The sequence below is a fragment of the Chiloscyllium punctatum genome, chromosome 14 (genome assembly GCF_047496795.1).
Source record: "Chiloscyllium punctatum isolate Juve2018m chromosome 14, sChiPun1.3, whole genome shotgun sequence".
In the NCBI taxonomy this organism is placed as follows: domain Eukaryota; kingdom Metazoa; phylum Chordata; class Chondrichthyes; order Orectolobiformes; family Hemiscylliidae; genus Chiloscyllium; species Chiloscyllium punctatum.
In genome coordinates this window covers 4,619,186-4,759,631 of record NC_092752.1, presented here as the reverse complement: position 1 = coordinate 4,759,631, position 140,446 = coordinate 4,619,186, and the positions used below count along the sequence as shown (strand labels likewise).

Below are 140,446 nucleotides of genomic sequence, written 5' to 3'. Positions count from 1 at the left end.
ATCACCACACCAGCATCCTCCATTTTGGTCAGTCTCTAGCCAGAATTGAAAAGTGTGCAGGTCAGGCAGCATCTGAGGAGTAGGAATATCAGTTGATTGGTCATAAGTCCTTCATCAGGAATATGGGGGTGGGAAGGGAACTGAGAGGTAAATAGGAGGATGGGGCTGGGGGGAAGGTAGCTGGGAAGGTGACAGGTAGATGGAGATGGGGAGTGATGGTGGTTGGCCGGAGCAGAGGGTGGAGCGCTTAGGTGGGAAGGGAGGTGGACAGGTAAGACTGTTCAAGAGGGTTGGATCTGGGATAAGGTGGGGCAGGGGGGGGGAGAGGAGATGAGGAAACTGGTGAAGTCGACATTGATGCCATGTGTTTGGAGGGTCCCAAGGCAGAAGATGTGGCGTTCTTCCCCCAGGCATCAGGTGGTTTGGATTTGGCAGTAGAGGAGGCCCAGGACTTGTATGCCCTTGGCAGAGAGGGAGGAGCAGTTGAAGTGGTCAACCACAGGGCGATGGGGTTTGGTTCATGTGTCCCAGAGACATTCCTGAAACATTCTGCGAGTTGATGTTCTGTCTCCCCAGTGTAGAGGAGACCACATTGAGAGCAATGGACAGAGTAGATGAGGTATTTGGATGTGCAGAAAAAGCTCACACAGTAGATTTCACCAGTTTCCTCATCTTCCCTCTCCCCACCTCATCCCAGTTCTAACCCTCCAACTCAGCACCACCCTCTTGAACTGTCCGACCTGTCCAACTCCCTTCCCACTTGTCCGCTCCACCCTCCTGTCCGACCTACCACTATCACTCCCCCACCTCCATCTATTTATCGCCATCCCAGCTACCTTCCCTCCAGCCCCACCCCCAAGCTCCTGTTTATCTCTCAGCCCCCTTACCACTCCCCAAATTCCTGATGAAGGGCATATGCCCGCTTTGCTTTTACAGCACCACACTTTACGACCCTGATCTCCAGCATCTGCAGTCCTTACTTTCTGCCATTAGCTCGATGTCCCAGTGAAATGGCAGGGTATATCTGACCTCTTCAGGACTAAGTTGAGAATGTATCGAAAGGGTTTCTGCTGTCCTCCTGGCAGTCTCCCGAGATCCAAGCACAGTAGATGCTTGTCAGTATCAGGTACACTAGCGATATGTTAAATTAGCAGAGCTGGATTGAGTGATTAAAGCTTTGATGCTGTACCAATTGGTTTGGGAGTGTATTAAATGTAATGCTATGTAAAATATTTCTCTTCTGTGTTTATCATGGAGAAAGACATGAAGACTTGGGGAAGTTAATGGTCATATCTTGGGGACAGTCCATATCACATTAGAAGAGGTGTTGGACATATTAGAATGTATGAAGGTGGATAAGCCTCCTGGTCTTGACCAGATATATCCAAGAACCCTGCAAGAGAAGAAATTGTGAGGGTCCTGGCTGATACTTTTCCATCATCATTAGCCATGGGTGAGGTCCCAGAGCACTGAAGGACAGCGAATGTTATGCCTTTATTCAAGAAGGGCTACAAAGAAAAGATCAGGAACTATAGACCGGTAAGCCTAACATCTGAGGTACTTGAGAAGTTACTTGAGAAGATTCTGAGAGTTAAGCTATACAAGCATTTGTAAAGACAGGGTTTGATTAGAAGCAGTCAGCACGGCTTTGTGCATGGGAGATCATGCCTGACAAATTTGTTAGAGTTCTTTGGTGAAATGACCAGGAAGATTGATGAGGGCAGGGCAGTGTATACATAGTGTATATGGATTTCTGTAAGGCCTTTGATAAGGTTCCACATGGTAGACTGTTCTGAAAGTTTAGATTGCATGGAATCCAGGGCAAGCTGGCAAATGGGAAACACAATTGGTAGGAAGCAGAGGGTAATCGTGGAAGGATGCTTGTTGGACTGGAGGCCTGTGACTAGTGAAGTACCTCAGAGGTCGGTGCTGGGCCCATTACTATTTGTTATGTATATCAATGATTTGGACAAGGATGTACAAGGCATGATTAATAAGTTTGCAAATGACACTAAAATAGGCGGTATTGTGGACAGTGAAGAAGGTTATCAGAAATTGCAGCAGGATCTTGATCAGCTGGGGAAGTGGGCTGAGAAATGACAAATGGAGTTTAATATTTAAAAGTGTGAGGTCTTGCATTTTGGAAAGTCAAATGAAGACAGGGGTTTTATGGTGAATAGTAGGGCCTTAAGGAGTGTAGTGGAACAGAGAGACCTTGGAGTTCATGTGCATAGTTCTCTGAAAGTGGAGTCACAGGTAGACAGGGCAGTGAAGAAGGCTTTTGGCCTTCATCAGTCAGGGCATTGAGTATAGAAGTTGGGAAGTTATGTTGTAGTTGTACACTATGTTGGTGATGCCGCACTTGGAGTATTGTGTCCAGTTTTGGTCACTTGTTACAGGAAGGATGTTATTAAACTGGAAAGAGTGCAGAAGAAATTTACAAGGATGTTGCCAAGACTCAATGGTCTGAGTTATAAGGAGAGGTTTTACAAGCTAGGACTTTTTTCTTTAGAGTGTAAGGGACTGAGGGGGGACCTTATAGAAGTGTATAAGATCATGAAAGGCGTGGATAGGGTGAATGCACTCAGTCTTTTTCCCAGGGTTGGTGATTCGAGAACTAGAGGGCATCAGTTTAAGGTGAGAGGGGTAAAAATAAAAGGGAACCTGAGGGACAATGCTTTTACACAGAGGGTGGTACGCATATGGAATGAGCTGCCAGAGGAAGTGGTTGAGGTGGGTACATTAACAACATTTAAAAGGTATTTGGACAAATACATGGGGAGGAAAGGGTTAGAAGGATATGGGCCAAGTGCAGGGAAATGGGGTTAGCGTGGATGGACATTTTAGTCAGTATAGATCAATTTGGGCTAAAGGGCCTGTCTCCGTGCTGTAGGACTGTATGACCCTATGATTCTAAAACATACACACAAATGAAAATACTAACACATACACAGGCCTGAGACTGGCTGGAAGTTCTCCCAAAGCAGGATACAATGTGGGCAAGGAAACAATGAATACCTGACTTGTAAACTGTAGCAGTATCTGCTAAGACAGATTACACAAAAGTATTTCGCTTTATATACAGTTCTTTCTAGCTCATCCTCTCTCTTATCTCACAAAGTGCAATGCTGGAGATCAGATTTTTCAGAGTCTGCTGTTCCAGCTCAAAGTGAGACTCCCTTATTTTGAAAGGAACGATAGTGCCCCACAACAGTGTATAGAATTCTGGGATACCAACTCTGCTTAAACATAATCAAGGAGGCTTCTGACCTCACTGCCCCTTCATTGGTCACTGGACATACCCACCCTCACGGCCTCTGGTCATCCCGTGGCAAATTGGAGAATTGATCGTACTGGTAAGACGAGGGATTTTCTGGGCCATGAGGTTGCAGATTGTGTTGGAGCACAATTCTGATGCTATTAACAGCCCATGGCATCTCATGGATGCTAAGTTATGTGATGCTTGATCTGATTGAAATTTATCCCATTTAGGACAATGATGGTGCCACCCGTCAAGATGGAGAATATTCTCAATGTGAAGACAGGACCGCATCCCCACAAGGACAGTCACTCTACCAATGCTGTCACGAAATAAATGCAACTGTGACAGGAAGATTAGTGAAGATAAAATTCAGCATGTTTTTCCCTTAAAGACCTGTCACACACGCTGTCCAGCAGCTGTGTCATTTAGGACCCAACCGAAGTTAAAATCAGTAATGAGCTGAAGTCCTCCAGCCAGAGTACCTTCTGCATCCTTGTCACCCTCAGTGTTTCCACCCAGTGGTATACGACATTGAGGAGCATTGATTCATCAGCTGAAAGTAGCAGAAGGGGTGAGGAAAAGTGAGAGGTGGTCATCCACAGGAGGTTTCCATACAGGTGCTACCTTATGAGGCTAATGTTAGAGTAGTGCAGATGTCAGGTTGTGGTTCATGAGAGACTGCAGAGATATAGAATGAGGGGACAGGTGAAGTCAGGAAGGAATTTGTAAATGACGTGAACTTTTAAATCACACCATTGCTTAAATAGGAGTAAATATAGGTCAAAAAAGCAGATGGGTGAGAAGAACTGACTTCATGTAAAAACATAAGCAGCAGAATATTGGTCGATTAAGGTTAAGGAAGTTAGAATATGAGAGGTAGGACAGGAGCATGTTAGAATAGTTACATCTGGGGCTAACAAGGACACAGATCATGATTTCACCAGCAGATGACCTGAGGCAGGTCAGAGATAGATCATTAAATGGAGGTGGCAGTAATCAGCAATGGTTATAAATCACACAACACCAGGTTATAGTCCAACAGGTTTCATTGGAAGCACACTAGCTTTCGGAGCGACGCTCCTTCATCAGGTGGTTGTGATGAAAGAGTGGCGCTGCGAAAGCTAGTGTGCTTCCAATTAAACCTGTTTGACTATAACCTGGTGTTGTGTGATTTTTAACTTTGTGCACCCCAGTCCAACACCAGCATCTCCAAATCACGAGCAATGGTTATGGTTTGGTAAAATGGTTGGGAGGTTCAAATTGCAGTCAACTGCAACAGGTTGTGAATAGATTGGTTGAGCCTCAGACATTTGCCATGGAAAGGGATGGAGTCTGTGGTTAAGGAACACTGTTTGTCGTATGGACCAAAATCAAAACATGGATGAGGGTGAATGAGGTTATGAAGGTGGGATGGTAAAGTTAGGGCTATCATCCTCTGAGAAGGTTGAGATCTATTCGAGACAGTCAAAATCATGAATGTGTCTGGATGGAGTAGATAGGGAGAAACCATTCCCATTGATAGAAGGGTCAAGAACGAGAGCACTCCAATTACAGAAGGGTCGAGAACCAGAGCGCACCAATTACAGATGGGTTGGGAATGAGAGCGCACCAATTGAAGGTGATTGGCAAAAAGTTAAAGGTAACATGAGGGCAAGTTTATACTCAGTGACTGTTTAGGATCTGGAATGAACTGCACCAGAAAGTGGTAGAGGCACATTCAGTTACAGCTTTTAACAATAAATCAGATAATTATCCAAAGAGAAAATAACTATGCAGGGCTGTGCAGAAAGGATAGGGCAGTGGGGTTTTCTGAATTACTGTTGACATGATCTTTGGTGCTGGGCCCATGCTATGACTCTATGGTGGGTTTTGAGCATTGGATTATTACTTCATGACTTTGGATTGCTAATTCAATAAAATAATCAATAATAACTGCATCCATTCTTGTGCATTTCATCAGAGGACTTGGAAACACAACCAGAAGTTTTAACCAAAGCATTCTGCCCCCTCCTAGGTCAGACTAATTGTAATACAAGTCACTAAAAATAGTGAACATAAAGTCATAAAGATAGCAAAATATTAGGACACACTTCTACAGGAATAGAATTGAAAAGCAGGGAAGTTATATTAAACCTGTATCATACAATAGTTAGAACAGACTTGGAAAATATTGAACTGTTCTCGTCCCCATATTCCATTTTTTAAAAGGGATATAGAGGCCCTGGAGAAAGTGTAAGAAGTATTAAAATAATTTTAAATTTAAAATAAAGTGCTGGTACCAGAACTGAGAGGTATATTCCATGTTATACCCATCAAGAAAGTTTGAACAAGCTGAAGCTGTTTTCTTTCGGAAAGAGAAGACGAAGGAATAAAATTGTGAAAAGACTTGATAGGGTAGGTATATCGGAGCTGATTCAACATATGGAGGAGTTCAGAACTCTGGGTCAGAAATAGTAGATAGTTACAAATAAATCAAATGGCAATTCAGTACAAACATCTCTATCCAGAGTCATCGGAGTGTGGAACTCACTGCCACTGGCAGGGACTTGAGGTTTGTGAAGCAGAAGACAAACACAAGAGGAAGGTAAGAATTGAAGAATCTGCAGACTGGATGAAATGAAGAAGAATGGGAGGAAGTGGGTGTGATGAACAAAGGGTGAGACAGGTCACGTGAGTCAAATAACTTGTGTTGTGCTGTAAATTCACTGCAGTTCTATGAGTCACCACTCTGAGGATCAATTTTGACCTTCCCCATTTATGATTAATCAGGCTATGGGCAATAAACAGCCATTTACATTGCAGGTCAATATCTTTACTATGTTCCCCTTATTCCTGTTGCACCATTAATGGTATAATTTTCTGGTTAATGTTTATTGCCAAGAAACCAGCTTGTAAATTTTTTTTTTAAGTGTGCGTGACAACCAATCCAAACCAATTCTGCAATAAGCAGTTTAAGATGACTTAACGGGCCATCTATGTCATCTCTAGGCACGTAACTTCGCTTGGCAAGTCCAAACCATTGTTACTTAATAAACAGTAAACAGAGGTAGATGTGGTAGAATGACGGGGGGAAGGAAGGTGAACCATGCAAATTATTTTGATGGCAAAGCAGCTAATTGGTTTGCTAGCCTGCAAATGCATTTGAAGTATCAGGAAATGCACATTTGCTATGCAGCGATCTCCTGATTGCACAGAATGTTCATTAAAAAAAGCTGACCATTCTGTCCATAAATCTATGTTAATGTTTATGCTGCACACCTACCCTACTTTATCAGGTCCATTCAGCACATCCTTTTTCACATCTGTGTATTTGGCTTCTCCTTCAGAATCCAACTCTGAGAATATTCCTTGAATAAGGAACAGAGGAAGGCTTCTCAGAAAGTAATGTTTCTCTGAGGAAATGTTCATCAAATGGATTAGCACCTCTACTTGAACCTAGTGCCCTAGGGAAGGAGCATGTGGAACTGCTGGTAGCCTTTCATTCAGACGAGTGAATTAGGAGCAGAAGTAGACCATTCAGCCCCTTGAACCTGTCCCATCTTTCAACAAGATCTGCTATGATTCAAATTCCACACACAGCCATCTACACTAATTATCTTTGACTTCTCTGCCTAACAGGAATCAATCTATCTTGGCCTTAAAATAATGTTCTATGTCCCATTTACACCACTATCTATGGGAGAGAGTTATGTAGTCCCCTGAGAGAACACAACCCCCTGACAGAACTCATCTCTCGTCTCATAGACTCAAAAATATTTACAACACAGAAAGAGGCCATTCAGCCAAATCTGTCTACATTTTAACAAAATCTGATTACTCTATAAGCTCATCATGGGAAGGTGATAGACTAGTGGTATTATCAACAGACTATTAATCTGGAGATGCAAGGCATGTTCTGGAGAACCGGGTTCAAATCCCACCAATGGCAGATGGTAGAATTTGAATTCAATAAAGATCTGGAATTCAGAGATTATTTCATAGAATCCCTACGGTATGGAAACAGGCCATTTGATCCACAGAGCCCACACAGACCGTCTGAAGAGCATCCCACCCAGACCCCACCCTCATCCCTGAAACCCTGCATTCCCCATGACAAACCTACCTAGCCTGCCCACTCCAGGGCAATTAGCGTGGCCAATCCACCCAAACCTGAACATCTTTGGACTGTGAAATGAAACTGGAGCACACGGAGGAAACCAACACATCACAAGGAGAAGATGTAAACTTCACACAGACTGTCGCCCGAGGCTGGAATCGAACCCGGGTCCCTGGAGCTATGAGGCAGCAGCAGTGCTCATCACTGAGCTACTGTGCCATCCTAATGATTACTGATGACTATGAAACCGTTGTTGATTGTCAGAGAAAACTCATCTGGTTCAGTAATGTCCTTTAGAGAAGGGAACTGCTGTCCTCACCTGGTCTGACCTAAATGTGACTTTGTGACTGACTCTCAATTGCCCTCTGGGTAATCAGGAATGGGAAATAAATGTCGTTTGTGGTAGACTATGAGTGTAGTGGCCATCATTTAAGGAGAAGTTGTCGGGGAAGCTGAAAGGTCTGAAGGTAGATAAATCACCCAGGCCAGACAGATTACACCTCAGGGTCAGATAGCTCAGGAGATTCTGGAGACATTGTCGGTGATCTTTCAGGAATCACTGGGGTCAGGGAGGGTCCCAGAGGACTGGAGAAAGTGGCTAATGTAACCCCCCCCCATCCCATTTAAGAAAGGAGGGAGGCCAAAGACAGGAAATTATAGGCCAGTTAGGTCATTGATAAGATTTTAGGTTATTCACCGAGAAATGATGAAGGATCAGTGAGATACATCCAGGGCAACAAGAATTTGTTTTTTTAAAGTCATCCAATGATCTGAGGCAATTCAACAAGCCACATTCACTTGACCTTGATCCACATTCAGAAATATTGGAAAGGTAACTGAACATTTTCTCACTAGGGAAGGTTTGAAGGAATGTTTTAAAGGAGGATGGTGAGGTAGAGAGTTTTGGGGAAGAAATTCTTCTTTGACAACTGAAGGAAACAGCCACCAATACTGGATTGATGAAAATCTACAGTGCCCCAAGGCCAGAATTTCGTAAGGTGCACAGATCTTGAACGATGTGTGGTGTGAGGAGAACACAGAGAGATAATCACAACCAAGAAGGAAGACAGAAATGAGAATTTTAAAATGTTGCTGCTTTCCAACCAGGAGCCTTTGTAGCTTAGTGAGTACAGGGGTGATAGGTGAACAGATTGGGTGTTAGTAGTACATGGCAACAGAGTTTTGGAATTACTTCAAGATTACAAGGAGGTAGAATGTGGAAAGCTGGCTGAAAGTGTGTTAGGATAGTCTAGAGTTAGAGGACAGAACAGAAGTTTCAGCATGAGAAGAACCGAAACTAGGGTGAACTTGAGTGACATTATTGAAGAGTGTGGTGCTGGAAAAGCACAGCTGCCCAGGCAGCATCTGAGGTGTAAGGGCTTATGCTTGAAACGTTGATTCTCCTGCTCCTAAGATGCTGCCTGATTGGCTGTGCTTTTCCAGCACCACACTCTTCAACTGATCTCCAGCATCTGCAGTCCTCTGGGTGCTCCAGTTTCCTCTGATCGTCCAAAGATGCGCAGGGTCAGTAGATTGGCCATGGGAAATAGGGGAATTCCCAGGATAGATTGGGGAGCTGGGATGCTCTTAGAGGGTTAGTGCAGACTCAATGGGCCAAATGGCCTGTTTCTGCACTGTCGGAAATTCAATGATCCTATGGCAGTGAAGGAATGACAATAGACAATAGACAATAGACAATAGATGCAGGAGTAGGCCATTCTGCCCTTCGAGCCTGCACCGCCATTCAATATGATCATGGCTGATCATTCCTAATCAGTATCCTGTTCCTGCCTTATCTCCATACCCCTTGACTCCACTATCTTTAAGAGCTCTATCCAATTCTTTCTTAAATGAATCCAGAGACTGGGCCTCCACTGCCCTCTGGGGCAGAGCATTCCACACAGCCACCACTCTCTGGGTGAAGTAGTTTCTCCTCATCTCTGTCCTAAATTGTCTACCCCGTATTTTTAAGTTGTGTCCTCTGGTTCGGCACTCCCCCATCAACGGAAATATGTTTCCTCCTGCCAGAGTGTCCAGTCCTTTCATAATCCTATACGTTTCAATCAGATCCCCTCTCAGTCTTCTAAACTCAAGGGTATACAAGCCCAGTCGCTTCAGTCTTTCCGTGTAAGGCAATCCTGCCATTCCAGGAATTGACCTCGTGAACCTACGCTGCACTCCCTCAATAGCCAGAATGTCTTTCCTCAAATTTGGAGACCAGAACTGTACACAGTACTCCAGGTGTGGTCTCACCAGGGCCCTGTACAGCTGCAGAAGCACCTCTTTGCTTCTATACTCAATCCCTCTTGTTATGAAGGCCAGCATGCTATTAGCCTTCTTCACGACCTGCTGTACCTGCATGCTTGCCTTCATTGACTGGTGGACAAGAACACCCAGATCTCTCTGAACAGCCCCTTTACCTAATTTGATACCATTGAGGTAGTAATCTGCCTTCCTGTTCTTGCCGCCAAAGTGGATAACCAGACATTTATCCACATTAAACTGCATCTGCCATGCATCTGCCCACTCACCTAACTTGTCCAGGTCACCCTGTAATCTCCTAACATCCTCATCACATTTCACCCTGCCACCTAGCTTTGTGTCATCAGCAAATTTGCTAATGTTATTGTTAATGTTACATATATTGTAAAAAGCTGCGGTCCCAGCACGGATCCCTGCGGTACCCCACTGGTCACTGCCTGCCATTCCGAAATGGAGCCGTTAATCACTACCCTTTGTTTCCTATTAGCCAACCAATTCTCTATCCAATCTAGTACTTTGCCCCCAATCCCGTGCATCCTAATTTTACTCACTAACCTCTTGTGTGGGACTTTATCAAAAGCTTTCTGAAAGTCCAGGTACACTACATCCACTGGATCTCCCTCGTCCATCTTCCGAGTTACATCCTCAAAAAATTCAAGAAGATTAGTCAAGCATGATTTCCCCTTCATAAATCCATGCTGACTCTGTCCTATCCTGTTACTATTATCCAGATGTGCCGTAATTTCATCCTTTATAATAGACTCCAGCATCTTTCCCACCACTGAGGTCAGACTAACTGGTCTATAATTTCCTGCTTTCTCCCACCCACCCTTCTTAAAAAGTGGCACAACATTAGCCGCCCTCCAATCCTCAGGAACCGACCCCGATTCTATTGAACTCTGGAAAATAATCACCAGCGCATCCACGATTTCCCAAGCCACCTCCTTCAGTACCCTGGGATGCAGGCCATCAGGTCCCGGAGACTTATCAACTTTCAGACCTAACAGTCTCTCCAACACCAAATCCTGGCAAATATAAATTCCCTTAAGTTCAGGTCCTTCAGCCACTGTTACCTCAGGGAGATTGCTTGTGTCTTCCCCAGTGAACACAGATCTGAAGTACCCATTTAATTCCTCTGCCATTTCTTTGTTCCCAGTAATATATTCCCCTGTTTCTGTCTTCAAGGGCCCAATTTTTGTCCTAACCATTTTTTTGCCTTGGACATACCTAAAAAAGCTTTTACTATCCTTCTTTATATTCTTGGCCAGTTTACCTTCATACCTCATTTTTTCTCTGCGTATTTCCTTCTTACTAATCCTCTGTTGTTCTTTAAAAGCTTCCCAATCCTCTGTTTTCCCACTTATCTTCGCTAAGTTATACTTTTTCTCTTTTAACCTTATATGTTTCTTTACTTCCCTCGTCAGCCATGGCCGCCCATGTCTCCTCCTGGGATCTTTCTTCCTTTTAGGAATGAACTGCTCCTGCAACTTCTGCATTATACACAGAAATATCTGCCATTGTTCCTCCACGGTCTTCCCTGTTAAGGTATTGAACCATTGAACTTTGGCCAGTTGCTCCCTCATAGCTCCATATTTCCCTTTATTCAACTGAAATATTGTCACTTCAGATTGTACCCACTCCCTCTCAAATGGCAGATTGAAGCTTATTGTATTATGGTCACTACTTCCCAATGGCTCCTTCACTTCGAGGTCACTGACCAATTCTGGTTCGTTACACAATACCAGATCCAGAATCGCCTTATCCCTGGTCGGCTCCAGCACCAGCTGCTCTAAAAATCCATCTCTGAGGCACTCCACAAAGTCTCTTTCTTGAGGCCCGATACCATCCTGATTCTCCCAGTCTACCTGCATGTTAAAATCCCCCATAACAACTGTAGTAACATCTTTGCGACAAGCCAATTTCAGCTCCTGATTCAACTTACCTCCAACATCCAGACTACTGTTTGGGGGCCTGTAGTTGACTCCCATGAGGGTCTTTTTACCCTTAGTGTTTCAAAGCTCTATCCACACTGACTCTACATCCCCTGACTCTAGGTCCCCCCGCGCAAGGGACTGAATATCCTCCCTTACCAACAAGGCCATGGTGACTAATGGCGATATATTTCCAAGACAGAGGGTGAGTGGCTTGTGGGGGAATCTTGCTGGGGTGATGTCCCCATGTATCTATTGCCCTTGTCTTTCTAGATGGAAGTGGTCCTACATAACAAATGCACTTTTCATTTTTATCATTTCTCCTCATCCCTTCCAACTGAAATCAATCATTTTTATCATCCAGGTCAAGTTTTACCTTTCATGTCTCTTCCTAATTCCATACACTCCTGTCATCTGTTTCCAAATAAGGTTACAAATAGAGGAAAAGGAAATAAATCTGTTCAATTACAAGATAACCTTCATGGATCCCACTCTGGCTGATTTCATGGTCACAAATCCTTCACTTCACTAGCAGCCCTGTCAATAAACTTTGGCAAGTCAAAGTAGCTAAAATAACACATTGTTGCTCCACAACAAGTAGTTAGCTGAAAACAACAGTACTTAACTCAAACTCTACAGCAAAAGGTAATAGTGTGCATTTACACAAAAACTGACATTCATGAAACATCCTTAGCACTATGAAATGTCCCAGGCTCTTCATAAGATCATCATCAGGCAAAGATTTGATGGTAACCTACAAAAGGAGAGTGATATAAGGATAGGTTGGGAAGAAGCTTGGTTAAAGAGGTCTTTTTCTATGCTAGTCTCTTAAAAGAGGGCAAAGAGGCAGAGACAGTTGAAGGCACGACCATCACTGCCGCAGAGACGAAAATATGGGATGTACAAGAAGCCAAATCTTTTCAATCTCAACGCCACAAATTAAGGACAGGTGAGGCCAGAGGTGGATTTATATAAAAACAAATGGGAATGGAGATCAATTTTCCTTTGCTTCATAAGCTGTGAAATAGTTTTGCTTTATTTCTAGCCATGCTGCACCTATTGTCTACAATAGATTACTGAGGATGTACCAACCGGCAACACAATTACAAAAGATGTGGAAGTATTAAACAGCATATTCCTTTAGCTGGTTGCAGCAAACAAGGTACCACCGGTACCCAATCAGTCCGTGTTCTCAAAAACCACAACAATCTTCAATATTGGATGTGATTCTGCAATTGGACCATATAAATGGTTAACTCCGAGTGCATTAGTTTTCGATTGTCACGTCAGCTTGCAGTGTGGTGCACCTGTGTGCACTTGAAGCTGTACACATGCATAAAATAGGCCTGGTTATTTGTGACAGAAAGAATGCCACACAAACACACACACACACAGTGTCTATTTCATCTCAAAAAAATAAGTGACAGCTCTTTGCTGGTTGTCAGAGCAATGGCTTGATCAATGAGAGTCAGACTACCTGGTTTAAAATTTAAACAAAGCCTGGCTGTTAACTGTCAATCATCATTAATTGGTACCTTCTCCATGGGAGTGAGATGGTTAGGGATGTTTTGCTGCAATTGTACACAGCCATAATGAGACTACACCCACAGTATTGGTCTTCTTATCTGAGGAAAGATGTTTTTGCAATACAAAGAGTGCAGTGAATCTTTGCCAGACTGATTCCTGTGATGGTGGGACTGATGTATGAGGAGATGTTGAATCAGTTTAGATTATATTCACTAGAGTTCAGAAGAATGAAGGGGGAAGCTCATGAAGATGCATAAAATTCTCAGAGGACTACACAGTGTAAACACAGGAAGCATATTCTGATGACTGGTGAATCCAGAACCAGTGCTCACATTCTAAGGATATGGGGTAATTCATTCAGGACTGAGATGAGGAGAAATATCTTCACCGAAACAGTAGTGAGCCTGTGAAATTTGCTATTGAGAAAACAATCTAGGTCTAAACATTATGATTTCAAGCTGTACAGACATTGGTTAGGCCACTTTTGGAATACTGCGTTCAATTCTTTTCTCCAGGCTACCGGAAAGATGTTGTTAAACTTGAAAGGTTCAGAAAAGATTTAGCAGGATGTTGCCAGGGTTGCAGGGTTTCAGATGTAAGGAGAGGCCGAATAGAATGGGGCTACTTTCCCTGGAGCATCGGAGACTGAAGGGTGACCTTATGGAGGTTTATAAAATCATAATGAGCTTTGTTAATGTGATTAGTCAAGGTCTTTTCCCCAGGGTAGTGGAGTCCAAAACTAGAGGGCACAAGGTTAAGGTGGGAAAGGAAAGATTTAAATGGAACTAAGGGGCAACTTTTTCACACAAAGGATGATGTGTATATGGAATGAGCTGCCAGAGGAAGTGATGGAGGCTGGTACAATTATAACATTTAAAAGGCATCTGGATGGGTATAAGAATAGGAAGGGTTTAGAGGGATATGGGCCAGGTGCTGGCAGGTGGGACTCGATTAGTTTAGAATATCTGGTCGGCATGGACGAGTTAGACCGAAGGGTCTGTTTCCCTGCTCTACATCTCTATGACTCTAAGAAATTGGATGTTGCACTTGGAGCTAAAGGAATCAAAAGAAATGGAGGAAAAGTGGGAACTGACTATCGATTGTAATGAATGGTGGAGCAGGCTTGATGTGACTAATGGTCTAGTTCTGCTCATAGTTTCTGTCTAACACCTTTAACAATCAGATAATTTACCAACCAATCAGCATTCTGCTCTCATTCAGTTTTGATGTTGCTTTGCCACTTGAATTAATATTCTTGTGAATCATCCTGTTAAATGCAAGACAAAAAGCTTTGACAAAATGTATCTTTTTCTCAGCAATATACAGAAGAGTTTACTAAAAAAGACATTGACCATTGTGACGTTAAAACTTTGAAGAAGCCATGTTATTTTCTAGCTGTCTACCCAGAGCAATATGCTAGATTAGGAATATAGGAGGGATGTGCAATGGCCAATGACATATTTATATCACTAGAATATTTACATTACTGAATAACTGACTATATAAATAAAAAATCACAGTTGAAAAGTCTGAAGCTTTCCTGAATCAGAAAAGATATTACAAATTGCAACTAATGCAAGGAGGTGGGGATTTTTTTGATTTGGAATGTACTGTCTGAAAGTGTGGTAGAGCAGATTCAATAGCAACATTCAAAAGAGAATTGGGTAAAAATATTTAAAAAGGAAAAATAAATTGCAGAATGATAGGGTAAGAACTGGGGAAGCATGGAACTTACTAGACTGCTCCTCAAAAAATCAGCTTTGGCACTATGGGCAAAATGAGCCTTCTGATGTGATGTTAATTGATGTTGTCAAATCCAGGAGTTAGATAGCGCAGAGAGATTAGAATGGTCACAACAGAATGAGTCTACTGCTCTGGATAATTCTGTGGATTCAGTTGCTTAAATTCCCCTTCAACAAAGCACTGGCTTTAAATGACCTCAAAGTTGTTTAGATTTTCTTTTCAGCTGAGCTGGATGTAGCTATGAACTACTTCAAGCCAAAGTGTTGTAACCTTTGTCTTGGTGTATTCAAGTCCACTATGAGTTCAATCCTTTTGAAGAACAAGAAAAATTGCCTGAGGTGGGTAGTTTGTTTTTGTGGTTAAACGTTTCATGCATCCTTGAGTTTTGAGAGGAATTGTAGCTCAGGTTGACGTTCTGGATGTAGGTTCCTCAATGAGCTGGAAGGTTCGGTTTCAGACGTTTTGTTACCATACTAGGCAACATCATCAGTGAGCCCCTGGCTGAAGCACTGGTGGTATGGCCGACTTTTTATGTGTTTAGGTTTCCCTGGGTTTGTGATATCATTTCCTATGGCGATGTCATTTCCTATTCTTTTTCTCAGAGAGTGGTAAATGTATTTGTTGATAGAGTTCCAGTTGGAATGCCATGCTTCTCAGAATTCTTGCGCATGTCTCTGTTTAGCTTGTCCTGGGATGGATGTGTTCTCCCAGTCGAAGTGGTGTCCTTCCTTATCTGTACATAAAGATACTAGTGAGAGAGAGTCATTTCTTTTTGTGGTTAGTTGATGTTCACGTATCCTGGTGGCTAGTTATCAGCCTGTTTGTCCAATGTAGTGTTTGTTACAGACCTTGCACAGTATTTTGTAAATGACATTGTTTTGCTCATTGTCTGTGTAGGGCCCTTCAAGTTCATTAGCTGCTGTTTTAGTGTGTTGGTGGGTTTGTGGGCTACCATGATGCCAAGGGGTCTGAGTAGTCTGGCTGTCATTTCCGATACATCTTTGATGTAGGGGAGAGTGGCGAGGGGTTCTGGAAGTGTTTTCTCTGCTTGTTTGGGTTTGTTGCTGAGAAATCGGCAGACTGTGTTCATTGAGTACCTGTTCTTTTTGAATACACTGTATAGGTGATTTTCTTCTGCTCTGCATAGTTCCTCTGTGCTGCAGTGTGTGGTAGGGCTCGTTGGAATAATGTAGCTTCATGTATTCTTCTTGCTAACTTAGCTCTGCAATGAGAACTTAAAGTCTCTTTCTCATAGCCAGGCATTTTTACCCTTCCCACCAGCTTAATGAAACTCCACACCAAAGCAGAGGGAAAAAAAATAATCATTTTATAGTGCAAGTTAATTCAGAAAGTTAGGTACAAGTCATGAATCAAACAATGTTTGTGTAAATTCGTCCAATCAATTGTAAAGTCTGGTAAGGTAAATTGCATTCCCTCACAGGAAAAGCAATGATTGCATCAAATGTTTAAAATGCTGAAAGAAATAATATAACATTTCCACAAGAAAAATGCCAGACAGATTGAAAATGTGCAAATATCAAAGCCAACAAACATTCCTTCTGTGCACTCTATCATCAAAAACTACTCTTCGGAGTTATGAAGATCAAATTCATTTATGGTCCCATGATTGGTTGAATCTTTTAATGGAACTGCAATGTGTTAGGTGGTGGGATTAATGATTATGGACCAAACAGGAAGATTGCTTGCATTAGTCCGTACTCCAGGGATTCAGTTTGTGGCCATAACAAGCAATTTGATGGTGAATGGGAACTGTTTGACAAACCCCTATGGATTCCTCTCTGGATTAGGGTACATTGGAAACGTGACTTGCAGTTGTGATGCATCATTTAAACTTTCTCAAACATCTCCTCCTGCTCAAGCACAGGCAGAATAATGTTCCACTCTGCTCCAGTGAAAAACCTTCTGTGCATTATATGGTGGGAGAGAAACACAGACCTGAGATGTGTACACACCAGCACATACACACACACTGTGCTACCTTACCTGAGATCATTTCAGTCCTCTCACAAAGCTATCATCTCGAACTGTACAACTTTGTGACCTTCATTGTATATGTCTGCAACTAGTGTGCAATCTATATTACATCAGGCTCACTGTGATAAAATACATTCTGAAAAACTGCTTAAAACTTTTATAAAACATTTACATAGAGAAAAAGTAACATTTCTGAAAAAGATCAGAGACTAGCATAAAACCTTCATAATTTCATGGCTTAAAAGAGTTGGCACATGGGGATCCAGTTACCTGACAATCAGTTGCTTTTGAGTATCAATTCTGTTTTAATGCCTAATTCACCTAAACGTTCCAATGGGTGAGTTAGTCATCAATACTGGAAGATAAGTATAAAGCACCAGACTTCATGTCAGAATTTCAGGAATCGTTTGTCATAATTACAACTGTCTGAGAATGATGATAGTTCAGGATTTTGTGTTGAATTACAATTTGAAACAAAACAAATTAGATGAAAAATAAAGTAGTGAAGCAGCTTAATTCAACAATAAATATGAACCTTTGGTTAATATGGCTCAGACTGAATTGTTAACTTTCAATGGGAGTGACCCCACTGACCAGGGTCTTGTTTTGTAAGTATTGTTTTAACATCTAACAGCGTTCAAGGCCACTTCAGAGGTTACTATTAGAATCAAAAACAAAAAATGCTGGAGATCACGGTGGGACCCAATGTATAGAAAGCAAGCAAACGTTCGAGCCTCGATGACTCTTCATCAGAACTCTAATGAAGAGTCATTTAGACTGGAAACGTTAGCTTGCTCTCTCTCTCCATGGACGCTGCCTGACCCACTGTGATCTCCAGAATGTTTTTTTCAGTACAGATTCCAGCATCTACAGTAATTTGCTCTTACTGTTAGGATCCACTGGGACTGCAGTGGATCAGATCAGATCAGATCCTGCTGGTAGGTTTCTTTGCTGGAGAGATTTAGGAGCCAGAAGGATTTTTCTGATGATCGTTCTTCTGATGTTAGTTATTGGTTTCAAGTTCAATAGACAACAATAACGACAATTTGCATGTATATAGAGCCATTACCATGGTAAAATGTCTGAAAGTGCTTCTCAAAATAAAATTGTCACGGAGCAACATAAAGAGATACTGGGTCAATGGCCTATGTTTTAAAAGAGCACCATAAAGGAGGTGAGAGAGGCAGAGAGATTTCGGGAGAATTCCAGAGCTTAGGATCCTGCCCAGCAGTTGAATGCTCAGCCACCAATGTTGGAGAAGTATTAATTGTGCAAATGGCCAGAGTCAGAACAGGTCTCAGATGGCTTAAGTCTGGAGATAGGGAGAGGTGAGGTCAAGAAGGGATTTAAGCAGTAAAATCAGACAGTTTGCCTCTGTTTTTTTTGTTGCATGGACTTGTGCAGAAAATGACCTTCCTAATCATGACACAAGGGATTTGCCCCCAAAACAAAACAACATTCCTGCTCTTTCCAGAGGGTTGGGGAACCCTGCGTTTAGCACAACTCGAGATTTCATTTAAAAGGTAAAGTCACCACAGATTTACTGGACGACAGGGCTGCTCTCTCATTAGAGAAAAATGCCTGCTGGTGGTTTAATCTGAGATTGATATATTCTTAATGTCACAAAGGAATTAAGGTATACGGAGAGAGTGGGGGTAAGTGGTGTTGAAATACCCATCAGCCATGATTGAATGGCAGAATGGACTCAATGGGCTGAACAGCCTTACTTCCACTCTTATTTCTTATACTCTTAATCTGAGGGTCCCCATGTCTCTGGGTGAGGGGAGAGGTTGAGGAAGAGAGTCCTTCATGGTAGCCTCAGCTAGTGCAGGAACTGAACCTGTGTTATTGGCATCACTAAACATCACCAACCAGCCACACAGAAAACTGACCTGGCCCACCTCCAAAACATTTAAGATAAATGCCAAAAGATTTAGCAGATGGTTAAGATTTGTAACGCAGTCCCTGAAAATGTAATAGAGACCATTAAACTGAGCTTTTCAAGAGGGAATTGGACTATTACTTGAAGGAGAAGAGTGTGCAGGATTGTGGAGATAGCAGGAGTTGGCAAAAGGTCCAATGCTCATTTGAAGAGCTTTTGCAGACATGATGGGCTAAATGGCATCCTTCTGTTCTATAATAATTCTATGATTTTTGGACATTGTGAAGGAGATCAAATAAGCCACATTTATCCCATTACAAACGTTAGCCATGTGCTTTGTAGGATTCCATTTCCAGAGATGGAGTTCATCGCCAAACTTTCTTTGTGTCAGGTAATGCCAACCAAACAAGCATGGAAGTCTGTACACCTGACACTTGGCTCTGAATTTAATAATCATTGATTTCAAAGCTCTGGGCTGCCACCCTAAAATTCTCCAAGTGCATCAGACCCATAATGAATGCATTCATTCCTGTCACTGGGACACAATGCGGTTTATCTAGCTTTTCCTGTTCTGCCAACTGTGACACAAGTGACACAAACACATTTCTTTCTAAAAGTACTTTCACAATAGGCTTAAAGATCTCTGTCTGAGCTGCATCAGTTTACATATGGATCTTGCAAAAATATTTGCAAATTCATGTTTTTCAACTTTAATTTAAAATCATTTACTCCACAGGAGTAATGTTTAATAGTAATGTGTATCTTTCGGTCTCAAGAACATACATTAATGTGGTCTTTGGTCATTAGACTGGAAGCAAGTGTTTTGCCATTTCCCTTACTTGTGTTCATTTCCTTCTCAAGCACAAGTACACACACAAACACTTGTACACACACAAACACAGTTACATACACAAACATGGGGCTACAATCCCCTACAAAGTTGCGACGTGCTAATAATTTCATATCCTTCATGATAAGTTAAATACCCTTCATTTGATTGCAAAGCATTTGAAAGTTTGTAAACACAGAGACCATGTGCCTTGGATCCAGTGGAACAGAAAGATGTGTGACTGTATTCAATCATAGCTATCAGTACAGACTACTGTGACCCAGACCAGGTATCTGTAGCCATGTCTTCTTGTTACAATTCTTCACATCTCTGCGTCCAGGTGGCTGTGGCGAAGTGGTATTATCACTAGACTATTAATCCAGAAACTCAGCCAAAGGTCTGGGGACCCAGGATGGAATCCCATCACGGCAGATGGTGGAATTTGAATTCAAGTTTTAAAATACGTATCTGAGATTAAAAATCTTCTGACAACCATGAAATCTATTGCTGATTGTTGGGGAAAAAAAATCCATCTGCCTCACTTCAGGGAAGGAAATGTGTTGTCCTCACTCGCTCTGAGCTACGTGTGATTTCAGACCAACAGCAATGTGGTTGACTTTCAACTGCCCTCTGAAAAAGCTTAATAAGCCACTCAGTTCAAGGGCAGGTAGGGATGTGCGATAAACGCTGGCCAGCCAGCAATGCCCACATCCCAAGAGAGAAGGAGAAAAAAAGCAAACTTCAACTCTTTTGCTATAATCTAGTAAACTTGGAGAACAGCTACAAGAACATGACTTTCCAACCAAGAGTTTCTTTAAAGGTTGTCACAAGTTGAGCCTTCATGCGTAGGTCATCCTTCCCAGATAGTTCGCAGGGACATATCCACGCTTCCCTTTAACTTCTGCCAACCACCAATCTGGGTTCCCACTCAAGTCACTGGATTTCACAATTGTCACTCGTTCGTATTCCTGTAGGCTGAGTTCATGTTTACTCCGTGCTTCAAAAGGATAAACAGCATAAAAGATCTGGAAAAAATAAAATGGTAAGCATCACAAAAACCATAACAGGCATATCACTGGGAAAAGTGGTTTGTATAATGTGTGGATACATTAACTTACAACACAAGAATGGGTCATTCAGCTGAACTGATCCATACTACACACGCAGACTCGCCCAATCCTTATCAGCATTTTCTTCCATTGCTTTCTGAAGACCCTTCAATAAAGTTACCCCACTTGTAGAGAAAAGAGCCCCAGCATGTGCCATCTTTCTTAAGAATTACAATCTCATCTTTACTGTTAAATCTGCTCAAAACATATTTAAGTTAAGCAATTCAAGGGAAATCATAGAATCCCTACAGTGTGGGAGCAGGCCATTCAGCCCACTAAATCCACAATGACCCTCCTAACAGCATCCCACGCAGACCCACCACATCCCTGTAACCCTGCATTTTCCATGACTAACGACCTAGCCTGCACATCATGAACACTATGGGCAATTTAGCATGGCCAATCCACCCTAACCTGCGCTTCATTAGATTATGGGAGGAAACCAGAGTACCCAGAGGAAACCCACGCAGACAAAGGGAGAACGTGCAAACTCCGCACTGACAGTTGCCTGAGGCTGGAATCAAACCCAGGTCCCTGGCACTGTGAGGCAGCAGTCCTAACCACTGAGCCAATGTGCCACCCTTTTGCCATGCAGAACTCACTTGAACAAAGATTCAAATTATGAACAGGTGTGACCAGAGTATATCCACATGCAACAGAGTCATAGAGATGTATAGCACGGAAACAGACCCTTCAGTTCAACTCGTCCATGCCGACTAGATATCCCAACCCAATCTAGTCCCACCTGCTCTCTAGTTCTGGACTCCCCCACCCCAAGGAAAAGATTTTGCCTATTTATCCTATCCAGGCCCTTCATAATTTTGTAAACCTCTATAAGGTCACCCCTCAGCCTCCGACGCTCCAAGGAAAACAGCCCCAGCCTGTTCAGCCTTTTCCTATAGCTCATATCCTCCAACCCTGGCAACATCCTTGTAAATCTTTTCTGAAACCTGTTAAGTTTCACAACATCCTTCTGATAGGAAGGAGACCAGAACTGCATGCAATATTCAAATATTTATCTAAATTAAACTCCATCTGCCACTCCTTAGCCCATTGGCCCATCTGATCAAGATCTCATTGTAATCTGAGGTAACCCCCTTTGCTGTCCACTACACCTCCAATTTTGGTGTCATCTGCAAACTTACTAACTATACCTGCTCATATCCAAATCATTTATATAAATAACAAAAAGTAGTGGACCCAACACCGATTCTTGTGGCACTACAGTGGTTACAGGTCTCCAGTCTGAAAAACAACCCTCTGTCTTCTACCATTGAGCCAGTTTTGTATCTAAATGGCTAGTTTTCCCTGTACTCCATGAGATCTAACCTTGCTAATCAGTCTCCCATGGGGAATGCCTTACTGAAGTCCATATAGATCACATCCACCACTCTGCCCTCATCGATCCACTTTGTTGCTTCTGCAAAAAACTCAATCAAGTTTGTGAGATATGATTTCCCATGCACAAAGCCATGTTGACTCTCCTTAATCAGTCCTTGCCTTTCCAAATACATGTACATCTTTTTCCCTTAGGATTCTCTCCAACAACTTGCCCACCACCGAGGTCAGGCTCAATGGTCTATAGTTCCCTGGCTTGTCCTTACCACCTTTCTTAAACAGTGGCACCACGTTAGCCAACCTCCAGTCTTCCAGAACCTCACCTGTGACTATCGATTATATAAATATCTCAGGAAGGCATCCAGCAATCACTTCCCTAGCTTCCCACAGAATTCTAGGGTGTACCTGATTTGGGGTCTTGGGAATTTATCCACCTTTATGCATTTCAAGACATCCAGCACTTCCTCCTCTGGAATATGGACATTTTTCAAGATGTCACCATCTATTTCCCTACATTCTTTATCTTCCATGTCCTTTTCCACAGTACATACAGATACAAAATACTCGTTTAGTATCTCCCCCATCTCCTGCAGCTCCACACAAAGGCTGCCTTGCTGATCATTCAGACTGAATAAGATTCTGGCCTGTATTTGATTCTGGGTCTCACAGAGTAAGGTCATTAGAACCAGGGAGGAACCCCTGGTCTTGCTGATCTGGTCGGCAGTGAGACAGGATGTCAGTAACCCCTCCAAGGCTAATGTTCGTATTCAAATACATGGTGACGCACCAATTAGCTATGTGCGTTGGAGGAGCACAGCTAATTACGCAGTACAGGCAGATAGGTCAAAGGTGCAGGCACAATATTAAAATGGCACCTGAACAGGCATTCATTTCCCACAATTCATATGATCCTGCAATGGATGCCTCAGAGCTGCAGCAAAATCTTCTGATTTTACATCATCCTCTAACCTCAATAATAACCTCAATTACTGCTTCCTATGATGACGTATAAAATAGCATATTATTATTTTATTATTCCGGAACTTGGGTTCTAAAGTTGAGGTAACTGGGGTTTTGATTTTCAATTTTGTGAAGGTTTTTCTTTTAAAAATGAGTCAGAATCTCATTTTTTGTAGCATCAGGTCAAAGCAGCCAATGCAAGACACCTGAGATTTAAGCTAAAAGACGAGCCAAGCTACCATGTCAGGCAATTGCTGAAGTGTTTACTAAATTAAGAATTGCGACCCAGAGGGAAACAGCTGGAGAGGGGCCAGAAATGGGTCTGTTCAAAACAGAAGGTCCATACCAGCAGAAAGGCAATTTCAGAAGTGGAAATACATCTTAAACTGTTTTGGCAGTTCAAGTAACCAGGGCTGGAAAAAGCCCCAAGGTTTGTACAAATATTTAGTGAATTAGCTTATGTCTGTGCATCTCAGAGACACAGAGAGAGAAACAGCAGCAGAGAATCACATCCTGTAAATGTGCAGAAGCTCAAAGGGACTATGTCAGTGGTTACACTAGCCGGGGTGCAGAGGAAATTCAGAAGGATGTTGTCTGGTATGGAGGATTTCACAGAATCATAGAATCCCTGCAGTGCGGAAACAGGTCCTTCGACCCAACAAGTCCACTCTGATCCTCCGAAGATCAACCCACCCAACCCACTGTCCTATATTTACCCCTGACTAATGCACCTAGCCAACACAGCCCTGAACATGATTGGCAATTTAGCTTGACCAATTTACCTAACCTGCACATTCTCTGGATTGTTAGAGAAAATTGGAGCACTGAGCCACCCTTTCAGCACTGAAGAGAGGCTGGATAAACTCAGATTACTTTCTTCAGAGCAGAGAAGGTTGAGGGGACCTGATAGAGGGATCGACGATTATGAGAGAGATGGACAGGGTGAATAGAAAGCAGCTGTTCCCCTGGTTTGAAGAATCAAAACTAAGGGGGCACGAGTTTAAAGTGAAAGACAGGTGGTTTACAGGAGAGTGGAGGAAGAGCCTTTTCACCCAGAGAGTGGTTATGGAATGGGACGCATTACCTGGGGGAGAGTTGAGGCAGGGAACCTCACAACCTTTAAAACCTACGTGGATGAGCACTCGAAATGTCATAACGTTCCAGGCTACGGGCTCAGTGCAGGATACTGGGGTTCATGCACATAGCAGCATATTTCAGGCGGTACAGATTTGATGAGTCAAAGGGCCTCTTCTGCACTGTGTGATTCTATGATTCTAATTGAGGAAGAAATCAAAGAGCAAAGGCAGAAGTGATACTTTTACTTGGGGAAAATGCTTGTCACGGACATTGCTGGGAATCTTTTGCAGTTTACACATATCTTTCGAATGAATAGCATTTTTTTCATTTGTGTAATAAACTTTTCTTTTGTTAAAAGTACATTGATAGCCTCTTGTGAATATGTTCAGTGACTAATTGCCACAGTAACCAAATTGCAAAAATAAACTTATGATCTATTAAGTCAGGTTTCACTCTGGGATCTGACTTGTCCAGTATTACCATCACCTGGGATCATAAGTAGCGTATGTCCAGAAAAGACAATGGTGGCCAATTCTTTTTCATGTCTCAACCTGGGACCAGCGTCAAAAGTGGGTGAACTATCTATTGTTCTCCGTTACGTTAAGGAGCACTGTGTAGTCACTGCAACGTGACACTCAAAAGGAGGCCAAGCAGGGTAAAGGTGAGAGTGCCGAGAAATGTCAGGAAGGATTTGGGATTGCAGACCTCAGCAGCAGATGGCACAAGTAGATTGAATGCACAGGAACTATAATTCCTGTATCAGTTGCAGTGCAGTGAGGGCATGGAACACTTAATCGGGTGGGTGTGGAAATATCACAGGCCTACATCCATAGGAATGACTGCAAGGGACGAACTGCTCACATTTTGCAGAAGTGCAGTAAAACAGGTGGCGATGCCCCAATATTTGTGTATTGGTGTGCAATTTGAGGAAGTGGTGGGAATATAAAGGGATCAGATCAGCCACAATCTTTTGGAATAGTGGAGTCGCCTCTCGGGGGCTGAGTAATCTACTCCTTCCCTTAATTTGCATTTTCATGTGCTTCCTGAGCAGGACTTTCTTTATTTCAAGGAGAAAGTATATAATTAAATGAAGTTCTATGGATAGAATGACGATGAGGAAAGTGGATTCAAACAGGTCACACCATTGCAAGAAGTAAGCTGGAACAACCATTCGCTCAGAGAACTCCCTCACTCAGTATTATGTTTGCTATAGGTCATTATTATTAGCATGCATGGTTTTATCTATTTTCAGCAATAGCTGTTTATATTTATAGAAAACTGCTGCTAACTTTCTAAGTTGCTGAAGTTCCCTGAATTGTCTGGGAGTCACCAGCAAACACCTTTAGAAAGCCAATCCCAGGCTTTAGCTTTCATCAAGTGTTAAGGATGTTACTGAGTTTGAGGTTTCAGGTTTATAGAAGTTTATAAAATCATGGATAGGGTAAATAGACAAGGTCTTTTCCCTGGGGTTGGGGGAGTCCAGAACTGCAGGACATAGGTTTAGGGTGAGAGGGGAAAGATTTAAAAGGGACCTAAAGGGCAACTTTAACACGTAGAGGGTGTTGTGTGTGTGGAACAAGCTGACAGAGGAAGTGGTGGAGGCTGGTACAATTACAGCATTTAAAAGGCATCTGGATGGGTATATGGAATAGTAAGGGTGTAGTGGGATATGCGCCAGGTGCTGGCAAAAGGGATTAGATTAGATTGGGATATCTGGTCTGCCTGGACACATTGGACCGAAGGGTTTGTTTCCTTGCTGTACATCTCTATAACTCTCGTGAAGCAGTGTGATATGTCATCCCCGGTTAAACTGGGATTCTTGAGCCCTGATGGCCTGCCCTACAATTTCCATTCCCAATGTGACCCTTACACCAATAGGTTTGCCCATTACTGTTTTAAGTCCACAAAACAATGCAAAGTATTTCACAGCCAAATGATTTCTTTCGAGCCCTGGGCAAACACAGCTGGCAATTTGCAGCCAGTGCAGTGACACAAGGAGCCAATTAAATATCTCATCTGTCCGGTTAAAAACAAAAAAAAAGCTTTCATGGTCTTGAGAAATCCCAAAGGCTTCACAGCAATTGAAGGGTTGACACTGTGACAGGGAATAAACATTAGCCTGAACAATCCCCTGGATCTTCTCCGAATAACAGAGTTTCACATCTATGACTTTTGACCCAGATATATAAAAAAAAGCTACCAGTGTGTCAGCATCTGACACGACAACGAAAGTGGAACCACGGAAATGAATACCAACAGTAATTTTATGTGACTTTTATGTCAGCAAACCACAAAAAACCTCATAAAAATAGGATAGATTCAGGGAACGTGGACGTCATGTTCATGGCGAGTGGCCAGGGAAGAGAGGAACAGTAATGACAGCCAAAGGTTAGCACTGCCTGGTAGTTTGTAAATGGTTCCCCTACTTTACCTGATGATCTTCTAAGTCACTTGAGGTGTCGTCATTTCCATTAATAGATGATGTCTCGGGTGTAGACACTTCCTGAGAGTTGAGGAGAGGGTTTTCACCGTCGTTGGCGTTAAAGTGCATACTCCTTGCATTGTTGGTATCTCCACAGGATGAAGACACAAACAGGCTGATGTCATCAAAATCTTCATCAAGCGCTGATCCATCTGTGGACACTCCATTCTGGCCCGTTGCAGGATTGTACGGCCTCAGAAATGAGGAATACACATAACCTTGCATCACTACATGGAATCAAAAACAGCTATTCACCCTACAATGTTATGTTACATTTTTTCAACAGAATTCATTCAGCAAAATTCTTTACTGATGGAGTTCACACTTATCCATTAACTATCTTCACACATTATTTCAGTTGCTGGCTGTGTCCTGACGGCTGAACCTTCATGTGCTTTCAAATAACTAGCGGCAACAATGAGCTGAAAATGTATTGGATCCTGGTCTGTCCCAGATTTCAAACCAAGCACTTTGATTTCACTTGACACTTGGCCCTTCAACCAACATCCATATGTGTGTATGACTGTTTGAGAGTGAAAGAGAGTGTGTGTGTGTGTGTGAGAGAGAGAGAGAGAGAGAAAATGTGTGTGTGAGAGAGACAGAGAAAGTGTGAGTGAGTGAGAAAGAGAGTGAGTGTGAGTTTGTGTGTGTGTGTGTGTGTGTCTGCCCTGCATTGAAACAGTACTGTGAATTCCAGTGTTTCTACTGGAGAGCAAAACTGGGCCTCAGGTTAATAAAGGCTCAAACGTCCAGAGTCAGGGCTGGGAGTGCTAATCGTGGTTGACACAATTTCAATAAAAAGAACAACAGCCTGGTTCTGTTAACAATTTTATTTGTTATTTCAAAAGAAAAGTTTGTTTTGAATAAGTCAGGGAATGAGTTGGAGTTATATGAACAAGTAGCAGGATATTTGGTTCTGTTCCTTGGGCCTGTTTCCCATTCAAAAATAACAATAGCTGCTCTGACTGTAATGTTAATTCCTCATTCCTGCCGACACCCAATAACCTTTCACTGCCTGGTGTACCAAGAATCTACCCACCACTGCCTTCAAAATATTCAAGTACTCTGCTTCCACTAGCTTTCAGAAAAACAGCTCCAATGATTCTTGACCTTCTGAGAAAAAAAATTACCGTGTCTTTTTTTTAAACAGTGATAGTTCTAACTTCCCCCAAAAGAGGAAGCACCATCTCCACAGCTACCTTGTCAAGACCTGGCAGGATCTTAAATGTTTGCATCAAGTCACCTCTAATTCTAATAAATGCCAGCAGATATCAGCCCAGCCTGCTCAACCTTTCCTCATAAAACAACCCTCCCATTCCAAATATTAATCTAGCAAACCTTCTCTGAACTGTTGTCAAGTGTTCCTTAAGTAAGGAGAGTGATAGTACACATAACACTCCTGATGCAGTCTCACCATGGCTCTGTTTGGCTGAAGCATAATCTCCCTATTTGTGTATTTTGTATTGAAACATATTTTGCTTCTTATGGGGCTTGAGACAATAAGTGCTGAGAAGATGCTTCCCCTCGTGGGACAGTCTAGGACCTGAGGGCAAAGTCTCAGAATAATTTACGACGAAGATGAGGAGGAATTTCTTCTCTCAGAGGGTTGTGAGTCTTTGGATGGGCAGAGTCCTTGTGTATATTTAAGGCTGAGAGAGAGAGATTCTTGATCAGTCAGGGAATCAAGGGAAATAGGAAAAGGACAGGGAAGTGTACATTAGGAACATTGGATAAGCCATGATTCTATTGAATGGCAGACCAGGTTCGAGGGGCCAATTGGCCTACTCCTGTTCCTATTTCTTATGGTTTTATGGTCTTTAATTTCTCTTGCAATAAACAATAACATTCATTACCTTTCATAATTACTGTGTCTGAAGCCTAATCTTTTGTGATTGCATTAGAACACTCAGACCACACTGAGCTCAGCAGCCTCTCACCATTTAGATAATATGTTTCTTTTATATTCTTTTTGCCAAAATGGAGAATTTCACAATTATGCTCACTTAATCTACCTGTATCTTTTTGTAGCTTTCTTAAGTGGTCTTCACAATTTAACTTCCTATCTGTCTGTATTTCACTAACAAATTTGGCACCTCAACAAAGTCATTTTGGTGAGAAAGGATTTCCCTTCCACAAAACTATGTTAAACCTACCTGATCTCAAGTGCCCTGTTATAACAACTTCAATAATATCTTTTAACAATAACCCTATGACAGATGTGAAACCAACTGGCTTGTGGTTTCCTGTTTTCTGTCTCCCCTCTTGTTTAAGGAACAGAATTACATTTTCATTTTAACATCACAGAATGTGTAAAGGATGGACAATAAGCTATTGATGTCTATATCCCATGAGTGAATTAAAAACAAAACTCAATACAAAAAAAACCCCACAAACAACATAAAATTACTCAACAATAATGATTAAATGTCAATGATTCCAATGCAATAAGGGTTGCACTGTGATGGAGAATAGTTTTGTCTTATCCAATTGTAATGGAAGGGCTGCGCGATTTATATAGATTGTATTTTAATATCAGCTATTTTTACATTTTATGTTTATTGAAATGTTGGTTTTTCTGTGTCTGAAGGGGTTGATGATTAACTTGTATGCGTTTCTGTAGCCATTATGATTTATTTTAAACAGCCTTATGCAGATAGAGAAATAGCCTCCAGGACTAATGGATTTTTTGTTTATATTAGGAAAGTTTGGGACATACACACCAAATAACCAAACCCCACCATCCCATGGCCAACCATTTTATCATCCCTTCCCACTCCCCCAAGGACATGCAAATCCTGGGCCTCCACCATTGTCAAATCCAAGCCACCTGCCAACTGGAGGAAGGACTCCAATCATATGGCATCAACATTGACTTCACTAGTTCCCAAATTTCCCCTCCCCTTACCTTATCCCAGATCCAACCCTCCAACCTGGCACCACCCTCTTGACCTGTCCTATCTGTCCATCTTCCTTCCCACCCTCTGCTCCACCCCTCACCTACCTCCCCCCAGCCCCATCCCCCTTTTATCTCTCAGCCCCCCTGCACCCCCATATTCCTGATGAAGGGTTTATGCCTGATATGTCAACTCTCCTGTTCCTCAGATGCTGCCTGACCTGCTGTGCTTTTCCAGTGCCACACTTTTCAACTCTGACTCTCCAGCACCTGCAGTCCACACTTTCTCCAAGTCTGTTACTAAGCAAGGTAAATAACTGCATTAAGATTTAAAATATTAACTTCAGGGACTGGCACTTTTAAGCTTAGGGAAAACACCCATACCTTGAAAAACAAAAGTTTGTTTTGAAGTTTCAAATTTGCATGGTTCTGCAAAAGTCTCAGATGAAGTTGGATGTGTAAAGCAGTACTCTTGAGTAAGGAAGAATGTAGAAAAAATGGATTACCTTAAGGCCAGGAGTTCAGTAACAGTTCAGACCAGGAGTGTTTGAATAAAAAGCTGAAGAGATTATTTGAAGCTGAGAACATTTAAGCTCAGGTGAATGAACATTTTGCAGACTGGATGTGAAAATCACAGTTACCTATAGAGATGCTAGAGGTGGTGATTTTACTCTGGTGTCAGTACTGTACAATTGGTGCTTTTGGGTACTGTATGGAGATTTGCGTTTTTATGGATTAATAGCATTATGTGTTACCGTGATTTTCAAAATCATTACAGTTGAGATATACGTAAGTTGTCTGGTTTGTTCTATTCTATCTTAATATAGCTTGCTTAATAAACTTATGCTTTTTCATTAAAGTCAAATTCATAACATTGAATGTTTGTGTTTCAGGGGGAGACCACCTTGCTATTCCAAAAGAAACACGAAATACGATCTATCAAGAGAGATTTCAGTCTGCGATGTGTCTTGACTAGGAGTAACATCAGCTGAGATCATAACACAACCGCTCATACAAGAAGGGCAATGGAGTGGATTGGCAAAGGCAGTAGATGCAGAACTCTTCAGAAGTTTAAGTCATATTTGGATGTGCAGTCGTGATGTCAAGGAATAAAAGGCTATGGGCCAGGCGCCTGAAAACGGGATTAGAATAGATAGATGGTTATTTTTCACCAGCTTGGACACGTTGGACTGAAGGGCCTTTTTCTGTGCTATAGATCTCTATGTCTGTAAACAGCAGTATATTAAAAGACCAGCAAAATTCAACTCAACATAGAGTGATGGGAATTGGAAACACTCACCTCCTGTATCAATGAGCCACCTGTTCACACTCCCGAGAGGATCCTGTTTCTCAAGGACTGCCACGATTTCCCCCTCATGAAGAGATGCGTCTAAATCTTGGGCAGCATTGAATTTTCGTTTTGCCTGAAAGAGTTTGTCAGGGCTGTGTGTGGCCAAGAGCCTAGCCCTGACATCTTCAGTCTGTTGGGGAGCCTGAGGCTTTGAGGAACAGAAGTAAACCAAGTACCAGTAAATACCTCAGAACAAAATCACAGCTCCAAAAGTCAAAGAGAATGAAGTTTTGAAGAAGGGTTATTGGACTTGAAATGTTAACTCTGCTTTCTCCCCACAGACCTGCTGAGCTTCTCCAGTAATTTCTCTTTTTGTTTCAGATCTCCAGCATATGCAGTTTTTTTGTTTTATTTAAGTTTGTGAAGGGGGTGGGTGAGCAGTGCAGGGCTCAGCATTTCTAGATTTGACATGGTTGGCAACTTGGGAAGAAAACGGAGTTAATGTTTTGAGTCCACTGACTCTTCATCAGAACCAGTTCATTTGTTGTAAAGACTCATTTGATTCGCCACTATGTTTTGGGTTAGGAGGTTTTGTCCTGTCTGGCCTATATTTGCCACAAGCAAATCCTGGGGATTACTGCTGACCAGAAACTGACTTGGACAACCATTTAAATACAGTGGTTACAAAAGCAGGTCAGAAACTATGAATACTGCAAGGAGCAACTCAGCTCCTGACTCCCTGAATCCTGTCCACCTGATGAAGCTAAGCCTGGATGGGTTCAGCTCCAACAACACTCAAGAAGCTTGAAAACCACGACAAAGCAGTCCACTTGATTGGCAACACATCTACAAGCATCTACACTCTCTACCACCAGTATACAGTACAGTAGCAGCAGGGTGTACTATCCAGAGGATGCACTGCGGAAATTCACCAAGGTTCCCAGCCTCAGGCAGCTGACTGTGTGGAGTTTGTAATTCTCCCGGTGTCTGCATGGGTTTCCTCTGGGTGCTCCAATTTCCTCCCACAATCCAAAGATGTGCAGGTCGGTGAATTGGCCAAATTAAATTGCCCATAGTGTTCAGGGAGTTGTAGGTTAGGTGCACTAATCAGGGGTAAGTATGGAGTAATAGGGTAGGGGAATGAGTCTAGATGAGTTACTCTTTGGAGGGCTGGTGTGGACTTGGATTGAAGGGATTGTATTTCTTCAACCACAAATACATGGGAACACTGCCATTTGTAAATTCCCCTCTGAGCTACACATCACCCTGACTTGGAAATATATTTGTCATTCTTTCAATGTTGCTGGGTCAAAATCCTGGAACTCTATTCCTAAATGGCATTGCGGGTGTACCTACGGAACATGCACTGCTGTTGTTCATGAAAGCAGCTCACCACAATTACCTCAAGGACAATTAGAGATACCTGGTAAATGCTGACCCTGCCAGTAAAGCCCACGTCCTGTGAATTAATGAAACCCAATTGTAGCCAAGCTCTAATTACCCTTGAACTGAGCAACTTGACGAGGCTATTCCAGGGGCAGTTTAGAGTCAACCACATGATGTTGTTCTAGAGTCACATGTTAAGGTGCTCATGGACCAGATGAGTTTTTACAACAATCAGTTTAATGGTCAACATCACAGCAAGTAACTTTCAATTGCAGAAGTCTAGTCCTCTGGATTATTAATCTAGCCAATTGACCACTGCACCAACCATTGCCCTTAAATTGAGACAGTATTCATCTGACTGGCAAAGAGCACCTAATTCTAACTAATTCTACCCTTTTATGTATCAGACTAAGGGTGAAGACAGTTGCAGGAGTGGATCTGACACCCCTTGTAATGAAATTGCTCAGTCTCTAGACTCGCCAATGAAGAGCAGTCAGGTGCACGAGGTACCAATGTCTTGGACATACATCTTCACAAGGAATCAGCATTCAAGAAGGATGAGGAGAGGAGGATGAAAGAGATAAATAGGAAAAGTAGCAGTGATGTAGACACAAGCTAACGTGCAATTTAATAGGCTAAATATTCTAGATAAATTGAATTCCATAGTTTGGTATCTATAGTATTATAGAATCCCTACCGTATGGAAACAGGCGTTCAGGCCCAACATGTCCACACTGACCCTCTGAAGAGTAACCCACCCAGACCCATTCCCCTACCCTATTACTCTACATTTACCCCTGACTAATGCACCTAACCTACACATCCCTGAACATTATGGGCAATTTAGCACGGCCAATTCACATAACCTGTGTATCTTTGGATTATGGGAGGAAACTGGAGCACCTGGAGGAAACCAGCGCAGACACGGGGAGAATGTGCAAACTCCACACAGACAGTTGCCCGAGGCTGGAATTGAACCCAGGACCCTGGCGCTGTGAGGCATCAGTATTAATCACTGAGCCACCATGTTCCCCCCCCCACTTGTGCCACCCATAATTAAACAAATTAGAAGTCAATGTGGTGAGTCATAATTTCAACTCAGTGAAGAAGTGAGGAGAAAAAGTGTGCAGTGTAGAATATTTTGAGGTAAATGGACAAATTTAACAAAATAAAGAGTGAGAACCATACGTTAACTGATAAAGAGGAACATAAAGAAAAATTATAGGAATAGAGGGAAGTGGAGAGAATGAATGAAAGAGAGAAAAAATGAAAGCGGACGGATGTTGTATCATGAAAACAGAATCTGCTGGTTAAGCCCAACAGGTCAGGCAGCATCTGTGGAGAGAAATCAGATTTCATGCTTCAGATCCTAGAGACCCTTCCTCAGAACTGGAAGTGTTTAGGAAAACTAGAGGGAAGTGAGCACTGCAGATGCTGGAATCAGAGTTGAGAGTGTGGTGCTGGAAAAGCACAGCAGGTCAGGCAGCATCTGAGGAGCAGGAGAATCGACGTTCTGGGCATAAGCCCTTCATCGGGAAGCCCTTCCTAGCTAGGGAAACATTGTTTCTTATTTGCAGAAAATAGGGTGGGGGAGGGGGGTAAGGAGTAAATGATAGGTGGAGATAGAGCCCAAAGAGAGAGAAGAGCAGTTTGGATAGAGAAAAGAGTGGATAATGATCAACCTGGGAGAATGAATGGGGACTGTAAGCAGCTAACAATGGGTTATGATTAATAGCAGGCAAAAGTGAGGACTGCAGATGCTGGAAATCAGAGTCTAGATTAGAGTGGTGCTGGAAAAGTACAGCAGGTCAGGCAGCATCCAAGGAGCAGGAAAGTTGATGTTTCGGGCAAAAGCTCTTCGTCAATTTTCCCGCTCCTCGGATGCTGCCTAACCTGCTGTGCTTTTCCAGCACCACTCTAATCTATGTGTAACAGCAGACCATATTATAACAAGGCCTGGTGTTTGGGGGTTGGGTATTGTGTAAATTGGGCAGCGACTGCTCTTGGATAGATGGAGTAGGTAAGCACCAGGAATGCACTGCTGACATGGAATGAACATTTGGAATAATTAACAATCTGATGCAATGTGGGTAACAGGAACAGGAGGAGGTTATTCGAGGTTGTGCATCTTAATTGGATCATAGCGCAACTGTATCATAACCTCCTGGACCGGCCTGGTCCCATAACCCTCACTGAACAAAAACCCATCAATTTCAGTCTGACAATTTAAAAAGGCCTCACTGTTTTGAAGGGCTGAGTTCCTGAATTTTCAGAAGATGCAGCATATTTTTCTTATGATCTGATGTAAAGAACTAGATCAAAAAAACAAATGCCAAAGTTGAAGTGGAACAGAAAAGGGGAACAGGGTCACAGACTCAGAGAACAGGGCAACCAAAAGACCCAGTGTTTACAAGAATGAAGTGTTGATTTCCAAATGAAAACAGAAAGATCTGCGGATGCTGTAAATCAGAAACAAAAACAGAAATTGCTGGAAAAGCTCAGCGGGTCTGGCAGCATCTGTGGAGTGAAATCAAAGTTAATGTCCTGGTTCCAGTGACCCTTCTTCAGAACTTCAGACCCCTCAGACTCAATCTGAAACGTTAAGTCTGATTTCTCTCCTCAGATGCTGCCAGATGTGCTGAGCTTTTCCAGCAATTTCTGTCTTTGTTCTTGAAGTGTTGTCCTTTGTTTGAACTGAGGTCATTGAGAAAGTCCCATTAGCGGGGGACTGAATTTAAGAGCTGGGAGGTTATGCTGCTCTATAGAGCCCTGGTTAGACCGCATTTGGAATATTGTGTTCAGTTCTGGTCGCCTCATTATAGGAAGGATGTGGGTGAAGAGACGGGATTGAGGAGATTTACCAGGATGTTGCCTGGACTGGAGGGCATGTCTTATGAAGCAAGGTTGAGGCAAGGCTTTTATCATTGGAGCGAAGAAGGATGAGAGGTGACTTGATAGAGGTGTACAACATGATGAGGCATAGATAGTGTGGATAGCTAGAAAACTTTTTCCCATAGTGGAAATAGCTATCATGAGGGGGCATAATTTTAAGATGATTGGAGGTAGGTTTAGGGGAGATGTCAGAGGTCGGTTCTTTACACAGAGAGTGGGGATGAGGGAATGCACTGCCAACAGCGGTAGTAGAGTCAGATACATTTGGGACATTTAAGCGACTCTTGGATAGGCACATGACTGATAGTAAAAGGTAGGGTATGTTGGAGAATGTGAGGACTGCAGATCAGACTCAAAAAGGATGGCTGGAAAAGTACAGCCGCTCCAAGGAGTAGGAGAGTCGACATTTCCACCACAAGCTGGGGGGGGGGGGGGGGGGTGTGCTGAGAGATAAATAGGAGGGGAGTGGGGCTGGGGGTGGATGGTAGCTTGGAAGGCAGTGGATGCAGGTGGGTGGTGATGGTGATAGGTCGGAGCAGAGGTTTGGGAAGGAAGGTGGACAGATGGTAGAAGTTCAAGAGGGTGGTGCCGAGTTGGAGGGTTGGGTCTGGGATAGATTGGGGAGGGGAGGGGTAGGTTAGCTTGATCTTAGAGTAGCATTAAAGGTCAGCACAACATCGAGGGCTGAAGGACTTGGACTGTTATAAATTCTATTAAAACAAACTGACTGGATACAGGAAGACCTTAATAACAGGAGCTTCCGTGTCTGCAGTGCATTTAACAATCAAAAACTTCCCAATGTGAAACTTTGTACCATGAAGCAATATCAGGCATCCAACACATAACCAGAGATGAGTGCAGGTGATCCGAAGTTTGGTTTAAAAAGGTAGATTTTAAGGTACCATCCTATGGGGGATGAAAGTCTAAGGTTGAGAGGATTAGGGAGGGAATTCCAGAGCCTAGATCCCCAGAAGCTGAGCAACAATTTCAGGCAGCCAACAATATACTGGGTGGAGGAGGGAGGTTCAGTTCGCTGGGTGGTCTATTTGCGATGCAGAGAGACCTCACAGCGTGGGTTCAGTTCCCATCACCGGCTGAGGTTACCCTGAAGGACTCTCCTTCTCAACCTCTCCCCTCACTCTGAGGCACGGTGACTCTCAGCTTAAACCATGACCAGTCATCTCTCTAATGAGGGAGCACTCCATGGTCTGGTAGGACTGCGGCAACTTTTAATGTGTTCAGAAGAGAAACTACTCGAGTACAAAAATAACAGGCATTGTCAATGCTACACTCCTGAGAAACAGATATAGCAGCTGGCAAGAAGGGCAGTTCTTTTACACTCATAAAACATGCATCTTAATGAGAAAGGACAGTGCTGACTAACCATGGAGGCAGATGATCTTTTCTTTGACCGTTCTTCTAAGCTGGTCCTCCTTTCAATCACTCTCTGAGATCCAAACTCTTTACCAAATGACAAACTGTGAATTTCTTCAATGGCTTGCTTTTTCCTGTCTTGAACCCTGTCTGAAGGAGAAGCCTAAAGTATAAAAACAAACCAGGTTATGACCCGTCAGTAGTTATCCAATTGTACAGACTGCTGGAGGCCATTTGACCCATCATGTATCTTTGAATGAGTGAGCCATGCTACCCCTCCTCTTTGTCTGGGCATAGCCTTATCATTCATTTCCGTTTCAAGTATTGATCCAATTCCCATTGGAAAGTTATTACCGAGTCTGTTTCCACCACCCTTTCTGGGAGTGCATTTTTATAAAAAATAGAATAGAATCCCTATAGTTTGGAAACAGGGCAGTTGGCCCAACACTGACCCTCTGAAAATTATCCTACCCAGACACATCCCCCCTACCATATCATTAATGCACCTGACCTAGACATCTCTGAACGCTATAGATAATTTAGCATGGCCAATCCACCTAACTCACACAGCTTTGGACTGTGGGAGGAAACCTACACCGACACAGGAAGAATTAGATTAGATTACTTACAGTGTGGAAACAGGCCCTTCGGCCCAACAAGTCCACACCGACCCGCCGAAGCGTAACCCACCCATACCCCTACATCTACATTTACCCCTTACCTAACACTATGGGCAATTTAGCATGGCCAATTCACCTGGCCTGCACATCTTTGGACTGTGGGAGGAAACCGGAGCACCCGGAGGAAACCCACGCAGAAACGGGGAGAACGTGCAAACTCCACACAGTCAGTCGCCTGAGGCGGGAATTGAACCCGGGTCTCAGGCGCTGTGAGGCAGCAGTGCTAACCACTGTGCCACCGTGCCGCCCAGCCGCCCATGTGCAAACTCCACACAGACAGTCAGCCCAGGGTAGAATCGAACCTGGGACCCTGGGACTATGAGGTAACAGTGCTGACCACTGAGTCACCAGGCCACCTTAATTTCAGGAGATAACTCCCTGAGTTTAAAAAAAATTCAAAGGCTTCTCATTTCCTCCTTGGTATCTTTGCAAATTCTACATTCTCCAGCAAAAGGAAACTCCATTTTCTAGAATGTTGAAAGAATCTGAACTCCTGAACAGATATACAACCACAGATTAACAACAGGAACAACACAGGCTAAAAGGTTTAAAGGCTCCCTATTTCTTTCCATTTCTTTATATTTTGACAGACATTGGAAGCAGTGGTGACAACTGGCTTACTAACTCATTTCATTGTTGAGGAAGAGTGGAAATCAGTGATCGTAAAGTGGCAGCAAAATCTTAACAGGGGGAAAATACCAAGGAGTTTAAAAAGCTCCCCTGCTCCAGTCCTGGACATCCAGGCAGGTTCCAGGCAAACAAAGCAGAGACAAGACAAACAAAAGTTTCTTTTTTTTTACTGAGAGGGTAGTTGTAATCTGGGCCACGCTGCCTGAAAGGGTGATGCAAGCAGGTTCAGTTAAAAAGTTTCAAAAGGGAACTGGATAAATACTAGAAACATCCAAAAATAAATTGTGGGGTTGTAGGCAAAGGACAGAGGCAAGTGGTTAGTTTTTCAAAGAGTCAACACAAGATGAAAGGCCTATTCCTGAACTGCTTTTCTGTTTTTAACTCTCCAACTCAGCACTGCCCTCTCGGCCTGTCCTATCTGTCCACCTTCCCTCCCACTTACCAGCTCCACCCTCCCCACTGACCTACTACAATTACCCACAACCTGCATCCACCTATCACCTTCCGACCGACCTTACTCCCAGCCCCAACCTCAACTCCCACCCCCGCTCCCCTGATTTATTTCTCAGCACCCTTCCTCTCTGACATTCCTGATGGAGGGTTTATGCCTGAAATGTTGACTCTCCTGTTCCTCAGATGCTGCCTGACCTGCTGTGCTTTTCCAGCGCCACATTTTTCAATTCTTCCTGAATTATATGATTCAACAGCCTCAGCCTCCACCAATGTCACAGTGAACCAAACCGCAAATTGGAGGAACAACACCTCATCTTCCGCCTGGGCAGCCTACAGCCCGAAGGACTCAACATTGAGCTCTCCAATTCTAAATAACCTCCCTCCCCATCCCTCGACTCCCTTCTCATTCCTTCAACTGCTCACAGCCACCTACTGGATTCATTCCTCCCATTGACCAATGGGATGTAGAGGTATTTCCCTCTACCTGTCTTCACCTATCTCCACTTCACCATCCTGCTCCCACCACCCCCTTTACCTGCAGCTCCCCCCTACACCCACCCCCAGTCCTGAAGAAGGGTTACACCTGAAATGTCAACTTCTCTACCTCCTGACGCTGCCTGGCTTACTGTGTTCTTCCAGCCTCCTGCCTGTCTATTTTGGATTCCAGCATCTGCAGTATTTTTTGTCTCTGATTCAACAACAATGGCATTTGAACCATGATTGTGTGAGCTGAAATACAGAATGGAACTGCTGAGAGAATGCTCGCTCTGCCCCCTGGTGTTAGCATGGTGTGCAGTAGAGGATGCTTGGCCCAGGAACAGTCAATGGGTGTTTACATTTCAATGTACCGCAGAGGATAATGGATTCATATTGTCAGAAACTATGATGTAGGCACTGCACACAGACAATCCAAATTTCATCTATTACCCATCTGTACTTAAAATATCTCTCCTTTTAAAGACGGCAATAACTTCTGCTCCACACCATGAGTATAGCGCAATGTTATAATCAGTAGCCTGTGTGGAGAAGTGTTATCTACCATTGCCTCTTAAATAGCCTAGCCCTAAGTTTATGTCTCCTCATTCTAGACTCTGTTCCACCCGTCCCCGTCAAAGGATATACCTTATCTACCTCATCAAGTCCTTTTACCAGCTTCAAAATCTCAATGAGACAATCCTTTAATCTTCAATACTTCTAAATCAATCCATCTGAGCAGAGTACCAGAGAATTTCAACAGTACACGTTAATGAAGTGGTTTCAAGGTAAATTCGGTGAACTGAAGCCCCTCATCCACAGGTTCAAACCCACCAGGATGGTCTTTACAGGCGGGGAGGCCTGCAGCGCTGAGCTCATGAGGTCCCTGAAGACAGCCATGAAGCAGAAGATGCAGTTAATTAGTATTTTCTTTGCTGCCTTGTTAAACTTCTGAAGTTCCTCCACCAACTGGCCATTCAATGCTTCATAATCCTTCTTTGCCTCGTTCAGTTCCTCTGCCTCCCTCTTGTCTCTCACGCTTTCGGACTGCTTGAGGCAGCTGACATAATCGAGCAATTTGTCATAACGCTTCTGTATGAGCTTCTGAGGAGTCGAAAATAGGACGTGTAACGTGGCAAGTGGCGTCACAACGAGCCTTCCCAAACGATCTTTCTGAAATGATAAGTCAGGAGTTAGATGTTATGGTTGGGGTTAGAGATAGACCCAAGCAGATGTTCTGCCCAACACTGAATCCCAGTCTGGCAGCATCCCACTTGTACAAGGTTCATCCTTGTGCTCAAACACATCCATGGCTCATTCATCCCCCATCTCTATAACCTCCTCCTGCCCCACAACCCTCCAAGATCTCTGCACACCTCCAATTCTGCCCCCTTCCATTTCCCAAACTTTCATTGTTCCATCATTGGGTGAAGGTGATGTTATAGTGGTATTATTGCAAGACTGTCCAGAGACCCAGATAATGTTCCCAGATTGTAGAGTTTGAATTCAATAAAATGCTGGAATTAAGTGTCTATTGAAACTATTATCGATTGTCAGAAAAACCCCTCAAGTCACTAATGTCCATTAGGGAAGGGAACTGCCATCCTTACCTGGGCAATTAGGGACAGACGATAACTGCTGGCTGAGATAGCAAGACCTACACAAATGATTTTTTTGAAAAAACAGCATTTGTGCCTTCAGCTGCCTGGGCCCTAAACTTTGGAATTCTGGGAATTCTGACAAAACTGCTCCATTTCTCAATCTCTCTCTTACCATTCTGTAAAACCCACCTCTTTAACCCAATATTTCCTCATTTGTCCCACAGTCAGACTTTGTCAACAATGCTCCTATGAAACATTTTACTTCACAAGAGGGACTCACCCAGCCAGATAATGTCCACCTTTAAAAATATTACATCGCTGTGGAATCCTTGAGGGAACAAGAGGAAGAGAAGTTCCTTCCCACTTGCTCCATGTGGAGTCTCGGGGGTCTGCCTGGGACAAGATGAGTGGGACAGCTTATCAAAGTGTCTGTCCTCTGTTTTGAATTTTCAAAATATCATTCATTGGATTTGGACATTGTTGGGTAGGCCAGCATTTACTGTGTAATTTCCAACTGCCCTGAGGAAGATGTCCACTTGAACTGTGTTGATAAAGTAACAGTGCAGTTAGGGAAGGGGCACCAGGGTCTTGACCCATAACAATGGAGATAATTCGGAGTCTGGGTGGTGCGCAACTTGAAGGGGAACTGGCAGGTGGTGGGTGTTAATTGTATATTCATTGTGTTTTAATTGTATGCAGCTGGTGAACATTAGCTTGGGATTTACTTGAGTTTCTATAAATAGATGTAAAAAAAACTTGAGTTTGGATGTGCACAATGATCACTGTGGAGGATGGATGCAAGCTTCTGTGACAAGTGGCTTTCTCGAAGAAGACAGTGGTAATTCTGGGAATTGGAGAAACACGGCAGGTCAGGCAATATCACGGTACAGTGGGTCAGGGAGTATCAGGGGAACAGGAAAGGGCACAGTGGGTCAGGGAGTATCAGGGGAACGGGAAAGGGCACAGTGGGTCAGGCAGTATCAGGGGATCGGGAAAGGGCACAGCGGGTCAGGCAGTATCAGGGAAACGGGAAAGGGCACAGTGGGTCAGGGAGTATCAGGGGAACGGGAAAGGGCACAGTGGGTCAGGGAGTATCAGGGGAACGGGAAAGGGCACAGTGGGTCAGGGAGTATCGGGGGAACGGGAAAGGGCACAGTGGGTCAGGGAGTATCGGGGGAACGGGAAAGGGCACAGTGGGTCAGGGAGTATAGGGGAACGGGAAAGGGCACAGTGGGTCAGGCAGTATCAGGGGATCGGGAAAGGGCACAGCGGGTCAGGCAGTATCAGGGGATCGGGAAAGGGCACAGCGGGTCAGGCAGTATCAGGGGAACGGGAAAGGGCACAGTGGGTCAGGGAGTATAGGGGAACGGGAAAGGGCACAGTGGGTCAGGCAGTATCAGGGGAACGGGAAAGGGCACAGTGGGTCAGGGAGTATCGGGGGGAACGGGAAAGGGCACAGTGGGTCAGGCAGTATCGGGGGGAAAGGGAAAGGGCACAGTGGGTCAGGGAGTATGAGGGGAAGGGGAAAGGGCACAGTGGGTCAGGGAGTATCGGGGGAACGGGAAAGGGCACAGTGGGTCAGGCAGTATCAGGGGAACGGGAAAGGGCACAGTGGGTCAGGCAGTATCGGGGGAACGGGAAAGGGCACAGTGGGTCAGGGAGTATCGGGGGGAACGGGAAAGGGCACAGTGGGTCAGGGAGTATCAGGGGAACAGGAAAGGGCACAGTGGGTCAGGGAGTATTGGGGGGAACGGGAACGGGAAAGGGCACAGTGGGTCAGGGAGTATCGGGGGAATGGGAAAGGGCACAGTGGGTCAGGGAGTATTTGGGGGAACGGGAAAGGGCACAGTGGGTCAGGCAGTATCAGGGGGAACGGGAAAGGGCACAGTGGGTCAGGCAGTATGAGGGGAACGGGAAAGGGCACAGTGGGTCAGGGAGTATTGGGGGGAAAGGGCACAGTGGGTCAGGCAGTATCAGGGGAACGGGAAAGGGCACAGTGGGTCAAGGGAGTATCAGGGGGGAACAGGAAAGGGCACAGTGGGTCAGGGAGTATCGGGGGGAGCGGGAAAGGGCACGGTGGGTCGGGGAGTATCGGGGGAACGGGAAAGGGCACAGTGGGTAAGGGAGTATCCGGGGGAACGGGAAAGGGCACAGTGGGTCAGGGAGTATCCGGGGGAACGGGAAAGGGCACAGTGGGTCAGGGAGTATCCGGGGGAACGGGAAAGGGCACAGTGGGTCAGGGAGTATCGGGGGAACGGGAAAGGGCACAGTGGGTCAGGGAGTATCGGGGGAACGGGAAAGGGCACAGTGGGTCAGGCAGCACCGGGGGAATGGGAAAGGGCACAGTGGGTCAGGGAGTATCAGGGGGGAACAGGAAAGGGCACAGTGGGTCAGGGAGTATCGGGGGGAGCGGGAAAGGGCACAGTGGGTCAGGCAGTATCGGGGGGAAAGGGCACAGTAGGTCAGGCGGTATGAGGGGAACGGGAAAGGGCACAGTGGGTCAGGGAGTATCGGGGGGAACGGGAAAGGGCACAGTGGGTCAGGGAGTATCGGGGGAACGGGAAAGGGCACAGTGGGTCAGGGAGTATAGGGGAACGGGAAAGGGCACAGTGGGTCAGGCAGTATCAGGGGATCGGGAAAGGGCACAGCGGGTCAGGCAGTATCAGGGGATCGGGAAAGGGCACAGCGGGTCAGGCAGTATCAGGGGAACGGGAAAGGGCACAGTGGGTCAGGGAGTATAGGGGAACGGGAAAGGGCACAGTGGGTCAGGCAGTATCAGGGGAACGGGAAAGGGCACAGTGGGTCAGGGAGTATCGGGGGGAACGGGAAAGGGCACAGTGGGTCAGGGAGTATCGGGGGGAACGGGAAAGGGCACAGTGGGTCAGGGAGTATCAGGGGAACGGGAAAGGGCACAGTGGGTCAGGCAGTATCGGGGGGAAAGGGAAAGGGCACAGTGGGTCAGGGAGTATGAGGGGAAGGGAAAAAGGGCACAGTGGGTCAGGGAGTATCGGGGGAACGGGAAAGGGCACAGTGGGTCAGGGAGTATCAGGGGAACGGGAAAGGGCACAGTGGGTCAGGCAGTATCGGGGGAACGGGAAAGGGCACAGTGGGTCAGGGAGTATCGGGGGGAACGGGAAAGGGCACAGTGGGTCAGGGAGTATCAGGGGAACAGGAAAGGGCACAGTGGGTCAGGGAGTATCGGGGGAATGGGAAAGGGCACAGTGGGTCAGGGAGTATTTGGGGGAACGGGAAAGGGCACAGTGGGTCAGGCAGTATCAGGGGGAACGGGAAAGGGCACAGTGGGTCAGGCAGTATGAGGGGAACGGGAAAGGGCACAGTGGGTCAGGGAGTATTGGGGGGAAAGGGCACAGTGGGTCAGGCAGTATCAGGGGAACGGGAAAGGGCACAGTGGGTCAAGGGAGTATCAGGGGGGAACAGGAAAGGGCACAGTGGGTCAGGGAGTATCGGGGGGAGCGGGAAAGGGCACGGTGGGTCAGGGAGTATCGGGGGAACGGGAAAGGGCACAGTGGGTCAGGGAGTATCCGGGGGAACGGGAAAGGGCACAGTGGGTCAGGGAGTATCCGGGGGAACGGGAAAGGGCACAGTGGGTCAGGGAGTATCTGGGGGAACGGGAAAGGGCACAGTGGGTCAGGGAGTATCCGGGGGAACGGGAAAGGGCACAGTGGGTCAGGGAGTATCGGGGGAACGGGAAAGGGCACAGTGGGTCAGGCAGCACCGGGGGAATGGGAAAGGGCACAGTGGGTCAGGGAGTATCAGGGGGGAACAGGAAAGGGCACAGTGGGTCAGGGAGTATCGGGGGGAGCGGGAAAGGGCACAGTGGGTCAGGCAGTATCGGGGGGAAAGGGCACAGTAGGTCAGGCGGTATGAGGGGAACGGGAAAGGGCACAGTGGGTCAGGGAGTATCGGGGGGAACGGGAAAGGGCACAGTGGGTCAGGGAGTATCGGGGGAACGGGAAAGGGCACAGTGGGTCAGGGAGTATAGGGGAACGGGAAAGGGCACAGTGGGTCAGGCAGTATCAGGGGATCGGGAAAGGGCACAGCGGGTCAGGCAGTATCAGGGGATCGGGAAAGGGCACAGCGGGTCAGGCAGTATCAGGGGAACGGGAAAGGGCACAGTGGGTCAGGGAGTATAGGGGAACGGGAAAGGGCACAGCGGGTCAGGCAGTATCAGGGGAACGGGAAAGGGCACAGTGGGTCAGGGAGTATCGGGGGGAACGGGAAAGGGCACAGTGGGTCAGGGAGTATCGGGGGGAACGGGAAAGGGCACAGTGGGTCAGGGAGTATCAGGGGAACGGGAAAGGGCACAGTGGGTCAGGCAGTATCGGGGGGAACGGGAAAGGGCACAGCGGGTCAGGCAGTATCAGGGGAACGGGAAAGGGCACAGTGGGTCAGGGAGTATCGGGGGGAACGGGAAAGGGCACAGTGGGTCAGGGAGTATCGGGGGGAACGGGAAAGGGCACAGTGGGTCAGGGAGTATCAGGGGAACGGGAAAGGGCACAGTGGGTCAGGCAGTATCGGGGGGAAAGGGAAAGGGCACAGTGGGTCAGGGAGTATGAGGGGAAGGGGAAAGGGCACAGTGGGTCAGGGAGTATCGGGGGAACGGGAAAGGGCACAGTGGGTCAGGGAGTATCAGGGGAACGGGAAAGGGCACAGTGGGTCAGGGAGTATCGGGGGGAACGGGAAAGGGCACAGTGGGTCAGGCAGTATCGGGGGGAATGGGAAAGGGCACAGTGGGTCAGGCAGTATCGGGGGAATGGGAAAGGGCACAGTGGGTCAGGGAGTATCGGGGGGAACGGGAAAGGGCACAGTGGGTCAGGGAGTATCAGGGGAACAGGAAAGGGCACAGTGGGTCAGGGAGTATTGGGGGGAACGGGTACGGGAAAGGGCACAGTGGGTCAGGGAGTATCGGGGGAATGGGAAAGGGCACAGTGGGTCAGGGAGTATTTGGGGGAACGGGAAAGAGCACAGTGGGTCAGGCAGTATCAGGGGGAAGGGGAAAGGGCACAGTGGGTCAGGCAGTATGAGGGGAACGGGAAAGGGCACAGTGGGTCAGGGAGTATTGGGGGGAAAGGGCACAGTGGGTCAGGCAGTATCAGGGGAACGGGAAAGGGCACAGTGGGTCAGGGAGTATCGGGGGGAGCGGGAAAGGGCACGGTGGGTCAGGGAGTATCGGGGGAATGGGAAAGGGCACAGTGGGTCAGGGAGTATCCGGGGGAACGGGAAAGGGCACAGTGGGTCAGGGAGTATCCGGGGGAACGGGAAAGGGCACAGTGGGTCAGGGAGTATCCGGGGGAACGGGAAAGGGCACAGTGGGTCAGGGAGTATCAGGGGAACGGGAAAGGGCACAGTGGGTCAGGGAGTATCGGGGGAACGGGAAAGGGCACAGTGGGTCAGGCAGCACCGGGGGAATGGGAAAGGGCACAGTGGGTCAGGGAGTATCAGGGGGGAACAGGAAAGGGCACAGTGGGTCAGGGAGTATCGGGGGGAGCGGGAAAGGGCACAGTGGGTCAGGCAGTATCGGGGGGAAAGGGCACAGTAGGTCAGGCGGTATGAGGGGAACGGGAAAGGGCACAGTGGGTCAGGGAGTATCGGGGGGAACGGGAAAGGGCACAGTGGGTCAGGGAGTATCAGGGGAACGGGAAAGGGCACAGTGGTTCAGGCAGTATCGGGTGAACGGGAAAGGGCACAGTGGGTCAGGGAGTATCGGGGGAACGGGAAAGGGCACAGTGGTTCAGGGAGTATCGGGGGAACGGGAAAGGGCACAGTGGGTCAGGGAGTATCAGGGTAACGGGAAAGGGAATGGGAAAGGGCACAGTGGGTCAGGGAGTATCAGGGTAACGGGAAAGGGAATGGGAAAGGGCACAGTGGGTCAGGGAGTATCGGGGGAACGGGAAAGGGCACAGTGGGTCAGGGAGTATCGGGGGAACGGGAAAGGGCACAGTGGGTCAGGGAGTATCGGGGGAACGGGAAAGGGCACAGAGGGTCAGGGAGTATCGGGGGAACGGGAAAGGGCACAGTGGGTCAGGGAGTATCGGGGGAACGGGAAAGGGCACAGTGGGTCAGGGAGTATCGGGGGAATGGGAAAGGGCACAGTGGGTCAGGGAGTATCGGGGGAACGGGAAAGGGCACAGTGGGTCAGGGAGTATCGGGGGGAATGGGAAAGGGCACAGTGGGTCAGGGAGTATCGGGGGGAAAGGGCACAGTGGGTCAGGGAGTATCGGGGGGAACGGGAAAGGGCACAGTGGGTCAGGGAGTATCGGGGGAACAGGAAAGGGCACAGTGGGTCAGGGAGTATCAGGGGAACGGGAAAGGACACAGTGGGTCAGGGAGTATCGGGTGGAACGGGAAAGGGCACAGTGGGTCAGGTAGTATCGGGGGGAACGGGAAAGGGCACAGTGGGTCAGGGAGTATCAGGGGAACGGGAAAGGGCACAGTGGGTCAAGGGAGTATCGTGGGGAATGGGAAAGGGCACAGTGGGTCAAGGGAGTATCGGGGGGAATGGGAAAGGGCACAGTGGGTCAGGCAGTATCGGGGGGAACGGGAAAGGGCACAGTGGGTCAGGGAGTATCAGGGGAACGGGAAAGGGCACAGTGGGTCAGGGAGTATCGGGGGGAGCGGGAAAGGGCACGGTGGGTCAGGGAGTATCGGGGGAACGGGAAAGGGCACAGTGGGTCAGGGAGTATCGGGGGGAATGGGAAAGGGCACAGTGGATCAGGCAGTATCGGGGGGAACGGGAAAGGGCACAGTGGGTCAGGGAGTATCAGGGGAACGGGAAAGGACACAGTGGGTCAGGGAGTATCGGGGGGAACGGGAAAGGGCACAGTGGGCCAGGGAGTATCAGGGGAACGGGAAAGGGCACAGTGGGTCAAGGGAGTATCGGGGGGAATGGGAAAGGGCACAGTCGGTCAGGCAGTATCGGGGGGAATGGGAAAGGGCACAGTGGGTCAGGCAGTATCGGGGGGAACGGGAAAGGGCACAGTGGGTCAGGGAGTATCAGGGGAACGGGAAAGGGCACAGTGGGTCAAGGGAGTATCAGGGGGAATGGGAAAGGGCACAGTGGGTCAGGCAGTATCGGGGGGAATGGGAAAGGGCACAGTGGGTCAGGCAGTATCGGGGGGAACGGGAAAGGGCACAGTGGGTCAGGGAGTATCAGGGGAACGGGAAAGGGCACAGTGGGTCAAGGGAGTATCGGGGGGAACGGGAAAGGGCACAGTGGGTCAGGCAGTATCGGGGGGAACGGGAAAGGGCACAGTGGGTCAGGCAGTATCGGGGGGAACGGGAAAGGGCACAGTGGGTCAGGGAGTATCGGGGGGAACGGGAAAGGGCACAGTGGGTCAGGGAGTATCAGGGGAACGGGAAAGGGCACAGTGGTTCAGGCAGTATCGGGTGAACGGGAAAGGGCACAGTGGGTCAGGGAGTATCGGGGGAACGGGAAAGGGCACAGTGGTTCAGGGAGTATCGGGGGAACGGGAAAGGGCACAGTGGGTCAGGGAGTATCAGGGTAACGGGAAAGGGAATGGGAAAGGGCACAGTGGGTCAGGGAGTATCGGGGGGAAAGGGCACAGTGGGTCAGGCAGTATCAGGGGAACGGGAAAGGGCACAGTGGGTCAGGGAGTATCGGGGGGAACGGGAAAGGGCACAGTGGGTCAGGCAGTATCGGGGGGAATGGGAAAGGGCACAGTGGGTCAGGGAGTATCAGGGGAATGGGAAAGGGCACAGTGGGTCAGGGAGTATCGGGGGAACGGGAAAGGGCACAGTGGGTCAGGGAGTATCGGGGGAACGGGAAAGGGCACAGAGGGTCAGGGAGTATCGGGGGAACGGGAAAGGGCACAGAGGGTCAGGGAGTATCGGGGGAACGGGAAAGGGCACAGTGGGTCAGGGAGTATCGGGGGAACGGGAAAGGGCACAGTGGGTCAGGGAGTATCGGGGGAATGGGAAAGGGCACAGTGGGTCAGGGAGTATCGGGGGAACGGGAAAGGGCACAGTGGGTCAGGCAGTATCGGGGGGAACGGGAAAGGGCACAGTGGGTCAGGGAGTATCAGGGGAACGGGAAAGGGCACAGTGGGTCAGGGAGTATCGGGGGGAGCGGGAAAGGGCACGGTGGGTCAGGGAGTATCGGGGGAACGGGAAAGGGCACAGTGGGTCAGGGAGTATCGGGGGGAATGGGAAAGGGCACAGTGGATCAGGCAGTATCGGGGGGAACGGGAAAGGGCACAGTGGGTCAGGGAGTATCGGGTGAACGGGAAAGGGCACAGTGGGTCAGGGAGTATCGGGGGGAAAGGGCACAGTGGGTCAGGCAGTATCGGGGGGAACGGGAAAGGGCACAGTGGGTCAGGGAGTATCGGGGGGAAAGGGCACAGTAGGTCAGGCGGTATGAGGGGAACGGGAAAGGGCACAGTGGGTCAGGGAGTATCGGGGGGAACGGGAAAGGGCACAGTGGGTCAGGGAGTATCAGGGGAACGGGAAAGGGCACAGTGGTTCAGGCAGTATCGGGTGAACGGGAAAGGGCACAGTGGGTCAGGGAGTATCGGGGGAACGGGAAAGGGCACAGTGGTTCAGGGAGTATCGGGGGAACGGGAAAGGGCACAGTGGGTCAGGGAGTATCAGGGTAACGGGAAAGGGCACAGTGGGTCAGGGAGTATCGGGGGAACGGGAAAGGGCACAGTGGGTCAGGGAGTATCGGGGGAACGGGAAAGGGCACAGTGGGTCAGGGAGTATCGGGGGAACGGGAAAGGGCACAGTGGGTCAGGGAGTATCGGGGGAACGGGAAAGGGCACAGTGGGTCAGGGAGTATCGGGGGAACGGGAAAGGGCACAGTGGGTCAGGGAGTATCGGGGGAACGGGAAAGGGCACAGTGGGTCAGGGAGTATCGGGGGAACGGGAAAGGGCACAGTGGGTCAGGGAGTATCGGGGGAACGGTAAAGGGCACAGTGGGTCAGGGAGTATCGGGGGGAATGGGAAAGGGCACAGTGGGTCAGGGAGTATCGGGGGGAAAGGGCACAGTGGGTCAGGGAGTATCGGGGGGAACGGGAAAGGGCACAGTGGGTCAGGGAGTATCGGGGGGAATGGGAAAGGGCACAGTGGGTCAGGGAGTATCAGGGGAACGGGAAAGGACACAGTGGGTCAGGGAGTATCGGGGGGAACGGGAAAGGGCACAGTGGGTCAGGGAGTATCAGGGGAACGGGAAAGGGCACAGTGGGTCAAGGGAGTATCGGGGGGAATGGGAAAGGGCACAGTCGGTCAGGCAGTATCGGGGGGAATGGGAAAGGGCACAGTGGGTCAGGCAGTATCGGGGGGAACGGGAAAGGGCACAGTGGGTCAGGGAGTATCAGGGGAACGGGAAAGGGCACAGTGGGTCAAGGGAGTATCGGGGGGAATGGGAAAGGGCACAGTGGGTCAGGCAGTATCGGGGGGAATGGGAAAGGGCACAGTGGGTCAGGCAGTATCGGGGGGAACGGGAAAGGGCACAGTGGGTCAGGGAGTATCAGGGGAACGGGAAAGGGCACAGTGGGTCAAGGGAGTATCGGGGGGAACGGGAAAGGGCACAGTGGGTCAGGCAGTATCGGGGGGAACGGGAAAGGGGACAGTGGGTCAGGCAGTATCGGGGGGAACGGGAAAGGGCACAGTGGGTCAGGGAGTATCGGGGGGAACGGGAAAGGGCACAGTGGGTCAGGCAGTATCGGGGGGAACGGGAAAGGGTACAGTGGGTCAGGGAGTATCGGGGGGAACGGGAAAGGGCACAGTGGGTCAGGGAGTATCGGGGGGAACGGGAAAGGGCACAGTGGGTCAGGGAGTATCGGGGGGAACGGGAAAGGGCACAGTGGGTCAGGGAGTATCGGGGGAATGGGAAAGGGCACAGTGGGTCAGGGAGTATCAGGGGAACGGGAAAGGGCACAGTGGGTCAGGGAGTATCGGGGAACGGGAAAGGACACAGTGGGTCAGGGAGTATCGGGGGGAACGGGAAAGGGCACAGTGGGTCAGGGAGTATCAGGGGAACGGGAAAGGGCACAGTGGGTCAAGGGAGTATCGGGGGGAATGGGAAAGGGCACCGTGGGTCAGGCAGTATCGGGGGGAACGGGAAAGGGCACAGTGGGTCAGGGAGTATCAGGGGAACGGGAAAGGGCACAGTGGGTCAGGGAGTATCGGGGGGAACGGGAAAGGGCACAGTGGGTCAGGGAGTATCGGGGGGAACGGGAAAGGGCACAGTGGGTCAGGCAGTATCGGGGGGAACGGGAAAGGGTACAGTGGGTCAGGGAGTATCGGGGGGAACGGGAAAGGGCACAGTGGGTCAGGGAGTATCGGGGGGAACGGGAAAGGGCACAGTGGGTCAGGGAGTATCGGCGGGAACGGGAAAGGGCACAGTGGGTCAGGGAGTATCGGGGGAATGGGAAAGGGCACAGTGGGTCAGGGAGTATCAGGGGAACGGGAAAGGGCACAGTGGGTCAGGGAGTATCGGGGAACGGGAAAGGACACATTGGGTCAGGGAGTATCGGGGGGAACGGGAAAGGGTACAGTGGGTCAGGGAGTATCGGGGGAATGGGAAAGGGCACAGTGGGTCAGGGAGTATCGGGGGGAACGGGAAAGGGCACAGTGGGTCAGGGAGTATCGGGGGAACGGGAAAGGGCACGGTGGGTCAGGGAGTATCGGGGGAACGGGAAAGGGCACAGTGGGTCAGGCAGTATCGCGGGAATGGGAAAGGGCACAGTAGGTCAGGCGGTATGAGGGGAACGGGAAAGGGCACAGTGGGTCAGGCAGTATCGGGGGAACGGGAAAGGACACAGTGGGTCAGGGAGTATCGGGGGAATGGGAAAGGGCACAGTGGGTCAGGGAGTATCGGGGGAACGGGAAAGGGCACAGTGGGTCAGGGAGTATCGGTGGAACGGGAAAGGGCACAGTGGGTCAGGGAGTATCAGGGTAACGGGAACGGGAATGGGAAAGGGCACAGTGGGTCAGGGAGTATCGGGGGGAAAGGGCACAGTGGGTCAGGGAGTATCGAGGGGAAAGGGCACAGTGGGTCAGGGAGTATCGAGAGGAAAGGGCACAGTGGGTCAGGGAGTATCGGGGGGAAAGGGCACAGTGGGTCAGGGAGTATCGAGGGGAAAGGGCACAGTGGGTCAGGGAGTATCGGGGGAACGGGAAAGGACACAGTGGGTCAGGGAGTATCAGGGGGAATGGGAAAGGGCACAGTGGGTCAGGCAGTATCAGGGGAACGGGAAAGGACACAGTGGGTCAGGCAGTATCGGGGGGAAAGGGCACAGTGGGTCAGGGAGTATCAGGGGAACGGGAAAGGGCACAGTGGGTCAGGGAGTATCGGGGGAACGGGAAAGGACACAGTGGGTCAGGGAGTATCAGGGGGAATGGGAAAGGGCACAGTGGGTCAGGCAGTATCAGGGGAACGGGAAAGGACACAGTGGGTCAGGCAGTATCGGGGGGAAAGGGCACAGTGGGTCAGGGAGTATCGGGGGAACGGGAAAGGGCAAAGTGGGTCAGGGAGTATCAGGGGGAACGGGAAAGGGCACAGTGGGTCAGGGAGTATCAGGGGAACGGGAAAGGGCACAGTGGGTCAGGGAGTATCAGGGGGAACGGGAAAGGGCACAGTGGGTCAGGGAGTATCAGGGGAACGGGAAAGGGCACAGTGGGTCAGGGAGTATCGAGGGGGAACGGGAAAGGGCACAGTGGGTCAGGGAGTATCAGGGGGAACGGGAAAGGGCACAGTGGGTCAGGGAGTATCGGGGGAACGGGAAAGGGCACAGTGGGTCAGGCGGTATGAGGGGAACGGGAAAGGGCACAGTGGGTCAGGGAATATCGGGGGGAACGGGAAAGGGCACAGTGGGTCAGGGAGTATCGGGGGGAAAGGGAAAGGGCACAGTGGGTCAGGGAGTATCAGGGGAACGGGAAAGGGCACAGTGGGTCAGGGAGTATCGGGGGGAAAGGGCACAGTGGGTCAGGGAGTATCGGGGGGAACGGGAAAGGGCACAGTGGGTCAGGGAGTATCGGGGGAACAGGAAAGGGCACAGTGGGTCAGGGAGTATCAGGGGAACGGGAAAGGACACAGTGGGTCAGGGAGTATCGGGTGGAACGGGAAAGGGCACAGTGGGTCAGGTAGTATCGGGGGGAACGGGAAAGGGCACAGTGGGTCAGGGAGTATCAGGGGAACGGGAAAGGGCACAGTGGGTCAAGGGAGTATCGTGGGGAATGGGAAAGGGCACAGTGGGTCAAGGGAGTATCGGGGGGAATGGGAAAGGGCACAGTGGGTCAGGCAGTATCGGGGGGAACGGGAAAGGGCACAGTGGGTCAGGGAGTATCAGGGGAACGGGAAAGGGCACAGTGGGTCAGGGAGTATCGGGGGGAGCGGGAAAGGGCACGGTGGGTCAGGGAGTATCGGGGGAACGGGAAAGGGCACAGTGGGTCAGGGAGTATCGGGGGGAATGGGAAAGGGCACAGTGGATCAGGCAGTATCGGGGGGAACGGGAAAGGGCACAGTGGGTCAGGGAGTATCAGGGGAACGGGAAAGGACACAGTGGGTCAGGGAGTATCGGGGGGAACGGGAAAGGGCACAGTGGGTCAGGGAGTATCAGGGGAACGGGAAAGGGCACAGTGGGTCAAGGGAGTATCGGGCGGAATGGGAAAGGGCACAGTCGGTCAGGCAGTATCGGGGGGAATGGGAAAGGGCACAGTGGGTCAGGCAGTATCGGGGGGAACGGGAAAGGGCACAGTGGGTCAGGGAGTATCAGGGGAACGGGAAAGGGCACAGTGGGTCAAGGGAGTATCAGGGGGAATGGGAAAGGGCACAGTGGGTCAGGCAGTATCGGGGGGAATGGGAAAGGGCACAGTGGGTCAGGCAGTATCGGGGGGAACGGGAAAGGGCACAGTGGGTCAGGGAGTATCAGGGGAACGGGAAAGGGCACAGTGGGTCAAGGGAGTATCGGGGGGAACGGGAAAGGGCACAGTGGGTCAGGCAGTATCGGGGGGAACGGGAAAGGGCACAGTGGGTCAGGCAGTATCAGGGGGAACGGGAAAGGGCACAGTGGGTCAGGGAGTATCGGGGGGAACGGGAAAGGGCACAGTGGGTCAGGGAGTATCGGGGGGAACGGGAAAGGGCACAGTGGGTCAGGGAGTATCAGGGGAACGGGAAAGGGCACAGTGGTTCAGGCAGTATCGGGTGAACGGGAAAGGGCACAGTGGGTCAGGGAGTATCGGGGGAACGGGAAAGGGCACAGTGGTTCAGGGAGTATCGGGGGAACGGGAAAGGGCACAGTGGGTCAGGGAGTATCAGGGTAACGGGAAAGGGAATGGGAAAGGGCACAGTGGGTCAGGGAGTATCGGGGGGAAAGGGCACAGTGGGTCAGGCAGTATCAGGGGAACGGGAAAGGGCACAGTGGGTCAGGGAGTATCGGGGGGAACGGGAAAGGGCACAGTGGGTCAGGCAGTATCGGGGGGAATGGGAAAGGGCACAGTGGGTCAGGGAGTATCAGGGGAATGGGAAAGGGCACAGTGGGTCAGGGAGTATCGGGGGAACGGGAAAGGGCACAGTGGGTCAGGGAGTATCGGGGGAACGGGAAAGGGCACAGAGGGTCAGGGAGTATCGGGGGAACGGGAAAGGGCACAGAGGGTCAGGGAGTATCGGGGGAACGGGAAAGGGCACAGTGGGTCAGGGAGTATCGGGGGAACGGGAAAGGGCACAGTGGGTCAGGCAGTATCGGGGGGAACGGGAAAGGGCACAGTGGGTCAGGGAGTATCAGGGGAACGGGAAAGGGCACAGTGGGTCAGGGAGTATCGGGGGGAGCGGGAAAGGGCACGGTGGGTCAGGGAGTATCGGGGGAACGGGAAAGGGCACAGTGGGTCAGGGAGTATCGGGGGGAATGGGAAAGGGCACAGTGGATCAGGCAGTATCGGGGGGAACGGGAAAGGGCACAGTGGGTCAGGGAGTATCGGGTGAACGGGAAAGGGCACAGTGGGTCAGGGAGTATCGGGGGGAAAGGGCACAGTGGGTCAGGCAGTATCGGGGGGAACGGGAAAGGGCACAGTGGGTCAGGGAGTATCGGGGGGAAAGGGCACAGTAGGTCAGGCGGTATGAGGGGAACGGGAAAGGGCACAGTGGGTCAGGGAGTATCGGGGGGAACGGGAAAGGGCACAGTGGGTCAGGGAGTATCAGGGGAACGGGAAAGGGCACAGTGGTTCAGGCAGTATCGGGTGAACGGGAAAGGGCACAGTGGGTCAGGGAGTATCGGGGGAACGGGAAAGGGCACAGTGGTTCAGGGAGTATCGGGGGAACGGGAAAGGGCACAGTGGGTCAGGGAGTATCAGGGTAACGGGAAAGGGCACAGTGGGTCAGGGAGTATCGGGGGAACGGGAAAGGGCACAGTGGGTCAGGGAGTATCGGGGGAACGGGAAAGGGCACAGTGGGTCAGGGAGTATCGGGGGAACGGGAAAGGGCACAGTGGGTCAGGGAGTATCGGGGGAACGGGAAAGGGCACAGTGGGTCAGGGAGTATCGGGGGAACGGGAAAGGGCACAGTGGGTCAGGGAGTATCGGGGGAACGGGAAAGGGCACAGTGGGTCAGGGAGTATCGGGGGAACGGTAAAGGGCACAGTGGGTCAGGGAGTATCGGGGGGAATGGGAAAGGGCACAGTGGGTCAGGGAGTATCGGGGGGAAAGGGCACAGTGGGTCAGGGAGTATCGGGGGGAATGGGAAAGGGCACAGTGGGTCAGGGAGTATCGGGGGAACAGGAAAGGGCACAGTGGGTCAGGGAGTATCAGGGGAACGGGAAAGGACACAGTGGGTCAGGGAGTATCGGGGGGAACGGGAAAGGGCACAGTGGGTCAGGGAGTATCAGGGGAACGGGAAAGGGCACAGTGGGTCAAGGGAGTATCGGGGGGAATGGGAAAGGGCACAGTCGGTCAGGCAGTATCGGGGGGAATGGGAAAGGGCACAGTGGGTCAGGCAGTATCGGGGGGAACGGGAAAGGGCACAGTGGGTCAGGGAGTATCAGGGGAACGGGAAAGGGCACAGTGGGTCAAGGGAGTATCGGGGGGAATGGGAAAGGGCACAGTGGGTCAGGCAGTATCGGGGGGAATGGGAAAGGGCACAGTGGGTCAGGCAGTATCGGGGGGAACGGGAAAGGGCACAGTGGGTCAGGGAGTATCAGGGGAACGGGAAAGGGCACAGTGGGTCAAGGGAGTATCGGGGGGAACGGGAAAGGGCACAGTGGGTCAGGCAGTATCGGGGGGAACGGGAAAGGGGACAGTGGGTCAGGCAGTATCGGGGGGAACGGGAAAGGGCACAGTGGGTCAGGGAGTATCGGGGGGAACGGGAAAGGGCACAGTGGGTCAGGCAGTATCGGGGGGAACGGGAAAGGGTACAGTGGGTCAGGGAGTATCGGGGGGAACGGGAAAGGGCACAGTGGGTCAGGGAGTATCGGGGGGAACGGGAAAGGGCACAGTGGGTCAGGGAGTATCGGGGGGAACGGGAAAGGGCACAGTGGGTCAGGGAGTATCGGGGGAATGGGAAAGGGCACAGTGGGTCAGGGAGTATCAGGGGAACGGGAAAGGGCACAGTGGGTCAGGGAGTATCGGGGAACGGGAAAGGACACAGTGGGTCAGGGAGTATCGGGGGGAACGGGAAAGGGCACAGTGGGTCAGGGAGTATCAGGGGAACGGGAAAGGGCACAGTGGGTCAAGGGAGTATCGGGGGGAATGGGAAAGGGCACCGTGGGTCAGGCAGTATCGGGGGGAACGGGAAAGAGCACAGTGGGTCAGGCAGTATCGGGGGGAACGGGAAAGGGCACAGTGGGTCAGGGAGTATCGGGGGGAACGGGAAAGGGCACAGTGGGTCAGGCAGTATCGGGGGGAACGGGAAAGGGTACAGTGGGTCAGGGAGTATCGGGGGGAACGGGAAAGGGCACAGTGGGTCAGGGAGTATCGGCGGGAACGGGAAAGGGCACAGTGGGTCAGGGAGTATCGGGGGAATGGGAAAGGGCACAGTGGGTCAGGGAGTATCAGGGGAACGGGAAAGGGCACAGTGGGTCAGGGAGTATCGGGGAACGGGAAAGGACACATTGGGTCAGGGAGTATCGGGGGGAACGGGAAAGGGTACAGTGGGTCAGGGAGTATCGGGGGAATGGGAAAGGGCACAGTGGGTCAGGGAGTATCGGGGGGAACGGGAAAGGGCACAGTGGGTCAGGGAGTATCGGGGGAACGGGAAAGGGCACGGTGGGTCAGGGAGTATCGGGGGAACGGGAAAGGGCACAGTGGGTCAGGCAGTATCGCGGGAATGGGAAAGGGCACAGTAGGTCAGGCGGTATGAGGGGAACGGGAAAGGGCACAGTGGGTCAGGCAGTATCGGGGGAACGGGAAAGGACACAGTGGGTCAGGGAGTATCGGGGGAATGGGAAAGGGCACAGTGGGTCAGGGAGTATCGGGGGAACGGGAAAGGGCACAGTGGGTCAGGGAGTATCGGTGGAACGGGAAAGGGCACAGTGGGTCAGGGAGTATCAGGGTAACGGGAACGGGAATGGGAAAGGGCACAGTGGGTCAGGGAGTATCGGGGGGAAAGGGCACAGTGGGTCAGGGAGTATCGAGGGGAAAGGGCACAGTGGGTCAGGGAGTATCGAGGGGAAAGGGCACAGTGGGTCAGGGAGTATCGAGGGGAAAGGGCACAGTGGGTCAGGGAGTATCGGGGGGAAAGGGCACAGTGGGTCAGGGAGTATCGAGGGGAAAGGGCACAGTGGGTCAGGGAGTATCGGGGGAACGGGAAAGGACACAGTGGGTCAGGGAGTATCAGGGGGAATGGGAAAGGGCACAGTGGGTCAGGCAGTATCAGGGGAACGGGAAAGGACACAGTGGGTCAGGCAGTATCGGGGGGAAAGGGCACAGTGGGTCAGGGAGTATCAGGGGAACGGGAAAGGGCACAGTGGGTCAGGGAGTATCGGGGGAACGGGAAAGGACACAGTGGGTCAGGGAGTATCAGGGGGAATGGGAAAGGGCACAGTGGGTCAGGCAGTATCAGGGGAACGGGAAAGGACACAGTGGGTCAGGCAGTATCGGGGGGAAAGGGCACAGTGGGTCAGGGAGTATCGGGGGAACGGGAAAGGGCAAAGTGGGTCAGGGAGTATCAGGGGGAACGGGAAAGGGCACAGTGGGTCAGGGAGTATCAGGGGAACGGGAAAGGGCAAAGTGGGTCAGGGAGTATCAGGGGGAACGGGAAAGGGCACAGTGGGTCAGGGAGTATCAGGGGAACGGGAAAGGGCACAGTGGGTCAGGGAGTATCGAGGGGGAACGGGAAAGGGCACAGTGGGTCAGGGAGTATCAGGGGGAACGGGAAAGGGCACAGTGGGTCAGGGAGTATCGGGGGAACGGGAAAGGGCACAGTGGGTCAGGCGGTATGAGGGGAACGGGAAAGGGCACAGTGGGTCAGGGAATATCGGGGGGAACGGGAAAGGGCACAGTGGGTCAGGGAGTATCGGGGGGAAAGGGAAAGGGCACAGTGGGTCAGGGAGTATCAGGGGAACGGGAAAGGGCACAGTGGGTCAGGCAGTATCGGGGGGAACGGGAAAGGGCACAGTGGGTCAGGGAATATCGGGGGGAACGGGAAAGGGCACAGTGGGTCAGGGAGTATCGGGGGGAACGGGAAAGGGCACAGTGGGTCAGGGAGTATCGGGGGGAAAGGGAAAGGGCACAGTGGGTCAGGCAGTATCGGGGGGAACGGGAAAGGGCACAGTGGGTCAGGCAGTATCGGGGGGAACGGGAAAGGGCACAGTGGGTCAGGCAGTATCGGGGGGAAAGGGCACAGTGGGTCAGGCAGTATCGGGGGGAAAGGGCACAGTGGGTCAGGCAGTATCGGGGGGAAAGGGCACAGTGGGTCAGGCAGTATTGGGGGGGGACAGGGAAAGATGATGTTTGGGTCTCGTCCCTTCCTCAGGATGAGGAAGGTGGAAAGGAGCCCACAAATAGAGGGAGGGGGTTTGTGGCTGGGGGAAGGGTTGGTGGGTTGGTGGTTGGTGGATGCAGGTAGGTAATAATTGTGATTGGTCAGTGCGGAGGGGTGCAGTGAATAGGTGAATAGGAAGGTGGATTGGTAGGTCAGATCAGGGAGGAGAGGCATGGCTGGATATCGAATTAGGGTGGGCTTGGGGAGATTTCGAAGGTGGTTTTCTCTGTGTTGAGTGTTGAACTGTAAACTCCCGGCCTCATGCCATGGAGAGGCTGAACAGGCTGGGGCTGTTTCCCTGGAGCGTTGGAGGCTGAGGGGTGACCTTATCGGGGTTTATAAAATCATGAGGGGAATGGATAGGATAAATAGACAAGGTCTTTTCTCTGAAGTGTGGGAGTCCAGAACTAGACGGCATAGGCTTACAGTGAGTGGGGAAAGATATAAAAGAGACCTAAGGGGTAACTCTTTCACACAGAGGGTGGTGTGTGTATGGAATGATCTGCCAGAGGAAGTGGTGGAGGCTGATACAATTACAACATTTAAAAGGCATCTGGATGGGGACATGAATAGGAAGGGTTTGGAGGGATATGGACCGGGTGCTAGCAAATGGGACTGGATTAATTTAGGATACCTGGTCGACATTGACGAGTTGGACGGAAGGGTCGGTTTCCGTGCGGTACATCTCTATGACTAATTACAGGTTATTTTCAGATCGAAGGTAAATAGGGTAAATATTTACAAACTAAATGACCAATATGAAATTTTTAAATGTCAAATTAAGAACTAAGTAACTAAAATAGAGATGCTAGGCCAGGCGATGTGTTGTACCTGTTTGATGTGGGAGCTGGTGGACCCATTGGTTCAGAGTGAGCACATCTGGAGCAAGTGTTAGTTGTTTGAGGAAGCAGGTGTCTGAGCTTCAAATACTGTGACACATCAGGGAGGGGGAAAGTTACCTGGATGTTGCGTTTCAGGAGGCAGACACATCCTTTAGATTAACGACCTCAAATTCCGTCATGGTCAGGGACAGGAGAAGGCGACTACGAGGGAACCAGGTAATGCTGAGGAGCGTTAGCCCTGGAGCTTGTCGAACAGGTTTGAGCTTCTCATTCCGTGTCGATGGGAGTGGGGGCGGGGGGGTGGGGGTGGAGGGAGCTGTGGGAAGGTTGAACTGACCATAGCACCGTGGTATCAGGAGCTGTGCAAGAGGGGGGAGAAAACTGAAATGTAATTGTAATCAGGATAGGATAGTCAGAGAATAGAAACTGTTCTCAGTGGCCAGGATTGAGAGTCTCGAAGGCTGTGTTGCCTGCCTGCTGCCCAAGTTCAGGATGTCTCATCTGGGCTGCAGAGGAGCTTGGAGTGGGACGGGAAAGATCCAGTTGTCGTGATCCATGGATGCACCAGCAGTGTAGGTAGAAAGAGGAAAGTGGTTCTGCTGAGGGAATATTAGCAGCTAAATTTAAAAAACAGAACCAGAAAGGTAACAACCTCCAGGTTACTCCCTGAACCACAAGCAAATTAACATAAGATTAAAGATGTAAATGTGTGGCTCAAAGGTTGATGTCAGAGAAACAGGTTTGAATTCATGGGGTATTGGCCCCAGTACTGGGGAAGGAGGGAGCTGTTCAGATGGGACCGGGCTCCACTTAATCAGACTGGGACCAGAAACTTGGCAAATCACATAACTAGGGCTGTGGATAAGATTTCAAACAATATAGTAGGGGCAAGGGTTCCTTTCCATGGAAAGTTAAAGGGGGTGGAGTCAGCAGAGTTAAAATTTTGAGAACAAGTAATAGGAGAGGGCAAGGGTCGGGAATCTAACTTCATGCACAGCAGATAATGAGACAATGAGAAGGGAGGCAGTCAATGCAGGACTGAGGGTGTTGCACTTGAATGAATGTGGAATCCAAAACAAGGGTCAATGAGCTTGTAGCATAGACTGAAATTGGCAGGTTGTGGGTATCACAGAGATGTGACTGCAAGGGGATCAGAGCAAGGAACTAAATATCCAAGAATACATGTCCTATCAAAAGGATGGGCAGATAGAGGGGGAGGGTGGGGTTGCCTCGTTAGTAAGAAATGAAATTAAATTGATTGCAAGAAATCATATAGAGTTGGGAGTCATAGAATCTGTGTGAGTAGAGTCGAGGAACTTGCAAAGGGAAAAAGACCCCGATGAGAGTTATGTACAGGCCTCCTAGCAGTAGTCAGGATGTAGGACAGACCAAACATCAGGAGATAGAACAGGCATGTAAGAAAGGTACTATTACAATACTCATGGGGGAGTTCAATGTGCAGTTGGACTGGAAAATCAGATCGGTAGTGGATTTCAAGAAAAGGAATTTATGGTGTTTGTAATGTGGTTTTTTTGGAGCAGCTTGTGGTTGGGCCCACAAGGGAACAGGTACTTCTGGATTTGGTGATGTGTAATGAGGCAGACTGGATTAGGGAGCTGAAGGTGAAGGAACCCCTGAGGGGCAGTGACAATAACATAACAGAATTCATCGTGCGGTTTGACAGGGAGAAGCTGGAATCCAATGGAATGGTATTTCAATTGAGTAAAAGGAACGACAAAGACATGAGGGAGGAGCTGGCCAGAATTAATTGGAAGGGAGCCTAACAGGGAAGATGGTAGAGCAGCGATGGCAGGAGTTTCTGAGGGCAATTTGAGAGGCACAGCAGAAGTTCATCCCAACAAAGACGAAACGTACTAATGGAAGGATGAGGCAACCATGGCTGACAAGGGAAGTCAGGGAGAACATAAAAGCATAAGAGAAAGCATACAATGTGGTGAAGATTAGTGGGAAGCCTTTAAAAACCAGCAGAGGATAACTGAACAAGCATGAGAACTGGGGAGGAAGATGGAACTATCAGAGGAAGCTCGCTAGTTTCAAAAAAACGATTGTAGTAGAGTTGTTCACATCTCTGAAGAGTAAGAGGGAGGTAACAGTGGACATTGGACTGTTAGAAAATGAACCTGAAGAAGCAGAAACAATGATCAAAGAAATGGCAGAGGAAGTGAGCTGATATTTTGCATCACTTTTCACACATCAGCCATGATTGAATGGCAAAGCAAACTCAATGGGCTGAATGGCCTAATATGGCCTCTATATCTTACCATCTTATAACCTTCAACTCTATTTTCCTGCCTTTTCTCTATAAACCTCAATTTCTTCACTGATTAAAAATCTATCAATCTCAGTCTTGAATATACTTATGACCCAGCCCCGACAGCCGTCTGTGGTAAAGAATTCCACAGATTCACTCCTCTTGAGAGGAAAACAAACTCCTCCCTATCTCTATCTTAAACGTCCAACCCCTTGTCCTGAGATGATGCTGTCTGGTCCCTGGACTCTCCCACACGGGGAAACAACCTCTCCACATTGACCCTGACAAGTTTCCTAAGAATCTCATTTATTTCAATGAGGTCACTCCTCACACCTTCTAAACCCCATGGATTGCAGGACCAATCTACCTAACCTTTCCTCATGAGATGGGGGGGTGGGGGAGGCCATTCAGCCCCTTGCCCTGGCATTGAATCAGTTCTAACTGAAGGAGGGAGTTCAATGACCAGCAGTAGCTCTATGCTGTGTCTAATCTGGTTATGATTGATGCTGAAGTGATTGAGTGTTCTGTTCCTCCATTTTAACATTATCACTAAGATAATCATGCATTAAAAATAGTAGCCCACAGTAATCTGGCACAAAACCAATGACTAAAATGGTCAAAGGCAGGTCACATTCTCACAGGGTTTCTAGGTGCCTGGGCCTAGCCCTCATGGTCTAATCGCAATATCTTCTACTTCCAACCAATCTGTGCACTTCAACAGTTCTCTCCAGAATCACTCATTTAACCTTAAGTCAAAATACTTCAGGAAAATGAAGAAAAAGTGAACAATATTATATAAAACTCCTTGGATTTTTCTACTGGTCTTTTTTTTGTTACTGATTAGATTAGACTCGTTACAGTGTGGAAACAGGCCCTTCAGCCCAACAAGTCCACACTGACCCTCCAACGAGTAACCCACCCAGGTCAATTACCCTACATTTACCCCTGAGTAAGGCACGATTCACCTGACCTGCACATTTTTGGATATGGGAGGAAACCCACACAGACACGGGGAGAACATGTAAACTCCACACAGTTGCCCAAGGCTGGAATTGAACCCAGGACCCTGGTGCTGAGAGGCAGCAGTGCTAACCACTGAGCCACCTGTGCTGCACCTTTACTCCCAGCATTGTTCAGGAGATTGGCATTTAATTCCCAGTGACTTCACAAACACTCCAAGAGGATCTGGCAGCTGAAACATGAAGAAAATTCTTAGATCAGATCCGGTACTTACAAAACTTTCAAAGGAATGTTGGTAGGTCTTCAATTCCTGAAGAGAGTCACCGTTGTTGTGGTTGCAATCCTGAACAATCCTCTGAAGGCTGTGCACATTCTGGACAGCGAGTAACATGCCTTCCTGAGCAAGAAAAGATTCAACAATAATTCTCAAATATCAGGACAGAAAACACAAATAATGATGGTGAACGAGGAGAAAGGTTAGACTGAAATCCTGTCAGAGGAGCAGAACTTTATCAAGGTGGGCATCCCTGGAAGAGATGTAGCACATGAAGATTAAACAAAGAACTGCAGATGCTGGATATATGAAATAAAAACAGAAATTCTTGGAAAATCTCAGCAGGTCTGGCAGTATCTATGGGAAGAAAGCAGAGTTAGCATTTTGAGTTGGCTGACTCCCCATCAAAACCTGTTTTATGGTACAAGAATAATCATTCCTTGGTTCAAAAGAATTTTAACAAAATAAGGTTCAAGGATGAAAGGTGGGCCAGGCTGTGGGCAGTTCATGTTAAAAAATTTGAGGGTGACTATATCACAGATACTAGGCCCTGAGTTTTGGGATTTGTCAGATTTGTGGAACTGATCACCAGCAGTTTGTGATTATAGTCAGGTGATGTCACCAATCCTCATTTCTATTCAGAGTCTAAGGGTCAATACTTGTTTGGTCAACTGGTTATAGAGTCACAGAGATGTACAGCATGAAAACAGACCATTCGGTCCACCCATCCATGCCGACCAGATATCCCAACCCAATCTAGTCCCACCTGCCAGCACCCAGCCAATACCCCTCCAAACCCTTCCTATTCATATACTCATCCAGATGCCTCTTAAATGTTGCAATTGTACCAGCCTTCACCACTTTCTCTGGCAGCTCATTCCATACACGTACCACCCTCTGCATGAAAAAATTGCCCCTTTCCCCTCTTTTCCCTCTCACCCCAAACCTATGCCATCTAGTTCTGGACTCCCCTACCCCAAGGAAGACCCTATCCTATCCATGCCCCTCATGATTTTGTAAGCCTCTATAAGGTCACCCCTCAGCCTCCGGCACTCCAGGGAAAACAGCCCCAGTCTGTTGAGCCTCTCCCTATCGCTCAAACCCTCCAACCCTGGCAACATCCTTGTAAATCTTTTCTGAACACTTTCAAGTTTCACAATATCCTTCCGATAGCTGCAATGCGTTAGTTCGATTTAATAACTAAGAGTAAGTTTATCAGCAACCAGAAATGACACATTAGGATCTAGAGCTGAACACAGAGTTCTTGTGTTGCAGTGGCAGGAGGCCTGTGTTCAAGACCACCTACTCTAGAGGTGTGTCATAACACCACTGAATAGAGTGATTACAATATAGCCCTGTAGAGCTGAACTTCTGCTTTTGCCATTCAACATAATGGGACTTCATTAGATCAGTTGGAGCCTAATACATTCTGCAATATTAATAATTTAAAAACTATTACATTATACAGCACTCTCTCCAACATTTTCTCACCTCACCCCGCTCCCCCCTCTCCCAAATCACCACGTTCCCCCATATCCTCTCAGGTACTGAAATACATGAACATTTACCACTACCACACCAGCCCTAATCATGGAAGATGACTACTCCGTCAAAACAAATACCATTTTTCCTTGTAGTTTTAGACCAGGCTAGTCCTTGGTTTTAATTTTATCCTAAACTCTGATGTTTCTTGATTAGATTAGATTCCCTACAGTGTGGAAACAGGCCATTTGGCCCAACAAGTCCACACTCACTATCCAAGGAGTAACCCACCCCCCCATGACAACTATGGACAATTTAGCATGGCCAATTCACCTAACCTGCACATCTTTGAAATGTGTAAGGAAACCAGAGCACCCGGAGGAAACCCGCACAGACACGGGGAGAATGTGCAAACTCCACACAGTCAGTGGCTGGAATCGAGCCTAGGACCCAGGCGCTGTGAGGCAGCAGTGCTAACCACTGAGCCACTGTGCTGCCCTGTGCTACTGCTGCTATGTTGGTCTGGCCTCCATGGAATAGCTTGTAGCTTATCTCCGTTTTGTTCAGGTGAATCATTATTCTCGATCTATCTGCTGACTCACCTGTGTTGACATATGTAAGCTCTTAATAACACCCTGTTCGGTAGGTTAGGTATCTTCATTCATTCACACTCTGTGGGTATCTTCCTGGTGAACTCGATGTTCCATGGTCGTGGTCCTGGAGAAGTGCTGCTTATATATGACCATAAGACATAGGAGCAGAAATTCGGCCATTTGGCCCATCGAGCCTGCTCTGCCATTCTTCTGCTTTCTCCCCATAACCCTTGATCCCCTTGATACTCAAGAACCTATCTATCTCCATCTTAAGTATACTCAATGCCCTGACCTCCACTGCCTTCTGTGGTGATGAATTCCATCGATTCCCCACTCTCTGACTGAAGAAGTTTCTCCTTCTCTCCATTCTAAAGGGGTCTTCCCTTTACTCTAAGGCTGTGCCCTCGGGTCCTAGTCTCTTCTACGAACAGAAACATCTTCCCAACATTGACTTTGTTCAAGCTATTCAATATTCTGCATGTTTCAATGACATTCCCCCTTATCCTTCTAAACTCCATAAGTATAGACCCAGAGTCCTCAAACGTTCCTCATATGTTAAGTTGTTCATTCCTGAGACCATTCTCATGAACCTCCTCTGAACACACTCCAAGGCCAGTACATCCTTCCTGAGACATGGGGTCCAAAACTGCGCATAATACTCCAAATGCTCCACATATCACTGTCTTTGTCATTGCTGATTATTTACTGAAAGATAAAAAGATTGAACTCAAATTTTTGTACTTGTGCTTTTGAACTTGTGTTGGCTCATCAACTGGAATCAAAGTCAAACCTGCTGTCTCAGTCTGTTCAGTGGCCTGTTCTGCTGTCCCCGCAACCTCAGCTGAAGATTTGCCAATGACCTCTGGCTGGTTGTACTGCTCATTTTTGTTCTCAGCATTTGCTTCTCGTGGCTAACTTTGCAGCAATTTCATCCTTTGGCTCTTCTTTGATGCTGGCAGAATGGAAAACACTTCCCTGCAGTCCTGTGAAGCCTGCTGATAGCATGAAACAATTCTCTTGACCAACGTAGATGGTTTCAATAGATTCCTTCTTACTTTTGTGCTACGTCTGGGAAGCCCAACAAAATCTTCTACCCATTCACGCATCTGTGCACATTGATCATAAAGTCCTGCCCAAACAAATTCATACAAAGCTCTGCTCCGATCCAATAACGGGAACTTTGCAGATGAAATGTTCTTTTTGTCATCTTTCATTTTATTCTTAACATTTTTCTAACTTAGTAGTAAAGTTTACTCCACACAATGCATAAAATTTATCATCTTTCCAGTCTTCATGTATGTTTCCACAGACCAAGACACAGCTCAGTTCCTGATAACTTACACATGAAACAGATGCAAAAAGTGGCTGTCATTCTGTAATTACAGTCACCCAAACAAACCTGGGGAAAATGTTGTGAATAATCAACTCAATAACAACATTGGCCCTCACCTGAATGTTTTGATGGTAACAGAAAGTATTCTTTGCACAGAGTCTCACGGCCTTTTCCAGGTTTCGAAATATTTTCTCCTCTCTATCGAATGTCTCATCTTTGACCTGTAAATAACCAAATGCAGTTTGCAGTTTATGCAAACACACACAAACATCTGTGCTTCCAACTTGCCAATAGATAAGCCATTACCACTTCAGTTACACATTTTCAGCCTACCCGGTGGGAAACAACATTTGCAAGTCAATCTCAAACCATCAAGGGTGGACAAGGTGCCACGGCTTACCAGTGCTTCCCTGTTGCCAATCTGTGTGGTTTCAACTAGTTAAACTCCAGCAAGTGCATGCAAGCAAACTAAGACCAGACCTCTGCTGGGATGGGTGCTGATGATGGTGTCTGGGGCATGGTGTACAAAGGCTGATTCCAGGAGGATGACCATGTGATGAGGATAGCTGTGGGACCCTTCTCCCAGTTTTGACACAAGCCCCAGATGTAACTAAGGAGGATGTGGTCAGATTCAACAGGGCTGTGTTTGCAGTTCTTGGTTCCTGTGCTTAGGTTGGTGCCAGGTGTTCTGTCCAATTCAATTCCTTTCTTTCGACTTAGGGTGGTTTTGATACAACTGAGTGGTCTGCTGGGCCATTTCAGAGGGCAGTTAGGAGGTAATATTGTGGATCTGTTGTAGTCCACACTGGGTAAGGACAGCAGAAGTTAGTTAACCTAAAGGTTACACCCAATCATTACACAGTTACCATCAGACTAGCTTTTAGTTCAGAGTTTATGGAATTCAAATTCCACTGTTTGCCAAAGCACAATTCAAACTCAGGACCCCAGAATTAGCCTGAGGTTCTGGATTAGCAGTACCATTTTGGCCATAGCACATGTTCAGAAACAGGACATCAGAAATTTGGATGCGATGAAAGAGGTGCAAGTCCAACATGGTATTTGGAATAGTTGAATCTGGAATATATCGAAGCCAAGGCTGGGAGTGTTTTCTGCAGCACACAGGCTGAGACAGAGATAGGCACTATTATAGAGGTGGACGTAGATAATCTTGTGACAACGAAGATATGGAGTCAAAACTCAGTAGAGGATTAAATTGATCTAGTGTTTAAAATGCTCTCAATGTTAATAACAAGGAAAATACCTGCAGCTCCCCCCAGGTCAGGATCTTCAAGTGACTGGTGACACGGTTGGATTTTTTCCTAATTGATCGAATGTTCACCTTGGACAGCTTGTCCCTTAGAGACTCATCTTCGTCACTTTTCTTGTATTTCATCACTGAAGGAACAAGGTGCAAGTGGAGCAAATTAGTCTGACTGCAGAAAATATTCATTGCGTGGGGCTATCTTGTGGTCCAGTGGCAGTGTCCCCATCACTGGACTAGGAGGTCCAGGTTCAATCTCACCTAATCCAGACGTGTGAAGTAATATTCCTGAACAGGTTGCTCGGAAAGCAAAGTTATAATTATGTGTCCCGGGGCCTCCTTGTGGCGCAGAGGTAGAGGTAGTGTCCCTATCCCTGAACCGGGAGGCTAGGGTTCAAGTCCTACCTCTTCCAGAGGTGTGTAATAACCTCTCTGAACAGGCTAATAGGGAAAATAGGTTAAATAATGAACAATGTTAATCATGAGGGGCACTTGTGATAGTGTCCCTGCCTCTGACCCAGGAAACCTGGGTTCAAGGCCCACCTGTTCTGAAGGTACATAATAACATCTCTGAATGAGCTGATGAGAAAGCAAGAATGTTAGGTATGTGTTTTGTAGAACTGCTTTTGAAAGTTTAGTTCTCGAAGAATATGTCATGGGTGGTCTCTCCCTCTCTGATCCGTTACTCAATGTTTGCCTCTGCTACATGATTAGTTTTGAGTGATTAGCTCCAGAACATTTGGTAAAATTTCATCATTGTTGAACACATATTGCAGGTGAAGCGTAGAAGCTAAACGCTCAATACAGCAGCAGGGTTTCACACTATTGTCCACTTTGTTCAAACATAGTCAGGTCTCCAAATTATTAAGTTATATCTACAGTTGGAATCCACTAATTTGCTTATAGCTCAATCTTCAAAAGCTGATCTTCTGATCTTCAGCCAACCACCAAAAGCTGAACAAAAGCCAAATGTGAACTTTTAATTCATAATTACTTACTATTATATATCATAAAAAGGTAAACACAAAAAGGACTGAACTACTCAGTATCCAGTGGCACATCACCAGGTTTTGGAAAGGTCAGGATACAAAAACTGGACTTGCCCACTCTTCTCCCAGGTTAGCACATGGTGCTACTGTCCAGGTTTTACCAATCTCCTAGCCCAGGTTTCAGGTTAAAGCATTGCCTCCTCCACTGGTTATGTCACTGAGGTTCCTCCTGGGGTTATAGTTGATCCAAAATTTGCACTCGTTTCCCAGCAGAAAGGGCTAAAGCTACACTCTCTTTCTCTAACTGTTTAGATGTTTAGACAAGTTTTTTGGGAACAAAGTTCCAAATGGGATTTTACTTTGTACTGAATTAATTTCACAGCTGCTTCTGCAAGGGTCAACCTGTAAACTGTATACGCTTACAATCTGGAGGAATGTGGGTGAGGACATCTGGAAAACATGTGGGGTCTTCCCTTCAGTACGGCAATGTGCCAATCCTGGTCCAGTCCAGGGTGTGGGGATAATGGGAGGGATGAGAAAAGCAGGTAGATACCGTGGATAAAACCAAGGGCAGGGGACACCGCGGATGGTTCTGGAAATCTCAGCTGCTGGAGAAACGAGCAGAAGAGTGGTGTTAAATAAAAACCGAAAGGATGCAGACGCTGTAAATCAGAGACAAAAATAGAAGTGGCTGGAAAAACTCAACAAGTCTGTCAGCATTTGTGAAGAGAAGTCAGAGTTAATGTTTCAGGTGGAGTCACCCTTCCTCAGAACTGATGGTAGCTCGGAAAATGTAGGCTTATATTTAGAAGATAGGGTGGGGGAAGGGGGTAAGGAGTAAATGATGGGTGGGGATAGAGCCCAAAGAGAGAGAAGAGCAGCTGGACAGACAAAGGAGTGGATCACAATCTGACCAGGAGGGTGAAGAGCTGTTCCTGGGGACAGTTAGTGTCTAATAATGTGTTGTGTAATAGCAGACTGTGATAACAAGGCTTGGTGTGTGTGGATTGGGATAAGGACAAAGCCCTCAAGTTATTGAACTCGATATTGAGTCCAGAATGCTGCAGGGCACCAAAGCAGAAAATGAGAAGCGCTGTGTTAGTGGATATGCCTCCATACGTAAATCCACTGACAAGCTTTTGAGAAGTCACATTGATCTGTTTCCACATTGGTTTGTTTGCTACCAATTGAATCACACAAAAGCTTTTCTAAACATGTTTGTATAACATAGTCTCCTCTGTTAGGCTTTGGATGGTAATTAATTACCCACATCTGGCTATACGTTGGCAACTTGCTCACTCAAAAAACCCACAATCAATAACTCCCTTTCATGTTGAAGAATTTACAACGATGAACAGCAATGATCTTACCAAGGTCTTTCCTCCTTTTGAACTCATTAATGTTCACGTTGACTTGCCTCACTGCTGCTAATGCATCTCCAACTGGTTTATGATCCGCATGCAACTCTGGGGTGGATTTGTAAAGCTCACTCAATAGCAGCGGGTATTTCATCACCCGTTGCACAGGCTTAATAAGCAGCGATCCCATATCCAACAAGGTGGATTTCCCTCTAGAAACAGGGACAGAAAGAGATACTCATCATTCCTACTTACAAACAATCAGAACCAACGTTTTATAACATGCTGAATCTAGGGACACTGGGTCTGGAGTAGATCACTCAATCTCTTGAGGTGTTTTATGATTGAATAAGCTGATAACATTTCCCTATTTTCTATGTTTGTGGCAGAGGTTAGCTCTTTAGTCTTCCATGGGACGCATGCATCCCTGGCAAAGCCGGCACAGGGTGGCATGGTAACACTGCTGCTTCACAGTGCCAGGTTCGATTCCAGCCTCGGGTGACTGTCAGTGTGGAGTTTGCACATTCTCCCCGTGTCAGCATGGGTTTCCTCCCACAATCCAAAGATGTACAGGTTAGGTGGAATGGCCATGGGAAATTGCCCATAGTGTTCAGGGACGTGCAGGCTAGGTGGGCCCCCATCCACCCATTGTACTCTTTGCTACCTTCCCCCACCCTCCTCCCTGACCTATCACCTTCATCCCCACCCCACTCACCTATTGTACTCTATGCTACTTTCTCCCCACCCCCACCCTCTTCTCATTTATCTCTCCACCCTTCAGGCTCTCTGCCTGTATTCCTGATGAAGGGCTTTTGCCCAAAACATCGATTTTACTGCTCCTTGGATGCTGCCTAAACTGCTGTGCTTTTCCAGCACCACTAATCCAGGTTAGGTGGGTCAGCCACAAGAAGTGCAGCGTTACAGAGAAAGGGTGAGACTTTTTTTTTGGAGGGTTGCTGTGGACTTGATGGACCAACCTTCCGCACTGTAAGGATTCTATGATTTGTTGCCCTTCATCAACTGCCCTTAAACTGAGTGACTTGTCAGTCATTTCAGAGGACACTTAGAAGTTCACCCCATTGTTGTGGGTCTGGAGTCACATTATGGCTAGAGGGGCTAAGAAAAGCAGATGTCCTTCCCGAAAAGGCATTAGTGAACCAGATGGGCATTTACAACAATTGCTGGTCATTTCAAGCACTTCATCACTGAGACTAATTTCCAATTCTGGATTCCGGGGTGGTTAAGAGAGTGAAAGAAAGGAGAATAACCTCAAAGTGCGAACTAGCCTCTGCAGGAGTGATGTCTGGAAATGTGACTCTTCATAAACGAGTGTGAAAATCTGGAATTCTCCCTCTCTAGAAAAGGTCGTTTGCAACAATCCTCAGAGTGTACAATATAGCCAACATCCCAGAAATAGCTACAAATCAGGAAATGGAAGGGAGGAGCTAAACAAGGTTACAATCACTCAGGAAGTGGGACTGAAGTAAATTGTTGGAGCTGTGGGCTGATATGTCACTGGATCCTGACAGACACCGTCCGCGGGTGTAATCAAGAGTGGTTAGCCTGGTAGTTTAAACATTGGTTTTAATTTTCCAAGGTTCTCTTGATTCGGGAATGTGCCATTAGATTGTAAACTAACAGTTGTAACTCCTTTATTCAAAAAGGGAGGTAAATAGAGATCAGGGAGTTATTGGTCATTTAGCTTCACATTTATCAGGAGGAAAATGTTATGAACCTGTAATTAAATGAGTGAATGCAGGGCATTTAGAAAAATTCTACATAATCAGGCAGTTAATATCGTTTTGTGAAAGGGAAATCGTTTTAATCATTTTGTGCAGTTCTGTGAAGTAGTGACATCTGTATAAAGGGGAACCAGTGGATTTTTTTAAAATTTGTTTTATTATTGTCACATGTTCCTATGCACAGTGAAAAATTTGAGCGGTCCATTCAGAACTCTAATAACAGTAGGGATGAAGCTGTACTTGAACTTCTCAGTGCATGTCTTGAGCTTTTGTATATTCTGCCCAATGGAATAGGTTGGAGGAGATTATAACTAGGGTGGGATCATGTTCATAGAATCCCTACAGTGTGGAAACAGGCCCTTCGGCCCAACAAATCCACACCAATCCTTCAAAGAGTAACCCACCCAGACCCATTCCCCTACCCTATTATTCTACATTTATCCCTAACTAATACACCTAATCTACACATCCCCAAACACTATGAGCAACTTAGCATGGTCAATTCACTTGACCTGCACATCTTTGGATTGTGGGAGGAAACCAGAGCACCCGGAGGAAACCCACACAGACACGGGGAGAATGTGCAAACTCTACACAGACAGTCACACAAGGCTGGAATCGAACCTGGGTCCCTGACACTGTGAGGCAGCAGTGCTAACCACTGAGCCACCGTGCTGCCCCTATAAGCTGCAGTCCTGAGGCAGTGAGAAGTGTAGATGGAGTTAGTGGATGGAAGAATTGGGCTGTGTTCACAACTCTCTGTAGTTTCTTACGGTCCTGAGCAGAGCAGTTTGGCTAGTGTGGATGATGAAGGCATTTGGTATAAGCGGTAACATATTGGCTTTGATAAATGATTGAATAAGCTAACAGAAAACTAAGAGTGGGCATAAATCTTATCTTCTTTCTACTTGGCATGATGTAACAAGTCTTGTGCCACAAAACTCAGTGCTGGGGGCTTTCATTTTTTATAACGTTTCATAATTAGAACTAGGGTCACCCATTTTAAAAGATGATGAGGAAGGTTTATCCTTCCAGAGGATTGAGAATCCTTGGAATTTTAAAAAATGTAATTCATGTGACAAGGGCATCACTGGCTAGGCCAGCCTTAAGAGTTAACCTCATTGCTGTAGGTTTGGAGTCACATGTAGGCCAGACCATGTAAGGGTGGCAGTTTCCTTCCCTGAAGGACATTAGTGAATCAGATGGGTTTTTCCAATAATCGGCAATGGTTCATGGTCATCATTAGGCTTTTAATTCCAAATATTTTTATTGAATTTAAATCCGACCATCTGCAGTGCTGTCTCTGCATTTACAGTCCAACAATAATAGCCTTAGGTCACTGCCTCCTCTGAGGGGAAGCTCTCTTCTTGAAAAGCGAATGGAAGCAGAGTCCTTGAACATGTTTAAGACAGAGGGGGATAGATTTCTTGTTAAGCAAGAGAGAGTGAAAGATTATTGGGGTAGGTAGGATGTGGAGTAATCAGATCAGACACAATCTTGTTAAATGGTTAAGCAGGCCCAATGGTACAAATGGCCTATTTGTGATCCTTATTGGAATGTTTTTAAGTTGTTGAGGATGGGATTCAATTGAAAATTTTGATAGAAATAAAACAAGTCAATAGTTATCAGTTAATTCAATATTAAACAGATGTATAATCTAGAATGTTCTGCTTGAAAAGGCAGTGGAAAGAGATTTAATCGGAGTTTTCCAAAGGAAACTGGATAAATACTTTTAGGGGGTAAAGCTTACAGGACTATATGGAAAGGGCAGGGGAGTGTGATGAAATGAATCGCTCTTTTAAAGAGCCAGTAAGGCACAATGGGCTGAATGGCCTTGTTCTGTCCATGATTCAAACTGGCATATAGGTCGTACCTAATCAAGCTCTCTGGAAACGTTAAACACTTCACGACCAACGAATTACTTTTAAAGAAAAATCACTCCATCAAAATAAAGGGAGAGATGTTAACCAGAAGACTTCCACCTTTTTCTTTCAGTGGTGCATCTTTATATATCTGAACAGTGTCTTGGCTTGAAGATTCATTTAATACACAGAATTTCTCACAATGCAGCACTCAATTAGTGCCACATTGACTGAGTTGCCCACAGCTACCTAGACTACACCTCCTCCCACCCTGCCCCCTGTAAAAACGCCATCCCATATTCCCAATTCCTTCGCCACCGCCGCATCTGCTCCCAGGAGGACCAATTCCAATACTGAACAACCCAGATGGCCTCTTTCTTCCAAGACCGCAATTTTCCCCCAGATGTGGTCAACGATGCTCTCCACTGCATCTCCTCCACTTCCTGCCCCTCCAATCGCCAGCAGAACAGTACCCCACTGGTCCTCATCTACCACCCCACCAACCTCCATATACATCGTATCATCCGTCGTCATTTCCGCCACCTCCAAACGGACCCCACCACCAGGAATATATTTCCCTCCCCTCCCCTATCAGCGTTCCGAAAAGACCACTCCCTCTGTGACTCCCTTGTCAGGTCCACACCCCCCACCAACCCAACCTCCACTCCCAGCACCTTCCCCTGCAACCACAAGAAATGTAAAACTTGTGCCCACACCTCCCCCCTTACTTCCCTCCAAGGCCCCAAGGGATCCTTCCATATCCGCCACAAATTCACCTGCACCTCCACACACATCATTTACTGCATCTGCTGCACCCGATGTGGCCTCCTCTATATTGGGGAGACAGGCCGCCTATTTGCGGAACGTTTCAGAGAACACCTCTGGGACACCCGGACCAACCAACCCAACCGCCCCGTGGCTCAACACTTCAACTCCCCCTCCCACTCCACCAAGGACATGCAGGTCCTTGGCCTCCTCCATCGCAGACCATAGCAACACGACACCTGGAGGAAGAGCACCTCATCTTCCGCCTAGGAACCCTCCAACCACAAGGGATGAACTCAGATTTCTCCAGTTTCCTCATTTCCCCTCCCTCCACCTTGTCTCAGTCCCAACCCTCAAACTCAGCACCGCCTTCCTAACCTGCAATCTTCTTCCTGACCTCTCCACCCCCACCCTCACTCCGGCCTATCACATAGAACATAGAACATAGAACATAGAACAATACAGCACAGAACAGGCCCTTCGGCCCACGATGTTGTGCCGAACTTCTATCCTAGATTAAGCACCCATCCATGTACCTATCCAAATGCCGCTTAAAGGTCGCCAATGAATCTGACTCTACCACTCCCTCGGGCAGCGCATTCTATGCCCCCACCACTCTCTGGGTAAAGAACCCACCCCTGACATCTCCCCTATACCTTCCACCCTTCACCTTAAATTTATGTCCCCTTGTAACACTCTGTTGTACCCGGGGAAAAAGTTTCTGACTGTCTACTCTATCTATTCCGCTGATCATCTTATAAACCTCTATCAAGTCACCCCTCATCCTTCGCCGTTCCAACGAGAAAAGGCCGAGAACTCTCAACCTATCCTCGTACGACCTACTCTCCATTCCAGGCAACATCCTGGTAAATCTTCTCTGCACCCTCTCCAAAGCTTCCACATCTTTCCTAAAGTGAGGCGACCAGAACTGCACACAGTACTCCAAATGTGGCCTAACCAAAGTCCTGTACAGCTGCAACATCACCTCACGACTCTTGAATTCAATCCCTCTGCTAATGAACGATAATACTCCATAGGCCTTCTTACAAACTCTATCCACCTGAGTGGCAACCTTCAAAGATCTATGTACGTAGACCCCAAGATCCCTCTGTTCCTCCACCTGACCAAGAACCCTACCATTAACCCTGTATTCCGCATTCTTATTTGTTCTTCCAAAATGGACAACCTCACACTTGGCAGGGTTGAACTCCATCTGCCACTCCTCAGCCCAGCTCTGCATCCTATCTAAGTCCCTCTGCAGCCGACAACAGCCCTCCTCACTGTCCACAACTCCACCTATCTTTGTATCATCTGCAAATTTACTGACCCACCCTTCGACTCCCTCCTCTAAGTCATTAATAAAAATTACAAACAGCAGAGGACCCAGAACTGATCCCTGCGGAACTCCACTTGTAACTGGACTCCATGCTGAATATTTACCATCTACCACCACTCTCTGACTTCTACCGGTTAGCCAGTTTTCTATCCAATTGGCCAAATTTCCCTCTATCCCATGCCTCCTGACTTTCCGCATAAGCCTACCATGGGGAACCTTATCAAATGCCTTACTAAAATCCATGTACACTACATCCACTGCTCTACCCTCATCCACATGCTTGGTCACCTCCTCGAAGAATTCAATAAGACTTGTAAGGCAAGACCTACCCTTCACAAATCCGTGCTGGCTGTCCCTAATCAAGCAGTGTCTTTCCAGATACTCGTAAATCCTATCCCTCAGTACCCTTTCCATTACTTTGCCTGCCACAGAAGTAAGACTAACTGGCCTGTAATTCCCGGGGTTATCCCTATTCCCTTTTTTGAACAGGGGCACAACATTCGCTACTCTCCAGTCCCCTGGTACCACCCCAGTTGCCAGTGAAGACGAGAAGATCATTGCCAACGGTACTGCAATTTCCTCTCTTGCTTCCCACATAATCCTAGGATATATCCCGTCAGGCCCGGGGGACTTGTCTATCCTCAAGTTGTTCAAAATGTCCAACACATCTTCCTTCCTAACAGGTATCTCTTCTAGCTTATCAGTCCGTTTCACACTCTCCTCTTCAACAATACGGTCCCTCTCGTTCGTAAATACTGAAGAGAAGTACTTGTTCAAGACCTCTCCTATCTCTTCCGACTCAATACACAGTTTCCCACCACTGTCCTTGATCGGACCTACCCTCGTTCTCACCCTCACCTTATCACCCTCACCTTGACCTCCTTCCACCTATCCCATTTCCAACACCCCTCCCCCAAGTCCCTCCTCCCTACCTTTTATCTTAGCCTGCTTGGCACACTCTCCTCATTCCTGAAGAAGGGCTCATGCCCAAAATGTCGATTCTCCTGCTCCTTGGATGCTGCCTGACCTGCTGCGCTTTTCCAGCAACACATTTTCAGCTCCGAGCAGTCTGGATCACAAGCTCAAGTCCTGCAGTGCAATTCAGGCTAACTCAGTGGGAAGGAGGTAAGCAACTAAGTGAGCCAGGCTTTCAACACCATCAATAAGATAGATTATTGGAATCTTGCTGTGCACAAAGGGGATATGATGGTAAAGCACTAATTTCATTGGACTAATCATCCAGAGACAGAGTAAAGCCCTGGGGCTGTGGGTTCAAATCCCACAGTGGAATTTCGATTCAACTTATAAATCCAGAACTGAAGCTAGTCTCTGCCATGGTGACCATGAAATTGCCAGCGATTGTTGTAAAAACCCATCTGGTTCACTAATGCCATTAGTGATGGAAATCTAGCAGCCTTACCTGGTCAGACCTACATGTACCGTCATATCCACACATGGTTTACTTTCTGAACGGCCAAGGAAGCCACATTGCATCGAGGAGTAAAAGACCACCTGATTTGCTACATTATAACAGTGGCTATACTTCACGAGCTGTGTAGTAAAGTACAATGAAGTGTCCCCAGGTTGTGAAAGGTGCTACATTAATTCTTGCTTACATTTAACCTCTTTTGATTAGATTAGATTCCCTACAGTGCGGAAACAGGCCCTTCGACCCAACAAGTCCACAAGGAGTAACCCATCCAAAGCCATTTCTCTCTGACTAATATGCCTAATACTATGGACAATTCAGCAATTCACCAGACCTACACATCTTTGGACTGTGGGAGAAAACCCACGCAGACACGGGGAGAATGTGTAAACTCCACACAGAGAGTCGCCAGAGGCTGGAATCGAACCTGTGTCTCTGGCGCTGCGAGGCAGCAGCGTTAACCACTCAGCTACTGTGTCACCCCAAGATGACCTTTTTAAGGTATGTGGGGAAGAATTGCAGGATGGAACCTTAGCCAAATATGTGACTATATTTACCCTGGATGGTGCTGGTTTCTTTGAGTGACTGAAAAAAAGACCTGATGGAGGAAGTTAAAAAAGAAAAAGGCCCAGCATTGAGGTGAAGCAAAGTTGGTTAACACTCTGCTGCAAAATGTGGGAATGAGATGAAAGTAAGGGAGATAGTTTCTTGGTTCTTAGGGAATATATTGTTTGTGGGAATATATTGTTCCTACGTTGCTGGTCAGTTAGTTAATTCATTTGCTCTCTTGGGAAAAGGACTTTGGATCTTAATGCAGCTGAAACGTTGTAACGTATTCTGACATAGCTGTGAAAGAAGTGCAGTTTACACATTGATCTACTCAACAATCCCATATTCTACTTATTCCAGATTGAACTCATGATTTTATATCTCTCATATAACTTTACACATTATTCAGAACTCTCAGATCTCACACAACTTCCTTTCAGAAAAGAGTTTCTCCTTTATTATTGTTTGGTAGTACAGAACTCGAGAATTGCAGGATAAAAGGCATTTTTTGAAGCTTTTCAGTTTGCTCACCTCAGGACATTAGCAGGTACATCAATGTAAGGTTTTTAAATACTCCAGGAGAAGAGAGTACTGTTTGGTTGGCAGGTGGACTCTGATTGGTAGAGGTGTTGTCATGTAGAATGCACCAGTTAGATGATTACTGACAATTCACCACCATGCTTTGTTTATATTTGAACACTGAAGGTCAACACTCATTGGTTAAGGCATTGCCCTGAGGAATGAACCAGTGAATGGCTGTTGCCTCTTGTATTGTGTTGAAAGAAGTACACTACAGGTTATTCTGCTACAACGCAAATTCACTGTAAGGCGATTGACAAATAGGGGATGCTGTGTCCAAAGCATAAACTTTTAAATCGTGTGTTGACTGTAACGCAATTGCATCGCTAACACTTTAAGTGCTATTTTTAATTGTGCGTTTTTTTATAACATGGGGTTACACAAGAACACAACCATAGCATTATAGAAGAGATAACTATTTGCATATGTGTTCTTTCTGTCTGCAAAGGACTGGTCCCATTGTGTTGTATATGTGGAAGGGAAAGCCCGACTGTCAGTCTTAAACCGGTGTCAGTATAATTCCGAACATCCTCAGGATTCTTCAGCAAATGTTGTCCAGTCACAGAATCACATCTAATGTTGGACACCACACCATGTTGTGAGTTTTACAAGCAATATCTGGTTGGGTACAGTAAATAGCTTGTCTGTGGAGAACCGCTGAAAAGACACAATGTTTGATACAATCTGCCAATCATTTGGGGTTATGGCCAACACACCTGGCATCACACCGGGACTGAAATTAAATACCACATTGCTCATTTGTTTGGTAGGCAGAACATCCTTTTAGCTTGAGGATAGCATCCTGTTATTGGTGAACATTACTTGTGAAATACCTAGTTTTACCTGTTACGCAAAGTTATGACAGAATTTACCCTTGATGGGTAATTTTAGAGAAAGTGTGGGATTTTTTGGGACTGCAAGTCATGTCCCTACATCCGTTCATGAACTTGCACAATAGACAACAAGAAATGATCTGATTAGGTTAACCATTATCCCACAGAATGGCTATAATGTTCTCTATTGTCAGCATCAAACTGGCACCATGTAGAAATGTCCCATGTGCATAAGGTCAATCTATAATAACACGTGGAAATACAGGTTTGGCTGTAAACTGCCAATCATCATCAAACTGGTGCATTGTTCATGGCAACATCTCTACAATCCACAGGTCACTTGCCAACCAGTCAGCACTGACCTCCTGTACAATATAAAACATTGAGCCCCAGTTCTTATTAAGGGTCACTGCACCTTAAATGTTAACTCTGATTTCTCTCCACAGATGCTGCCAGACCTGCTGAGCTTTTCCAGCAGCTTCTGTGGTTGTTTCTGATTTACAGCATCTGCAGTTCTTTCGGTTTTTAGTGATCCCCTTTCGTTGGTATTTTTACGAGCAACGCAAGATGAAAACCTCAATAAAAATGTCTTTTTTCAGCATTTCCTCTTATGTGGTCAATATTCCACATGATTAAAGAAGGGAGTACAGTAACTACAAATGTATGGTTTGATCACAAATCCCATTTACAAATCCAGTTTATAGCTTTAGTGGATCACCAATAATTCTGGGATAAGCATTTACTCAGAAACTTCCAAGATTATTTCCGAGTTAATGGTCATATTGGCAGGCAGACAAATGATGACTAAAAGCCACAGAACAAATAGAAACTATTCTAGTGACAGATTAATGTATAAATCATCGTATACTCAGAGAGACAGCCATAGCCAGAGCCAGAGCCAGAGCCAGAGCCAGAGGATTAAGGAAAACTGAAAGGTGGAAGTAATTCTTTCGTCATATATAAAATTGTATACTCACTGCTCCTGGTATATTTTCCTAATATTTAAAAGAAATAAATCATAATTAAAACAAGTTTAAAAAAACTTGAACATAAAGCAATTTTAGAAATTGAAGGCTGGATAGTTTAAGAAAAGATCTACTATTAAGTATTACCTTTTCAGACCCGTATATTCATGTTGTTCTCCAGGGGAGTGTAATTTTTTAAAATTCACAGAGCACTTTAATGCCAAAGAGACCACTGACTAATTCTGATGAATAGGTAAGATTAGACTGGTGCTGGAAAAGCACAGCAGGTCAGGCAGCATCCGAGAAGCAGGAAAAATCAATGTTTCGGGCAAATGCCTGTCATTCTTGGCAGTACCCATTTCTGCCTAGTTCTGATGAGGACCTGGCCCATTCTATTTGAACCCCAATTTTAACAAACAGCTACGGTCAACATAGAGTTGGAACCGCTGCCATTTCTGGAGGTTTGCTCACATGATTCTTGACCATATGACCCCTGATGTTGTTTGAAGGATAAATATTTGTCAAGACATGGAGGGAGAACTTAAGGGAGTGAAACAGTGGAACTCATTCAAAAAAAACAGTACCTCTGACAATACGGCACTCCCTTACTATAGCACCGGGAATGTCGGCCTCAATGATGGGGGCTTGAGCTGCTTATGCTGCAGACCTTTAGGATCGAAGTTAAGATTGCTACCCACTGGGCCACAACTGATATCCACCTCAGAAAGCCACAAGTACTTACTTCAGAGCATCAACTTGGTTCCTTAAATGTCGCCGAATTACATCATCTTTGTCGTATGTTTCAAGCAAACTATTGGCATCATCGTGGTGATAACAATAGATTTTATAAACTTCTTCCAAAGGAGTTTTAAGCTGTAAGAATATTTCACCTGTTTAAAGAAGTGAAGACAATGTGAGTAAACAGAAAGCTCCTTGAAACTGGCCTTCACACTTAGAAATACTAAATCATAAACTAATCCTACCAGGACACTTAACTGATCTCAGCTAGAGTCAGAGTGAGAAAGCTAGCCTCACAGTCTCTCTGCTCCCCCACTGGTGGCAGTGCCCAGGTCCAAGTTATAACGTTCTTTAACAAAATCTCTCCATTTCTGTCTCTGCTCCTTAAGACTGCCATTAAAACTCTTTGCTGAAATATTAATGTCCCCATTCCCTAATGACAATTAAATGGCGATTAAAGAAAGGGGCATAATGTCCAGCGACTAATTTGTCTGATTGTGTATCCTAGCAATGCTCCTGCAGATTGCGGAAGGTATATAAGCGGATGTTGTTGCAATTCATCTGAAGAAAAAGAAAACTCAGGAAACATCCTCCTGTCTGTTTCTTGTGACAAATACCCACCTCGCCTTCTCCCTCCCATTTCCGCAGACCCATCGCTCCTGGCACCACGCCCACCCCACCCCCACTACCTGCAACCCCATCCACACCTACATACTCTTCCCATCCCCCACAATCTCTAGTTCTGCTGTGCCCACTGACTCATGTCATTACCAGCTACAGAAATTGCTTTGATGTTGGGTTGGAGTTAACAGTGATTATGTTATACTGGATTAGTGGTGCTGGAAGAGCACAGCAGTTCAGGCGGCATCCAATGAGCAGTGAAATCGATGTTTCGGGCAAAAGCCCTTCATCAGGAATAAAGACAGTGAGCCTGAAGTGTGGAGAGATAAGCTAGAGGAGGGTGGGGGTGGGGAGAGAGTAGCATAGAGTACAATGGGTGAGTGGGGGAGGGGATGAAGGTGATAGGTCAGGGAGGAGAGGGTGGAGTGGATAGGTGGAAAAGGAGATAGGCAGGTCGGACAAGTCCGGACAAGTCAAGGAGACAGTGCTGAGCTGGAAATTTGAAACTAGGATGAGGTGGGGGAAGGGGAAATGAGGAAGCTGTTGAAGTCCACATTGATGCCTTGGGGTTGAAGTGTTCCGAGGCGGAAGATGAGGTGTTCTTCCTCCAGGCGTCTGGTGGTGAGGGAGCGGCGGTGAAGGAGGCCCAGGACCTCCATGTCCTTGGCAGAGTGGGAGGGGGAGTTGAAATGTTGGGCCACGGGGCAGTTTGGTTAATTGGTGCGGGTGTCTCGGAGATGTTCCCTAAAGCGCTCTGCTAGGAGGTGCCCAGTCTCCCCAATGTAGAGGAGACCACATCGGGAGCAACGGATACAATAAATGATATTCGTGGATGTGCAGGTAAAACTTTGATGGATGTGGAAGGCTCCTTTAGGGCCTTGGATAGAGGTGAGGGAGGAGGTGTGGGTGTAGGTTTTACAGTTCCTGCGGTGGCAGGGGAAAGTGCCAGAATGGGAGGGTGGGTTGTTTGGGGGGCGTGGACCTGACCAGGTAGTCGTGGAGGGAACGGTCTTTGCGGAAGGCGGAAAGGGGTGGGGAGGGAAATATATCCCTGGCGGTGGGGTCTTTTTGGAGGTGGTGGAAATGTCGGCGGATGATTTGGTTGATGCGAAGGTTTGTAGGGTGGAAGGTGAGCACCAGGGGCGTTCTGTCCTTGTTACGGTTGAAGGGGTGGGGTCTGAGGGCGGAGGTGCGGGATGTGGACGAGATGCGTTGGAGGGCATCTTTAACTGCATGGGAAGGGAAATTGCGGTCTCTAAAGAAATTGCGGTCTCTGCTGTGTTCTATGGTGGAACTGGTCCTCCTGGGAGCAGATACGGCGGAGGCGGAGAAATTGGGAATATCGGATGGCATTTTTGCAAGAGGTAGGGTGGGAAGAGGTGTAATCCACGTAGCTGTGGGAGTCGGTGGGTTTGTAAAAAATGTCAGTGTCAAGTCGGTCATCACTAATGGAGATGGAGAGGTCCAGGAAGGGGAGCGAGGTGTCAGAGATGGTCCAGGTAAATTTAAGGTCAGGGTGGAATGTGTTGGTGAAGTTGATGAATTGCTCAACCTCCTCGCGGGAGCACGAGGTGGCGCCAATGCAGTCATCAATGTAGCGGAGGAAGAGGTGGGGAGTGGTGCCGGTGTAATTACGGAAGATCAACTGTTCTACATAGCCAACAAAGAGACAGGCATAGCTGGGGCCCATACGTGTGCCCATGGCTACCCCTTTGGTCTGGAGGAAGTGGGAGGATTCAAAGGAGAAATTGTTAAGGGTGAGGACCAGTTCGGCCAAACGAATGAGAGTGTCAGTGGAAGGGTACTGTTGGGGACGTTTGGAGAGGAAAAAAATGAAGGGTTTGGAGGCCCTGGTCATGGCGGATGGAGGTGTAGAGGGATTGGATATCCATGGTGAAGATGAGGGGTTGGGGGCCGTGGAAACGGAAGTCTTGGAGGAGGTGGAGGGCGTGGGTGGTGTCTCGAACGTATGTGGGGAGTTTCTGGACTAGGGGGGATAGGACAGTGTCGAGGTAGGTAGAGATGAGTTCAGTGGGGCAGGAGCATGCTGAGACAATGGGTCGGCCAGGGTGGTCAGGCTTGTGGATCTTGGGAAGGAGGTAGAACTGGGCAGTGCGGGGTTCCCGGACTATGAGGTTGGAAGCTGTGGGTGGGAGATCTCCTGAGGTGATGAGGTTCTGTATGGTCTGGGAGATGATGGTTTGGTGATGGGGGTGGGGTCATGGTCGAGGGGGCAGTAGGAAGAGGTGTCCTCGAGTTGGCGTTTGGCTTCAGCGGTGTAGAGGTCAGTGCGCCAGACTACCACTGCGCCCCCTTTATCCGCTGGATTGATGGTGAGGTTGGGATTGGAGCAGAGGGATTGGAGGGCTGCGCGTTGTGAGGGTGAGAGGTTGGAGTGGGGTCGACAGGTTGAGGCGGTTAATGTCCCGGCGGCAGTTGGAAATGAAGAGGTCGAGGGCAGGTAATAGGCCAGCGCGGGGTGTCCAGGTGGATGCAGTGTGTTGGAGGCGGGCGAAGGGGTCCTCGGAAGGTGGGCGGGAGTCCTGATTGTGAAAGTAAGCTCGGAGGCGGAGGCGACGGAAGAATTGTTCGATGTCACGGCGTGTATTAAATTCATTGATGCGTGGACGGAGGGGGATGAAGGTGAGTCCTTTGCTGAGGACTGATCGTTCATCCTCAGTGAGTGGGAGGTCTGGAGGGATGGTGAAAACTCGGCAGGGCCGGGAGCTGGGATCTGGTGTGGGTGTAGAGCTGGGAGTGGGGGCGGAACCTGTAACTGGAGTGGGTGTGATGGTGGGGGGAATGGGGGTGGAGGCATGAGCAGGGGTAATGTTCCCCTCGGGGTTTTGGGGGGGTGGGGATTATGTTTGTGTGTGCGAAATCTCCAGCATTTACTCTCTGGATCCCTTTTGCAATATTTATAGGAAATGAGGGAAGTTGTAGATTATGTTCTCACAAAAAGACATTGATTTCAAACATTAACATTGTTACTCTCTCTGCACTAGTAGCTGTTTCCAGCATTTTCTCTTTTTATTTCAGATTTCCAGCAACTGCACTATCTTGTTTCAGCATGAGTGGTGTATTAATGTTGCACATTTATTGCCACAAGCTCACAAAGAAGATGCAGACACTGAGGAAACAAAGGAGGCTGCATTGTAATCTGAATGGGGTTTCAGGGGGTTTGCCCTTGAATGCTGAATATTCACTGATTGATATGTAGAGAGGAGTGTTTGGGAAGATTGACATGGTAATTTCAGCAAGAATGTAACTGTTAACAGGATTTTTGAGCTTAGTATGTGATAGGGAGTTAAAAAAAAGACCAAGCCATCAAAAGAACATCAGTCTCCCTTTATCAGCTGCCTCAACTACTTGTTAATGGTTGTATTGAACATTTCATCATTAAGGTCCTTGCACTTTAACCTGGTATGAGAAGCAGATTACAGACCTGAACTTGCCTAAAGATAGCAGAATTTTTGTCAAAATCAATAAGTACAAGATAGCTATTTACTGAAGCACACAAGATATCGCACTTACTGTCATAAGAACATAAGAAACAGAAACTGGGGCAGGCCATTCAGCCTGCTATTCAACGCGATCGTGGATGCTTCACCCCAAGCCTCAACTTGAGTCATCTCATCTCCTTACACCCCTCAACTCCTCAATACTTTAAATACAAACTTTCTAATTCCTCTTTTTAAAACTTTCAGAGATCCAGCTCTCTGAGGCGGAGAATTCCAGACATGCACTACCATCTGGGAGACAAAATTCCTTCACATTAAATGAGACCCCTCCCTGCTCCATATTCTGCACCTATAACCCCAAGTTTGTGATCCCTCCGTTAGTGCAAACATCTTCTCAATGTCGACCTGGTCAAGCCTCCTCTTGCATGTTTTGAATCTTGTCCAGCAAATGCTGAAGGGGTGCTGCTGGTAGGGGTGTATATAGTAAGGTGAGGCACACATTCTTACTGAACTCTAAGAAGCTTAATTATTTACAAAGAATGGTAAAAGGAGACTTCTGAAAGACTCCTGTTCCATGTGATCTAACATCAACATGACACAGCTCCTTATGCACATGCTCAGTAGCAATTCCCAGAGTTCTCTTTGCTCCGAGGTGTGGATGGTGTAACAGGTGGGGGCTGTATTTCACAGTCTGAAATAAGCTCCCAATTCACATGAATGAGAAGAGAAAATAACAGTGGGAGGCTGTGGAGTGGGAGGTTGTGTTAAAGGTTTACACTTATTCCTCATTTTCCCTATTGATTGTCGATCAAATGCACAAAGGGCACAATTTCCAGCTGTTATTGGTGTTCATCTCCTGTTATCCAATGATAATGTGATTAATGCCAGTGTTATTACCAGTACAATACTGCTATGCTGGCCTCAAGGTGAAATCATTGAAAAAAGATGTCAACTACTGAAAGTGTAAGGACAGAAACGCAAAGTTATACAAAAATAAGATCAAAGCTTTTGCATTTTAGAATACTTGAGGATTAATCAGTCGTACAAAACATTGGTTGGTCACAGCTGGAGTGATGTGGGCAGTTTCAGAAAGACCCTTTAAACTATAAGGAGCAGACAGTATAATAAAAGGGTGTTACCAGAAATGTGAAATATTGAAAGGTGCACCAACAGAACAGAAAAGTCAAAAATCGTTTGAAAAGGCACTGGAATAGTCCATTTGATTCCTTCAGTCTGCTTCCCCATTCAATTAGACCATGGCTGATCTTATATCTCAAACTGACACCTCCACAATTCATGGAGAAATTGAGGATTACAGATGCTGGAGATCAGAGTCGCGAGTGTGGTGCTGGAAAAACACAGCAGGTCAGGCAGCATCCAAGGAGCGGGAGAATCAATGTTTCGGGCATGAGGAATCACCGCAATTCATGACTCCATTAAGAAATGGTTAAGTAAGGTTTTTAAAATCGTAAAAACACCAATTGAGAGAACTGAGAGTAAGATTATCCCTCTGGTTGCAGAGTGAGAAATGAGAGCATAACAACTGAATGTACCAAGAAAGGAAGAGGAGAATGACAGGAACTATCTTTGAGTGAGGTGCTCCTGGAGAGTAGGTGGCCAACTCCGATGGCTTTAGTGAAGGTAATGGAGAGAGAGTGAGATTGGTTTGGAATTGTTCCACCACAAAGTCAGTGTGGTGGGTCTGAGACAGTGCCTTCCTACTGCTCTGTAGATGCCTGTGATTCCCACAGGGATACTTCATTGTCAAACATAAACATATCACTGCTCACATACCGATCATCTGCATCTCTGGATCATCTTCAGCAATGGCATATTCTAACATGGACAAGAGCTTGGCAGATATCTGATGAACAGATTCAATGTTGCTGAACAACCCATCGACATCGAGACACTCCATCTGCAGATACAAATCAAGGTCAAATCACAAAGACAACACAATCCAGACTGTCTAATGATGTTTAAAAGAGAAATGCGGGGCACGTTTTTCCTACAAAGGGTGGTGAGTGCCTGGAAGGTGGTGGTGGTGGAAGCAGACACACTCGTAGCACCTGGGTGAATACATGAAAAGGAAGAGAATACAGATCCTGTAAGTGAAGACAGTTTCAGTAAGGCTCAGTGTGTTGGCACAGCTGAGAGGGACTAAAGGCCTGTTGCTGTACTGTGTTGTTCTTTGCTCTATGGTGTTTCGTGCACTGTTTTAAGAATACATTTCACACTTGACCACGCCAGGAAGTGTTAGGGCACGTGACTAAGGCTTGATCAAGGAACTGGGTTCAAAGAGTGTCTTCAAAACAGAGAAAGAGTGTATAGAGAGAGAATTCCAGAGGTTCGGGTCTAGTCAGAGGTGTAAATGGCAGAGTGACGAAATCAGGGAAGGCTGTGAGGTTACAGTCTGCAAGAGCACAATGATCTTAGAAGTTCATAGACCTTGAGAACACAAGAGAGATAAGAAAGAGCAAGACCATGGAGGGATTTGAAATCAAAGAAAATACTTATCAAATTGAGGTATTGTCCGACTTGGACTAAATGAGGATCAGTGAGCACAGGGTGATGTGCGAACACAACGTGGTGTGAGTTAGAATATGGTCTGTAATATTTTGGATGAGATCAGCTTTTAGGAAGGAAGAAAGAGAGAGGAGAGACAGGAAAACATTCAAACATTCAGAGCTACAAATAACAAAGGCATGTAGATGGTCTACAGTGGAAGACGAGTGAAGGAAGGGACATAACGGCTGATGATATGGAAATGGAAATAGGTAACTTTGGTAATGAAAAGGGTTCAAATTATTGTCACCAGATTTGGGGGACTGCTGCTATGTCCTCATGAGAAAAAAAAACACAGCAAGAGGTAAAAATGTGGAATTGATTTTAACTCTGCGAAAACCTACAGAATGTCAGCACACTGAAAAGCAAGTCAACAAATCAAAGCTACAAAGAGGAAAGGTTCAAGTAATGTTTTGAGAATATTACCCTTTTCTCTCTCAGTGGGTGAACCACGTGTGTGATGCACAGATCCAAGTCATTGAAGTGATCTTTCTCAGTCACTACTAGCTCTTTGATGACCTTTAACCTCCTGCCCATCATGCGCTGCCTCTGCTCCTCAGGGTCCAGAGATGGGGTCATTGGTGCCTCAGGAATGGCGTGGGGAGTCATCTTAGCTGTGAAGGCAGGAAGGAAGGAACATCAGAATCAATGATCCGAGAATAAAAAGGAGGTTATTCAGAAACTAAAAGAAATCAAGACACAGGAGGAGACCGGTAAGCCCTTTGAGTCTTTACTGCAACTTGAATGGATCGTGGCTGATTTTTACCTGAACTCCGTCACTGACCTTGAGTCTTTAACATCTGTCTGTCTCTGATTTGAAACTCCTGTTGTCTCAACAGCTTACTTGGAAAGGGTTCCAGATTTTTATTGCCATTTTGTATCCATCAGCCCTGGACAATGTGATGATCACTCTAACTCAAAAGAATTTTCCCCCACCCATCCACCCCATTTTTTTTGCCACTTATCTTAAATATTTGGCTATTGATGCAAGTCAAAATCCAAAATTTGTTCTTAGGGTGTGGATCTTAGATGGGGTCTTGTGCTTGGTCGGATCTCCAGACAAAGCTGTTGATAAATTTGCATTTAATTAGCATTTTGCTAACTATTTACACAATTAAGCTTAACATGAAAATCCAGACAGAATTCCCTCTCTCCGGACTCTGGTGTTAGTTGATGTCTTAAATCACTGCTTTTGGAGGCTGACCATTTACAGATTTGAGTCTTAACCCTTTCCACTACAAAAACCTCTTCATAATTTTGAGCTGCTAGATTTAATTTCCCTTTAACACTCCCTGCTCCGAACAATTCCAGCTCCTCCAGTCTCTTCACATTGACTGGTATTCCTCATCCTGAGCAAATTCTGAGATTTATAAAGTTTTAGTGGACCTTCCTGGTTGTTGTACAGTATCCATGCTTCTACTGATAAACAAAGGATCCTTTGAGCAGAATCTCCTGCTCCCACAGGTGGTGAGCTTGGAGCTGGCAAGTACATTGTATTGGGTGTAGTGGCGGCACTCTCAAACCCTGTATCTTCCTCATTACTCCGGAATCAAGTATGAGGCAGGAATCTTGTTCAACCTCCCAGTCCTGCCACCAACTGGGGTTTTTGGGAGGGCAACAGATTACCAGATAAGGGCCTGACGCCCAACCACCACTGTGAGGAACAACCCAGCTGCAGGAAGGTCTGTCACCATGCAGTCAAACTGGGAGCTGGGGGTATGGGGGGCATAGAATTTCAAAGGACAGCCCCATTGAAGGACTGGAGGTACTGCAGGGTGGGGGCTGGAGTGTGGGGTGGGGGCTGGAGTGAGGGAGTTGGAGAGTGGGGGCTGGTGAGAGGTGTGGGGGCTGGAGTGTGGGGTGGGGGGGCTGGAGCGAGGGGGCTGTAGAGTGTGGGGTGGGGGAGGATGTCTGCTGAGAGCCATCCCCCTGCCCTTGCTTCTGACCCCCTCTAGCCACACTCCCCAACAAAGGAAACCCCACCCTCCCACCCAGCCAGCACTTTCCCTTAAACAGGCCTGGGTGCAGTTCCAAATACAGCCATCATCTTCACCATGGTGTTGCTGAGCACAAGAGCTGCCAGCCTATCACGGACCAGCAGCTGTTGCTGGGCAGACTTCCACCTCCCTCACCCCCAACTCCTGCCTCTCCCATTCTCTCTCCCTCCTTTAATGCAGGGGGTAAATTCCAGGTGTAGGATTGGATGCTGCTTTGGTAGGCCTCCAGTGGAACAGACCACACACCCCTGCCAGCAGGAAAGACCCCTGCCCCCTCAACAGCATTCCACCCAATAGGGGTTTATTTTTAAGCAGCTTTTAATGTGGTCCTTTCACCTTCAAAGATCTGTATATGAAGAGCCCGGGGTCTGTGGATGAGTCTGCACTCTGTGAAAGGATATCACTGGATTTATATTGCTGAGGAATGTAATTAGCTGCCCACTGGCTACTCTTCCTTTGTATTTAAAGCTGCCATTTTGAAGGAAAGAATTTTCATTTATCTCGCACTTGCCATGATTGCTGGACATCACAAAGTGTTTCAAAGCGGATGCAGTAACTTTTGAAGTGTAATCGCTGTTACAATGGAAGAAACATAACCAGCAATTTGCACACAACATGATGTCCCAATACATGCTGCTATTGTGAGCAGGTTATCTGTTTTTGTGATTTGTTGATTCATGAACAGGGGCCAGGAGAAAACACCCCGGATCGCTTTGAAATAGTGCAACGGGATCTTTTACAACTGACAGATGGATGCCTCACCTCATTGGAAAGATCAGCCCTTCCAACAATGCAGTACTCCCTCAGTACTGCACTGAAGTGTCACCCTTCAGTTTCAGACTCAATCCCTGAATTGGGATGTGAACCCAAAACCTTGTGTCTCAGGGATGAGAATGCGCCACTGCTGGCTCAAAGACCATCCTCAGGACATCCAATAACATTCCACAGCCCAATTAAATACTTTGAAGACTCTTGTAGAGAAAGATGCAGAGACCAGATACAATAAGTCTCAAGGTGACTCAGGTAATGCTGTCTCTCCTTAACACCACTAATAAAACAGTGACAATATCTGTTTCATATTGAAAGATTCACTGTAATGTAGTTTGCCACGTCTGTCCATTCCCTGCCCCTGCACAAGATCTTTCCTCTTCCCTTAGTCCTGAAGTTCCCTCAGCCTGCCTCTTGTTCCTGGCCCTGCCCTGATTCCTGATTTTCCAACCCACCACAGTTCCTGTTCCCACCCTCTGCTCCAATCTTTAACATTTCTGGTGTCACTCGTGGGGACTTGCTGCTCTGCTTCTCTCTGGTTCCTGTTCTGAACTTGGACTGAAATCCTGGTACCAGGAGATAGTCAGTGCAGGATGTTCTGAACTTCAGGGGCTGCCTGCACTGACCAGTTTCTGCCAGGAGATGGAGCCTGCATTAAAACTTTGTCATCTGAGCACTTTCTTAACATTTATTTACAATATTGTCATTTATAAATGTAGAGCAGTATAACACAAATGTATTTTAAAGGTTATTTTCTTCATGAAAATAGGCATTTAGGGATGCATTCCATTCCAACTTGATAATGTTTAAGTCTTTCTTTTATATTAATTGATTTACTTTATTTTGCAAATTGTTTCAGCCAGGACTATGCAACAATTCAATCTGTATATTGCTCTTTTTTTTAGAATTTAATAGAATAGCCTTAATTGCCACATATACTCAATGAGTATCGTGAAAAGTTTATACCTTGCTAATTACAGCACTGATTTGGATACAAAACGTACCCAGGAACAGCTTTCTTTAGTTACAAGGTTTTAAACAATAGATTAATAAAAGGTCTAGCATTACAGAAATAAACGTTTAGTATAGCAGATCACACTGGCTCCTAACTCCAGTCCACACTGGGCCCTGGCTCCTGACTGCACCAGTGACACGCCAACAGTGGGAGGCCGCTGCAGGAGGCCAAGTGGTCACCACGTCAATGTCAGGAAGCCCCCTAAGGGAGGTGGCCACTGTGCCAGGCCTGGGGATCGCCATGCCAACACCGGATGGCCGCTGTGCCAGGCCTGGGGATCGCCATGCCAACACCGGATGGCCGCTGTGCCAGGCCTGGGGATCGCCATGCCAACACCGGATGGCCGCTGTGCCAGGCCTGGGGATCGCCATGCCAACACCGGATGGCCGCTGTGCCAGGCCTGTGGATCGCCATGCCAACACCGGATGGCCGCTGTGCCAGGCCTGGGGATCGCCATGCCAACACCGGATGGCCGCTGTGCCAGGCCTGGGGATCGCCATGCCAACACCGGATGGCCGCTGTGCCAGGCCTGGGGATCGCCATGCCAACACCGGATGGCCGCTGTGCCAGGCCTGGGGATCGCCATGCCAACACCGGATGGCCGCTGTGCCAGGCCTGGGGATCGCCATGCCAACACCGGATGGCCGCTGTGCCAGGCCTGGGGATCGCCATGCCAACACCGGATGGCCGCTGTGCCAGGCCGGAGGTTGTCATGCCAACATTGGCAGGCCACTGTACCAGGCCAGGAGCCTGAGAAATATCTGAAGGAACCTAACTCCAATTTTAACATTAATTCCTGTGAGATCTTATGATTTACTTAAAGTTATGATTTTCAGAAATGCAACAATTTTAAGTGAGGACCTGCTGTAATGCTCACCACATAATGTCTATCCATGTTTCACCTTGACACCTCTGATAAAGCGATATATGTACTTTGTATTAGTTACTAATAGTTTCCAAAGCAATTCTCCAGTCTGTGATTTTCCTCCTTTCGGCTATGTGTTGACTGACATGACAAATTTGTCTTGGTACGTGTCAATCTGCTTGTTAAAAGAAAGCTTCGGTCTATCACAGACCATGACATGGTATCCTGGGTCTCCAGAAGCTAAACAGAGGCTGGCAGCTTCTGGGTCCTAAAGACAGTCAGCCAAGGCCCACTCCTCAGCAAATCCAATGACCAGAAGTTAAGTGTTCATACCTTCTTGTCATAGGATAAGGGTTCTAGGAGAGGAGTCAGGGGCATTGGCAGAGAGCGGATTTCAGACGCTACCTCTTAGCCCCAATCCATGCACCCAATTACCCAAGATCAGGGCAATTGAGGCCTGGCACAACTGAGCAGGGAGTCACTCAGGTTACTCAGTCAGGGGGTCTGCCACTTTTCTTGACTATCAATAAAGCACATCTTTGAGGAGTCACAGTCATGGAGTCATAGAGATGTACAGCATGGAAACAGACCCTTCAGTCCATGCCGACCAGATATCCCAACCCAATCTAGTCCCACCTGCCAGCACCCGGCCCATATCCCTCCAAACCCTTCCTATTCATAGACCCATCCAAATGCCTCTTAAATGTTGCAATTATACCAGCCTCCACCACTTCCGCTGGCAGCTCATTCCATACACATACCACCCTCTGCGTGAAAATGTTGCCCTTAGGAATCTTTTATATCTTTCCCCTCTCACCCTAAACCTATGACTTCTAGTTCTAAACTCCCCGATCCCAGGGAAAAGTCTTTTTATCCTATCCATACCCCTCATAATTTTGTAAACCTCTATAAGGTCACCCCTCAGCCTCCAACGCTCCAGGGAAAACAGCCCCAGCCTTTTCAACCTCTCCCTATAGCTCAGATCCCCCAACCCTGGCAACATCCTTGTAAATCTTTCCTGAACCCTTTCAAGTTTCACAACATAGAAGGAGACCAGAATTGCACACAATATTCCAACAGTGGCCTAACCAATGTCCTGTACAGCCGCAACATGACTTCCCAACTCCTGTACTCAATACTCTGACCAATAAAGGACAGCATACCAAACGCCTTCTTCACTATCCTACCTACCTGCAACTCCACTTTCAAGGAGCTATGAACCTGCACTCAAAGGTCTTTTTGTTCAGCAACACTCCCTAGGACCTTACCATTAAGTGTATAAGTCCTGCTAAAATTTGCTTTCCCAAAATGCAGCACCTCGCATTTATCTGAATTAAACTCCATCTGCCACTTCTCAGCCCATTGGCCCATCTAGTCCAGATCCTGTTGTAATCTGAGGTAACCCTCTTCGCTGTCCACTACACCTCCAATTTTGGTGTCATCTGCAAACTTACTAACTGTACCTCTTTTACTCGCATCCAAATCATTTATGTAAATGACAAAAAGTAGAGGGCCCAACACCGATCCTTGTGGCACTCCACTGGTCACAGGCCTCCAGTCTGAAAAACAACCCTCCACCACCACCCTCTGTCTTCTACCTTTGAGCCAGTTCTGTATCCAAATGGCTAGTTCTCCCTATATTCCATGAGATCTAACCTTGCTAATCAGTCTCCCATGGGGAACCTTGTCGAACGCCTTACTGAAGTCCATATAGATCACATCTACTGCTCTGCCCTCATCAATCTTCTTTGTTACTTCTTCAAAAAACTCAATCAAGTTTGTGAAACATGATTTCCCACGCACAAAGCCATGTTGACTATCCCGAATCAGTCCTTGCCTTTCCAAATACATGTACATCCTATCCCTTAGGATTCCCTCCAACAACTCGCCCACCACCGACGTCAGGCTCACTGGTCTATAGTTCCCTGGCTTGTCTTTATCACCTTTCTTAAACAGTGGCACCACCTTTATCAACCTCCAGTCTTCCGGCACCTCACCTATGACTATCGATGATACAAATATCTCAGCAAGAGGCCCAGCAATCACTTCTCTAGCTTCCCACAGAGATGATAATTTGAGGATCCATAATGGCTGTTCATTAACACTTCATGGTTTAAAGTGGTGGGAGGTTATGAATGTTGCCAATGGACTTTCTTGCCCAGAAACAAAATGGTGAAATGGCAAGAAGTGCCGAACCAAGCTGAAAGAATATGTACACGCATCGCGCCCGTCTCATCATAACTAAATAAGCAATAGTTCAAACTTTCTCCAATCCTTAAGGCAATGCCTTAGTCGATCAGAGTCAACCTGCCTGGTTTAAACTTAAACCAAGCTTGGCAGTTAACTGTCAGTCATCCCCTAACTGGTGCATTCCCAACTGGAAAACCTCTACCAATGTAAGTCCACTTGACAACCAATCAGCACTCTCTTCTCATGCACTTCCAAATATTATTCCCTTTTAGATTGGTACTTCTTGCAAATTGTCCTGATGCAAGATGGAAACTTCAACAAAACTTGTCTTTTTCAGCAATACATACTTAGAGCTCAGCTTAGATTAAACCTAAGAGCCCCCTGTACACATGACTGGTCTCCACATGACTGTATCAGTGTATGATGTTTTAAAAAGAGTATACAAAAAGGATGGAAACAGAACTGGGAGGTTATCGCAATGAAAATCAGCACATGCTGAGTCTATTTCCAACAGAAATAAGAAGGCTGAGGGGAGACCTGATAGACGTTTTTAAAATCAGGGAGCAGTTTGACAGGATGGATGTAAAGATGAGTTCATTTCTGAGTTAGCCTAAAATGAGGAGCCATGAACATCAGATACTCATTAATAGCTCCAATAGGAAACACTTTGGGATATATTTTACAACAGACAATTGGGTGGGCTCCCATACCCCCATAACTGGGTCCCCCTCTTCCCCCTCTTCCCCCTCTTCCCCCTCCACCACTGCGTATGTAAAGTATGGAATCATGATATCATGAGCTCTGTCATTCGGCCAATTTCCCAAATCACCAATAGGTGAAGACTTCTGCAGCTGACTAGCCATCTCAAAATCACTCATTAACAAAATATTGAACTAGTTAACAATCCGAATCAGTTGTGTGCTGTTTTGTGGCATGCTGCATTTCCTGGGAATTGGAAGGGTTTTATAACATGCACAGCACAGGCAGCAGGGTGGCACTGTCCATATGATTTCTGACTGACTTTTAAACAAATATTTTTATTCGGGACTAAAACAAAGATGAAGGCCAATTCCAAGAGCAGAGGGCCTTGAAACCTGTAGCTGTGACTGACTTGCCATAAACAATGTTACCCACTAATGCCTGATATCTTTGCCTGCAGTCCTGATTGGGTGGTGAGCATTCCACACCAGCCAACTCCCTTCTCTAATTGGTCACCTTCCCACAGTTGGCTGCTAATTGGCAATCTGACATTTGATTGGATGAATTGAAAATGTGGGGGCCGAAGGAAGCCTGCAACAAAATGTAATACCCAGACTGGGAGGCCCTCTTGTGATGCAGTGGTAGCATCCCTACGTCCGGACCAGGAGACCTGGATCCAGAGCTGTGTAATAATGACTCTGAACAGTTTGATTAGAAAAAAGGTTAATTTTTTTTCAAAAGTTGCACTCCTAAAAAGAACCCAGACTAGGGAGCTCTTGTGGTGCAGTTGTAGTGTCCCCGAACCAGGAGGTCTGTGTTCAAGTCCTGCCTGCTATAGAACTGTGTAGTAACATCTCTTGAGAAAAAATATCGAAATCTTGGACTGTTTCCCCAGATAGTAGTGTGGAACTCAACTGCCATAGGGAGACAAAAAGTACTGGTGTATTAAAGAGAATTTAGAAAGACCAAACAGAGAGAGAAAGGACTAGATGGATATACTTGACAAGGCAAGATAAAGTCAGATGATAGAGGTACAGCATTAACATCAGTGAAGATCAGTGGTGCTATAAATACTTCTTGGGATGTTATGTAAAGGCTGGTGAAGTCTGTTCATGCAGAGTGATTTACAATTGAATTTCTAGCCCAGGTGTCTCTGAAGAGAAGACTGGTGCTGTGATAAGAGACTGTGGGTTTTTGAGAAGAATTGACAAAATGGCTGTTCTTGTCGTTATCTACCATGTCCTCTTGTGAATAGACCTCTCGGTGAACAAAATGGAAAAACAAATATTTAATCAAGGAAATGTATTTAGCCTTTGTCAAAAGTAAATCGACAACAAATGCCATTTGAGGGAGTTTGTTATCTCTGGAGATACAGCAACCAAACACAGTGCTCAGCGATAGTCCATACATGTTATAAACTTCCTGTAACCATGGCTATGCACAGTGATACGCTGAGCTTTGAACTCTGTGCTTCCATTTATACATCATGTGCCAATCATTGATGGTGAATAGTATATTCTTGAAAGAAAAGGATATTTCTGGTTACAGGTGGTGAACTGCTAGTCTGTTGGGATTTTGATCTGATCTGTCATATTCTCCTGGTCCTTTAAATCAATCTCTCAGAGAGGGATTCTGTTGAATTTATCACACGTATTTCTTTGTTCTCTCTGTGTTCCCAGGGGGTAGGTTAGTATCTGTGTTCTGTTTGCCCAGCGTGAAACCTGCCTGGGCTTACCAGGAAAACAAGAGAATCAAGAGTTCCTCTCTAAAGCTCAATCTCAATATGATGTTCACAGCTCATGGCCTTGAAATGTATCAGGTTATAGATCTTTCTTCTCAGTGGAATGCCAATTAAGAGAATCAAAACCAAACTAAATTCCTCAGGTGTGATTCGCTGCATCACCGGGGAGTGGGAATAAATCAAAAGAAGTGGCCCATTTTTGAAAAAACTTTTCTTTAAAACTTTGTTTTTTCCTCCTTCATGTGGGCATTCCTGGTTAGCCCCCTCCCCAAAATTGTTTGGCCATTCCTAGTTTTTCCTGAACTCTGTGCCTTGCTCAACCATTTCCAAAGACAGTTGAGGTTCCATCCTATTACTGTGGGTCTGAAGTCACATGCAGGCCAGGCCAGGTAAGGACAGCAGATATCCTTCCTACTTACGGTAGCTCATTCCTTCCTGACAGTTGTTACCTCTTGGCTGAATCTTGCAGTGTGCTGCAGTGCCCACTTCACAGGTTAAAAAGTTGGAGTGAGCTGACCCACAATCCCGATCTCTCACCGGGAGCAGTTTGAATCGCTTTAAGGTGAGACTTTCACCTGCACTTTGGGAGCAGTCCTGTCCTAAGAAAACTGCTGGCCAATTGGATGACTGGCATTTCTGTAGTGCCAGCAATGCTAGGTGAGAGTGGTGGCTATTGGCAGGATAACAGACAGGTCCTAAACTGGGAGCAGCCAGCCCTTTGAAGCTTTCATTATCTTCAGTCTTTCAGGGAGAGGTGAACATGCTGTCATGGGTCTGTAGTCACACGTAGGCCAGACCAGGTAGGGATGGTAGTGAGAAGATTTGTAGCTCAGGTTGAGTTTCTGGATGTAGGTTTGCTCGCTGAGCTGGAAGGTTCATTTCCAGACATTTCATCACCATACTAGGTAACATCTTCAGTGATGAAAATGTATTGCTGGAAAAGCGCAGCAGGTCAGGCAGCATCCAAGGAGCAGGAGAATCGACGTTTCGGGCATGAGCCCTTCTTCAGGAATCCTGAAGTTTCCTGAAGAAGGACTCATGCCCGAAACATCGATTCTCCGGCTCCTTGGATGCTGCCTGACCTGCTGCGCTTTTCCAGCAACACATTTTCAGCTCTGATTTCCAGCATCTGCAGTCCTCACTTTCTCCTAGAACATGTTAACATCTTCAGTGGGCCTCAGTTGAAGCGGTGTACATGATTCCTGCTTTCTATTTATATGTTTGGGTTTCTTTGGGTTGGTGATATTATTTCCTGTGGTGATGTCATTTCCTGTTCTTTTTCTCAGTGGGTGGTAGATGGTAGGATGGTAGATTCCCTTCCTGAAGTGGAATAATGAACCAAATGGGTTCTATAGTAATCCTTGATGGTACCCAGCACTGACATTTCCAATTTCGACTTTTTGACCAAATTTGTACTGCACCAGCTGCTGTGGTAGGATTTGAACCCATGAGCTGAAAAATGTGTTGCTGGAAAAGTGCAGAAGGTCAGGCAGCATCCAAGGAGCAGGAGGATCGACGTTTCGGGCATAAGCTCTTCTTCAGGAATGAGGAAGGTGTGCCAAGCGGGCTGAGATCAAAGGTAGGGAGGAGGGACTTGAGGGAGGGGAACCCATGACCCTTGAACATTAACTAGGCAATGGCAAGTCCACCTTGCTGGATTTTATATGATATCATGTTGCCTTCACACCTGCCTACTCAGGAGCCCCTTAGCCTGGTATCATTCTGGGAAATCATTTGATGACAACTGCTCCTGTACCTGGTTGTTATACAACCTGGACACCACGACAGTGAACTGTACTCTAGACATGGTCTAACCAAATACTGGATTAGTGGTGCTGGAAGAGCACAGCAGTTCAGGCAGCATCCAACGAGCAGCGAAATCGACGTTTCGGGCAAAAGCCCTTCATCAGGAATAAAGGCAGTGAGCCTGAAGCGTGGAGAGATAAACTAGAGGAGGGTGGGGGTGGGGAGAGAGTAGCACAGAGTACAATGGGTGAGTGGGGGAGGAGATGAAGGTGATAGGTCAAGGAGGAGAGGGTGGAGTGGATAGGTGGAAAAGGAGATAGACAAGTCGGACAAATCTGGACAAGTCAAGGAGACAGTGCTGAGCTGGAAGTTTGAAACTAGGATGAGGTGGCGGAAGGGGAAATGAGGAGGCTGTTGAAGTCCACATTGATGCCCTGGGGTTAAAGTGTTCCGAGGCGGAAGATGAGGCGTTCTTCCTCCAGGCGTCTGGTGGTGAGGGAGCGGCGGTGAAGGAGGCCCAGGACCTCCATGTCCTCGGCAGAGTGGGAGGGGGAGTTGAAATGTTGAGCCACGGGGCAGTTTGGTTGATTGGTGCGGGTGTCTCGGAGGTGTTCCCTAAAGCGCTCTGCTAGGAGGCGCCCAGTCTCCCCAATGTAGAGGAGACCACATCGGGAGCAACGGATACAATACCTTTTTACCATGGTCTAACCAAAGCCAATCCAGGTTTCGCATATTTCCTTTATTTTTGGTTCTCTTCCTGTAGAAATATGCCCAGTGTTGGTCTTATTGACCTGACTCACTACTTCTCTACAGCTTGACCTCTTGACCCCATTTAGACTCTGATTTTCCTCTCTTTCTTATTCCTTTCAATAAAATGTGCCACCTCCCATCATGATTGAAATTCAGTTGCTAGCTACATGCCATTCTGCAACATTTTCAATACCTACTTGTACTTTGTCACATTTTTCCTGGTATTACATAACAACATTAATAATTGGTGCAGGAGTAGGCGATACAGCCCTCAGGTCTAACCTGCCATCCAATATGGTCATGGTTGATCTGCCAGGTCTCAAATCCTCTTTCATGCCAGATCAATATAGTCCTAAACTCCCTGCTATTTCAAACATCAATCTACCTCTGTTTTAAATAAGGGTGTTGTGAAACTTGAAAGGATTCAGATAAGATTGACAAGGATGTTGCCAAGGTTGGAGGATTTGAGCTATAGGGAGAGGCTGAACAGGCTGGGACTGTTTTCCCTGGAGTGTCGGAGGCTGAGGGGTGACCTTATAGAGGTTATAAAATCATGAGGGGCATGGATAGGATAAATAGACAAAATCTTTTCCCTGGGTCAGAGAGTCCAGAACTATAGGGCATAGATTTAGGGTGAGAGGGGAAAGATTTAAAAATGACCTAAGGGGCAACTTTTTCATGCAGAGGGTGGTGCGTGTATGGAATGAGCTGCCAGAGGAAGTGGTGGAGGCTGGTACAGTTACAACATTTAAAGTGCATCTGGATGTGTATATGAATAATATACCTATTGCCCAATGCTGGCAAATGGGACTAGTTTAGGTTGGCATATCTGGTCATTGTGGACAAATTGGACCGAATGGTCTGTTTCCGTGCGGTACATCTCAATGGCTCTATAAATACTCCCAGCAATCTAGCCTCCACCTCTCTCTGGGGTAGAGAATTCAAGACATTCACTCCCCTCTGGGAGAGGAATTCCCTTCACACCTCAATTGTAAATGAGCTGTCCCTTATTCTGTAACTATGTCCTTGGGTTTTATGATCCCCAACAGCTGCACTATCAAGCCCCCTCACATCATCCCTCCTCCTTCTATACTTTGATGGATAAAGGTCTAACCTCTGTAACTGTTCTTAATAAAGCCTCCAATGCCAGCTATGTTTTAAATGCAAAGACTAATACTGTGAAGTGCTCCAGGTGTGGTCTCATAGAAACCCAAGACATTAACTACACCGTAAAATTGGTATCATCTGCAAATTTGGAAGTGGAGGTTCTCTCATTTCTGGGTCCAAGTTGTGTTTGTAACTGGTAGAACAGTGGGCCGAACATCTATCCCTGTGGAACATCTTCCTTAAGGAGTGATTCTCAAAAACCTGCCCTCTGTTTTCTGCACTCTGTTATCCATTCTGCCCACATGTGCTGGACTGCAACTGGAAGAAACTGGGCACAGAACGCACCTCCTGTCGAACAACATACGTTAGAGAGAGATTCATGTGTGCAACACCTCCTGGGTTTTCAATAACCTCAGCTTATTATCCTGAGGCTTATGTTTACATCTTAACACGTTATGCTCTTGCAACACACTTCAGCTGATGTGTTCTCCTACATTTAACATTCTTCCAACCAAGCAATGATGCAATTGTCCAACAGCCAAGATCCAATAAGTAAAACCTTGTAAATATTCAGCTCGTTTGGAAAGGAAAATGTGCGTTTTATTTAAATTGGGAGAAAGTGAGAAGGAGAGAGAAGACTGGAATATATTTTCACATTCACTGTCGAGATTGGCTACTGTATGTCAAACTCCCATTAGAGCCCATCCTTTTCCAATTCCCAGTTGATGACTTATTCTTGACTTTCACCAAGTTGCTTAGCAATAGCTTAATGAACCAACTCAAGAAGAAAAGGTTTCTAAAGACTCATGGCAGGGAGCTTTACCCTGGAGAAGCTGCATGTTTATGCTACACTGTACCAGCACAGTGAAGCTTCAAGGTGTTCTAAATCTTTATAGCCTGTCCTCACAGCTAAAAAGGCTTAAAAATTCCCTTGGGCAAATCATCTTTTCCACTGTAGTATAACATGGAGAAATCTAATCAACCTTTTCAAGGGTGTTCTTGTATATCTCTGGAACAGTGAGATGTGAATCTGGACCTCCTGGCTCAGAGATAGGGACATTACCACTGTGCCAGTAGACCACACTCCAGTGTGGAAAACAGAAAGGCAGGGCATTATTTAAATGGTGATATAGTGGAAAGTGTGGATGTACAAAGGGTGTACTTCATAGAATCCCTACAGTGTGGGAGCAGGCCATTCAGCCCATAAAATTGACACCAACCCTCCAAAGAGCATCCCACCCAGACACGTCCCCTTTCCCTATAACCAGTCATTTCCCATGGCATACCTACCCAACTTGCACATCCCTGGACATTTATGAGCAATTTAGAATTGCCAATCCACCCTAATCTGCACATGTTTGGACTGTGGGAGGAAACCAGAGCACCTGGAGGAAACCCACACAGACAAAGGGAGAATACGCAAACTCCACACAGACAGTCGCCCGAGGGTGGAATCAAACCTGGGTTCCTAGCACTGTGAGGCAGCAGTGCTAACCACTGAGCCGCCATGTTCACCCTTGTACATCGGTCAATGAAGGTAGACAGGCAGGTGCAGCACACAGTTAGGAAGGTGAATGGCGTATCAACTTGCAAGGGGATGAGAGTTCAGAAGTAGGGCCGTCTCAGTGCAGTTATACAGGTTGTGGTGAGATCACTCCTGGAGAATTGTGTGCAGCTTTCTCTCTCTGCCTTACAGAAGAATTGTCACAGGGAGAGGGCTGTGGAGGTTCACTCAGCTGATACTGGGTTGTCCCATGAATAGAGATTGGTTAGACTGGGCCTGTACTGACTAGAGTTTAGAAGGATAAGAGGGAATCTGATTAAAATGTATGAAGTTATAAGTTATCACTTTCAGATATAAGTGTACAGACTCGATGCAGGGCGGACTGTTTCCCTGGTTGGGAGGTGTAGAACCATGGCTGACATTCTCAGGATACATGGCAGACCATTTTGGACCAAGATGAGGAAAGCTTTCTTCAGAGGGCAGGTAACATATGGCATCCATTCACTACCAAAGCAGGCTGTGGAGCTGGGTCACTGCACATATTAATGACAGCAATTGACCATTTGATCAGATATTAAAGGGGTCTTGGTGAGAAAGTGGGGTTGAGATACAGGGATCAGCCATGATCACATGAAATGGCAGGGCAGACGTGAACAGCTAAGTGGCCTGCTCCTGGTTTCTGTGAGGATCCTGTTACAGAGCAGCTAGGCCAAATCTGTAACTTGAGGTAAACAAGTCCCTTTACTTTTTATTTCCTTTATAGAGGTGTGTGTGACACTGGCGAGACCAGCATTCATTCTCCGTCCCTAATTGCCCTGGATCTAAGTGTTTCACTTGGCCATTTCAGCATCAATCACATTACTGTTGGCCTGGAGTCACAAGTAGACAAGGGAAGGATAGCTGATTTTCTTCCCCAAAGGAAAGGTCAGATGGATTGTTTTTTTAAACAGCACATGGGCTGAAAAGTGGCAGATGGAATTTAATTCAGATAAATGCAAGGTGCCGTATTTTGGGAAAGCAAATCTTAGCAGGACTTATACACTTAATGGTAAGGTCCTAGGGAGTGTTGCTGAACAAAGAGACCTTGGAGTGCAGGTTCATAGCTTCTTGGAAGTGGAGTCGCAGGTAGATCGGATAGTGAAGAAGGCATTTGGTATGCTTTCCTTTATTGGTCAGAGTATTGAGTACAGGAGTTGGGAGGTCATGTTGTGGCTGTACAGGACATTGGTCAGGCCACTGTTGGGATACTGTGTGCAATTCCGATCTCCTTCCTATCGGAAAGATGTTGTGAAACTTGAAAGGGTTCAGAAAAGATTTACAAGGATGTTGCCAGGGTTGGAGGTTTTGAGCTATAGAGAGAAGCTGAACAGGCTGGGGCTGTTTTCCCTGGAGCGTTGGAGGCTGGGGGGTGACCTTATAGGGGTTTACAAAATTATGAGGGGCATGGATAGGACAAATAGATGAAGTCTTTTCCCTGGGGTTGGGGAGTCCAGAACTAGAGGGCATTGGTTTAGGGTGAGAGGGGAAAGATATAAAAGATTCCTAAGGGGCAACTTTTTCACGCAGAGGGTGATACGTGTATGGAATGAGCTGCCAGAGGATGTGGTGGAGGCTGGTACAATTGCAAAATTTAAGAGGCATTTGGATGGGTATGTGAATAGGAAGGGTTTGGTGTGATATAGACCAGGTGCTGGCAGGTGGGACTAGATTCGGTTGGGATATCTGGTTGGCATGAATGAGTTGGACCGAAGGATCTGTTTCCATGCTGTACATCTCTATGACTCTATGACTCTATGTTACCTGGTCACCATTAGCCCTGCTGGTTTAATTCCTGATTTTGATTAATTCAAATTTCTCCAGCTGCCACACTCGGATTCAAAGCCATGTCCTTCAAACATTAGCCTGGGCCTCCAGAAATACCGTTTCGGCAACATTACCACTACACTGTCACCTGCTCAGTCCGTGCCAGTGGTTCTGCCCCATTTGATTATCCTCCCACCATCTCTCATCTAAACCCATCATTGTTTCACTTCTATTCCCCATTACACAAGCTAATGGGTATGGAAGCGTTAATGCCTGACCTATGCCAAAGCTCCTCCTAGTCTGATCTATAACACAGCCACTGGGCAGAAACAGGGCCAGGCTGGGGCAGAATATTTGGGGCAGTTTGGAGTTGAATGGAGTCTGGCACAGTCTCTCTCTGGAAGCACACATCGTACCTACTTCTTATTGGTAATAGTTAGTAAATGTGCCTGTCAAGAAGAAGAACAAGAATATTATACCATAAGACACAGGAGCAGGAGTAGGCCATTTAGCCCCTCAAGCCTGCTCTGCCACTCAATAAGAATAAATTCTTTTACAGTGTAGAAACAGGCCCAACAAATCCACACCAACCCTCCAAAGGGTATCCCATCCAGACCCATTCCCCCCGACTAATACACCTAACCGATACATCCCTGAACACTATGGGCAATTTAACATGGCGTTCTTTGGACTGTGGGAGGAAACCCACACAGACACGGGGAGAACATGCAAACTCCACACAGACAGTCACCTGAGGCTGGAATTGAACCTGGGTCTCTGGTGCTGTGAGGCAGCAGTGCTAACCACTGAGCCACCGCGAAGCCCACATTTGTCTCGATCTGAAATTGGTGCCTCTTTATTCTGAGACAATGCCCTCTGGTCCTAGACTCTCTCAGAAGGGGAAACAGATAATAATGTGATGTATTAACCTCCATCTTGTTTCCAAGGACAACAGCATCTTCTGCTGACACTTATTCATGGCTCATCCTCTGCCTGAAATTACTGAGTAGTCACTGAGACTAATGTAAGAAGGATGACAGTGGCAGTGTACTACCTCTGGTAGTGTGTTTGCATTGGGGAGCTGTTAAGATGCAGTTACTTTCCCATCCCTCAAACCCCACCATCACAGGCCCAGAAAAACCCAGCTGGATGTGTCTCACATGCAGACCAGAGGCCAAAATATCACACTGACATCTTCATCAGGATTCTGGGTAATCCAAGATGGAGGATGGGAAAAATTTCTGGCTGTAACAGCTGTTCCTTTTTTGAGGTATTTTAGGTTTTGGAGGTGATTTCCTCAAATTCCAGGAGCAGCAATTTTATATGCTGTTACATTGTTTTGGAACTTTGGAGAAAATGAGCTGCCAGAGGAAGTGGTGGAAGCTGGTACAATTATAACATTTAAAAGGCATCTGGATGGGGACAGGATTAGGAAGGATTTAGAGGGATATGGGCCAGGTGCTGGCAGGTAGGACTAGATTGGGCTGGGATATCTTGACGGCATGGACGGGTTGGACCGAAGGGTCTGTTTCCGTGCTGTACATCTCTACGACTCTATGATTCTATGTCATGGTTAGTGAATTTGTGGAATTCTCTGTTGATGTTGAGTCATTTAAGTACACTCAAGGCTGATATAGACGGATTTTAATCAGGAAGGGAATCAAGGGTTATGGGGAAAAAGCAAGAATGTGGAATTGAGGGTTATCAGAACAGCCATGATCTGATTGAGCAGGCTTGATGGGCTGAATGACCAAAAATCTCATCTACTGTGTCCGTTGCTCTCGGTGTGGTCTCCTCTACATTGGGGAGACAGGACATCAGCTTGTGCAATGTTTCAGAGAACATGTCTGGGGCACACACACACCAAACATCCCCATCGCCCTGTGGCTGAACATTTCAATTCCCCCTCCCACTCCACCAAAGATATATAAGTCCTGGGCCTCCTCCATTCCCAAATCCAAGCCACGTGATGCCTGGAGGAAGAACCCCTCATCTGCTGCCTTGGGACCCTCCAACCACACGGCATCAACGTCGACTTTACTAGTTTCCAAATTTCCCCTCCCCATACCTCATCCCAGATCCAACCCTCCAACTCAGCACCACCCTCATGACCCGTTCTACCCGTCCATCTTCCTTCCCACCTTTCCGCTGCACCCTCCTCTCCGACCTATATCCATCACCCCCCCACCTTCATCCACCAATCGCATTCCCAGTTACCTTCCCCCCCAACCTCCACTCCCCCTCCCACATATCTCTTAGACCCCTTGGACCCCCCCCCCACATTCCTGATGAAGAGCGTATGCCTGAAACACTGATTGTCCTGCTCCTCTGTTGTGCTTTTCCAGGCCACACTTTTTGACACTGACATTGGGGTCAAATTCCCAGGTGCGTTTTGTGCTGTCATTCTCGCAGCTTATTTTGTTGATTCATGGGATTTAGACACCCCAGACACGACCAGCATTTATTACCCATTCCTGATTAGTCTAGAGAAGGTGGTCAAGGGTTGAACTGCTGTAGAAATGGACTGACTGCAAAATACGCTGCACTTTCCCAATCTCCCCAAACTGAAATGTGCTTTGTGATTCTTCATTTTCAAGATCACTTGGACACCTGACCCTCAAGGAAGGAAGTTTAATGTCTGTCCACTTGCAAATGCAACTGCAGTCTGGTTTACATTAACTCCTCTGCTTACAGCTAGCCGTTCACTAGTGAAGAGCTCAGTTTCCACAGCAGCCCTTGCAAACTGGTTCTGGGAATGTCGGTATGGTTAACAAATACATTCAAATAACATTACACAAAACACTCAGTCTTTTCTGATCATTGATTCAGATATTCTCAGTAAACACAAGAGGGCAGAAAACCCACTGGGCAGCAGCAGAAATAGGATCACAACATTCCAGCCCAGGTGAGCATTTGTAGAGTCATAGAGTCACAGAGATGTACAGCACGGAAACAGACCCTCTGGTCCAACCCGTCCATGCCGACCAGATATCCCAACCCAATCTAGTCCCACCTGCCAGCACCCGGCCCATATCCCTCCAAACCCTTCCTATTCATATACCCATCCAGATGCCTTTTAAATTGTACCAGCCTCCACCACATCCTCTAGCAGCTCATTCCATACACGTACCACCCTCTGCGTGAAAAAGTTGCCCCTTAGGTCTCTTTTATATCTTTCCCCTCTCACCCCAAACCCATGCCCTCTAGTTCTGGACTCCCCAACCCCAGGGAAGAGACCTTGTCTATTTACCCTATCCATGCCCCTCATGACTCCATAAACCTCGATAAGGTCACCCCTGAGCCTCCGATGCTCCCATACAGTCTGAGCGTCTGCCTTGGTGTCATACTCAAAGTGATTGCTAGATGGAGATGGGGCATACAAAGAACATGCTGGAGAAGCTCAGCAGGTCTGGCAATGTCTGTGGATAGCATTGAGTTAACGTGTCCAACTGACTGTGTTTTCATGGGGTGGGCACTGCTGCCTCACAGAGGCAGGGACCCCCGGGTTTGATTCCAGTTTGGGCGACTGTCTGTGTGGAGTTTGCACGTTCTCCCCATGTCCGTGCGGGTTTCCTCCCACAGTCCAAAGATGTGCAGGTTAGGATGGACTGGCCATAATTTAATGTCCAGGGATGTGTAGGTTATGTGGATTAGCCATGGGAAATACAGAGATTGGGAGGGTCTCTCTGGGCTGAATGGCCTGCTTCTACACTATCGGTATTCTATGGTTAGGATTGTCCTGATGAAAGCTGGTTATGACCTCAAACATTAACGCAGTTTCTTGAACCATGCAGAAGTGGCAGGAGTAGGCCACTCAGCCCCTCGAGCATGCTTCTGCATTCAATAAGACCATAGCTGTAACCTCAAATCGGCATTCCTACCAAACCCCAATAGGTTTTCAGCCCCTTGCCTAACGAGAATCTCTACACACACACGCTGCTAGACCTGCTGCACCTTCCCAGCAAGTTTATCCACCCAGTGGGGGACAACTGAGGAAGCGCGAGGGACTGCAGGGGGAGTGGAGTATGCCGTAGGGAAATGGATACACTCAAATCTCCACTTCTTTTGGATTTGACAATTCTAACAGCTCAGCATTCAAGATGACAAGAACAAACAATGTGCATTTATGTAGCACCTTGCACACCCTCAGGAATGCCTGAAAGAGATTTGTGACTGAAGTAATGTTGTCTCTTTGATATGTAGTCACTGTTGTTAAGTTATAAAAATACAGCAGCAAATGTATGCACAGCCAGATCCCACTGGTAGCTAAAATGAGATGGTCCTGATAATCTCTTTTTTAACGATCTTGGGGTGGCACAATAACCCAGTGGTTAGCGCTGCTGCCTCACAGTGCCAGGGTCCTGGGTTCAATTCCTGCCTCGAGCAACTGTCTGTGTGGAGTTTGTACATTCTCCCTGTATCTGTGTGGGTTTCCTCCCACAGTCCAAAGATGTGCAGGTTAGGTGAATTGGCCATGCTAAATTGCCGGTAGTGTTCAGGGATGTGTAGGTTAGGCGCATTAGTCAGGAGTAAATGTCAAGTAAATAGATTAGGGGAATGGGTTTGGGTGGGATATACTTTGGAGGGTTGGTGTGGACTTGTTGGGCCGAAGGGCCTGTTTCCACACTGTAGGGATTCCATGATTCCAGAGTGTGAATATTGACCACCAGGAGGAAGTCTCTCCTGCCCTCTATTGAAACAATGACCATAGGATTTCTCTGATGTGCCAACAAAGCCAGATGGAGCCTCAGTTTAATATTGCAAACGAAAGACAGCATCTCCAACAGTACAGTATTTCCTGGTTAAATGGCAACACGGGTGGCTGCCTAGATTCCTGATGAAGGGCTTTTGCCCGGAACGTCGATTTTCCTGCTTCTCGGATGCTGCCTGCCCTGCTGTGCTTTTCCAGCACCACACTCTTGACTCTAATCTCACAGCATCTGCAGTCCTCACTTTTGTCACGTGGCTGCCTGGATCACTTGCTCAACTCTCTGGAACAGCAACTCCCACTTCAACATTCTTTTGACTGAGCATTGATCAGAAACTGATGTGGACTAGCCACATAAATACTGCAGCTACAAAAGCAGCTCAAAGACTAGGAATCCTGTAGTGAGTAGCTCACCTCCTGATTGCTCACTATCTACAAAGCACAAGTCAGGGGTGTGATGGAATACTCCCCACTTGCTTGGATGGGGGCAGCTCCAACAACACTCAAGAAGCTCAACACCATCCAAGTCAATGCAATCCCCTTGACTTGCACCCCACTGAACACTTTCAACATTCACTCTTTCCTACACCAATGCGCAGTGTGTACCATCCACAAGATGCACCGCCACAACTCGCTAAGACTCCTTCGCATTTTTCAAATCAATAATCTCTTCAAATTAGAAGGAAAAAGGTAGCAGATAATGGGAACACCACCCTCTGCAACTCCCCTCCAAGCCATTCACCATCCTGACTAGGAAAGATATCACCATTCCTTCAGGGTTGCTGGGTTAATATCCTGGATCTCACTTCCTAATAGGAATTGTGGGTGTCCCTACACCCAAAGAACTGCAGCAGTTCAAGAAGGTAACTCAGCATACCTTCTCAAGAGCAGCTAAGGAAGGGCAACATGTTGGCTCAGCCATCAGTACCCACATCCTATAAATGAACAATAAAGATAAAGGATAGTTTTGTGAAGAAAGAAAAAAACCCAATAGCTAGTTCCTTGATTAATGGATATCGTAGAGGCTACACACTATTACAGAGAAGAGTACACTATTCTGATTAAGAAGAATCGTTATCTTATTGATTCAGATTGTCAGCTGGTTATTGATGAAACAGTGAGTGATAAAGAATATTTCAACTTGAGGCTGACGTTTTACTGCTCCTTGGATGCCGCCTGAACTGCTGTGCTCTTCCAGCACCACTCATCCAGACTGCCAGTGCAATACTGAGGAAATGCTGCACAGTTCGGTGTTTAAGATTGTGAGAGGTTCTTAATCAGTAAGAGAACCAAACGTTATGTGGGAAAGTGGAGCTTAGGATTGTTAAATCAGCCCGTGATCTCACTGAATGGTGGCGCCTACCTGAGTAACCTGAGAATGGTGAGCTGAGTAACCTACTTCCAATCCTATTTGAAAGTGCTACCTCTCAGTTGAGATGTTAAACAAGGCCTAGTCAGCCCTGTCAGGAGAAACAAAAGGTGCTATCCTGTGTACATGAACCTTGTTGTTGGAAACGCTTCAACAAAAGGTACCTGCACCAATTACATTTCATCATCTTTTATCCACCTTTTGAAATGCTGGCCCATTGTCTTTTAAATTATGTTAAATTCTCTGCCTCCCAAACAATTCTCACAATAGTGACTTTTAATATATTCAACCACAAATCTTAGTTCCTGTTCACTTCAGTCTGTATAAACGCGACATTCCAGCACAGCGACTGGATTGGAAGAGGCAGCGAGGTTTTGCAACATCGACAGGTGGAAGCAAATAAACTCGCCACGCCTCACTGCGAATTAAACGGACTTCGCTGCTGACTATGGATTGTTCATAAGAACAAAGACTTCAAGGAAGTTCCTCAATAGTTTGCCTGGTTAGTTCTGTCACAGCAATGAGGAAGTGGACATGTTATAATTCGTTTTGTTGACTAGTTGGGTGAAAGGACTTGCATTGAGATATATTTCCTCAAACAGCCCCGAGCACTCCACAATTAAAGGGTTTGAAAATGTGTTGTAGGATTGAGGAGAACTGTCGTCGGCACCTCCTGAGGCCTGTGACCTGCACAGCTTTCTGAGGGGTGTCAGTGTGGCTCAGTGCAGGGAGGCACATTCTTGTCTCATTCTGACGCTCTGGTTTCAAGTTTCATTCAGAATTTGAGCTCAGAAGGTTTTTGGCTTTGCTGGAGTATTGCAGGGCTGCTGGGATGTTAGAGGAGCCGTCTTTTCAATCAGATGTTAAACGGATAGACCTGGATACAACTCTCTCCTGCCCACCCACCGCCCATGCCCAGCACAGTTAGGCAGCTATCAGGGATTCGGGTGGCCCACTCACCCATTAAAGACAACTGAGATAGGGGTACACCCCCCCCCCCCCCCACCCCCCAGCTCACTTTCCTTTCACTGGCTCCAGTTATGGGCAGACTCCCACGTTCCTCTTCTTCCTCCAGCTCTCACCTCCCCCTCACCGACATCAAAAAACATACTCATTCTGATCCATTTCACCTGCCACCTCCTCACACTGGGGTCATGTCACCACTACGCCTGCGCTGGTGTTATTGGCACATGCTGAGTTAGGGCACCCCCACTCTACCCCTGCTGGGTGGGCTCCTCGTCTTTTAACTGGGTACTGGGGGGGGGGAGGCACTGCACATCTCAACCCCAATCTGATGTGGGCTCACAAATACCTCCACCACCCACCCCCCCCCCCCAACTAATATCATGAAGAGCAGGGCATTGTGTTTCTTCTTCAATTATCATCACAAAATCAGATTATCTGGCTATGACCATGCTGCTATTTGTGGGATCTTGCTGTGCACATATCAGGCCCTGTGTTTCCTACAGCAGTGACTACATTTCATCAAAGTCTTTAATCAGCTGTAGAATCATAGAATCAGAGAGTCCCTACAGTGTGGAAACAGGCCCTTCGGCCCAACATGTCCACACTGACCCGCTGAAGAGTAACCCACCCAGACCCGTTCCCCTACCCTATTACTCGACATTTACCCCGGACTAATGCACCCAACATCCCTGAACACTACTGGCAATTTAGCATGGCCAATTCACCTAACAATGTTTGTGAAACACCCTGTAATTATAAAAGGAAAGAATTAAATAAAATTTCACTTTAGAAGGACAAGAGCAGCAGCTACATGGGAACACCACCCCCCTGCAAGTTCCCCTCTGAGCCCCTCACCATCCTAACCTGGAAATATATCACTGTTCTTTCACTGTCACTGGGTCAGAATCCTGGAATTCCCTCCCTCAGGGCATTGTGGGTCTACCCACAGCACATGGACTGCAGCGGGTCAAGAAGGCAGCTCACCCCCACCTTCTCAAGGGACAACTAGGAACAGGCAATAAATGCGGAGCCCAGCCAGTGCCCACCAAAAACAAAATGCTGTTATGTTGCAGACAGACACAACAACCAACATGTACTGAGTAAGGAACAATGTGATAGAAGACCCAGTGGCCTTTTTTGCAACGTTGGTTTGAGAGATAAACACTGGCAAGAAGAATGGTGTTTCAAATGTTGACATGATAACTTTTGCACACCTCTGTAAATCAAATCCTAACTGGAATGGTTCATCAGACAGCAGCACTCCCTCAGCCAGCCTGACTGGTGGCCACAAGTCAATGGAATCTACATCAATGCAGCAACAGAGAGGAGGTTGACAATGTCAGGTTCCTCGGAGTGATGATAACCAACAATATGTCCTCAACTTCCAATATCGATGTGACGGTCAATAAGACATAATACCTCTTCTTCCTCAGGCAGCTCAGGAAATTCAGCATGTCCATTAGGATTCTCACCAATTCCTACAGAAGCACGTTTGAGAGCATACTGTTTGGGTGCATAATGGCCTGGTATGGCAATTGTTCTGCCCAGGACAGAAGGTGGTGTGCACAGCCCAGACCATCATAGAAGCCAACCTCCCATTCATGGACTCCATTTACCCGTCTCGTTACCATGGAAAGGCTGCCAACATCATCACAGACCCCTCCCAGCCGGGAATACTCTCCTACAACTTTCTCTGTCAGGCAAAAGATACAGAAGCTTGAATACATGCACCAACAGGTTCAGGAACAGCTTCTTCTCTGCCGTCACTAGACAGATGAATGGACTCTCTAACTTCAATTAATGCTGATCTTGTTAACATTGATCTTGCCTAACGCACATCCTGTGCAGTGTAACCTGTACGCCTCATTCTGTCCAAGAGTTTTTTTTCCCACTCTATGATCTGTCTGTTATTGCTTACTATGATCTGCCTGTACTACTCGTAAACAAAGCTTTTCACTGTACTTCGGTACACGTGACTGTAAATCAAATCAATTGAATGGGAGCTTAACAAGAACTTGCATTAACATACAGAGGAACCTCGATTATCCAAACAACATGGGCGGGGAAATATCGCGTTTGGTTAATTGAATGCCAGATAATCGATGCCGGATAACATCGTTAACCACACATCGGGACCTTGCGATCTTGTTCAGATAATCTGAAATGCAGTTAAACGAATGCCAGATAATCGAGGTTCCTCTGTAACGCTTTTAAAAGAGTCAAACCTCACAAGGTGCTTTGCAGGAGCACGACTGGAGAGATCATCCTGCTTTATTAGGGGGATGAGGAATTTCCCACATGGAGACAGGTCGGCACTAAGCAGTGTTCAAACTAAATGGAACAGGATGAAGGGACAGGCACGGTGGCTCAGTGGTTAGCACTGCTGCCTCGCAGTGCCAGGGACTCTAATTAGATTAGATTCCCTACAGTATGGAAACAGGCCCTTTGGCCCAACAAGTCCATACCGACCCTCCTAAGAGTGACCCACACAGACCCATTTCCCATATTCACCCCTGACTATGGGCAATTTAGCATGGCTAATTCACCTAACCTGCACAGCTTTGACTGTGGGAGAAAACCAGAGCACCCAGAGGAAACCCACACACAGAACGTGCAAACTCCACACAGAGAGTCTCCCGAGGCTGGAATCGAACCTGGGACCCTGGTGCTGTGAGGCAGCAGTGCTAACCACTGTACCACCGTGCCACCCCCAATCGCTTGATTCCAGCCTTAGATGATTGTGTGGAGTTTGCACATTCTCTCTGTGTCTATGTGGATTCCCTCTGGGTGCTCTGGTTTTCTCCCACAGTCCAAAGATGTGCAGGTGAGGGCGGACTGGCGATGGGAAATTGCCTGTCGTGGCCAGGGATGGAGTAAGGGGATGGGTCTGGCTTGGATGCTATTTGCAGGATCAGTATGGGTTTCAGTGAAAGAGAAACTAGTATCACCGCTGCTGCCCATTGCTTTAAACAGTGAGTGTAAAGATAGATCAGCAAGAGAATTAGGCTTGACAGTGCAGTGTTATTCCAGGTGTGTATCCATCACCTGCTCCCTGACTGTGGGCAGGGGTTAAGGCAGTGTTAAATTAATGAAGACATTCACATTCAGCTGAATTAAAGGCTCCTGTTTTACAGACAGTATTGTGTGCAACCACTGATTGCAAGTTTGCAGGAATACCTTTTGGATTACATTTAAAATCCTCACCAGCGTAATAGTGTTGGCCAGCTGCCTACATCAAACAGTAGGAAGCCCTTAGAGAATTATTCTATCTGCATAATAATCAAAAACTATTTCAGCAACATGAGGACAAGGTATATCTATGCCCCGGAACTGAAGCGGTTGTATATAAGAGTGTTGTAGTTCTCAAAAGAATTTCATTGAAATGTTGTGTACTTTCAAAATCCTAAAAGGAATGACTGAGAGATCGAACGAGAGGGTGAGAGGGAAAGTGAGAGAGAATGAAGGAGAGAGAGAGTGAGAGACAATGTGTGTGAATGTGAGTATGAGTGTGAGAGCATTAGAGAATGAGACAGAGAATTTGAATGTGAGTGAGGATCTGAGTGTGAGTATGAGTGTACCTCTGGGTGTGTCTGAAGTGTGTCGGTGTATGTGTCTGAAGTACACTTGTGTGTGTCACTGTGTGCACTTGTGTCTGTGTCAGTGTGTGCACCTGTGTGTATCTGTGTGTGGTTCTGTGTGTGCGTTGGTGTGTGTGTTAGTGTCTGTGTGCCTGTGTGTGCCTGTTTGTGTGCCTGTGTGTGTGTCTGTGTGTGTTCCTGTGTGTGTGTCTGAATGTGTGTCAGTGTGTGTTCCTGTGTGTCTGTGTGGGTGCCTGTGTGTGTTCCTGTGTGTGTGTCTGTGTGTGTGTCAGTGTGTATTCCTGTGTGTGTGCCTGTGTGTGTTCCTGTGTGTGTGTGTCTGTGTGTATTCCTGTGTGTGTGTCAGTGTGTGTGTCTGTGTGTGTTCCTGTGTGTGTGTCAGTGTGTGTTCCTGTGTGTGTTCCTGTGTGTGTCAGTGTGCCTGTGTGTGTGTCTGTGTGTTCCTGTATGTGTATCTGTGTGTGTGTCAGTGTGTGTGTTCTTGTGTGTGTGTGTGTCAGTGTGTGTGTGTCTGTGGGTGTTCCTGTGTGTGTGTCAGTGTGTGTTCCTGTGTGTGTTCCTGTGTGTGTGTTCCTGTGTGTGTGCCTGTGTGTGTGTGTCAGTGTGTGTGTTCCTGTGTTCGCCTGTATGTGTGTTCATGTGTGTGTGTGTCTGTGTGTGTTCCTGTGTGTGTGCCTGTGCGTGTGTCTTTGTGTGTGTTCCTGTGTGTGGTCCTGTGTGTGTTCTTGTGTGTGTGTGCCTGTGTGTGTGCCTGTGTGTGTTCATGTGTGTGTGTGTCTCTGTGTGTGTCTATGTGTATGCCTATGTGTGTGTCTGTGTGTGTGCCTGTGTGTGTCTGTGTGTGTTACTGTGTGTGTCTGTGTGTGTGTTCCTGTGTGTGTGTCTATGTGTGTGTCAGTGTGTGTCTGTGTGTGTGTCTGTGTGTGTTCCTGTCTGTGTGTCTGTGTGTGTTCCTGTGTGTGTCTGTGTGTGTTCCTGTGTGTGTGTCTGTGTGTGTGTCAGTGTGTATTCCTGTGTGTGCCTGTGTGTGTTCCTGTGTGTGTGTCTGTGTGTATTCCTGTGTGTGTGTCAGTGTGTGTTCCTGTGTGTGTGTCAGTGTGTGTGTTCCTGTGTGTGTCAGTGTGCCTGTGTGTGTGTCTGTGTGTTCCTGTATGTGTATCTGTGTGTGTGTCAGTGTGTGTGTTCTTGTGTGTGTGTGTGTCAGTGTGTGTGTGCCTGTGGGTGTTCCTGTGTGTGTGTCAGTGTGTGTTCCTGTGTGTGTGTCTGTGTGTGTTCCTGTGTGTGTGTTCCTGTGTGTGTGCCTGTGTGTGTGTCAGTGTGTGTGTTCCTGTGTTCGCCTGTGTGTGTGTTCCTGTGTGTGTGTGTCTGTGTGTGTTCCTGTGTGTGTGTCTGTGTGTGTGTCTTTGTGTGTGTTCCTGTGTGTGGTCCTGTGTGTGTTCTTGTGTGTGTGTGCCTGTGTGTGTGCCTGTGTGTGTTCATGTGTGTGTGTGTCTCTGTGTGTGTCTATGTGTATGCCTATGTGTGTGTCTGTGTGTGTGCCTGTGTGTGTCTGTGTGTGTTACTGTGTGTGTCTGTGTGTGTGTTCCTGTGTGTGTGTCTATGTGTGTGTCAGTGTGTGTGTCTGTGTGTGTTCCTGTGTGTGTGTCTGTGTGTGTGTTCCTGTGTGTGTCTGTGTGTGCTCCTGTGTGTGTGTTCCTGTGTGTGTGTCTGTGTGTGTGTCAGTGTGTGTGTCTGTGTGTGTGCCTATGTATGTGTCAGTGTGTGTGTTCCTGTGTATGTGCCTGTATGTGTCAGTTTGAGTGCCTGTGTGTATTCCTGTGTGTGCCTGTGTGTGTCGGTGTGTGCGTCGGTGTGTGTGTCAGTGTGTGCATCAGTGTGTGTGTCTGTTTGTGTGTCATTGTGCGTGCACCTGTATGTGTATCAATGTGTGTGTCTATGTGTGTAGGTGTGTGTTCCTGTGTGTGTGACGGTGTGTGCACCAATGTGTGTGTTCCTGTATGTGTATGTGTGTGTGCCTGTGTGTGTCGGTGTGTGCACCTGTGTGTGTTGGTGTGTGTGCTTATGTGTGTCGGTGTGTGTGTTCCTATGTGTGCATCGGTGTGTTTGCCTGTGTGTGTGCCGATGTGTGTGTTCCTGTGTGTGTATCAGTGAGTGTGCTGGTGTGTGTGTCGGTGTGTGCACCTGTGTGTGTTGGTGTGTGTGCTTATGTGTGTCAATGTGTGTGCCTATGTGTGTCGGTGTGTGTGTGTGCATCAGTGTCTGTGCCAGTGTGTGTGTCGATGTGTGTGTTTCTGTGTGTGTGCCGGTGTGTGTGTCGATGTCTGTATATCAGTGTGTGTTCCTGTGTGTGTGTGCCGGTGTGTGTTTCGGTGTGTGTGTTGACGTGTGTGTTCCTGTGCATGTATCAGTGTGTGTGCCTGTGCGTGTATCAGTGTGTATGTGTCGGTGTGTGTGTCGATGTGTGTGTTTCTGTGTGTGTGCCGGTGTGTGTGTTTCTGTGTGTGCATCAGTGTGTGTGCCGGTGTGTGTGTCAGTGTGTGTGTCGGTGTGTGTGTATCAGTGTGTGCGTGCCGGTGTGTGTGTCGATGTGTGTGTTTCTCTATGTGTATCAATGTGTGTGCCGGTGTGTGTGTTGGTGTGTGTCGATGTGTGTGTATCAGTGTGTGTGTCGGTGTGTGTGCCGATGTGTGTGTGTCATTGTGTGTGTCGGTGTGTGTGTCTGTGTGTCAGTGTGTGTGTTCCTGTGTGTGTATCAGTGTGTGTGTCGATGTGTGTGTTTCTGTGTGTGTATCAGTGTGTGTGCCGGTGTGTGTCAGTGTGTGTGTTCCTGTGTGTGTATCAGTGTGTATGTGTTGATGTGTGTGTTTCTGTGTGTGCATCAGTGTGTGTGCCGGTGTGTGTGTCAGTGTGTGTGTCGGTGTGTGTGTATCAGTGTGTGTGTACCGGTGTGTGTGTCGATGTGTGTGTTCCTGTGTGTGTATCAGTGTGTGTGCCTGTGTGTCAGTGTGTGTGTTCCTGTGTGTGTATCAGTGTGTGTGCCTGTGTGTCACAGTGTGTGTCGGTGTGTGTGTTCCTGTGCATGTATCAGTGTGTGTGTTTGTGTGTGTGTCGATGTGTGTGTATCAATGTGTGTGCTAGTGTGTGTGTTGATGTGTGTGTTCCTGTGTGTGTATCAGTGTGTGTGTCTGTGTGTCAGTGTGTGTGTGTCGGTGTGTGTGCTGGTGTATATGTCGGTGTGTGTGTTGATGTATGTGTTCCTGTGCGTGTATCAGTGTGTGTGCCTGTGTGTCAGTGTGTGTGTCGGTGTGTGTGTATCAGTGTGTGTGCCGGTGTGTGTGTTTCTGTGTGTGCATCAGTGTGTGTGCCTGTGTGAAAGTGTGTGTGTCGATGTGTGTGTTCCTGTGTGTGTATCAGTGTGTGTGTGCCGGTGTGTGTGTTTCTGTGTGTGCATCAGTGTATGTTCCGGTGTGTGTGTCAGTGTGTGTGTCGGTGTATGTGTTTCTGTGTGTGTGTGCCGGTGTGTGTCGGTGTGTGTGTTCCTGTGCGTGTATCAATGTGTGTGCCTGTGTGTCAGTGTGTGTGTCGGTGTGTGTATTCCTGTGCGTGTATCAGTGTGTGTGTGTCGGTGTGTGTGTCGGTGTGTGTGTTGATGTGTGTGTTTCTGTGTGTGTATCAGTGTGTGTGTGTTGGTGTGTGTGCCGGTGTGTGTGTTCCTGTGTGTGTATCAGTGTATGTGCCGGTGTGTGTGTTCCTGTGTGTGTATCAGTGTGTGTGTGTCGGTGTGTGTGCCAGTGTGTGTGTTCCTGTATGTGTATCAGTGTATGTGCCGGTATGTATGTTCATGTGTGTGTATCAGTGTGTGTGTGTGTCGGTGTGTGTGTTTCTGTGTGTGTATCAATGTGTGTGCCGATGTGTGTTCCTGTGTGTGTATCAGTGTGTGTGTGTCGGTGTGTGTGCCGGTGTGTGTGTTCCTGTGTGTGTATCAGTGTATGTGCCGGTGTGTGTGTTCCTGTGTGTGTATCAGTGTGTGTGTCGATGTGTGTGTTTCTGTGTGTGTATCAGTGTGTGTGTCGGTGTGTGTGTCGATGTGTGTGTATCAGTGTGCGTGTCAGTGTGTGTGCCAGTGTGTGTGTCTGAGAGCAGTAGAAGCATAGGCTCACTCAGGATTCACTGCAAATGTGTATCTCTCCACCCCCCCCTCCACCCCCTCTCCACCCCCCCTCCACCCCCACACACAAATCCCCTCTCCACCCCCCCCCCACACAAATCCCCTCTCCACCCCCCCCCTCCCCACACACAAATCCCCTCTCCACCCCCCCCCACACAAATCCCCTCTCCACCCCCCCCCCTCCCCACACACAAATCCCCTCTCCACCTCCCCCCCCCCCCCCCTCCCCACACACAAATCCCCTCTCCTTTCAAACCACAAAACAAATAATGAGGGCTGGGATTCCACTGAAAATTTTAAAAACTGAGACAACGTTAAAAATCACACCACACCAGGTTATAGTCCAACAGGTTTAATTGGAAGCGCACTAGCTTTCGGAGCGACCCTCCTTCATCAGGTGGTTCCACAATCACCCGATGAAGGGGCGTCGCTCTGAAAGCTAGTGCGCTTCCAATTGACTCAATGGTAATCATTCATGATCAAGTGTCAGAACATGCCGGAACATCGCTCTTTGCCTGATTGGAATCTTTCTTTCCTTGTCCTTCAGCTGCCAAATGTGGCTTAATGGCTAACACCCTCACCTTTGAAACCAAAGGACATTGGTTCAGGTCCCACATCAAAACCTTCGGCCTATAACCCAGGCTGCTATCTCCCTGCAGTACTGAGGGAATATCGCACTGTCAGGAACGCTGGCTTTCAGATGTTAAAATAAGGCTCTAGCTGTCATCTCAGCTGAACGCAAAAGAAGATCCATGGAGTTATCCCTAGTATCCTGATCAATATTTAACTTTAAACTACAATCGCAAAAAATATGATCTGGTCGTTATCACATTACTCTTTGTGGAAGCTTGCTGTATGCATATTGGCTGCAATGTTTCCCGATATCACAACAGGAACTGACCTGAATAGCTGTGACAGGCTTTGAAATGGCCTGCAGTTGTGAAAAGTGCTATATAAATGCAAGTCTACCATCTCGTTTCATGGATAGTGCATACTGATTTAGGCCAGGATGATCACACTCATATTTGTAAGAGCGACCAGATGGCAATGAAATAAACTAAACCCTGAATTTAGGCCTTTATAGTATCCACAGTTTTGAACGGTCCCACAGGTAACAGCTATTAACACAGCAAGGAGAGTTTCAAAGAATGACCGATCTTATTAAAATGTTTAAGAAGCTGACAGGGATTGACCAGGCAAATGTTGAGAGTTTATTGTCCCTGGCTGGATAGGCTGAAACTGGGGGTCGTAGAGTGTGGAGCTGAAAACGCACAGCTGGTCAGGCAGTGTCTGAGGAGCAGGAGAATCGACATTTCGGGCATAAGCCCTTCAGGAGAAGGTGGGGGAGAATAAATAGGGGGATGTGGATGGGTGGGAAGGCGTTAGATACAGGTGGGGGGGGTCGGAGCTGAGGGTGGAGTGGATAGGTAGGAAGTTCAAGTGGGCGGTGCCGAGTTAGAGGGTTGCATCTGAGATCTGGGATAAGGTAGGTCGGGGAGGGGAGGTGGGGAAACTGGTGAAATCGACATTGATGCCGTGTGGTTGGAGGGTCCCAGGGTGGAAGATGAGGCGTTCTTCCTCCAAGAGTCAGGTGGCTTGGATTTGGCGGTGGAGGATGCCCAGGGCTTGTATGTCCTTGGTGGAATGGGAGGGGGAGTTGAAGTAGTCAGCCACAGGGCAGTGGGTTGTTTGATGCGTGTGTCCCGGAGATGTTCCCTGAAGCATTCCACAAATTGGCGTCCTGTCTCCCCAATGTAGAGGAGACCACATTGAGAGCAACGGACACAGTAGATGAGGTAGGTGGATTAGCAGGAAAATCTCTGCCAGATGTGAAAAGATCCTTTTGGGGCCTTGGATGAGGTGAAGGGAGGGATGGGGGGAAAGTGTGGATGCAGGTTTTACACTTCTTGCGGTGGCAAGGGAAGGTGCCGGGAGAGGAGGGTGGGTTACTGGGGGCATGGACCTAATGAGGGAATAGTCTCTGCAGAACGCAAATGGGGGTTGGGAGGGAAATATATCTTAGCTGGTGGGGTCTGATTGTAGATGGTGGAAATGGCAGAAGATATTATACCTTATCGGGAGATTTGGGGGTGGAAGGTGAGGACCAGGCAGGTTCTGTCCATGTTGTGATTGGAGAGGTGGGGTTCAAGGGCAGAGGTGCGGGAAGTGGAGGAGATTGAAGGGCATTGTTGAGCATGTGGGAAGGGAATTTGCGGTTCTTGAATTAGGAGACCATCTGGGATGTTCTGAAGCGGAATTTCTCCTTTTGGGAGCAGATGCGGCAGAAGGTGAAGGAATTGGGAGTCAGGGATCGCGTTTTTCCAGGAGGGGGGATGGGAGGGGGTGTAGTCCAGGTAGCTGTGGGAGTCGGTGAGTTTGTAATAGATGTCCGTGTTGAGTTGTTTGCCGGTGATGGAGACAGAGAAATCCAGGAAGGGGAGGGTGGTGTCCGAAATGATCCAGGTGAACTTGAGGTCAGGGTGGAAGGTGTTCGTGAAGTTGATGAACTGTTCAATCTCCTTGTGTTACAGTCATCAATGTAATAGAGGAAAAGGTGGAGGATGGTGCCGGTGTAGCTGTGGAAGATAGGCTGTTCCATGTACCCAACGAAGAGGCAGGCATAGCTGGGGCCCATGTGGGTGCCCATGGAGGAAGTGGAAGGATTTGATGGAGAAATTGTTGAGGGTGAGAACCAGTTCAGCCAATCCAATGAATGTGTCGGTGGAAGGGTACTGGTTGGGTTGACGGGAGAGGAGGAATCAGAGGGCTTGGAGGCCTTTGTCATGGCTGATGGATGTGTACAGGGACTGGATATCCATGGTGAAGATAAGGTGTAGGAGGCCGGGGAAACGGAAGTCATGGAGGAGGTGGGTGGTGTCCCAAATTTATGGAGGGAGTTCCTGGACCAAGTGGGACAGGATGGGCCTGAAAAATGAGGAGGTAGGTTCCGTGGGGCAAAAGGAGGCTGAGACAGGGGCAGTCAGGTTCGTGAATTTTGGTTAGGAGGTGGAACCGGGCGGTGCAGGGTTCCCGAACTATGAGGTTGGAGGCTGCGGGTGGGAGATCCCCTGAGGGGATGAGGTTGTGGATGGTCTGGGAGGTGATGGTTTGGTGATGGGAGGTGAGGTTGTGGCTGAGGGGGCAGTGGGAGGAGGTGTCAGTGAGTTGGCGTCTGGCTTTGGCAAGGTAGAGGTTGGTGTGCCATACTGCTGGGGGCGGGGGGCAGTATCAGGATAATTTGAAACTGAGATGAGCAGAATTTCCTTCACTCGGGGGTGGGGGGGGTGGGGGGTTGGGAATCTTTGGAAGGGGGCTATGGAGGCCAATTGAGTTGCTGAGACTGAACGAGCTCTGGTGAATGACGGGTATGGGAAGAGGGAGGAAGAGCAGAGTGGAATTCGACGACTAGTTGTGATCCTACAAAATGGTGGGGCAATCTTGAACAACCACACAGCCTACTCATCTTCGGGATTTCTCAGATTATTATCCTTTGAAATGGGCAAGCTTTACAATGGCCTTATTGAAACCCATTGGCTCCAGGCTGTCAGTGTTTACTGAACTCATCTGTTACAGCTCACAAATCCGTCAGGTTGGTGTTAAAGTGTTTTTTACTGGGTAATAGGATCCCAGTCCCTTGTATTTAATAGTTGTTTTGCTTTGTAATAGGTTACTTTTGAGAGGGGACAGACTTTTATTGTTGCAAATAAGAATTCTAATTGAATATAGCTTCCTGCTCAAAGAAATATCTTTACTTGTAAATAGCCCGATGCTGTTAAATTGAGGAAATTATATTGTCAATGGGTGACTATTTCCCGCAATTAAAAATAAAATCCTGATGTATGAAAAGTTAATTAAAATTTTGTTGAGGGATTATCCTCCATATATTTGAGGGCTGGGCGGAGTTGTTTCTAATGTAGCATGACGAAAATTACCCCTCAGCTCCTACATTTTATTTTCAATTTCATTAATAATAACAAAAACACATTGCCTTTTAGTTAGTGTCTTTAATGTAGTAAAATAGCTTATAAAGCAGCTTGAATTTACATAGTGTTTTTAACTACATAGAATGCCCCAAGGTAAGTTGCAGACACATTACTAACAGATTTGGACAGTGAACTACATAGGAGGTTATTAGGCAAGTTGACCAAAGGTTGGAGCAGGAGACAACTTCCAAGCACTCACCATTAAAAACAGCAAAGGGGCTTGCCATGGGTTTGGACCATGTTTAATGTGGGTTTATTGGAGCTGGAAGGGAATTGAGGGTGAGGTGGGGAGTGAGGGGATTAGAGGTGGTGCAGGGCAGTGTCACTAATACGACTCTTGTGTCTGAATAGGTGCATGTATGCGTCTCAGTCAGGAGCTGAAGGCCTGAGCTGCATCCAAGCAGCCTACCTCAGTCAGGTACAGGCAATGTACAATGATGGAGACCAGGTGGGAAGGAAGGATAGGCACAAACTGCCCTGTTAAATGATTAGGCTCTGGTGGGGGTGGGAGCACTGAATGAGTGAGTGTGAACCATTCATCTCTTCCTCTGAGTTGGGCAGGGGACTGTTGGCACACAATGTTCTGCAGGGAACTAGCAAAACACCATACAAAAATCCACAGAACTGCGGATGCTGGAAATCAGAAACAAAAGCAGAAATTGCTGGAGAAGCTCAGCAGATCTGGAAAGATATCTGGAGAGAAAGCAGAGTTAATGTTTCAGGTCCAGTGACCTTTCTTCAGAACTGTAACATGTATGCAAAATGTGACATATGAGTCATTGCAGTTGGATGGAGGTAGATTGTTTATGTTTGAAACTGTTTCGGCACCAGATTCTTGGGAGCCTGCGCCTGATTGTTTAAACACAAAGACAGGTGGCACGATCAAAGGCACCATTTCTGGCCTCCATTTTTCCACCATTGGCCAGGCAGCCTTACCTTCAGCTGTCTGGCTCCGATAAGGAATTCTGGGATTTGGAATTTTTGTCTTGGACCTGTCTCTCTCTATCACACTCACACACACTTTCTCTCTCTCTTTCTCATACACATTCTCCCCCCATCTCTCTCTCTCTCTCTCGTTTTCCTTTGATCAAGTTTTCACTCACCTGTTCACACTATTTCCTAACATACCTAATTGTCAAAACCTGCTGGACAATACTGAAGAAGGGTTATAGCCGAAACATTGACCTCTCCACCTCCTGACGCTGCCTGGCTTGCTGTGTTCTTCCAGCCTCCTGCCTGTCTATTTTGGATTCCAGCATCTGCAGTATTTTTTGTCTCAGAGAATACTCCTGTCAGAAACCCTGATATGCTTTACCACATCAAAGCTGTCTTACTAGTGCAAGTTGCTGCTGTGATGGAGACTAGTTTGCTTCGTTCTAACAAATTTCAGAAAAACTTCTCTTGTATTTTAATGGATCTGGTGTTATGCTCCCAGCCATGATCATATGGAGGACAGACATTACACCTGTCTCGTTTGTTTCAGATTGCAATATGCACCTTGTTAACAACAGCGAGGAAGCAATTCACCCAGTGCAGGTCACCTTGACAAGCAGATGCTGGTATTAATTTGGTTGATTCAATGTAGGATGGTCTATTGTTTAGCCTGAATTATTTTTTAATTCCAATTTCATAAACCGCGCCCCCTCCCCCCCCCCCCATGATCCCGAATACAATACAATTTGTAATATATAGGATAAAAAGTTAAATTTAAAAGGTCCTGACTTTCTGCTGCAAAATAAAAACAATCCAAACGACCTGAAAGCTGTTGGGGAATTCTAAAATATTCTGAATAATGCATTTACTTCATTATCGTAACGTGTGTAGTGCCTGCTGTTAAAAGCCATGAATTTTGCAGTTGCCTTGTGTGTCTGGGCTTCAGATGGTGCAGTATTCACCTGTTCACCGGGAACTGTTAACACATTACATCATGTCTTCAGCTATACACCTGTTGGTTCAGGTTGGTCACATTATGCTTATGATGTGGGATGTACCTGAGCCAAGGCTAGAGTCTAATTACAGTGTGATTCATCAAGGGATGAGCTCATACTTAACCCTCTCTTGTGCCTAGAGGTGAGTGTGCTCCAGCTCACACAATCACAGTCCTACATACGTGTTCAAATTCAGTTAACACCTACCCCAAAAAGGAACATTGACTGACTTTGATGATTCAGAAGAGGTTTACCAGGATGTTGCTGTGAATGGAGGGTTTGAGTCATAAGGAGAGGCTGCATAGACTGCAGTTTCTTCACTGGAGTGTACAAGGTTGAGGGGTGACCTTATAGAGGTTTGCAAAATCATGTGGGGTATGGAAAAGGTGACTGGCAGGTTTCTTTCCCTCGGGTGGGTGGGTTCAAAACTAGGGCACATATTTTTAAGGCGAGAGGAGAAAGATTTAAAGAAGACGGAGTGTTTCATGTGTGGAATGAACATCCAAAGGTTGCAGGTACATTGCAACACTTAGTAGACAATTTGGATAAGTATATGAATAAGAAGAAATGTCTGGAGGGATATGGGCCAAGCGCAGGCAGGTGGGACTAGGTTAGTTTGGGATTATGGTCGGCATGGACTGGTTTGACCGAAGGGTCTACATAATTCCATGACTGGATACAGCTAAAGACAAAAACTGCCTTAAAGGTTAATAGGGTTTTATTTCACTGGTGCTGGATTACATTAGGCACCTATCATTCAGTCAGCAGTATGTGGCATACATAAAGTTGCAAACAATTCAAAGGCAGCTGTAATGTACCCTGTAAATCTGAATCCTAAACCACTTCCCAATTTCCATTCCCAAATATTTGTAGTAATTTGAGGCTTTTAAAACTCAAGTTAAAGATTAAAACCAACTAAGTGTAGAGCATTAATGACCATTATATTAAAAACAAACAAATGGACCACATTAATGACTATTGATTCTTGTAAGTACTGAGCGAGCGGCTTTTAAGGTATCGCTTTTAAAAGAATTGCACACTGTAGGAAAGGTCCAATAACATAAGGAATGAACAAGAGGAGGCCATTCTGCCTCTCAAGTCTACCCCCCCCATTCAATATGATCATGGCTGATCTGATTTTAACATCAACTCTACATTCCAGTGTATCACCAATAATCTTTCATCCCTTTGGACCACCAAGAATCTGCCTTAAAAATATTCAGAACTTCTGCATGAACTGCCTTTTGATGAAGGAAATTCAAAAGACTCACAACCCTTAGAGAAAAATGTTTCTTCATCACTGCCTTAAATCGCTGTCATTTATCTCAAGAGGGTTGGAATGTAAAAGCAGCGATGTGCTACTGAGACTTTATAAAGCTCTGGTTAGGCCCCATTTGGAGTACTGTGTCCAGTTTTGGGCCCCACACCTCAGGAAGGACATACTGGAAAGGTAGGTCTAACATACGAGGAACGGCTGAGGATCCTGGGATTGTACTCATTGGAGTTTAGAAGATTAAGGGGAGATCTAATAGAAACTTACAAGATAATACATGGCTTGGAAAGGGTGGACGCTAGGAAATTGTTTCTGTTAGGCGAGGAGACTAGGACCCGTGGACACAGCCTTAGAATTAGAGGGGGTCAATTCAGAACAGAAATGTGGAGACATTTCTTCAGCCAGAGAGTGGTGGGCCTGTGGAATTCATCACCGCAGAGTGCAGTGGAGGCCGGGACGCTAAATGTCTTCAAGGCAGAGATTGATAGATTCTTGATATCACAAGGAATTAAGGGCTACGGGGAAAATGCGGGTCAGTGGAGTTGAAATGCCCATCAGCCATGATTGAATGGCGGAGTGGACTAGATGGGCCGAATGGCCTTACTTCCACTCCTATGTCTTATGGTCTTATGGTCTAAATGAGTGCAGGCTTATTTTTAAACTCTGAACCCTAACTCTAGACTCTCCCAAAAGAGGAAACATCCTTTCCACATCCACCTGGTCAGGGTCCCTCAGCATCTGAAATGTTTCAATAAAGTCACCTCTGTCTCTTCTAAACTCCAGAGGATACAGGTCTCAGCCTATCCAGCCTTTCCTCATCAGGCAATCCCCACATTCCAGGGATTAGTTTGGGAAACCTGCTCTGAGTTCCAACGCATAAACATCCATTCATAAGTATGGGGAGCAGGACGGTACACAGGCCTCCAGATCCAGTCTCACCAAAACCCTGTTTAACTGAAGCATAGTCATAGTCTTGCATTCAATTTCCCCTCACAATAAACATTCAATTGGCTTTCCTGATTACTTGTACCCTCATACTAACTTTCTGTGACACATCCCTTTACACCTCAGAGCTCAGCAAACTCTCACTATTTCAATAATATACTTTTTAAAATTCTTTCTGCCAAAATGAACCATTTCTCACTTTCCCCCATAACACTTCATTAGCCAGATCTTTTCTCACTATGTTCCAGCTATATCTTCTTATTCTTAAACTATTGAAAATGGCATCAGACTGTGGCAACAGTTGAGGTTTTTCACTGTGGTTTACTGTGTTGTTCATTGTAGAGTCCAAGTGACAATAAATCATCATTCATTACTCTGTAAACCTAATCTTAACCCTTATCACACCCATCAATTGCTATGGATTCTATGTTAACAAGATCTTTTCAATGATGTGAATTCAATTTTTTTAACTAAATAAAAAACATGTATTTATATCACTACATCTTGAAAACACTATTAAAAATAAATTTTTCGGAAACACAATTAAGAGTCCAAAAACACGCAAAATTAATGATCAGTTAATCTATTTTTTCTGGAATGTTAGACAATTATGAGAATTCCTTGTTCTACAGCAATGAAGTAGGAGACCTTATTCATTGTTTTCAAACAGATGGACTGAAGGTTCTCATTAACGTGAGAATAATTTACTTTCAACCAAGGCTTCTAATACAATAAAGCATCGCAAGTTGCATGATTGGCACATCACAGGCCACAATCCACCAAACAGTGGACAAGGGCTTTTACCCGAAACGTCGATTCTCCTGCTCCTCGGATGCTGCCTGACCTGCTGCGTGTTTCCAGCATCACTCTAATCTAGACTCTGATTTCCAGCATCTGCAGTCCTCACCTTTGCCTAAACGGTGATCAAGGACAAGTGAGCTTCAAGGAACATCATCAAAGTCGAGAGAAGGTTGGTGTTGTTGAAGGTCTTCGAGGGACAGTAACCCCTGGATGTGGGGCCCAGGCAACTGAAGGGACAGTCCCCAGTGGTGGAGCGATTCAAGTTGGGGATTAAAGTTGGGCGATGCTGAAATGGCAGAACTGCAGCAGCACCAATATCTATGAGGGCTTTAGGCGAGACAAGGTTCCAGAAATAGGGAGGGCCAAGAGAGTTGATTTTGCACAAGAGAGGCTATGAGTTTCCAAACTGAGACGCTGCTGGACTGGCAGCTGGTCCAGGGCAGTCAGCACGAGGGGCTGATAGGGGAGCAGGTGGGGTGCATGTTAAAATATTACAGAGCTTGAATCTTGCTGAAAAGATGTTTGTGAGGCTTTTCGTTATGCACTTATCAGGACAAATGCAAGAATGCCAAATTTTGATGTATAAAACAGGAAAACAAGGTGCTGATTGATTGGCACGTTGGTCCTGATTGATTGTTGTGTTATCATGTGGAAAACAACAGGGAATTATAATATCTTGTAATTTAAAAAATGCCAGGCTTGTACGTATTTGTTTTGTGTGCAGGGAACAGATCTCTGGCCATGACTACATCTCCCTTCCAGCCTGTATAGCTGGGCCTCAGCATGAACTTGACTGATCATTTTAAATTGGTTGTTAGTGTCACTATTAGCACACTCAGAGTTAGTCAGGAAGTGCTCCCTAATCTTGGAATCACATCTAACCCAAGATATTTTGGGTATTAAAAGTGGATGATAAAAGTCCTGATGAAGAGCTTATCCTCAAAACGTCAATTCTCCTGCTCCTCAGATGCTGCCTGACCTGCTGTGCTTTTCCAGCACCACACTCTTCGACTCTGATCTCCAGCATCTGCAGTCCTCACTTTCTCCCCATATTAAAAGTGAAGGCTGGTTGATATAAAGCATGTTATATATATTGCAAACAGCCAAAGAACTCAGCTACTGGATTTGATCAGCCAGTTTTGGGACATACAGCCCATGGTCTTGCACTGACACTGAAAGTCATACATGACTCCATTTATCAAATCATCACGAGCCTGGAAAGGGTGAACTTTTCCCCAAGGTAGAGGAGTCCAAAGGGTGTAGGCTTAGGGTGAGAGTGGTGTTGTTGAGGGGTATCATTGAGCAGTAATCCCTGGATGTAGGGCCCAGGCAGCTGAAAGGACAGTCACCAACAGTGGACTGATTAACATTGGGAATTAAAATTGAGAATGGACATTGGGAAGGTGTTTCCATTGGCAGGAGAGACTAGGACCAGAGGGCACAGCCTTAGAGTAAAGGGAAGGCCTTTTTGGAATGGAGATAAGGAGAAACTTCTTCAGCCAGAGAGTGGGGAATCTATGGAATTCACTGCCACAGAAGGCAGTGGAGGCCAGGGCATTGAGTGTGTTTAAGACAGAGATAGATAGGTTCTTGACTGTAAAGGGGATCAAGGGTTATGGGGAGAAAGTGGGAGAATGGGGTTGAGAAACTTATCAGCCATGATTGAATGGTGGAGCAGACTCGATGGGCTGAATGGCCTAATTTCTGCTCCTATGTCTTATGGTCTTATGAGAGGGAAAAAATTTAAAAGGGACCTTAGGGGTACTTTTTCCCACAGAGGGTGGTGTGTGTATGGAATGAGCTGCCAGAGGAAGTGGTGGAGGCTGGTACAATCACAGCATTTAAAAGGCATCTGGATGGATATATGAACAAGAAGGGTTTAGAGAGATATGGACCCGGTGCTGGCAAATGGGACTAGATTGGGTTGGGATATCTGGTCTGCATGGACAAGTTGGACCGAAGGGTCAATTTTCGTGCTGCACATCTTGATGACTCTATCAGAGTGGACGAAGGTAAAAATCACACAACACCAGATTATAGTCTGACAGGTTTAATTGGAAGCACTAGCTTTTGGAGCGACCCTCCTTCATCAGGTGGGAAGGAGCAGTGCCCCGAAAGCTCGTGCTTCCAATTAAACCTGTCAGACTATAACCTGGTGTTGTGTGATTTTTAACTTTGTACACCTCAGTCCAACTACAAATCTCCAAATCATGTGTATCAGAGTGCGCAGGTTCAGGTGAGCTGGGCAACAGGTCCTTCCCCAGCTCCAGTTACACAGTCAGAGAATCCCACAGCACAGAAGAGGCCGATCGGCCCATCCCCACTGTTATAACCTGGATTTGACAAGGTGCCCTTGGGCAGACAGGGGAATGAATGAGTGTTGAGACCTTTAAAGAGTGATATGTTAAGTGGGTTGAGTCTCCCCCCCTTTATTAAAAACCTTTCCCCTCTGTTCCCCCTCCCTCCCGTGTCCCCCACCCTCGCAGGCTCTCTCTCTCCCTCTCACCTTTCAGTTTGTGACTGTACTCGGTGCGATCAGACTGGCTCCTCTTGAGAGTGCCGCATCTCTCCTCCTCGCTGCTGGCTGCACTCTCGCTGATGATGGTGTCGGTGCGGCGCCTCTCCTGGATGTACAGCCTCGGGGGTTTGAAGAAGCCCAGGTTCCTGCGCTTGCTGCCCGCCCCGGGGGCTGTGCTGGGCTCCATCAGCCGGAGAGAGAGAGGGGGGGGGGGCACTGAGCACCGGGACACTGCCTCTCCCTCTCCGTGAGTGTGTGTACCTGCCCCAGTCCCTGGGACACACACACACACTGGCTCCTCCCAGTACAGACTGCCTGCAATGTGAGCTCCTTGTTGCTGTCGACTCACTCACACTCCCCACCCCCCCCCCCCCCACCGTCCCTCAAGTGTCAGGCATTTAAATAAAATCCATTCCCAGAAAAAAAAGAGTTCTGGACCACAAATATTTCCCGTGAAGGAAGGTTGGTGAGTTACTTGCTGCTCCGAAAGCTAGTGATTCCAAATAAACCTGTTGGATTATATAACCTGGATTTCTGGTGTGATCTTTTTTAACGAGGGGGACATAGAGGACTGGAGCCTGTTCTGCCAGTCAGACGAGGGCAGAGGGGAGATCAGGGGAACAGTGGGTTACTGTGATGTGGTTGGAATTCACCTTTCAAAAGGGAATTGGGTGTGTGTTACACAAGAGAAAGTACCTCAGAATCCCTACAGTGTGGAAGCAGGCCATTCGGCCCATACAAACCCTTCAAAGAGCAGTTCACCCAGACCCAACCCTGCGTTTCCCATGGCTGACCCACACATCCCTCGGCACTATACGGCAATTTAGCACGGCCAATTCACCCTAACCTGTACATCTTTGGACTGTGGGAGGAAACCAGAGCACCCGGAGGAAACCCACGCAGACACGGGGAGAACGTGCAAACTCCACACAGACAGTCGCCCAAGGGTGGAATCGAACCCAGGTCCCTGGTGCTGTGAGACCACTGTGCCAATCACTGAGCCAGGCTACGTGCACCGTGCAAGACAGAGTGGCACTGGCTCTGTCAGAGGGTCAGTACAAACATGGAGGCCTAATAGTGTCCTCTTGTGAAATTTGATTCATGCAGCGAATGGCCTGGCATCAGGATTGCTGCGCCTGAGACAGTGTGGGAGGCAAGTTTGACTGAAACATTTCGAAGGGATTTAGATGGATCTGAAAGGGAAGGGTTACAGGCAAAAGGCCAGAGGTCGGCAGCGAGTGAGCTGTTTGTTCAGAGAAGCAATGGGCCAAATAGCCTCCATTCTTGCTGTAATAATTCTGTCCGGCTTTGTTCAGAATGATTACTTGTTGAACTTCAACTCTGAAAGCAGTTGGAACCCTCCCATTTGGGATGCAGAGCTTGGCAGCAGGCTGGAGTGTGAGATCGGGTTATATGAGGGTCAACTGCAGCAGTAGGCAAACCCAGCCCAGATCCCCATCCCCAAAGGGTCACTCCTGAAGGAAGATTCCAAAGTCTGTCTTTACTTGGACTAGATGTACTCACAGAGTGAAACACCTCACATAAAACACTACAAGGTAATCAGGGATGAACAACAAATGGCAGCCTAATCAGTGACACCCATAACCATCGACAAATACATCTTTTAGAAATCTCCAGAGTCCACATGGGGGTGATCCCCACTGTGGGTTTCTCAACCCTAGGGTCAGGATCATATGGGAGACAGAACAGGGGATTGTGCATGCAGTCATTTCCCCCATTGGCCAATTAATGTTTGGGGGGGAATGGGGTACTCTTACCATCCAATAGGAATCAGGGCAGACAGGCCATTCAGCCCCTCAAGCCTTCTCTTCCACTGATGGCTGCTCATCAAATCTATACTTCAACCTACCTTGAAAACCTCTCACTGGCTTAAGACCATCAGGCATCAGAGCACGAGTAGACTATTCCATACCAGTCTGATCATCCTCAACTCCCCTTTCCTGCCTTTTCCTCTACTAACTCTTAATTGCCTTACTAATTAAAAACATACAAGTCCTGGGCCTCCCTTCACCGCCAAATCCAAGTGACCTGACGCCTGGAGGAAGAAGCCCTCATCTTTCACCTTGGGACCTTCAAGCTACATGGCATCAATATTGATTTCACCAGTTTCCTCATTTCCCCACCCCCCCCACCTCATCCCAGATCCAATCCTCCCACTTGGCACAGCCATATTGAACTGTCCTATCTGTCCATCTTCCTTCCCATCTATCCACTCCACCCTCCATTCTGACCGATCACCATCACCCTCCACCTGCATCCACCTATCGCATTCCCAGCTACCTTGCCCCCAGCCCCACCCCCCTCCCTCCCATTTATCTCTTAGCCCCCTTGAGCTCCCTCCCCACCCCACCCCCACAACATTCCTGGTGAAGATTCTCCTGTTTCATCAGGATGTCGACTCTCCTGCTCCTCGGATGTTGCTTTTCCAGGCCACACTTTTTGACTCTAATTAAAATACTGTCTCTCTCAACCTTGAATATATTTAATGACCCAGCCCCGACAGTCCTCTGTAGTAAAGAATCCTATAGATTCATTCCCCTCTGAGAGAAGAAATTCCTCCTCATCTCTGTCTTAAATGTCTGACCCCTGAATTTAAGATTCTGTCCTCGGGTCCCGGGTTCTCCAACACAGGGAAGCAACTTCTCCACATCTAACCTGTCAAAATCCCTTAAGAATCCTGTATATTTGAAAAAGACCACCTCTCATCCTCATAAACTCCAAAACGTACAGGCCCAATCTACACCATCTCTCCTCGTAAGACAGTCCCTCCATACCTGGGATGATCTGAGTGAACCTGCTGTGGACTGTTTCCAACGCCAATCTACATCTGTTTTGCTTAGATAAGGGCCCAGAACTGTTCACGGGCTGCCAAATGTGGTCTGATAGGTGCTTGGTTTCATTTTAATAAAGCCTCTCCTTACTTTTATACTCCATTGTATTTGAAATAAAAGCCAACATTCCATTAACCTTCCCTATTACCTGCTGAGGAGAAAGTGAGGACTGCAGATGCTGGAGATCAGAGCTGAAAATGTGTTGCTGGAAAAGCGCAGCAGGTCAGGCAGCATCCAAGGGGCAGGAGAATCGACGTTTTGGGCATAAGCAACACATTTTCAGCTATTACCTGCTGAACCTGGATGCTAGATTTTTGTGATTCATGCCCTAGATCCCCAAATCCCTCTGTTCTGTAGCTTCCTGTAGTCTTTCCCCTATTTAAATAACATTCAGCTCCGCCATCAAGTTGTTCCACATGATAATCCATCTGCCAAGTTTATGTCCAATTATTCATTCTGTCTGGATCTGTCTGCAGAATATTTGTGTCATCCTCACCACTTTCCTTCTCACGTATTTTTGTGACAAACTTGACAATAATACGATCAATTTCCTCATCCAAGTCATTAATATAGATTGGAAATAATTGTGGCCCACCTGGTTGGAATAGAGGAGTTGGACCGAAGGGCCTGTTTCCATGCTGTTTGACTCCATGACTCTAATTCCTGTGGCATTCCACTACATGGAAGCATAGAAAATAGGAGCAGGCGTAGGCCATTCAGCCCTTAAGCCTCCTCCACTATTTGTAAGGATCATGGCTGATCATCCAACTCACTGCTAGCTTTCCCTCATACTCCTTTGATCCCTTTAGTTCCAAGTTCAACATCAAATTCCTTCTTTAAAACATTCAATGTTTTGCCTCAACCACTTTCTGTGGCAGAGAATCCCACAGGTTCCCCACTCTCTGAGTGAAGACATTTCTCCTCAGCTCAGTCCTAAATGGTTTACTCTGTATCCTTAGACTGTTACCCCTGGTTCTGGGCTCCCCATGTCATCAAAGCAGAGTCTTTTTAAATTCATAATGTGGGATGTGGGTGTCTCTGGCTGGGCCCAGCATTTATTGCCCGCCCCTAGTTGCCCCTTGAGAAGGTGGGGGTGAGCTGCCTTCTTGAAACGCTGTAGTCCACATGCTGTAGGTAGATTCACAATGCCCTTAGGGAAGGTATTCCATCTTGAATCTGCCCTCTTGAATCCTGTTATAATTTTATAGGTTTCAATGAGATCTTCTGTCATTCTTCTGAAATAATCCTAATTGATTTAATCTCTGCTCATCCATCAGTCGTGCCATCTCAGGCACCAGTCTGGTAAACCTTTGCTGCACTCCCTCTACAGTAGGAATATCAGTTCTCAGATAAGGAGACTAAAACTGCACACTATACTCCAGGGGTGGTCTCACCAATTGCCTGTACAGTTGCAGCAAGACACCCCTGCTCCTGTATTCAAGCCCCTTGCTATTGAAACCAATGTTCCATTTGCCCTCTTGACCATCTGCTGCACCTTCAGTGGTTAGTGTACAAGGACACCCAGGTCTCATTGCACAACCCCTCTCAATTTATAGCCATTCAGATAATAGTCTGCCTCTTGTTTTGCTTCCAAAGTGGATAACCTCACATTTACCCACATTATTCTGCATCTGCCATGCATTTGCCCATTCACTCTGCCTGTCCAATCACACTGAAGCATCTCTGCATCTTCCTCACCCCTCACTGTTGCCATCCTGAAAATGCCACCTTTATCCCAACTGTCTTATATTAACTAACTAATCCTCTATCCATGCTAATATATTAGTTATATTAGATGGTTAAGCCTCTACCCAGGAGAAAGTGAGGACTGCAGATGCTGGAGATCAGAGCTGAAAATGTGTTGCTGGAAAAGCGCAGCAGATCAGGCAGTATCCAAGGAGCAGGAGAGCTGAAGAAGGGCTTATGACTGAAATGTCGATTCTCCTGCTCCTTTGATACTGCCTGACCTGCTGCGCTTTTCCAGCAACACATTTTCAGCTCTAATCCTCTGCCCATGCTAATATATTAGTTATATTAGATGGTTAATCCTCTGCCCATGCTAATATATTAGTTATATTAGATGGTTAATCCTCTACCCATGCTAATATATTAGTTATATTAGATGGTTAATCCTCTGCCCATGCTAATATATTAGTTATATTAGATGGTTAATCCTCTGCCCATGCTAATATATTACTGTCAACACCATAAGCTCTTACATAAGCCAATAACTTCTGAAAATCCAAATATATTCCATCCACTGCTCCCCCTTTCTTCTTGTTACCAATCCTGCTTGTGACCCCCTCAAAGGTTTCTAGTAAATTTATCAAGGCTTGATGTACCCTCCATGAAGCCATGTTGATCATATTATGTATTTGTAAATATTCTGGTATTACATTCTTTGTAACTGACTCTAACATCTTCCTGATAATAAATGACAAACTAACTGGCCTAGAATTGCCTGTTTTTCTCTCTTCATCCTTTTTTTTGCATAAATTGGCAATTATCCAAACCCCCAGGGTTTTTCCAAACTCTAAAGATTCCTAGAAGATTACTACCAATTTTTCTCACTACCTCTGTTGTTACTTCCTTTATTGCCTGACGAGGGTTTATCCAACTCTTCCTTAAAGTTATTCACGTCTCTGCTTTCCACCAGGTCTTTAGGAAGATAGTTCCAAAGACCCACACCCTGTGAGAGAGAAAAGAAAATCACCTCATCTCCATGGGTAATTCCTAATTATTTAGCAGGGTCCCTCCAGTTCTAGACTCTCCCATAAGCGTATCCTCACTGCACCATTTGGTGAAGACCTCTCAGGGTCTTACATGTTTCGGACATTGGTTAGGCCACTTTTGGAATATTGCGTGCAATTCTGATCTCCTTCCTATCGGAAGGATGTTATGAAAGGGTTCAGAAAAGATTTACAAGGATGTTGCCAGGGTTGGAGGGTTTGAGCTACAGGGAGAGGCTGAACAGGCTGGGGCTGTTTTCCTTGGAGCGTCGGAGGCTGAGGGGTGACCTTATAGAGGTTTATAAAATCATGAGGGGCATGGATAGAATAAATAGACAAGGTCTTTTCTCTGGAGTGGGGGAGTCCAGAACTAGAGGACATAGGTTTAGGATGAGAGGGGAAAGATATAAAAAGGACCTAAGGAGCAACTTTTTCACACAGAGGGTGTTACGTGTATGGAATGAGCTGCCAGAGGAAGTGGTGGAGGCTGGTACAATTGCAACATTTGAAAGACATGTGGATGGGTATATGAATAGGAAGGGTTTGGAGGGATATGGGCCAAGTACTGGCAAATCACGGTGGCTCAGTGGTCAGCACTGCTGCCTCACAGCACCAGGGTCCCAGGTTTGATTCCAACCTCAGGCAACTGCCTGTGTGGAGTTTGCACATTCTCCCTGTGTCTGCCTGGGTTTCCTCTGGGTGCTCTGGTTTCCTCCCACAATCCAAAGCTGTGCAGATCAAGTGAGTTATTTTTAGCCATGCAAAATTGTCCATAGTGTTAAGTGCATTAGTCAGAGTGGGGTGGGTTACTCTTCACACAGTCAGTGTGGACTTGTTGGGCCGAAGGGCCTGTTTCCACACTGTAGGGAATCTAACCTAATCTAAAATGGAACTAGATTAATGTAGGATATCTGGTTGGCATGGACAAGTTGGGCTGAAGGGTCTGTCTCTGTGTTGTATGACTCTGTGACTTTGTGTTTTGATCAAACTACCTGTGACTCTTCTAAACTCCTACTGATATGGGCCCAACCTGACCAACCCACACTTTCCAGGGATTAGTCTGGGACTCCTCCTCTGAACTGCTTTCAATGCAATAGAATGCCAACACTGTTGTGTGTTTGGAGAAATATATTTGTGCACTGTGACTTGCTGTCGTCATGTGACCTTGGAGGTGGTTACTTTCAGTTTGGAGACAGGGGCTATTCTGTGTACACTTGGGATGTTCCCACCTGCCGACAGGTGCCTATTCAAGAGGGAACGGATAGAGGTATCCGACTTTTAAACTCAATTAGAAAACGTGGAGTCTCTGGTGAGGTGACGGGGGTGGCTCAGGAGCAGTCTTGTGGTGGAGGGGGCTGTGGGCATGCAAAGGGAAGGGATAGATATGCGGGGGAGGGGTAAACAGGAAGGAGTGGGCATGCGGGGTACAGAAGGGTGGTAGCATGGGAGCGGGGGGGGGGGGGGGGCGGCTTGAATGGAAACATGATTTTCTGCTTGAGTGGGTGGGTATACACTGGGGCTGGAAGTGGCTATAAATCCCTGCAGCTGCCTCAGAATCACAGAATTATTATGGTGCAGAAGGAGGCTATTTGGTCCATTGTGTTTTCAGTGATTCTATCCTCGAGTGCCAATCTCCTGCCTTTTCCCATGTCTCTGCCTACCGTTAATATCCAAATAACCATCCAATACCCTCTTCAATGCTTCAACTGAACCAGCCCTCACTACATTTCCAGGCAGTGCCTTCCAGACGTCCTAAGTACTCACTGGGTGAAAAGGTTTTCATCATCCTTACATCTGTACCTGGCTGAAACATTGCTTCTTAAGATCTACCCACCCCCCACCTACCCCCCCCACCCACCCCCACTCCACCTTTGATCGATCTGTTGATCAACTGTCCCAATAAGACCATAGGAAATAGGGATAGGAGTAGGCCATTTGGCCCCTCAAGCCTGCTCCACCATTCAATAGGATCTTGGCTGATGCATTATTCTCCACCATAACCCTTATCCCTTACTTCCCCTACCGTCTGATAGCTCCTTATGTGGCTCCGTGTCAAATATAGGAGTTAATCATCCCCTAAAGTCCCTTTGAGTGTTTCACAGTGATGAACAAGCTATATAAATGCAATTGTTGTTAGCAATGGTGTAAGTAATTACGTAATGCAAGCATTTGGGCGTGTATTACAAGCTTTTAAATGTGATGTTCTACACTACTTTAAACCTGAATACATTTGAAAAGCACACTCACAACTGTCTGAATATGGATGTGTCAACACTGAATAACAAAAAAGGTTACCAAGTACTCAGGGAGGGGGCATGTCAAAAAACCCTCCCCCCACCAAAAAACAATCACTTTTTTTATATAGCAACTGTGTAATTGGCTGAAAAGAAATTGGGGAAATTATGAGATGGTTAAAGGGCAATACAAAATGTAAGCTCTTTTTGTCCAAAAACATCATTCCTTCATAGACTTTGTAAAACAAAACATTTCCACGTGAAAGTTACAGCAAGTGCAATAATATCAACCAGTCTCCAGTATGTTCCACTCTTAGGTGACCCAGACAATAATCAGTCATCAACTTCAGTGCTTCCCATTTCAGGCTGTTGTTCATTAAAAAAAAGTAGCTAAGTAATAAATGTAGAGCCATCAACAATGAAATGCTGCATGTTTTTCTTTATTACAACAATATAATTATTTACAAAAATTTATCTGCAAGTAAGTGGTAGGGATGAGTTGGAATGAAGGGTCTGTTTCCATGCGGCATAATTCTAGGATCATAAGTACGTGCAAAGGTCCTGGAAGAGTTATGTACAGTCTTTGCAGAGAAAAAGCAATCACATTGGAATTTGACATGCCTCAGAGTTTCCCTGTAGTTGTCCCGGGAATTTGCCTGGAATGAATTTCGACAAAAACCCCTCTATCTATCTCCAGCCTCTCTCTGCAAAGGCACATCCCAGAAGGAGGTGTGTGACAGTCTGTAACCATCTGCTCCCTCCACCACCCCAGCAGCCACTTTGAGGGTGGTGTACGGTGGTAGAGAGAGCCAAGGATCTGACAGGGAGTGATCTTCTCAGCCCCCTGTTGAGGTCCAGGCGGGTTGGAGAGGGTTACAGAGACATGGAGAGAGAGGCCACCGTGCAAAAATTTGAAATAGGCAGGAGGCTGGGGGAACACAGTAAGGCAGGCAGCACCAGGAGGGAGGGGGACACAGCAAGGCAGGCAGCATCAGGAGTGAGGGGAACACAGCAAGGCAGGCAGCGTCAGGAGGGAGGGGGACACAGCAAGGCAGGCAGCATCAGGAGTGAGGGGAACACAGCAAGGCAGGCAGCATCAGGAGGGAGAGGGAACACAGCAAGGCAGGCAGCATCAGGAGGGAAGGGAACACAGCAAGGCAGGCAGCATCAGGAGGGGGAGGGACACAGTAAGGCAGGCAGCATCAGGAGGGAGAGGGACACAGCAAGGCAGGCAGCATCAGGAGGGAGGGGGACACAGCAAGGCAGGCAGCATCAGGAGGGAGGGGAACACAGCAAGGCAGGCAGCATCAGGAGGGAAGGGAACACAGCAAGGCAGGCAGGATCAGGAGGGAGAGGGACACAGCAAGGCAGGCAGCATCGGGAGGGAGAGGGACACAGCAAGGCAGGCAGCATCGGGAGGGAGAGGGACACAGCAAGGCAGGCAGCATCGGGAGGGAGGGGGACACAGCAAGGCAGGCAGCATCAGGAGGGAGAGGGACACAGCAAGGCAGGCAGCATCAGGAGGGAGAGGGAACACAGCAAGGCAGGCAGCATCAGGAGGGAGAGGGACACAGCAAGGCAGGCAGCGTCAGGAGGGGGAGGGACACAGCAAGGCAGGCAGCGTCAGGAGGGGGAGGGACACAGCAAGGCAGGCAGCATCAGGAGGGGGAGGGACACAGCAAGGCAGGCAGCATCAGGAGGGAGGGGAACACAGGAAGGCAGGCAGCGTCAGGAGGGAGAGGGACACAGCAAGGCAGGCAGTATCAGGAAGGAGGGGAACACAGCAAGGCAGGCAGTATCAGGAGGGGGAGGGACACAGCAAGGCAGGCAGCATCAGGAGGGAGAAGGACACAGCAAGGCAGGCAGCATCAGGAGGGAGAGGGACACAGCAAGGCAGGCAGCACCAGGAGGGGGAGGGACACAGCAAGGCAGGCAGCGTCAGGAGGGAGGGGAACACAGCAAGGCAGGCAGTATCAGGAGGGAGAGGGACACAGCAAGGCAGGCAGCATCAGGAGGGAGAGGAACACAGCAAGGCAGGCAGCATCGGGAGGGGGGGGAACACAGCAAGGCAGGCAGCGTCAGGAAGGAGGGGGACACAGCAAGGCAGGCAGTATCAGGAGGGAGAGGGACACAGCAAGGCAGGCAGCATCAGGAGGGAGGGGGACACAGCAAGGCAGGCAGTATCAGGAGGGAGAGGGACACAGCAAGGCAGGCAGTATCAGGAGGGGGAGGGACACAGCAAGGCAGGCAGTATCAGGAGGGGGAGGGACACAGCAAGGCAGGCAGTATCAGGAGGGGGAGGGACACAGCAAGGCAGGCAGTATCAGGAGGGGGAGGGACACAGCAAGGCAGGCAGTATCAGGAGGGAGGGGGACACAGCAAGGCAGGCAGTATCAGGAGGGGGAGGGACACAGCAAGGCAGGCAGTATCAGGAGGGGGAGGGACACAGCAAGGCAGGCAGTATCAGGAGGGGGAGGGACACAGCAAGGCAGGCAGTATCAGGAGGGGGAGGGACACAGCAAGGCAGGCAGTATCAGGAGGGGGAGGGACACAGCAAGGCAGGCAGTATCAGGAGGGGGAGGGACACAGCAAGGCAGGCAGTATCAGGAGGGAGAGGGACACAGCAAGGCAGGCAGCATCAGGAGGGAGAGGAACACAGCAAGGCAGGCAGCATCGGGAGGGGGGGGAACACAGCAAGGCAGGCAGCGTCAGGAAGGAGGGGGACACAGCAAGGCAGGCAGTATCAGGAGGGAGAGGGACACAGCAAGGCAGGCAGCATCAGGAGGGAGGGGGACACAGCAAGGCAGGCAGTATCAGGAGGGAGAGGGACACAGCAAGGCAGGCAGTATCAGGAGGGGGAGGGACACAGCAAGGCAGGCAGTATCAGGAGGGGGAGGGACACAGCAAGGCAGGCAGTATCAGGAGGGGGAGGGACACAGCAAGGCAGGCAGTATCAGGAGGGGGAGGGACACAGCAAGGCAGGCAGTATCAGGAGGGAGGGGGACACAGCAAGGCAGGCAGTATCAGGAGGGGGAGGGACACAGCAAGGCAGGCAGTATCAGGAGGGGGAGGGACACAGCAAGGCAGGCAGTATCAGGAGGGGGAGGGACACAGCAAGGCAGGCAGTATCAGGAGGGGGAGGGACACAGCAAGGCAGGCAGTATCAGGAGGGGGAGGGACACAGCATGGCATGAGATGTTAAGTGCAGCACTTTACATAATGTTTGTTGTGCAGGATGAAGACAAGACAGTACATGATAGGA

The 140,446-nt window shown here is 47.2% G+C and overlaps 1 protein-coding gene across 3 annotated transcripts; it reads right to left on the bottom strand.

Moving 5' to 3' along the window:
* Positions 1–19,185: 19,185 nt before the first annotated feature.
* Positions 19,186–129,577, bottom strand: arhgef38 (Rho guanine nucleotide exchange factor (GEF) 38). Of its 3 annotated transcripts, XM_072583794.1 has the most exons (13): positions 129,358–129,577; positions 87,353–87,540; positions 86,156–86,279; positions 80,284–80,431; positions 69,494–69,693; positions 67,135–67,268; positions 65,990–66,094; positions 62,466–62,588; positions 39,401–39,739; positions 36,340–36,492; positions 30,687–30,885; positions 26,443–26,720; positions 19,186–20,552 (listed from the first exon to the last, which is right to left on the bottom strand). In XM_072583794.1, the coding sequence occupies exons 1-13, from the start codon at positions 129,554–129,556 to the stop codon at positions 20,367–20,369; spliced, it is 2,376 nt and encodes a 791-aa protein (XP_072439895.1). In that variant the 5' UTR covers positions 129,557–129,577; the 3' UTR covers positions 19,186–20,366. The 3 variants fall into 3 exon arrangements, with proteins under 3 accessions (XP_072439895.1, XP_072439897.1, XP_072439898.1); XM_072583796.1 differs by lacking the exons at positions 19,186–20,552; positions 26,443–26,720; positions 30,687–30,885; ... (4 more) ...; positions 67,135–67,268; positions 69,494–69,693 and adding an exon at positions 79,531–79,571; XM_072583797.1 differs by lacking the exons at positions 19,186–20,552; positions 26,443–26,720; positions 30,687–30,885; ... (4 more) ...; positions 67,135–67,268; positions 69,494–69,693 and having other exon boundaries at positions 80,280–80,431.
* Between the last annotated feature and the right edge of the window lie 10,869 nt (positions 129,578–140,446).

Bases quoted from the DNA above. Each gene is read 5' to 3' on its own strand.
- arhgef38 (XM_072583794.1), bottom strand. From the start codon at position 129,556: ATGGAGCCCAGCACAGCCCCCGGGGCGGGCAGCAAGCGCAGGAACCTG. The intron at 80,432-86,155 runs GTATGTGAGCAG...TTCTTTAAACAG, and splicing joins TCCAGAGATGCAGATGATCG to GTGAAATATTCTTACAGCTT. The intron at 67,269-69,493 runs GTAAGATCATTG...TTGTTCCTTCAG, and splicing joins CAAAAGGAGGAAAGACCTTG to TGATGAAATACAAGAAAAGT.